This window comes from Natator depressus, chromosome 1, assembly GCF_965152275.1.
Source record: "Natator depressus isolate rNatDep1 chromosome 1, rNatDep2.hap1, whole genome shotgun sequence".
Lineage (NCBI taxonomy): Eukaryota > Metazoa > Chordata > Testudines > Cheloniidae > Natator > Natator depressus.
Window position 1 is genome coordinate 32575432 of NC_134234.1, and position 144179 is coordinate 32719610.

Sequence of the window (144179 nt, forward strand, 5' to 3'; positions counted from 1 at the left end):
CTGCCGGTAGCATGTTCTTCTGGCCACATTTGGGGATTATCTCTGCCAGGCTGATGACTCTTCCTGCAGTTGCACTTTATCACTCTTCCAGTCTCTCTCCCCCAGGATTTGACTGCTCGCTCTTCATGGCTTGGCCCTCCAGCCAGGTCACTGTGTTTTTCATCTTCCGGGGAATCAAAGTCTCTCAGGACCCACTATCCCAGGCAGTCTTCCCATTCGCTGCCCCTTTACAGTGCCACTTCCCCAGTGGCTGGTAGAAGAACCCAGGCCTGCCCCCTACACTGGGTTCTAGCCCAGGGACCCTACAACAAGCAGTCATGTCTGCATAGTCCTGAACTTTACTGCTGTATCCCTGGGCTACTTCCTACCTTGTTTTCTTTCATCCTGAAAGTGACTTCTACTGCAGTCTCTGCAGCCCACCTCTAGTCTCAGCTATTCAGCTACTTTATACAGGCCCCTCCTGTTTCAGTTAAGTTGAACTTCATCTCTAATTAGTCCTTCCTCCCTGGCTTCTCCTCCAAGTGCAGCCTAGGCAGTTAATAAGTCCACCTGGCCACCTTAGCCCCTTCAGGCCTTGTGTGGGGTGGACATCCCATCAGAAATGGTCTAGGTATTCTTGGTCCTGCCTCAACTTCTAATATGACTTAGCAATAATGATACTGGACATTCGTGAAGGATTTAGGCACCTAAGAACAGGATGACTCAGAAGATACCATCCCTATAGAAGGTTCTGGATTCTGCCATCCAAGTTCCTCGCATTTTATCAGGGTGGAATAGGAGAAACGTCTAACCAAATGGCACAGACATAGCCACTCCCATCTTGCATTTTCGTGTAGTTTAAAGTTTAGAACAAGCCTAAGGTGCTTCTAGTAGCATTTATATTTGTGTGTATAAATTTACAGCCCTCTTGAATTCCCGTGAGTTTTAATTGGTAATATGTTTTTTAATCTTTTACTTTTGTGTAAACTCAAAAGTGAATTGTTGTCCTTGACTGATTTGGAGTATTTACTTGTTGATGATTTTTGAATGGTATGAAAACTGACAGCAAAGGAGGCAGAACAACCTGAAGGTAACTGTCAAAAAATCCAATTTTCATGAGACACTCATGCTGACAGAGTCCCCTCTGGTGATGAATAACCATGTGGGCCAGTTCTTCTCTCCTTATACAATAGTCATAAGCTATTGTCTCTTAGCCCATGGGGCTGCTTCTTCCAAGAACTCTCTTGGCGCATTCAACTATCTTTGTAAATCTTCAGCATCTACTCCAGACAGTAAACATAGGCTGTTTCCATGGGTGCCCATTGTGCTTCTTTTGATTGGGTCAGCTCTCAGACTACATCTCCTGTTTCACTCCCAACAGTTCTGGAACACAGTATACTACGTTATATAACTCAAATTGTTTCCCATACAAACATCTCGCAATAACCATGACAATAAGCTAGACTTCTGCTTTCAGCAGAGACCACACATGACCCCATTCGGTGTAATATAGAGAAAATGCTCAGACACAGATATAATGTCCCTGCCAGCAAATGTCTGGGAACGTTTGCGCCTCTTTTTGTCACTGTGTATTGTATTTTGCTGCAGTACCACAGAGCAGTATTGTGAGGATTATTTCCAAAGATGAATTCCCTCTCATGCTCCAAAGCAACATTTACAGTACATATGATACACTCTCCTTCATTAATTTACTTCCTGCATGAGGGACATTTAAATTCTCTTGATTGCTTTGTCATATTTGACTGTTCCAAACAAAGCCAAACAGAACATTCCAGAAACTTTTGCTCTCACAGCTTCACATTAGAAGGACTAGCATTATCTAATGCTTAAAGTAAAGGCCTTTGAGTCAGGGGCTCTCAGATCTAATCCAGGCTCTGCTTCAATTTACTGTGTTACTTTGAACAAATTTTTTATCTTCTGTGTCTCAGTTTCCCTTTCTGAAAAACAGGGAATAAAGATATTTAACCTACTTCACAGGGATGTTTAGTAACATCTATAATTTAGTAACATCTATAAAGTGCACTGAGATCTTCTGATGGAAGTTGCCTTAGAAGTGCTAATTATTCTTTTACTGGATTATGGTCGTGGACAAATTTCTTTTAGATCCACATGGCGGATCTCGGTTCTGATATTATTCTTTATCTATTACCCTATATATGCAAAGAGCTCAGAAAGGGAATATATCTGCTGTGCAGAGCTAAGAGGAAAATTGTACTATAATTAGTAATTTTTTTTACAGTGGTGGAGTATCCAGTTGCACTCTCCCTATATACCCAGAGGCTAAAATACATATGATTTGGCTAATTTTATTTGCCAGAGTTTATTTTGGGTCATTTTTTAAAGAGAAGGGATGAAAATAAAACCCTTGATCAAAACTAAGAAGTGATCAGTATCAGATACAATTTCTATAGCTTTTCAGTATTTGAGTTCTAACAATGCAGTACTTTTCAGCTGAGAACTAAAACTGTTTGAACTAGGTCTGTCCATTAATCACAGTTAACTCACGCAAAAAATTAATTGTGATTAAAACATTAATTGTGATTAATCACAGCTTTAATCGCACTGTTAAACAAAAGAATACCACTTGAAATATATTAAATATTATGGATGTTTTTCTACATTTTCATATATATTGTATTCTGTGTTGTAATTGAAATCAAAGTGTATATTATTTTTATTACAAATATTTGCACTGTAAAAATAGTAAACAAAAGAAATAGTACTGTACTACAATCTCTTTATCGTGTAAGTGCAACTTACAAGTATAGATTTTTTTTGTTACATAACTGCACTCAAAAACAAAACAACGTAAAACTTTAGAGCCTACAAATCCACTCAGTCCTACTTCTTGTTCAGCCAATCACTAAGGCAAAAAAGTTTGTTAACATTTACTGTTGATAATGCTGCCCTCTTCTTATTTACAATGTCACTTAGAAATGAGAACAGGTGTTCGCATGGCACTTTTATAGCCAGCATTTCAAGGTATTTATCTGCCAGTTATTCTAAACATTCATATGCCCCTTCATGCTTAGGCCACCATTCCAGAGGACATGCTTCCATGCTGATGATGCTCATTAAAAAAATAATGCATTAGTTAAATTTGTGACTGAACTCCTTGGGGGAAAATTTTATGTCTCCTACTCTGTTTTACTCATGTTCTGCCATATATTTCATGTTATAGCAGTCTCGGATGATGACCCAGCACACGTTGTTCATTTTAAGAACACTTTCTCTGCAGATTTGAAAAAACACTGACAAAACAAAAGGTACCAATATGAGATTTCTAAAGATAGCTACAGTACTCGACCCAAGGTTTAAGAATCTGAAGTGCCTTCCAAAATCTGAGAGGGACGAGGTGTGGAGCATGCTTTCCGAAGTCTTAAAAGAACAACACTCTGATGCGGAAACTACAGAACCTGAACCACCAAAAAGGAAAATCAGCCTTCTGCTGGTGGCAACTGACTCAGATGATGAAAATGAACATGTGTCGGCCCGCACTGCTTTGGATGGTTATCGAGCAGAACCCATTACCTGGAATGGTGGTTGAAGCACGAAGGGACATATAAATCTTTAGTGCATCTGGCACATAAATATCTTGTGATGCTGGCTACAACAGTGCCAGGTGAATGCCTGTTCTCACTTTCAGGTTGTATTGTAAACAAGAAGCGGGCAGCATTATCTCCTGTAAATGTAAACAAACTTGTTTGTCTGAGCGATTGGCTGAACAAGAAGTAGGACTGAGTAGACTTGTAGGCTCTAAAGTTTTGCATTGTTTTATTTTTGAATGCAGGGGTTTTTTTGTACATAATTCTACATTTGTAAGTTCAACTTTCATGATACAGTACGTGTACTAGGTAAATTGAAAAATACTATTTCTTTTGTTTTTTACAGAGCAAATATTTGTAGTAAAAAATAAATATAAAGTGAGCACCGTACACTTTGTATTCTGTGTTGTAACTGAAATCAATATATTTGAAAATGTAGAAAATATCCAAAACTATTTAAATAAATCGTATTCTATTATTGTTTAACAGTGTGATTAACAGTGCAATTAATTTTTTAATTGCATGATTAATTGTGATTGTGATTAATTTTTTTTAATCACTTGACAGCCCTGGTTTGAACTATTCATCTTGAAAACACTCATTATCAGCTTTGGTTTGAGTTCATCCTCCATTCATAAAGCTACATTCATTTCATGCAATTGATTGTTTAATATAAGTATTATAATTTTAGAAAAGAGGTGATTTGGAGCAATTAGTACTCCAATTAGTACATCAAGTTGTACAGCAGCCAACCTATATAACCCTGTGATCCTATTTTCCTCAACTTCTTCCTCCCACAAGCTGGCCTTCCTTTGTTATCACACTCATTCGTGTATCCTGACTCAAATTAGATTCCACACTCTGTGGTATAGGGGCTGTGCTTGAACAGTGCCTGGCATAATAGAGCCCTGATCATTCCTGGGGCCTCTAATTTAAAAAGTGAAAAATAATAGGAATTTTTAAATAATGTGGACAATTCCTTTCACTACATTTCACATATCCCCATCCTTTGAGGAGTCCCATTGACTCATAAGGGTACTTCCATGTGCACCCCCTTGGAGGCTATTGGCCTGTGCATGTACAGAAGTCCAAGCAAATGTGTCAGAGATATCAATGATAATACCCATTCCCACAATGCCACATTTAAAAAAGAAAATACGACTCATGGGTCACAATACAGTAATTCACACGAAAGTTGTCAGTCATGAGGAATTATGAGAACAATTATAGCCTTTATCTAACCATAAAAAAAAAGTTTAAAATCCTATGGAGCCAGATTTTGCAACCCTTACTCACACGGCATAATACCTTATTCTGTGAGTAGTCCCATTCATTTCAAAGGGACTTCTAAGAGTAAGGTACCACTCAAATGCAAGTAAGAATGGCCGTATCTGGCTCTGAACTAATAGTTTAAATCCATACTTCTGTAGAGAGGATACAAAGATCACAACATTTATAGTAATTCATAACTTGCTCAGTAACAAGCTATGTGGGGGTTTGAAGACCACCTAATGCTGTATTTGTAAATTGCATAGAGATCTTTGGTTGAAAATTGCATTGGAAATGTAAGGTACAATTAATAAAACAAACAATGGGAGAAAGTTAACTATTTTAACACAGAATTATGTGTTTTCTTTTCTCCTCAATTTATATATAGTGAATAAAACGTTAAAGGTTTGAATTATATTAGTGTGATAAACTTATTTTTATTACGTTGTAAACATCTAGTTTCTAATCTGACTCAGTGTGCTTTTACGCCTGATAAATTTTAATGGTTGTAACTTTGTTATTCCTCAGACAAGGTTGTGGTAGGCTTCACTCCTGGTCAGTTTCTTCCCACCCTAGCCCACTATGATTACTTCAAACAGTATCAAGAAACACCAACAACTAACTCCTCTCCTGAAATCTCAATGCATTGCAGGGTAATTAAAGAGAAGACCCCAACCACCGTGTATGGATACCTATAATTTACATAGACAAGAGTCCCATTGTTATAGCTTGTACAGCTACAAGGTAACTTCAAAAGCTGGCCATGTATATATTTTTGTCTTTCTTTCCCAAAGAACAGAGGACAGACAATGGCTGACCCAGCTTCTCCTCACCTACGGCAATACTTACAATACAATACTTATACAGCCCCCACCACTGCAGCATCTGAGCACCTCATGGCCCTGAGAGTGAAGATAGTGGAGGACTGGAGAGAACAAATTTCTACATCTATCCATGTCTCGCTTGACTATTTCGCTCCTGGGCTCGAAATTTGGCCACTAATGCCTATCACTTACACTCCTCTTTCCTGTGTCTACAAATAAATGCTTCAGAGGAATGTTGGTTCCTAAGTTAATACTTTTCTTGTCAAACAAATTAAATTAGCGCAAGTTTAACACAGCACTGGAGCTTTTATATAGCTGTGAGTCACTATAACCTTTCTTTCTCAGTCTTTTCTGTACATATATATTTTTTGAAGTTATTCTTACCTGGGGTAGCTAAAGCCATTTAACCTTCACCATTGGTCATCAATCAGCACAAAGTGGGTGTCTTTTGTACAGAACTTATGTAAACTCACCTAATAAACATGCTTCAGTGTTTCCCAGGTCTCAGAATTATGGAGTCACAGACGCCCCTCCTGCTGTTTGTTGGGGGGATTTTGCGCTCAGTGTGACAAAGCAAATGCAATACAAAATCTTCCATGTTAAGAATGAATGGATATTTCCTCATCTTTGACTTGTTATTGTGAAGAACATTATGGTGATGTCCAATAAGAAGAATTTTACAGTCAGACATAATGTCTCTTGCTGAACTAAACAGCCCAGATTAGGCAATATACTTGTAGTGGTAGTTACAATTTGTACACACCATCATCATCAGTACAGAAAACACAGCATTATATATTTGAATGTTGCCAGATTGTTGTCTTTGAGCTTAGATGGTCAACAGCAACGCCAATATAACTGTCTTTCCATTTAATGGATGTAAAGTATTTGGAAGTTTTGCATGCGTTGCTGTAGAGTCATTGCATATCACCAGCTATGAGAGATAAGAATGTTATATATCGTAATGAAAGACCTGGCTTGGTACATTACCACAGACAATTTCCAGAACTTTTTTTTTCAAGTCAGACAAAAAACAAAAACAATCTGACTTGGCCAAAACAACACAACTTTAAAAACTCAAAGGAGGTTTGCATCCATTCGTATTTTACATGAATCAGTTTGCCCATCCTTAACTCACAATAACTATATTTCATATGCACGCTTACTGTTAAAATGTCTGGGTTAAATTACTTCAAAATGTTTTACTGACGGACTAGGATGGCTCCATCTATTACTATCTGCACAAACTATGTGTGGAGCTTTTTTGTTTTTAAAACTAAAGTTAAGACTTTTAAAAGTGATTTGTGATATGGGTACTTGTCAAGGTTCCTCCCCCACTCTGAACTCTAGGGTACAGATGTGGGGACCTGCATGAAAAACCTCCTAAGCTTATCTTTACCAGCTTAGGTCAAAACTTCCCCAAGGTACAAAATATTCCACCCTTTGTCCTTGGATTGGCCGCTACCACCACCAAACTAATACTGGTTACTGGGGAAGAGCTGTTTGGAAACGTCTTTCCCCCCAAATACTTCCCAAAACCTTGCACCCTCCTTCCTGGACAAGGTTTGGTAAAAAGCCTCACCAATTTGCCTAGGTGACTACAGACCCAGACCCTTGGATCTTAAGAACAATGAACAATCCTCCCAACACTTGCACCCCCCCTTTCCTGGGAAATGTTGGATAAAAAGCCTCACCAATTTGCATAGGTGACCACAGACCCAAACCCTTGGATCTGAGAACAATGAAAAAGCATTCAGTTTTCTTACAAGAAGACTTTTAATAAAAATAGAAGTAAATAGAAATAAAGAAATCCCCCCTGTAAAATCAGGATGGTAGATACCTTACAGGGTAATTAGATTCAAAACATAGAGAACCCCTCTAGGCAAAACCTTAAGTTACAAAAAAGATACACAGACAGAAATAGTTATTCTATTCAGCACAGTTCTTTTCTCAGCCATTTAAAGAAATCATAATCTAACACGTACCTAGCTAGATTACTTACTAAAAGTTCTAAGACTCCATTCCTGGTCTATCCCCGGCAAAGACAGAATATAGACAGACACACAGACCCTTTGTTTCTCTCCCTCCTCCCAGCTTTTGAAAGTATCTTGTCTCCTCATTGGTCATTTTGGTCAGGTGCCAGCGAGGTTACCTTTAGCTTCTTAACCCTTTACAGGTGAGAGGAGCTTTCCCCTGGCCAGGAGGGATTTCAAAGGGGTTTACCCTTCCCTTTATATTTATGACAGTACTCAATTAACACACCTTCAATGGGTCTGATTTTCAGAAAATGCAAAGCACTCAGTCTCTGACTACCAGGCCCCTTTAAAATGTTTCACAATGTGGACCTGTGACGGGGTGCGACTCTCCACTGTGGTGCCTCCTGCTGGCTGTCCCAGGGATTAGCTCTGCTAACCACCGTGCCTTCTTCCGGTGATGTCTCACTGCTGTCACTTCTGATCTTGGACCCATGTCGCTCCAGGACCACAACATCCTCTGTAAGACACAGATCTCTGGCTGCACCACATTCTGTGCTCTCCTTCTTCCGGGGGGGCTGCAGTCTGCTGTCCAGCCACTTCCCACAGTGGCAACTGCAGCCCAATGTCCGGCCACTTCCTCAATGGTGAGTGGGGGTGGGGGAGACCTGGGCCTGCCCACTACTGCGGGTTCCTGCCCAGGGACCCTGTAGATGGCTGCCACTTGCTGCGTCCCCTCCGATCCTAGGCCACTTCCCCGTAGCCCCAGCACCCTCTTTACCTTGCCTCAGAGTCAGGGCAGACACCCCTCATAGGACCCAAAAACTGAAGAACCTCAAAATGACTAGTCATTTTTGACAATCTCAGAGTAAGGGCTTGTCTTCATGCACAGCACTACTCCATTGTAGTGCTTTAGAGGAGACACTACTACACCAACAGGAGGGCGTCTCATAAGAACATAAGAGCAGCCATACTGGGTCAGACCAAAGGTCCATCTAGCCCAGTATTCTGTCTTCCAACAATGGCCAATGTCGGTGCCCCAGAGGGAATGAACAGAACAGGTAATCATCAAGTAATCCATCCCATCACTATTTCCCAACTTTTGGCAAACAGAGGCTAGGGACACCTTCCCTGCCCATCCTGGCTAATAGCCATTGATGGGCCTATACTCCATTAATTTATCTAGTTCTCTTTTGAACCCTGTTATAATCTTGGCCTTCACAACATCTTCTGGCACAGACTTCCACTGGTTGACTGAAGATTCTCCCATCAGGCATAGTTAATCCACCTCCCCAAGAGGTAGTAGCTGCATCAGCAGGAGAAGCTCTCCCATCAACTTAGTGCTAACTGTACAGGGGGTTAGGTTGGTATAACTATGTCACTCAGGGATGTGGATTTTTCACATGATATAGGTCTGTAGTATAGACCTGGCTTAAATGTGTACTCAATTATAGCACTCTGTGGTTTTCCAGACACATACCATACAATTTTTTTGCTAAACATGTTGCAGGAGCTTTCTGTTTCGTCAATCCATGATCTAGAAAGCATAACACTACCTATGTCCCTGGCTCTACCATGCAAAGTCCAACAGCCTTATCCCAGAGCCTGCAGTTATGTGCTGAGAATACTATAGTACCTCAAATACCAGTGTGGTAAATGTTGACTTTTTAAAGCCAAACCACACTAGATGATAATCCATGCACAAATGAAGGGCATGTCAACAATAACAACACCCTAGAGTATCCATCAGTAAAAGCCTTTGTAATATTTTCTCCATTAACTACTTTTAATCTCATTGACAGCAGCTATGCAGCCATCTAGCAAACCAGTAGCCAGGCAGCTTTTGAGAAAGCTATTTACTAAACTGCAGTCATTCCTTTCAGAGTAATCTATTGTTTATGAAGCACTCCATGTAACTGTGGTCAATAATTACTGTGACGAGCCAAATTAAATAAAACTGAAGGCTGACTGATGCATGCAGGCTCAAGGGGGGGAAAACAGTGTATGCCTATGTGCTTTCCTTCCACTGTTGTGAATGGAAGGGAAGAAAAGCCAGGGGAACTGGGTCGAGAGTATACAATAGGAAGCAGAACCTTTAGAGCACGCTTCTCTTTCACCCGCAATCTTGCAGGAGCCCCTCGGCACCCACTCTGTAGGGTAGAGGCTGTGTAGATTAGGAGGGGGTTGGAGCCAGAGTGGAGCTGCTTTTTGTAGCATGTTCCCTTCTGAGCCTATAGCTATCCTCCTGAGAGTAAATACAAGCAGCATTTACTCCTGCTCCTTCCCTGTAACCTCCTCAGAGATGGTGGCTTTGTCCAGGCAGAGGAGACAAAGGCACATCTCAAATGAGCTATGCTGCCAAAGAGAGGTGGTGAGTCATCAGCAAAGCAGGGCTTGTAGCTCCCTTTCCCCATGACTCACTGGGCCTTGTACTGCCATGACTCTTACACACTTCTTCTCCACTAGAGGATCTTGTGGTCCCTTCTAGCCTTAAACTCTATGATTCTCTAACTCCTGTTGGGAGCATTCAGAGAGACCTACAAGTTGAATCTCCTGGCCTGTCCTGGGACTTCTTTTCTCCTCCTGTGGGCTTTTCTGCAAGAGACTAGTATGTGACTCTTACTGATATTTTGATCTGGATCCCTACTCTTCACCCATCTCCCTGCATTCAATACCTCCTGTCTCTCCCCCACTGGAGAGCACCGTATGCCTAACAGCCATGGAAAATGGAATACCTCCCTTAATCAATGTCAACAAGCACTGCATTATATGATCACTTACCATAGGCACCAACTCTGTGGGTGCTCCAGGGTTGGAGCACCTATGGGGAAAAAATGGTGGGTACTGAGCACCCACCAGCAGCCAGCTTCCCCCCGTTCCCCCCCCAGTGCCTCCTGCCCACCAGCAGCCCTACCTATCAGCACTCTCCCTCCCTCCCACTGCCTCGCACCCGCCACGGATCAGCTGTTCCATGGCATGCAGGAGACACTGGGGGGGGGAGAGGGGGAGGAGTAAGGGGGGATGCACTCATGGGCGGTGGAATGGGGCAGGAAGAGGCAGGGCAGGACTTGGGGGAAGGGGTGGAGTGGGGGCAGGGCCTGCGGCAGAGCCGGGGGGGTCAACACCTCCCAGCACATTAGAAAATCAGCAAGAGTTGCAAGCTTTCATCCTCCACAGGTTGAATTCTGTATATTAATCTTAAGTACTTATATGGTGCCTGTTTCCATAGTATCTGTGCACCTCACACTCTAATATTTTTATCCCCACAACACCCCTGTGAAGTAGGGAAGTGCTATTAGCCTCATTTGATAGATGAGCCATATAGAGACTGAGGCTCAGATCCCGAAAGATACTTAGCTGTCTAAAATCAATGGGAGTTAGACACCTAAATACCTTTGAGGATTTGGGCCTAAGTGCCATAGCCAGGGTTACCCAAGAAGTCTGTGGCAGAACTGTGAATTGAACCAGAAAATCTGAGTCCCAGGCTAGTATTCTGACCCCCAGGGCCACCCTTCCTCTAATTTGACTAAAATACAAATTATGAAATTTAACTTAGTTAAATCCTCTCTTACTTAAAGTTTGATTTTAAAATAGCTTTCCATAGAAAATTCTCGTGTCCTTTTTTACCATCTTGAAATTTTATTGATTTTGAAATTGGAAAATATTCCATTCCATCATGAAATTAGAGAGAAACCCAACCCTAAACATCTCCTCCCAAAATCCCCTGATCTAAAATCTCCACACTTTGGTGGGGTTCAAAATTCAGATCTGGATCTCAGTTTTGCTCTCTGAGTTTACATTTGTGTGAAATAGATTACCATATCATCACAGGGGAGAATAGGAAAGCCCTGTGCATAAGAGTTTACATAAATTCTGAGACCACGAATTGAAGTCAGACTCATCCAACATCATCTCATCTGAATCATCCAGTATTTTGAAAGATATTCTCTCTTTTACATACAGGTCACTTAGTCCTAGTAGTTGGCTAAATACTTATAAAAATATATAGTGGCAGCATTACATATAAAAATGGTAAAATCACTGAAAGTTACATTTTTTCCTTGGGACATGCTTATGTTCTTTCACAGAATTTCAGACATGTTGCTAAGAGTTCATTCTAATAGTGTGGCACATCTCTCCACAATGTGTACACCAAACCTTTATTATTATTACTATTTTAATTTCTGTGCTAGGAAAAGAAAAACAAAAATATTTACTGTGATGTACATTGATGCATGATACAGTCAGTGAGTGAGTAGTTCAACCTCCAGTTCCTGACCTGAGTTATTTTCTGGTGGTTTGAATACACATTTTATATCTTTGCTATACTCATTCTGTAATAGAAAAAAAAACTTTTATAGCTATTATAATTGCTACAAACTAATGAAATGTTAGAGCCTTTGGGTGGTGTGGCCACCAATCATGAACTTTTGATTCATTAAGTTACTTATTTTTTAGTGGGAGAATTTACTGTGTCTTTTCATCTTTGATTGCTTATTGATTGAGAGGAAGATTTACTAATTTTAAGGGATGTACGAAAAATTAATAACTTTTCCTGAAGCATGGCATACTGTACTTTGTCAGAATCATCAACATTTGAATTCTGGTCCACTGCTGTGAGAAATGCCTCTATAATACCAGGGTTGGAGTCTGCCAATTCTACATCAAAATTACAGGAAAAATTGCAAGTGTGCTCTAGGGGTACTTCACATCAGCAGTAGTTTTAGGCACACAAACCCAATCCCAAAAAATGTTTTTACTCTTTTTATATGTAATGCTGCTACAGTTTATTGGTTTAAGTATTCAGTCATCTACTAGGACTCCAGAGTATGTCTACACTACAAAATTAGGTCGATTTTATAAAAGTCGATCTTTAGAAAGCGATTTTATACAGTTGATTGTGTATGTCCCCACTAAGCGCAGTAGGTCGGCAGAGTGCATCCTCAATATGGTGGCTAGCATTGACTCATGGAGTGGTGCACTGTAGGTAGCTATCCCACAGTCTCTGCTGCCCATTGGAATTCTGGGTTAAGCTCCCAATGCCTGATGGGGCAAAAACATTGTCGCGGGTGGTTTTGGGTACATGTCATCAGTCTCCCCTCCCTCCCTCCCTCTCTTCCTCCTTGAAAGCAATGGCAAACAATCATTTCACACCTTTTTTCATGGGTTACCGTGCAGATTCCATAGCACGGCAAGCATGGAGCCCGCTCAGCTGAGCGCTGCTGTTGTGAGCATTGTAAACACCTCGCACATTATCCTGCAGTATGCGCAGAACCTGGCTAGGAGATGCCAACACGAGGACGATTGTGAAGAGGACACGAACACAGACATTCCTGAAAGCACGGGATGTGGCCATTGGGACATCATGGCAGCAGTGGGGCAGGTTAATACAGTGGAATGCTGATTCTGGGCCCAGCAAACAAGCACAGACTGGTGGGACCACATAGTGTTGCAGATATGGAATGATTCCCAGTGGCTGAGAAACTTTCGCATGCATAAGGCCACTTTCATGGAACTTTGTGAATTGCTTTCCCCTGCCCTGAAGCACAGGAATACCAAGATGAGACCTGCCCTGACAGTTGAGAAGTGAGTGGCGATAGCCCAGTGGAAGCTTGCAATGCCTGACTGCTACCTGTCAGTCAGGAATCAATTCAGAGTGGGCAAATCTACCGTGGGGGCTGCTGTGATCCAAGTAGCCAAGGCAATCAGTGACCTTCTGCTAGCAAGGGTAGTGACTCTGGGAAATGTGCAGGTCATAGTGGATGGCTTTGTTGCAATGGGGTTCCCTAACTGTGGTGGGGCGATAGATGGAACTCATATCCCTATCTTCGCACCGGACCACCTTCCCAACCAGTACATAAACTGCAAGGGGTACTTCTCAATGGTGCTGCAAGCACTGGTGGATCACAAGGGATGTTTCACCGACATCAACGTGGGATGGCCGGGAAAGGTGCATGACACTCACATCTTTACAAACTCTGGGCTGTTTGAACAGCTGCAAGAAGGGACTTACTTCCCAGACCAGAAAATTCCCGTTGGGGATGTTGAAATGCCAATAGTTATCTTTGGGGACCCAGCCTACCCCTTGCTCCTATGGCTCATGAAGCCATACACAGGCAGCCAGGACAGTAGTCAGGAGCTGTTCAACTACAGGCTGAGCAAGTGCAGAACGGTGGTAGAATGTGCCTTTGGAAGTTTAAAAGCTCGCTGGTGCTGTTTGCTGACTCGGTTAGATCTCAGCACAACCAATATTCCCATTGTTATTGCTGCTTGCTATGTGCTCCATAATATCTGAGAGAGTAAGGGGGAGATGTCTATGGCAGGGTGGGAGGTTGAGGCAAATTGCCCGGCAGCCAATTTTGAACAGCCAGACACTAGGGCGATTAGAAGAGCACAGCTCGGCATGCTGTGCATCAGAGAGGCTTTGAAAAACAGTTTCATGACTAGCCAGGCTATGGTGTGACAGTTGTGTGTGTTTCTCCTTGATGCAAAACCGCCCCCTTTGTTGAATTTACTTCCCTGTAAGCCAATCCCCTCTCCCATCTTCAACCACAGCTGGCAAAGAAATAAAGTCCCTATTGTTTTGAATCCATGTATTCTTTATTTATTTAAAAAAAGAGAGATCGCTAACAAGGTAGCCTGGTGGGGTGGGGGAGGAGGGAAAGACAAGGCCACATTGCTTATTGTAGCCACACTACAAATCAAAGCTGTTTGAATGACCACCTTCTGTTGCTTGGGCCATCCTCTGGAGTGGAGTGTCTGGGTGCCTGAAGTCTCTCCCTGCATTCTTGGGCATCTGGGTGAGGAGGATATAGAACTTGGCGAGGAGAGCAGGTGGTTATACAATGGATGCAGTGGTCGTCTGTGCTCTTGTTGCCTTTCCTGCAGCTCCACCAGATGCCTGATCATGTCTGTTTGCTCCCACATTAGCCTCAGCATCGCCTCCTGCATGTTCTGATCACGCTCACTGAATGCTTCCTGGCCTCTGCCACCAAATGCCTCCATGCATTCAGCTGTACTCTATCAGTACAGGAGGACTGCATGAGGTCAGAAAACATGTAATCACAAGTGCGTTTTTTTCGCCTTCTAATCTGTGATACCTCATGGATGGAGTTGATACGGGGAGCATAGAAACATTTGCACCTGTAGGGGGGATAAAAAGGGAGAGTAAAATTTAAGAAGATACATTTCTGAGAACAAAAGGGAGACTCTTTCACAGTGAATCAAGCAATTCACAGCAGACAGCACATGTGCTTTAGGTACAAAGTTGCATGGTTTCAAACTGCAGCACCCTCCTTTCTTATAGCAAGCAATGCCAGTTGGGTTTTCCATTTAAAAGGAGGGGCTGCAGTTTTGGGTTAGATGTGCAGCACCCCCCTCCCCACACCGCGTTGCTATTCTCCAGAATGATCCCTTTTAGCCAAGCGCAAACAGCCCAGCATGAACAGGGTCCTTTTACTGTTCCCTTACAAAAATTCCCCTGTTTCAACCAGGAGACCATGAATGATATCACTCTCCTGAGGCTGACACAGAAAGATAAAGACCGAATGTTGCATGAATGCGACCAAAACCCAGGACCATTTGCTGCCATGCTTTGTGCTGCAATGGTTCCAGACTACTTGCTACTGGCTTGGCATGGTAAAGTGTCCTACTGTGGAGGATGAAATAAGGCAGCCCTCCCCATAAACCTTCTGCAAAGGCTTTCAGAGTATCTCCAGAAGAGCTTCATGGAGATGTCCCTGGAGGATTCCCACTCCATCCCCAGACACATTAACAGACTTTTCCAGTAGCTGTACTGGCCGCGAATGCATCCCAATTCTTCAGGGCAAATCAAACATTAAACACAATTACTTTTAACCCATGTAGTATAGTTACAAATGTGCACTCACCAGAGGTGCCTTCTCCACCTTCAGGGACCGGGAACCCGCTTTGGGCGGGTATTGGCTCCAGGGTGACGAAAAGGTCCTGGCTGCCGGGAAGAACAGATTCTCTGCTTGCCTGCGGCGCATTCTCCTCCTCCTCTTCCTCATCCACAAAATCCTCCTCCGTGTTGCATGAGACTCCCCTCTTGCAGGTGTCCACGGACAGTAGTGGGGTACTGGTAGGGTTCCTCCCCCAGAATGGCATGCAGCTGATCATAGAAGCGGCATGTATGGGGCTCTCACCCAGAGTGACCGTTTGCCTCCTTTGTCTTGTAGTAGGCTTGCCTGAGCTCCTTAACTTTCACGCGGCACTGCTGTGTGTCCCTGGTGTAGCCTCTCTCCACCATGCCCTGTGCAATTTTGGCATACATATTAGCAGTTCTTCTTTTTGATTGGAGTTCTACCTGCACAGATTCTTCTCCCCATACAGCAATCAGATGCAGTGTCTCCCGTTCGCTCCATGCAGGAGCTCGTTTGCGATTCTGGGGGGACTGCATGGTCACCTGTGCTGCTGAGCTGGCCATGCTGACCAAACAGGAAATTAAATTCAAAAGTTCCCGGGGCTAATGCATCAGAGTTGAAAGTGCTGTCCAGAGCAGTCACATTGGAGCACTCTGGGTTAGCACCCAGAGGCTAATACCGTTGAATTGCACAACACTGCATCTGCATTACCCCAAATTTGACCCCAGAAGGTCGATTTTAGCGCTACTCCCCTCATTGGGGAGGAGTACAGCAGTCGATTTTAAGAGCCCTTTAGGTTGACGGTATGGGGTTGGTTGTGTAGCCACATTGCTTATAAAATCAACCTAACACGGCTAAATTCGACCTAACCTCATAGTGTAGACCAGGGCTCAGTGATTTCAGCTGTAACAGACCAAGGCTCTTTCAAAATACTGGATGACTTACCTGAGATGATGTTGGAAGTTTCTACCTTCTACTTGTCTATTATTGGTTCCTAGAGCAGGGAAGAAATTGTTCAGCTGACCTTTTCTACTCCTCTCCTGGAGAGCTGCATTTCAGCTCCAACCCTGTAGCTTCTCAGTCCATGTAGGGATGTCACTAGAGGCTACAGAGGCTCACTAGAGGCTATCAAGCCTCAGAGACCTATAAAAGTGGCAGTGGACAGAGGTGGTTCTGGCACCATTTTCATGTTCACAGGCAGGTGGGAGGCAGTGCAAGGGATACCTATTTCCGCTTGCAGTGGAATAAATCCTGTATATGATGGGTGCATGTGCCTTCAAGAGGAAGGGCAAGGAATTGGAGTGTCTATTTTTCTTCACATTGAAAAAAGAAGGCTTTTCTCATCATCATAATTACATGAGGAGGCAAATACCGTTGTATTAAGTTCCTCTTGCTGGAACTGTATTTACTTTATTCCATAAAAGGATCCTGACAGACTGATTTTCAAAACCCAAACACACTAGAAAGTTATGCACACTGACAATCTGGCAGCATAAAAGCGTCTTAATGGAGCCTTCTGAGAATTCTCCCTTTACAGAGGACTCCCTCAAATTATAGGTGAACAACACTGGAAGGTATTTACGATCATACTACTGAACCTACTGAAAACCTGTTTCAATCCAAAAATGAGAGAGAACCAGTGTGGTTTCCATACAGGTTGATCTTCAACCGGGCTATATATGCCTTGTGGAACATTATCTTGAACTGCAGAGGTTAGGAAAGTCCCATTAGAAAACACAGGAGATTGGTACCATTTTTTATATTATTGTTATAAGAGGCGAGGACATCAAACCATATTTGCTGGAAGATAGAACCCCATTTCTGTACCAATTACACACACAAACAGTAACAGAAATTGTGTATTTGGCAAGGTCCAGAGAAGAACATACAAATGAGTACAGGCATGAAAAGACTTCCATATGAGGAGTGACGGAAAGAGTTAAGAGTATTTAGAGTGTAGACATACAAGCAGTGACTTGATAAGAGTGTAATACCACAATGAATACTATAAAGAATATCATTCACGGGCACCTTGTTACAAGAGCAAGGGGACAACCACTAACAAGGCAACAAATTTAAAATGGATATAAGTGGGACTTTTTAAATCACAGCATTTAGACTGTGGAAATCACTGCCACAACAATTGGGGCCATGAGTTTAGTGGGATTGAAAAAGGAGTAAATGTATTAATAATAAGGATATACACAGTGACATCAGCTATGATAAAAATTTACAGATTTGTATGAACTCTCATGCTTCAAGGTATAATCTTGCCATTAAATTCCTGGTATTAGGAAGTCAATGGTAGCTCGATCTGAGCGTGAACTGCAGTGTCAGACCCCAAATTTTTAGCTGCAAAACAGAATTCACCGCAGAAAGGGAAACTCACTTAAATTTTAACAGGAGCTTTTGCTTGGCAGAGTCCAACTGTTTTGTCCTGGGGTTTCACCCTTGCAGCCACACACAGAGAATGCAATCTAATTTGTACCAATCCCCAAAGGCCATATTCATTCTTTCTTTTGCTCACACGTTGCAGGGGAGCCAGAAGGTTGTGGGAGAAGAACAGCTTCCCATGTCCCCAATTCCACTGAAGACTTTCCCTGGGTATGCTGCAGTATCAAAGCTCTGGGTTGGGATGGGGTGGGCTGAGGCAGGCCACTTTCTGCAACATCATCCTCTGATCCCTCTGAGATTCCCACTTGTCAAATAATGATGCCCTGGTCTGAATTAGCTTATATAGTGATCTGCTGCGCTGCATCAACCTCACATCCTGAGGTGCTGGAGATCTCATCACAGCACAACTCCTAAAGCAACTATGCTAGGATGTCAGTGCGGGGACCCACAGGCAGATCTCCCAAGACACAGACTCTCCTGCAGTTTTGAGAACTGCCTGGATCTTGAGAGATTCACCCATTTAAGGGATGAACCCCCTTCAAAAAAATTAGGAGAAAACTCAGTGAGCTGAAATGTATAGTTTCCTGCCCCTCCTTCCCCCCGCCAACAGGTTTGCTATCCTAAAAGAAGAATCTGATCCTAGATTTCAAAGTGCCTGTTATTTAGAAAAGTCTGTTCTTACCACTAACATCCCTTCCCTTTACAACCTTTCTCTCAGTAATAGATTGTGTGGTCACATAGCACCAAATTCTCCTCTCTGGTGCATCAGTACAACTCCATTGAGGTCATTTGGGTTGCACCAAACCAGAATTTGTCCCTTACTCTGTTTTTTACTGCTGTGAACTTCTTTAAAAACACCATCATTCAATTACACCACTCTTCATAATATAGGATAAGCGGCTACATTACTAACAGAGCTACACCTTAGGTGCTTAGAACTATAGTCATCAGTTGTGCAGAATTTCTGACACATGGAAATGTTTGCTGCCTGAGTAAAATGATGTGACCTTTAATCGTTTGTGGAAGATTGTAATTAGAGATAACTTAAACCTGGCCAAAAATAGTTGAATTATAGTTGATTAAGGGCCTGATCTTGCTCCTATTGATTTCAATATGAACAAGAGCAAGCTCCAAAGCTCTGATCCAGCAAAGCACTTGAAACTATAAATGTATTTAGAGTTAAGCATGTGTTTAAGGCCCCAGTTCTGGAAATAAGCACATGCTTTGCTGATGGGAGAGGGCAAGGGCTAAGACAATATCCTGAAAATAAAATTCAGTTACTTTAAACTATTACTTGGATGTCTTCCTCTTAAGAAGGACAAATATTGTGCATGAATATTATCGAGAGACATTTAGATCGTATGGTGATGGGGGACAACTGAGAATCTAGATGAACAAGATTCTGGGATGCAACACCTCTCATTACTATACACCAGACTCATGCTTTCACCGGTATTTAAAATAATCAGCCATCACCTACTGTATAAAGGAGACATAACTTTGCTGAGTTCATTATTTCTGACTTTCATTTATTTACTTTTAGGCAAATTTTGGTGCAGTTTTCAGGAGGGAATCTCATTTAGCAGGGCTGAATACGCAGTTTTATTTGCTCTTAGAAAGAATGGTGTGTACATGTAAGCTGGGGAAGAAAACAGATCTATGGCTTTATTCTTTATCTTCTGGGGAGGAGGGTTGTAATTAACATTTTGTGGGTTTGGGGTTTTTTAATCTTTTAGCAAGCTTAATTTTTTATGTTTGAATTATGCATTATTTTACAGCAATTCAAAGTGGGCTATACAATAGTCTTTGTAATGATCTTGGGGTTCATTTAACAAAAAAAACAGTGAATGAAAAAGGAATACAACAAAATGTAGAGCATCTCTGGCAAACTGCTGCACACAGCCATGCAGTGTTCCCAATCCCTGCCTCCAGGGCACATCTCCAAATTCCCACACTCACAACACAGTCCCTGAGGGAGCATCCAAATCACAATATTTCATAAACATATCTCTACAGTCTTTTAGGCTGTAAACTCTCTGGAGCAGGGACTGTCCTTTTCTATGTGTTTTGTACAGCTCCTAGCACAATGGGGTCCCCATTTGATTGGCTTCCAAATGCTACCACAACATAAATATTAAATAATAATTATAACACTGCACTTAGCAGGATAAATAGAAGGACATGGTCCCTGCTTTGAATGTATTACAGTCTAAGGCTGTGATCCTGCAAAAATTTACACATGTGCTTAAGTTTACTTACTTTCGTTCATCAATTCATGTATCTGAAATATATAATCTAGTAAATATGTGTTTGTTCTTTTTATTAAATACATGTATTGGCAGCTTTGCTAGTTTGGTTCTCCTCTCTAAGGTCTTTTCTTTGGTTCTCTTTTCTTTGTTTATTTAAGGAGGATTGAGCTTTTATGAAAAAAGAAAAGGAGGACTTGTGGCACCTTAGCGACTAACCAATTTATTTGAGCATGAGCTTTCATGAGCTACAGCTCACTTCATCGGATGCATACTGTGGAAACTGCAGAAGACATTATATACACAGAGACCATGAAACAATACCTCCTCCCACCCCACTCTCCTGCTGGTAATAGCTTATCTAAAGTGATCATCAAGTTGGGCCATTTCCAGCACAAATCCAGGTTTTCTCACCCTCCGCCCTCCCACACACAAACTCACTCTCCTGCTAGTAATAGCCCATCGAAAGTGACCACTCTCTTCACAATGTGTATGATAATCAAGGTGGGCCATTTCCTGCACACATCCAGGTTCTCTCACCCCCTCACCCCCCTCCAAAAACCACACACACAAACTCACTCTCCTGCTGGTAATAGCCCATCCAAAGTGACCACTCTCTTTACAATGTGCATGATAATCAAGGTGGGCCATTTCCAGCACAAATCCAGGTTTTCTCACCCCCCCCCCCAACACACACAAAAACTCACTCTCCTGCTGGCAATAGCTCATCCAAACTGACCACTCTCCCCACAATGTGCATGACAATCAAGGTAGGCCATTTCCAGCATAAATCCAAGTTTAACCAGAACATCTGGGGGGGGGGGTAGGAAAAAACAAGGGGAAATAGGCTACCTAGCATAATGACTTAGCCACTCCCAGTCTCTATTTAAGCCTAAATTAATAGTATCCAATTTGCAAATGAATTCCAATTCAGCAGTTTCTCGCTGGAGTCTGGATTTGAAGTTTTTTTGTTGTAAGATAGAGACCTTCATGTCTGTGATTGCGTGACCAGAGAGATTGAAGTGTTCTCCGACTGGTTTATGAATGTTATAATTCTTGACATCTGATTTGTGTCCATTTATTCTTTTACGTAGAGACTGTCCAGTTTGACCAATGTACATGGCAGAGGGGCATTGCTGGCACATGATGGCATATATCACATTGGTGGATGTGCAGGTGAACGAGCCTCTGATAGTATGTATGATAGACTATGTAGACTCCCTCCTCAGGCCCTACGCTACCAGCACTCCCAGCTACCTTTGAGACACCACTGACTTCCTGAGGAAACTACAATCCATCAGTGATCTTCCTGATAACACCATCCTGGCCACTATGGATGTAGAAGCCTTCTACGCCAACATTCCACACAAAGATGGACTACAAGCCGTCAAGAACACTATCCCCGATAATGTCACGGCTAACCTGGTGGCTGAACTTTGTGACTTTGTCCTTACCCACAAGTATTTTACATTTGGGGACAATGTATACCTTCAGATCAGCAGCACTGCTATGGGTACCCGCATGGCCTCACAGTATGCCAACATTTTTATGGTTTCAGAGTAACAGCCGTGTTAGTCTGTATTCGCAAAAAGAAAAGGAGTACTTGTGGCACCTTAGAGACTAACCAATTTATTTGAGCATGAGCTTTCGTGAGCTACAGCTCACTTCATCGGATGCATACTGTGGAAGCTGCAGAAGACATTATATACACACAGAGACCATGAAACAATACCTCCTCCCACCCCACTCTCCTGCTGGTAATAGCTTATCTAAAGTGATCATCAAGTTGGGCCATTTCCAGCACAAATCCAGGTTTTCTCACCCTCCGCCCCTCCACACACAAACTCACTCTCCTGCTGGTAATAGCTGGTAATAGCCCATACACATTGTGAAGAGAGTGGTCACTTTGGATGGGCTATTACCAGCAGGAGAGTGAGTTTGTGTGGGGGGGGGCGGAGGGTGAGAAAACCTGGATTTGTGCTGGAAATGGCCCAACTTGATGATCACTTTAGATAAGCTATTACCAGCAGGAGAGTGGGGTGGGAGGAGGTATTGTTTCATGGTCTCTGTGTATATAATGTCTTCTGCAGTTTCCACAGTATGCATCCGATGAAGTGAGCTGTAGCTCACGAAAGCTCGTGCTCAAATAAATTGGTTAGTCTCTAAGGTGCCACAAGTACTCCTTTTCTTTTTGCGAATACAGACTAACATGGCTGTTACTCTGAAACCTGAGCTTTTATGGTATTCAAAGCTGATCAGTTTTGTAGGAAGATAAGTCACTAAAATTCATAGGGGATTTTACAATACCCAACCACATCATAAAAATTCTTGTTATGCGGCATCTCTATTACTGGCGGTTTGCAACCGTGGTAGCCCATTCTCTATTATGTTCTGGTAGTCCTTTGTTGATGAATAGTCCTTTTGATCCACTCAGGATATCACATCATCCATCCAAGGTCTTTCTGCCTCATGTTCTGCCACCACCTTTTCTTCCAGTGCCCGTAAACATGCATCACCTGCTGAACCCCTTAAAATGTGCCCCTCAAATTGAATCTTTCTTTGCTTTACAAAAGGAAAAGAACAAAATGCTCAGAAAACATTTTAATTTAGATCTATATTTGTTTCTTTTTCAAAGGACACAAACTCAAAGTGAATCCACCAATATCAACCAAAAAAAGAGCGAAAACTTTTGGATTTATACTTTATGATTTATATACTATGATTTTTAATTCCCAGTGTTCTTTTTCTCCATGTTTCATATGATGTATTATGTTTCTAAAACATGAGAGCAATCAAAGGCAGCTAGAGGAAAAAATTATTTCAAGTATGGAAATGGTAGTCTTGGCACAAGTACAGTCATCTCGCTAAACTGGGAACCATAAGAAATCACAGTATAAACAATTTTAGTAAACTGAACAGGAACATTTCTGACTATAGATAATTAGACCCAGATCACTAAGAAAGTATTCTTGCTTTTTCTCCCATGTCCAAAACATTGTTTCCTCAGTTATTTCAATAAGAAACGGCTTGTGAAATATTAAATATGTAAATTATTCTCAGATTAATTGCTGTGGAATGGTATCAATTACGGAGTGAGAAATTCAAATGTCTCTACCTAAAACAAAAGATGAAATAATGGATACAGTCAAATGAGTGTTTTGGGGTAAAATATTTAATGTTAAATGAATTTTTATTGTTTTTAACAGTCCATAGATTTACACACTGAATACGAAGAAAAGAAACAAAGGAGTTCATTTTATATTCATTGTTTTTGTGTATTTAATGGGTCGATGAATGAAGACACAAAATACTTTCAATGCTTTTACCAGTTTAGCAATAATTTAGTACAACTTACCTATTGTATTGCTTTCCATTGCGCTGGAAAAATTAATTAAAAGAACAATGGGACACATGGCGAAAGAATCACCTTCTCTGGAGGTTGTCAAGATTAGCACTGAACAACAGCTAGTTAAGAAAGCTTGGGGAGAGTTGCAATATGAGGGAGGGGGATAGCCTATCACAGGTCTCTTCCAACCTAAGCTGAAAATTCTAGAGAATTGGGGATGAGGGTTCCCCAGCTTCAACGGATTGATCCTGAACCATTAGTACTGAACATTCAGGATTGGAAATTCAAGCTGTGTTGGTCAGTTGGAATTTGTCGCAAGTCACTTGGAATTGTTTGCATTCATTTAGTTTTAGGGCAGAAAGGACTATTATAATAATCTTGTCTGACCTCCTGCATAAATGGAGGCCATCGAATTTCATCCAATAATTTTTGCATTAAACTCAATTTACTTCTGACTGAGCTTCAGCAGCTCTTTTAGAAAGACATCTGATTTGGATTTCTTGTGATGAAGAATCTGCCATATCTCTTGGCAATCTATCCCAATGGATAGCCCTTGACGATAAAAAAAATTTGACCTTTAACTACTAAACATTTGCATCTTATTTCCAGTTTGAATTTTTCTTCTTTTCTGTTATCGGATATTTTCTCCCTGTGTAAGTATTTATAGACTGACTGGCTTTGGGCTGTTCCTGGAGGCACCATGAGTGTTACTGGGGCGTCAGCCAGAAGCAGAGCAACCTGCCTGGCTCCATGTCAACACCCAGCTCACACCTGCCACTCTGCGCCAGGCCCCAGTGGGCCCTGCTGTCCAAGCAGCTCCCAGGCCCTGCCCCAGCTGCTGCTGCCCTGTGCTATAAGTCCGACAGCAAGAAGCTCATCCACAAAAGTGATGGGGGGACAGGCTGGGGGTGCAGGCTGCAGTGAGCTGGTGATATGAAGGGCACAGGGTCAGGTTGGGGGTGTGGGCTAGAGGTGGCTGGAGATGCAGGTATCAGGAGACGGTGTGGGATGCCCAAATGCCATTGTGGTTGAGCTGAGAAGTTCCAGGAGAAGGGCTGGGGTCCCTGGCCCCTGGTGTGGAGGAGGGCTGTGGGAGGGTTGCAGGAGTGGATAAGGAGTGGGTCTCTAGGCCTGGTGCAGCAGGTGTGGAGGAGACAGAGGGAGGGTTACAGAGGACAGATCAGGAGTAGGTCCCTGTCCCCAGAGGATAGAAGAGGCCGGGGGAGGGTTGCAGGGAGAAAATTGGGAGTTGGTCTTTGCTGTGAACTTCTAAGGAGATACAAGCAGGGTAGCACACTGAAGTTTTGATTAGGGCGACAGATTGACTTGGGCAGTCTCTGGAAAAGGTAATTAAAGAAAACATAAGGTGTTAGAATCTTTACAAAAAGTCTTGACTAGCTGCATAGAAGACCTTGACAGAGCATAGCAAGTCAGTAGAAAATTCAACAGAAAATAAATGCTGTGGGGTTTTTCCATTAGATGAACAAAACAGTATCCGGGTTGATGAAGGAGAATGAACTGTTCGTTGTTGTAGACAAACACAGAATAATCCATTCCATCATGAGAGGCCTCAGCACTAAATGCAATAAGCAACAGAGAATGCTGGGTTGATTTAAAGAGTAAGAACATAGAAGGAAAGCAGAAGAATGTCATTCCTTTATCATTTAAGCTTTTCAAGTCAGGGACTGCATCTTCATTTTTATCTGTATCCATCTTATACACTTTTGGCATTATGTAAATCAAAAAACCCCAACAATGATAGCAGCTAAGAAACAATGATAGGCAGTTTGACATCAGCAAAGGGATGAAGAACCATTATGTTTTACAAGAAGAAAAAAACGACAATGTTAAAAACAGAACTTTAAATAAGGTTAGTAAAATGGATTGCTCAAAGAACTGCTCTCTCAAGCAGCAGCAAATGGGATGAGAAGTACTGACAGAAAGAAAATACCCAACAATACCTCAATTGTTAGATTTCAGAATAGCAGCCGTGTTAGTCTGTATTCGCAAAAAGAAAAGGAGGACTTGTGGCACCTTAGAGACTAACACATTTTTTTGAGCATAAGCTTTCGTGAGCTACATCCGATGAAGTAAGCTGTAGCTCATGAAACCTTATGCTCAAATAAATTTGTTAGTCTCTAAGGTGCCACAAGTACTCCTTTTCAATTGTTAGAAAGGCCCTTGGAAAAGAAGATGGATCTTAATGTTCAAACAATGCTTGGTAGTAAGAGTAGCAAGACCTGGATCAGTGATGAGGCACAATTATCAATACACCATTAGGGTTAAAAACAGCGAGGCACTACTAGGCTATTTAGTCAAGTAAAAAGATAAGCACAATATAGAGCTAAGCAAAGAAACCCATTAAGGAGATGATGTAAGCAGCAGCAAGTTGATGGGGTAGAAAGAGGATTAAAAGAGTGAGCTGATTTAAAGAAAGATAAATATCATCCAGGAGGCAGGATGTAAATGATGCAAAACACCAGTAGAAACTGAGAATAGAAATATTGCCTATGCAGATTATAATCAAGCTGTGGAATTCACTATCACATAAAGTCATTTAGACAAATATCATGATTGAGTCTTTAAAAGCACTGGATAATTTCATGACCATTAATAGCATCTTCAGCTATGCAAGCTAATGTATAAGAGCAATCCAATCTAACTTGTCTTTACTAGCACACCTGGCAACAATTTTTGTATAGGAATTAATCTAAAATATTTTGCAAGTTCCTCCTCTGAAGTTTCAGAATTTTGTGAAACTCAAAATTATTGAGAATGAACCATGGTCCCTCTGTGAGTGCCGGAGACAGACTAGATGACCTCTTAAGACCCCTTCCAGTGCTACAATTCTGTGATTCTTCTGTGGGAATTCTTGTGAATTTTGAAGGAAAGGCATATGTGTCCTGAATTAAATACAAAACTTGAGCTCTGGGGGTCCCAAGTTCTATTCATACTTCTGTAGTTTTCTGGACATATGGATACTTTGCATATAGCTTCCAATTCAAGCAAACACTGAAGCACACGCCCCTCCTTAAGTTCAAGTGCTTTCCTGAACCAAAGCCTAACGCATCATTTTCCAAACTTTATGTATACAGCTGGTTGAAAAATTGGAAAATTTTCATAAGTTTTTGTAAAAAAAAAATAGTGTCCTTTTTGACAATTTATTTTGATCAACATTTCAAAGTTCATATGATTTTGAGCAGCACAATAACTGGTCAAAAATGGATGAAATTTTCATGAACAATTTTTTTGTTGAAATTTAAAACTTTGACACAATTTTTTATCAGTATTTGGAAAATATGAGAAATGTACTAGCTTTTCTTATCATTACAGTAAATATCATTACTTCTATATTACAAGAGGAAGAACTGATACGCAGAGTGATTGAGGGCGTGCCTACACTGGAGTTGGAATGTGTAATCTCCAGTTTGAGTAGAGATACCAGTGCTAGTTCTTATCAAGCTAGTGAGCTAAAAATAGAAGTTTAGCCACAGCAGCATGAAAGCCAAGAGCAGCTAATGGCCTAGGTCTCATATAGGATTGTACTCGAGGAGGCTAACCCCTCCCACTGTTCATGCCACCATCGCTACTGTTGTATTTTTAGTGCACTAGCTTGACCAGAACTAATGCATGTTTGTCTACTTGAGCTGGAAGTTACACCCTTAGTGTAGACACACCCTTAGTGGCATTCCCAAATCAATGTTGGAACCAGAATTAGAACCCAGATCTTTCTCCTTAATCATATACCCTAGTCAATTGAACCACATAGTTTCTAGACTCCACTGACTTCAATATGCATTGGCTCAAGCTTTTAATCTATGCCCACTTTTCTCCAGCTGCAGAACTGAGATAACACTGCTTACCCACCTACCTAACACTGTGAATAATTTAAATCCTCAATATTTCCATTCTTGCCAAATGGATGGAGTTGCCCTCTTCCCTGTAACTGTACAGAGAGCAGAAAGCTTATCTGGTGCAAGTTTTTTGTATTTTTTCCAATATCAAACATCAGAAATAGAAAAGGAGTACTTGTGGCACCTTAGAGACTAACCAATTTATTTGAGCATAAGCTTTCGTGAGCTACAGCTCACTTCATCGGATGCATACTGTGGAAAGTGTAGAAGATCTTTTTATACACACAAAGCATGAAAAAATACCTCCCCCCACCCCACTCTCCTGTTGGTAATAGCTTATCTAAAGTGATCACTCTCCTTACAATGTGTATGATAATCAAGTTGGGCCATTTACCCTCTGATCCCACTGAGAGTTACCAAAAGAAACTACAGCATTTGCTCAAGAAACTCCCTGAAAAAGCACAAGATCAAATCCGCACAGACACACCCCTGGAACCCCGACCTGGGATATTCTATCTACTACCCAAGATCCATAAACCTGGAAATCCTGGGCGCCCCATCATCTCAGGCATTGGCACCCTGACAGCAGGATTGTCTGGCTATGTAGACTTCCTCCTCAGGCCCTACGCTACCAGCACTCCCAGATACCTTCGAGACACCACTGACTTCCTGAGGAAACTACAATCCATCGGTGATCTTCCTGATAACACCATCCTGGCCACTATGGATGTAGAAGCCCTCTACACCAACATTCCACACAAAGATGGACTACAAGCCGTCAAGAACACTATCCCCGATAATGTCACGGCTAACCTGGTGGCTGAACTTTGTGACTTTGTCCTTTGACCCATAACTATTTTACATTTGGGGACAAGGTATACCTTCAAATCAGCGGCACTGCTATGGGTACCCGCATGGCCCCACAGTATGCCAACATTTTTATGGCTGACTTAGAACAACGCTTCCTCAGCTCTCGTCCCCTAACGCCCCTACTCTACTTGCACTATATTGATGACATCTTCATCATCTGGACCCATGGAAAAGAAGCCCTTGAGGAATTCCACCATGATTTCAACAATTTCCATCCCACCATCAACCTCAGCCTGGTCCAGTCCACACAAGAGATCCACTTCCTGGACACTACAGTGCTAATAAACGATGGTCACATAAACACCACCCTATACCGGAAACCTACTGACCGCTATTCCTAGCTACATGCCTCCAGCTTTCACCCTGACCACACCACACGATCCATGGTCTACAGCCAAGCTCTGCGATACAACCGCATTTGCTCCAACCCCTCAGACAGAGACAAACACCTACAAGATCTCTATCAAGCATTCTTACAACTACAATACCCACCTGCAGAAGTGAAGAAACAGATTGATAGAGCCAGAAGAGTTCCCAGAAGTCACCTACTACAGGACAGGCCTAACAAAGAAAATAACAGAACGCCACTAGCCGTCACCTTCAGCCCCCAACTAAAACCCCTCCAACGCATTATTAAGGATCTACAACCTATCCTGAAGGATGACCCAACACTCTCACAAATCTTGGGAGACAGGCCAGTCCTTGCCTACAGACAGCCCCCCAACCTGAAGCAAATACTCACCAACAACCACATACCACACAACAGAACCACTAACCCAGGAACCTATCCTTGCAACAAAGCCCGTTGCCAACTGTGCCCACATATCTATTCAGGGGACACCATCACAGGGCCTAATAACATCAGCCACACTATCAGAGGCTCGTTCACCTGCACATCCACCAATGTGATATATGCCATTATGTGCCAGCAATGCCCCTCTGCCATGTACATTGGTCAAACTGGACAGTCTCTACGTAAAAGAATAAATGGACACAAATCAGATGTCAAGAATTATAACATTCATAAACCAGTTGGAGAACACTTCAATCTCTCTGGTCACACAATCACAAACATGAAGGTCGCTATCTTACAACAAAAATACTTCAAATCCAGACTCCAGCGAGAAACTGCTGAATTGGAATTCATTTGCAAATTGGATACAATTAACTTAGGCTTGAATAGAGACTGGGAGGGGCTAAGTCATTATGCAAGGTAACCTATTTCCCCTTGTTTTTTCCTACCTCCCCCCCCCCCAGACGTTCTGGTTAAACCCTGGATTTGTGCTGGAAATGGCCCACCTTGATTATCACACACACTGTAAGGAGAGTGGTCACTTTAGATAAGCTATTACCAGCAGGAGAGTGGGTTTGTGGGGGGTGGAGTGAGAAAACCTGGATTTGTGCTGGAAATGGCCCAAGTTGATTATCATACACATTGTAAGGAGAGTGATCACTTTAGATAAGCTATTACCAGCAGGAGAGTGGGGTTGGGGGGAGGTATTTTTTCATGCTTTGTGTGTATAAAAAGATCTTCTACACTTTCCACAGTATGCATCCGATGAAGTGAGCTGTAGCTCACGAAAGCTTATGCTCAAATAAATTGGTTAGTCTCTAAGGTGCCACAAGTACTCCTTTTCTTTTTGAAAATACAGACTAACACAGCTGTTACTCTAAAACATCAGAAATGTTATCATTTTTATTAAGAATGTATCAGTGAAACTATCAATGATATGCATTTTTAATTTTTAAAATTATGTAAATATATACAAGGTACACATATCTCTGGGAAGTTGTCATTGTGACTTTTAGATTAAAAAGTCACTTTTGGAAACAACATACATTTTAAAAATTGCACTAGTATGTCAAATAGTTTCTCAACTGAATATCAGTGGAATCTTTATGACTCAACTGTGCCAATATAAGATTTCCTTCCTGCCATTCCCTCTCCTCACCCAAGTCCAAATATGAAAAATGTAATTAAGCATCCAAAAGCAATAAAGATCCATTAAGGATCTGTAAAACTCCCTCTGTAAATATTCCATCCATTCTTGCTCACACAACAGAGTGTAGATTCAGCACACATTTTATATTGTGCTGAAGTTTCAATAGCATTGCATGCAGTGAAAGTCAAGAGGGATGAGTGAACTGTGAGCTTAAGTCAGATCCTCAAAGTGTAAAAGACTACAAATGTTACATTTTGAAGATTAATTATAAATATAAAGTGATTGAATAACCTGTAGGATATTACTACAGGAATGAGACAAGATATATAGGGCAGAAGGAACAGTTGCTAGAGATGGCTGTTAAGTAAAATATGAAATGGCCCAAGTTGCCGAAGACAATAGCTGAGAGTTTGCTTTTTCAACAAATTGATAATGTGGAGCATGAAAAAGGATTGAAATATTTTCAGTCTGGCTGAGAGAATCTACTTCATACTTTGGGCAAGGCAGAGTCTTCAATGAAAACAAATTTTATTGTGATTAAAAGAGATTTTTTTCTGTTCATACACATCGGTAAGAGAATGTTTGTAGACCAAGAATATTTGGACCAGTGACCTATTAGTTCAATAGTTTTGTTGGAGATATTGGCAAAATTGTTCACTTTTGTTAGAACTGTATCAGACCCATCTTCAGGACTGAAAAATGGTGTCTACAGTTAACGCTTCAATTTGAGAGTATATTATATCTTGAGAATACTGCCAGAAGCCTGTAAACTTTTAAAAGGAAACCCCAGACAAAGCCTTCTCACTGGTATCTCACCCATAACTAAGATCTAATCTAAAGATCTGTTGTACTGGAAAGCTATATAGCTAATATTACACATCAGGTCTCCTTTCAGTCCTATGAATTCATTATAAAATGTAGCCATGTGGAAATATTTTTAATTAAATCAGAGTTTACTCTAGAGCTGCTTAAAATTCAGAATTTCCATCCTGTAGGAAATTCCAAGATTTCGAAATTAGGTTTCACTCTGAATCAACAAGAAATCAAAATCTTGGAATTTGTCAAAAAACAAAATATTCTGAAAATATGACAGGTTTCAGAGTAACAGCCGTGTTAGTCTGTATTCGCAAAAAGAAAAGGAGTACTCTTGGCACCTTGTGGCACTCATGAAAGCTTATGCTCAAATAAATTGGTTAGTCTCTAAGGTGCCACAAGTACTCCTTTTCTTTTTTCTGAAAACATGTTATTGTTTCAATATTATTGAAACATTTTTTCCAATAAAATTAAAATTTAGTTTTGACTATATCATTTTGGCACTCTATTCTGTTCTACCATAAAATAGAAACTAAAAATTTTCATGGGAAATCAAAACATTTAGACAAAATTGACGTCTTCCCACCAAATGTTTTAATTTTGTTAAATCAACATATTCCAGCAGAAAACTGTTCTGTGAGACAATTTTCAATCAGATTTATTTTACTCTGTTTATTTTACTCTTTATCATTTTCACAACTAATGTTGGGAGTTTGTTTGGGTCCCTGCAAAATCTGCTGCAAGCTGCATGTAAATGAGACCAGACCTCCTTAGTGGCCAATCTCAACCCATTTGAAAATGCAGCATTTAAGGATTACATACTCTGCTTAGATGATTTTGGACCCAATAGGTTCAGAAATACCATTTATGCTATGCTTAATGACTCAGCTACAGCTCAGCTGAAAGCCTCATCCATGTCTGTCTCTTCTTCCCTGGACTATTGCAAATGTCTCTTTATGGCTTACCCAAACCCAAGCTCTCCATATTAAGCATGTGCAGAATGCTGCTGCTCACATTGATTTGCAAAGAGCCACGCAACATATCTTCAGTAGCTCTCCAATTTAGGATTCAGCTTAAAATTATTATCATTAGGCCATCTCTCTTCCCACTCATGGGCTCCTCTCACATGCAGGATAAGAAGCTCCATAAGTCCGCACTTGCTGCATTTCTAATGCTCGCTCTTGGGAGGGGATGAGAAGTGGAGATGTGCACCCTATGTCCTGTACAATCCTTTGAAGTAGCAAGAAGTTTGGGTTTCAAAATTGGCATTACCGATATATCTACCAAGGACATGGCTGTCCTTACAGGGGTTCTGTGCCTCATCACTGGCTCTCCTAGGCCCTTGATAACACATCTCTTGAGCTTGATAACAGCTCCTTATTGTCAGGGGAACCCTTGCCTGCCACAGAGACAGTTCCATACATTAAAAGGGTAAGTGACTGTTGTTGACAGGTTCACCATTAACTTACACATTCTGTGTTCTAATTGCCCCGTGGCAGCATCAATAATAAAGATTCTACAATTAGATCAGAATGTATTTGACAATTATAATGATGACTAACAACATCAGATAACATGTCAGCTGGCATTTCCAAAGCTACAAGCTCTGTGCTGTTAATAGTAATAAACACCCAGTTTTAGTAAGAGATCAAACATAAGTAAAAATCTATGAAATTTGCTATGTCAATGGTGAAGGCAAAAATGAGATGACACTAAAACAATGTAAATTCACAGATGAGATTACATCAAAGATTCATAGACTCTCCCAGAACAAATAGCAGCATACCAGTTAACAAAACCAAAGACAATTTATTCTACATTATTACCTCTAATAAAATAAAAGTAGCAAAGAGCAGGCAAATCAAAGATATTTTTGCACCAGAGCCAAGAAGTATCTTGCAAGCAACAGACAAGAAAGAAGAAGTGGAAATTCTGCATTTGTACAAAGAAAGAGGATAGATTCTTATAAAAATACATAAATAATATGTCAAATACCTCTTCAGAACCTGAACCCTGGAAGTAGGAGATCTCTAGAGGACAGATGGTTGTGGGACATGATGTAACAGGAAGGTCATAGAACCAGGAGCTTTTAACCCTTGTTCATGCTTTTGGTCCAGCTGAACAGTTACCTTGTAGCCGCTTTAAACCAGTTAGGTTCTTGCAAAGGGGCCACAGAAGACTGAAGCTTCCCTGTGAATGATCTCCAGCACAGGAAGTGTTCCGGGAAGGAGTGCTCTGGAGGTAGTCAGGGGCATATCTGGGATGCGGGATGTATGGCTGAGGCAGTTCTGCACCTTGATAATTCTGGCTGTTGGCATTGCCCACCCTCAAAGTGGTTTTCAAATGGCATCTAAATCTGCCCACTGCCAGGAAAGTGCTTTACATTAACTTCATGTGGAACTAGTTAATAATTAAAAAAAAACATGCCACCAAATGAGCACCAGAGCTAGACAAGAAAGAGTGTCAGTACCACTAGCTCTTTCATACTACAGCTGCTGATTATGTAAGCATTTTATGATCTTGCATGCAGAAACTAAAGCACATATTTTAATATTTACTTTTCATATCTGCCCTGCTCTGAAGTCTGACACTGCTAACAGTACAGTTCACTCCCATCTCACCGTTTGTCTTTACCAAATTGTAACTAAGAATAATTTACAGACCGAATTAATGGAATCCACTGCTGTGATAACAAACATTCAGTTCTGCTTGTCAAAGAGAAGTGCCATTGAAAATACACAGCCCACCTCTCAAGGAACAAAGCAAATGAAACAACATGTCAAACAAAGTGATTCATTCACTGATCTATTAAGTGAAAAAGATACATTCCAGTCTCATTCAGAAGAAGGTTTTGAAACGGCATCTATTAATATAGGATTATTAAAGCTTAAAATAAAGGAAAGTTTCCAGAGTACACATTGCACATTTTACAAGAGGAACATCACAGCTTGTCATTTTATAGAGGGGAGACAGGTGATAAATAATGCTGAGAAAGAGAGCTTGTAAATACTCTTCTGAAACTTTCCAAACACACAAGGCAACAGTGAGCTTAATTAAACTCTGTAGAGAAAACAAGGTTCCTGACAATTCCTTGTCAATCAGATTAAAGGGATACTGATAGCTATTCTAAGACTCAGATTTTATTTGATTTTTAAAGGGCATTTTTAACTCTTATTTTCCAGCTTAGTCTTTAAATCATTCTCTCCAACTCTAAACTATTACTGGAGAGAGAAGAAAAGATGGTTGAAACACTGACCTGGGCCTCCAGAGACCTAAGTTCAGTTCCTGTTCCTGCCAAAGTCCCCTTGTATCGACACAGGCTCTCTGTGCCTCCATGCACCATCTGTATCATGCAAAATAATAAGCGTCCCTTTCTTAACGGAGGGTATGAGAATAAATTCATAAGTATATGGGAGGAATTGAGACACCACAATGACAGGGCCATATAGGAGATAGATCGACCCAGATGAAAACTCTGGATGCAAACACCCTGAACTTTGAAGAAGTTTGGCTTCAGAGCTCTACTGACTGGCTCAAACCCGCTCTTCTGTAACAAAAACATCTCTCATTGTAAATCCCACAGAGCTATGCATGTCTCATCTGCTATTCCTTACAATGGATTACCAGTGATTGACATGAAATAAACTGACTAATCCCTCTTGAGACACTTACTCAAATGTGTTCCATCACTTGCAAATACCGTATACTGCAAAAACTGTATTCTACTACTATGTAGCCAACAGAAGACTGCAGTGCTCCCTGAACAAGGTTAACAAGAGTTATCAGGGTGAAAGCACACCACCATGCTAGCTCTCCCTGTACCTGTGTTACAGCAATTTTCAGACATAAGCAAAATAAACCTTCTAAATTACCATATTTAGGTGACTAGGCCAATCTCAAGAATCATAATGGTGATTATCAGACCAGCTTTCACAGATCTTTACTGTTCAAGGGCTAGCGCTATCCTTAAAACGTTCTATGTCCATTTCTCTTTCTGTCGTGGTTTAATCAATAGATGGAACTTAGAGCCACTGCCAGAGTATTCCAGTGAAAGCACAATACTGGTAACCTCAGACTAGACAGATGGCAAGTTGCAACTTTTTAAAAAAAGATAACGGATGATATTTGTGACAGATATTGCAACCACATGCAGTATCTTTGGGGAGCATGCAACTGTGCAACTCCATGGTGGGAGAGTTACCACAGCTCCTCCTGGAACTAAAAACCGTTCTACGGGGAGTGATTACTATAGTTCTTGAGATTGTAAACAGCTCCAGAGGAAAGCCAAGCCCCCAGGCTGGTTTGTGTATACTGCTTCAGACTGGGTTTTCCAGAGACTAGGAAACAAAGAAAAGGGGGTTTGTTATATAAAGGCTGTGTTGGGGAGACTCAGGGTCTTTCTTATGATTCAACAAAGACAGGATCTTAGGGTCTAGGGGGATTCCAACCCTTGCTGAAAGGTTTGAAAGACTTTGCTTTACTAGGACCTATGGTTGCCAACCTTCCAGGATTGTCCTGGAGTCTCCAGGAATTTAAGATTAATCTTTAATTCAATATTATGCCATGTGATGAAACCTTCAGGAATCCATCCAACCAAAATTGGGAACCCTACTAGGGCCCCATAAGATTGATGGGTGAGTCCTGCTATTTTTAATAAATATGTAGGAACTTTTCTTTAATATGTTCTCTCTGCAATGCTTTTGCCCTAAGAATAAATTTATTTTGCTTTGTGAAGGATGTTGGTAACTGGTATACCCTGTTGTAGCCCTCTGAAGAGAAGTTAACCACAAGTGCTGGACCCTTGTCAGGCCTGCCAGGGAAATTGCAATGAGGTGCAGAGGGAATGCAAGCCTAAATCCCTGGTCTGGAGGGAGAGAGATGTAGGTCTCCACCCAGGAGTGTCAGAATCTCCCTAAAAGTAGGGAAGCCACGGGTGCCCAAACTGTGGCTGCACCCCTCTGCGCCACTCCTCCACACAAAGAAACCCCTCCTAGTGCAGAAAACACAGAGGGCTTGTCCCTTGGGAAAATATTTAACACAATCTCATAAGGAGGAGTATCATTTAGAGCACAAACAATAAACTAGCTATCACAATTCCCCAAGTAATAAAACAGTACATAGGGATTTATTAGACATGGCAAACTCAAAACAGGGGACAACAGAAAAAGGGATCAGGATACTAAAAGACAAAAATAACAAGACATAAACTCTACCCTTCCCAACATGTATAAATCACCATGTGCTCCCTTCCCAGCACCTGCTAGGCAAACAGTGACTTGAGGTTCAGTCTTTAATACATGTTACAGAGCTGACCGCAATGGCCAGCTTAAAACACAGTATCAGCATAAACAAACAGAGGTGTTCTTACAAAGCTTCCAGACAGTGGATGGTAAGATCATCTTTGTGGCTCTCTGGTCTAGATTCAATTGTTCAGTTAATCTGGTTCTTGGTTTCCTAGCCATGACTCTCCTCAGTCTCCTGGGTTTCTGGTCTCTGCTGAGATGACACTAACCAATGTCCCAGAAATCCAAAAGGGCTCCAAGTCTTCTCTTGGGTAGGAATGTGGAGGGCAGAAGGGTCCTCCCTGGCTGTGATACTTCTCTCTCTGCTGCACTCCAAACACAGCCAAAAACCAAACCTTTGTCTCTGAGTTCTCGCTGATGATTGAACCTGGTAGTGTTGCTAGCCAGTTCTATCTCCACCCTGGAACCAAGTCTCTGTAACCATTGCTGCTGTAGTCCAGGGGCAAGTCCCTTAGAGGCTCAGTGTGGTATTTCAGGAGCACCCCTGTCCCCCAAAGGGGTTAAATAGAAGATGTTATGTAAGGTTATGAGCCATAGTTATAAGCAATCTATTGACCAGCTGGAATCTGTTACCATTGATTAACCACTATTAAATCATTCATTAACTCTTTATAAAGTATTTGTAAATGTACCCTTAATATAAAGAGTAACCAAAAACTTCAGTGTCAACTTAACATGGAAACAAGAGAGTATCATTGATTATAAAAGACAACGTGGCAGACACAAAAATGAAAGGGCTAATGGGGTACTCAATGAAATGATGCTGAGTAGAAGGTAGGTACGGAGAACAAAACTTTTGTTAACATTTGTCCTTTTCAAACTTTTTAATGGTTGGAAATATATCTAAGGTTTAACACTTTTGTACCATGAGGACACAGTTTTCACTGTACTGAGGAAAAGATGGGATGCTGTTGCAGCACCAGAATTCAAGTACTGAAGAAAAGAAATCCATTTGTGACTGGAACCAAGTGAATAACTGATTTTTCCATTTGGTGGCAGTTCCACAAAAATAAATACATAAAAGAAATTGGTTCGGGTTGAATCAAATCTGAAAATTTTCTGAATTTTCAGTGAATTGAAAAAGTCCATTTGGGGGCTGTTACAGAGCAAGAATTTGAACCTGTTTCCCTCACATCCCAGATGAATGCTTTAACCACTGGACTAAATGAGGGAGCACCAACACTGCCAAACCAACACCAACACCTCCTGCTGCTGCTCCTCCTCCTCCTCCAACCTTTTTTTGAATGGCCAAAGTTATTCCTGTCAAATTTGTGAATGGTTTCAGGTTGACTGAAACTGCATTTTTCACTGAGTAAAACTATTAGTCTGAAAAATGTCACCAAGCTCTATATGTGACAGCTTGCTATAAGTAAGCCTGTAGTTTTATGGGTGAAATCCTAGTCTCTTTTGAAGTAAATGGTTAATCTCACATTGACTTTAGTGGGTCCAGGATATATTTATTTCCTGGCTGGTTTGATACATATCATAGCTGCAAAGCATCAAGCATGCAGAATAGCAAATTAGATAAGCCACTAATTACTCCACTTGTGATCCCTCAGAATTCAAAGGCCAGTAATATTGAGCTAGATCCTCTGAGTGCTCAGGCAAAACTCCAGTTGGGAGTTAATGGAAGCAGTGCCAATGAACAATTGACATAATATTAGCTGAAGTGGGGAGTCCTGACCCTAACAGTATTTTTCTTATGAGCACATTATAGTTTTTTAAGGGCCAGATCCGCAGCAGCTGTAAATCAGTGTAGCTCCATTTACTACAGTGGAATTATGCCATTTTATGCTAACAGAAGATCTGGCTCTATGTCCTTAAAGACTGTTTAGATTTTTATTTTCAAGGCTGAAAAATTTAAAATATTTGTATGCCTGATTTTTCTGAAAATAGAAAACTTTTGTGGATACATTTCACCAAACCTGTGTAAATATGGAGCAACTTCTCTGCAAAATAATGGAGCAGTTCTGAATGTATTGTGATGTCCTGAAGAGAGAACAGTTTTGTGCCATCATTACCAACTTTTTTCATTACCTACATTTTTATAGAAGTTAGAGATATTAAATGTTCCAGCTCCTCAGCTGGTGTAAAATCAGCAAATTACTACTCAAATCAATGGAGCTATATCGATTTACATCAGTTGATGTTTTGGTCAACTTGTCTCCCTAGTGGGTAGTTGAAGAACTAGAACCAGCTTATCTCAAAATATACTAATTCCCTCCTGCTGGTATGTCTAAGAAAATGAGTGTGCGTGGTATATAGTGGGAATAGTTTCGGGAAGCGGTTATTTAATTTCCATTTTACGTTTCCTACAATATAGAAAATAGCAAGAGTTTTAGGGAAGCAGTTTGGAACCTTCCTACAAGAGGAGTAGGAGAGCACTGACTATGTCACTTATAAACCACAAATAATTTTCATTAATTTCCATTGCTCCACCAGCCACACACACTTCACTGCTGAGGTGTCTACAGAAATTGAGAGATTTTGATAAAAAGTTAGTTTATATCGCACATACAGTATATAGCTACATATTACACATTCTCCCCCATAATAAATAATATAATATAATATAGTCTGATAATATGGTCTGATAAGACCAATATAAAATGATGGGGTCTAAATTAGCTGTTACCACTCAAGAAAGAGATCTTGGAGTCATTGTGGATAGTTCTCTGAAAACATCCACTCAATGTGCAGCAGCAGTCAAAATAGCGAACAGAATGCTGGGAATAATTAAGAAAGGGATAGATAATAGGACAGAGAATATCATGTTGCCCCATGGTATTTACCATGGTAAATCCATGGTACACCCACATCTTGAGTACTGCATGCAGATGTGGTCGCCCATCTCAAAAAAGATATATTGGAATTGGAAACGGTTCAGAAAGGGGCAACAAAAATGATTAAGAGTATGGAACGGCTTCCATATGAGGAGAGATTAATAAGACTGGGACTTTTCAGCTTGGAAAAAAGACAGCTAAGGGGAGATATGATTGAGGTCTATAAAATCATGACTGGTGTAGAGAAAGTAGATAAGTAGTGTTGTTTACTACTTCTTATAACACAAGAACTAGGGGTCACCAAATGAAATTAATAGGCAACAGGTTTAAAACAAACAGAAGGACAGCGCACAGTCAACCTGTGGAACTCCTTGCCGGAGGATGTTGTGAAGGCCAAGACCATAACAGGGTTCAAAAAAGAACTAGATAAATTTATGGAGGGTAGGTCCATCAATGGCTATTAGCCAGGATGGGTAGGAATGGTGTCCCTAGCCTCTGTTTGCCAGAAGCTGGGAATGAGTGACAGGGGATGGATTACTTGATGATTACCTGTTCTGTTCATTCCCTCTGGGATATCTGACACTGGGAATGGATCATTCAATAATTTTCCTCTTCCGTTCATTCACCCTCAAGCATCTGGCACTGGCCACTGTTGGAAGACAGGATACTGGGCTAGATGAACCTTTGGTCTGACCCAGTAGTGCCATTCTTATGTTCTTATGAATATCGAGGCATCTGATTTGGTAAAGTGTATTTTCTGTGCTAAACACTTTAAGGTTGCCATGGAAAAACAAAAGCCAGTGCAGTGACCTGCCAGTAACTTTCATTACACACGAATTCAGAAGACTGAATTACTTAACGCAATATAATTACAGTTATTCCATTTTCTGGGAATTACTGATGAATTATCATCGGGGATTTATTGCAATATACAGTACGTTAGTGTCAACAAAGGATGAATTAGGTTTATAGAATGCACTGTTACTCCAGACAGCTTGGGAGGAAATGAACCATTTTATATTAAGATAGCTTTAAGAGAATGATCAAGCTAAAGTGGATAATCCTAACTCCTATGCCACTGTACTGGCCAGCATTTATGAACTCTTTCAGTGTGTATATGAAAGTTATGATTGTTTAAATCTGAACTACAGAAAGCTTGAGGTTAACGAAACTTCATGGAGATTGAATGGCAGGAAATCAGTGCAAATATTATGAAGGAGGGAGGCTAAGGAAGAGGCACAGAATTTGAGATTCTCAAGAGTATGTATTAGGATTTGCTGTGTGTCACTTAAGTCCCAATCCATGATAGCACTTAAACACATGTAGTCTCATTGTAGACAGTAGGAATACTCTTATGCATAAAGTTAAGCATATGCTTAAGTACTTTTCTAGATTGGGATCTTATTTGGAATATTTCTGTGGATTTCTTATTATCTGGTACTTTTTGAGGATTGTTTCATAGTTGGTACTTTTTATCAGAACATCTGGTAGCCTATAGATTTATAGGTAATATTGTACCTGCAGGTAGACAAGCTAATTTCAACTCTATTAAACTGATTTAGTTTAATTAAAATTGAAAGGTATTCTTCAATGTGCAAAATTTAGTAAATACTTAATGTGTAACACCTATATTTTGCATTAAAATAAATTGCAGGGCTGCTACATAAACAAAGAAACAAATCGCTTTTGTTGCACATGAAATTATTTATGTCAGGGTTTTGCAACCTGGGGTGGCAGAATGTGTCAAAGGGTCACATGGTGGCTCCGGTCCCATGTGGTTGGCTGGGCTCGGCTCCCCACTCCAGGCATTGTAACCTGGTGCATGGGGTCTCAGTGCTACTCAGATCTAGCCCAGAACCTCCAATTCCTTCCTTTCATCCCCAAAAAAACCCCAGTACAAGTAATTTCATGTTGGACATTCTATAATGTGCATTTCTTTGCTGTGATGTCAAACAGCTCCATCTAAAGTACATTTCTCCTCAAAATATCTCCTCATGGGCACTTCATCATTGATCCTTATTATGGTTACAAAAGAGTTTTAGACTTGTGACAACAGAATGCACAAAATCAAGTATGGATGCAATATGAAATACAAACACAACACAACACTTTGTATGGTATGACATGACATGACCACATCCTATAAATTAAGGCATGGGTCTCATCCCCATTGAGCTTGGAGTTATACATGCACCAAGTGTAAGTGTAACAGAGTTGAATTTAGTCTCCAAGGTACCAATTCTGCAAATTTTGGCACCCAGCCAGACTTCTCTACCAGCACAGTGCCCCACTATGCCTGTGCACATCAGATTGCCAGATAAAGAATCAGTTGTAAAGGGAGCAACATTTTGCCACAACAAAATATCCATGAGATCACCAAAAATAGATTTGCTGCATGATGCAATGTTACCAAGACAAAAAGATGTGATATCTTAATTCCTGTTCGTACCAAACTCCTCTACGCTCTTTACTAATTCTAGGACTGGTTCTGCTATTTCACCTGTGCATATAATGGAGTAAAACATGTAAGAGCAAAATCAGCCCCTATATTCCACTGATCCTTTAATCCTAACTTCTCACAGAACATTTCCTCTCTTTGTTGGATTTACTCCAGTTCAGGCTAGAAATCCTGGAAATGTTGTTTAAAATAAGAGGAGTTACTGTTTTTAGGTCATGAACATGTTGATCTGGGAGAATGTGCCCGTGCTGAGATTCATTAAGTTGTATCAAAGCAAATAAGATGCCACATTTTGATAAAACTAAAAACACTAAATGGGATAATTACTCTATCAGAGAAAACCTACCATTGAGAATTTAGTACTCTTTTTAAATTGATTGTGAATATTTTCCCACCTCTTTTGTTCTTATGCACAAAGTTCTAGCTGTTAACCTGTTTCCCATACTATTGTAAAGATAACCTTCTTGAATTGTTTGTTGAATAACTACAATATGATAGACATTTTCATATATGCAAGCCATTATCTTGAACATCTCTACAAAGTTGACTGGGTATTTAAAAAACGATTTAAAATATTATCCTCCAGATGAGTTGTACATATGTCAGCCGCTAATGTGGAAATAGGACAACTCAATTCTCTTAATTTAACAAATGTTTTTCAACATTTGTTCAATATCACTTTCACAATGTGATATTAAGTTTTAGAGGATAATTTTAAGAAGTGCACTGGTGAAAGAACAGTTCACTGAAAATTTTGAAACACATTTTTATATACATCATCATCTAGTTCTCTGCCATTAGTAGTTGTAAAGTCAAATTACCCCTGGGCAGAGTGCTCCTACAAGGACTATGGAGCACTTAAGTCATCTATGAGTTCTGTGCAAGAATTGGTGCAGTTTTCCTATTTACAATGTCAGTTTCCTTTATCTCACACAGGACATTGCCTTCCGATGGGTCATATGTTCCTACTCTTCCCTTTGAGACATCTCAACATCTCAGCTGAGTTAGAGGCTTTCCTACTTTAATATACATGGATATATATTAGGGCTGTCGATTAATTGCAGTTAACTCACGTGATTAACTCAAAAAAATTAATCACGATTAATCACAGTTTTAATTGCTCTGTTAAACAATAGAATCCCAATTGAAATGTATTAAATATTTTGGATGCTTTTCTACATTTTCAAATATATTGACTTCATTTACAACACAGAATACAAAGTGTACAGTACTCATTTTATATTATTATTTTTGATTACAAATATTTGCACTGTTAAAATAATAAACAAAAGAAATAGCATTTTTCAATTCACCTCATACAAGTACTCTAGTGAAATCTCTTTATTTTGAAAGTGCAATTTACAAAGATTTTTTTTTGTTACATAACTGCATTCAAAAACAAAACAGTGTAAAACTTTAGCGCCTACAAGTCCACTCAGTCCTACTTCTTGTTCAGCCAATCGCTAAAACAAACAAGTTTGTTTACATTTACGGGAGATAATGCTGCCCACTTCTTATTTACAATGCCACCTGAAAGTAAGAACAGGCATATTCATGGCACTTTTGTACCCACATTGCAAGCTATTTACATGCCAGATACACTAGAATTCGTATGCCCCTTCATGCTTCAGCCAACATTCCAGAGGACATGCTTCCATGCTAATGACGCTCATTAAAAAAATAATGTGTTAATAAAATTTGTGACTGAACTCCTTGGGGGAGAATTGTATGTCTCCTGCACTGTTTTACCCACATTCTGCCATATATTTCAGGTTATAGCAGTCTCGGATGATGACCCAGCATGTTTTTCATTTTAAGAACACTTTCATTGCAGATTTGACAAAACACAAAGAAAGTACCAATGTGAGATTTCTAAGGATAGATACAGCACTTGACACAAGGTTTAAGAATCTGAAGTGCCTTCCAAAATCTGAGAGGGATGAGGTGTGAAGCATGCTTTCAGACGTCTTAAAAGAGCAACACTCTGATGCAGAAACTACAGAACCCTAACCACCAAAAAAGAAAATCAATCTTCTGCTGGTGTCATCTGACTCAGATGATGAAAATCAACATGCATTGGTCGGCACTGTTTTGAATAGTTATCAAGCAGAACCCATCATCAGCATGGATGCAGGTCCTCTGGAATGGTGACTTAAGCATGAAGGGACACATGAATCTTTAGCACATCTGGTATGTAAATATCTTGCAACACCAGCTACAAAAGTGCCATGCGAACACCTGTTCTCACTTTCAAGTGACATTGTAAATAAGAAGCAGGCAGCATTATCTCCTGCAAACATAAACAAATTTGTCTGAGTGGTTGGCTGAACAAGAAGTAGGACTGAGTGGACTTATAGGTTCTAAAGTTTTCATAGAATCAAAGAATCATAGGACTGGAAGTGACCTCGAGAGGTCATCTAGTCCAGTCCCCTGCACTTGTGACAGGATTAAGTATTATCTAGACCATTCCTGACAGGTGTTTATCTAACCTGCTCTTAAAAATCTCCTTTGATGATGGAGATTCCACAACCTCCCTAGGCAATTTATTCCAGTGCTTAACCACCCTGACAGTTAGGAAGTTTTTCCTAATGTCCAACCTAAACTGCCCTGGCTGCAATTTAACCCCCCTGCTTCTTGTCCTATCCTCAGAGGTTAAGAAAAAACAGTTTTCTTCCTCCTCCTTGTAACAACCTTTTATATACTTGAAAACTGTTATCATGTCCCCTCTCAGTCTTCTCTTTTCCAGACTAAACAAACCCAATTTTTTCAATCTTCCCTCATGGGTAATGTTTTCTAGATCTTTAAGCATTTTTATTGCTCTTCGCTGGACTCTCTCCAGTTTGTCCACATCTTTCCTGAAATGTGGTACCCAGAACTGGACACAATACTCTAGCTGAGGCCTAATCAGTGTGGAGTAGAGCAGAAGAATTACTTCTCATGTCTTGCTTACAACACTCCTGCTAATATATCCCAGAAGTATTTTTTTGCAACAGCATTACACTGTTGACTTATATTTAGCTTGTGGTCCACTTTGACCCCCAGATCCCTTTCCTCAGTACTCCTTCCTAGGCAGTCATTTCCCATTTTGTATGTGTGTAACTGATTGTTCCTTCCTAACTGGAGTACTTTGCATTTGTCCTTATTAAATTTCATCCCATTTCTCTGGTTTGCATAGATCATTTTGAATTTTAATCCTATCCTCCAAAGCATTTGCAACCCCTCCCAACTTGATATCATCCACAAACTTTATAAGTGTACTCTGTATGCCATTGTCTAAATCATTGATGAAGATATTGAACAGAACCAGACCCAGAACTGATCCCTGCTGGCATGGGCACCGACTTCTGCTCACGCTGGTGGGTGCTCAACCCCCCTCACCCCCAGCCCCACCCCGACTCCACCCCTGCCCTGCCCCCATGCCCCAAAAATGCAGGTTTTTTTGTACATAATTCTACATTTTTAAATTCAACTTTCATAATAAAGAGATTGCACTACAGTACTTGTTATGGGGGAATTGAAAAATACTATTTTTTTTGTTTTTTTACAGTGCAAATATTTGTAATCGAAAATAAATATAAAGTGAGCACTGTACACTTTGTATTCTGTGTTGTAATTGAAATCAACATATTTGAAAATGTAGGAAACATCCAAAAATATTAAATAAATGGCATTCTATTATTGTTTAACAGCACGATTAATCGCGATTATTTTTTAATTGCTTGACAGTCCTAATATACATGCATGCAGCATTACATAAAGTTACCTAGTTGCAGCTTTCATTTCCTGTAAATTTGTCCAGTCCTCATTAAACCTGTCCATACAGTTTTCCCTTGAAAATTATGCATGTGTGACTATAATTGCAATCACACCCATTGCTGCCTGGTCCAGTCATACAAGCTATGCATATATTTATATTAGGCACTGGCTAACTAGTATGAAGAAGATTAGAGAGGGTCTCAAATAAGACCCACCAGATGCAAACCACTCACTGTAAACTTTGAGTAAGTTTGAATCTGGGTCTGATTCAGAACTTAACTTTGCATGTTGGGTCCATGTCTAGATGAAACAGACGCGAACTTTTGTCCAAAACTGAAACCAACCCTTTAAAGCTAAAAAAGGCTCAGTTACCTGTTTTTTTGGGGAGTAGGTTTCATTTCCACAAGCCTCTTTTTTTTTGTTCAGGTTTCAGTTAAGGGCAGAAGCATAAGGCCCCAAATAGTGTTACTCCAGAGCATCCAGAAGCAAGAAGTACTACAACTCTTGTGAGAAAGTCTATTCTTCTGCACTTTCCAGTGCAATTTGTAGGCCCAAGAAGCTTGGAGAGTTCAGATAAGAAACCAACTATCAAGGTGATTAATGAAACTGAACTTCCCCATATAAAAAACCCTTTACTGTGCACTGTGATATATGGGAGCTTCCAAACTTTAGATGGCCACTTCTACTTTACATGTGTCATTCATGCTACATATAGGTGAAGTTCAGCCTATTGTAGAATATCACATAAGACCCTGTCCACCACTCAAGTTCTATTTAAGACCTTAATACTAGGTTTAAGTATAGGTCCTCCGCACTGGGGTGAATTGTATCTTCTGTGCATAAATACCAATACATGCATGCTCATTTCCCAGTTTTTTGTACTTATACACATACAAATTGTTTTATTTAGTTATAAAAGCCTATAACCTGCAACTCTTTGTCCCAAATGCTAACAACAATCAATAATAAATGCCTTTGTAAACAAAGAATAATGATGAATTGATACATGGACAAGAGGGTTCATCAAATTCTGTTTTGTTATATTTCTTAACTTATATTGTGGACAATGGGTAACTTTCAAACAAGACAATGGAATTTCCTATTTATTTCTGCAACAGCAACTGAAATCTTTATGGCTGATCTGGAACATAATGTTTTTAATCAACTTTGTACAAATAACTACGGGCAGATGTTGAACAGATGACATATTCCTTACCATCGATAAAAATGATGTACAGCATACAGTGAATCATTCAATACACAACTTCTGGATATTAACTTCACTACAGATTCTGAAGCTGATCAAGGACTCTCTTTCCTGGATATTGGAGTTTTATGGAGTGCCCATAACACATCTAAAACACTATATGATATAAAAAGGACAGTACTTCAGATACTGCAGACATAATCCAACACTTGTCTACAAAATAAAAGCTCTATGTTACTGATTTGTAAAGTATACACATTTTTAAAGACTGACAATTACAAAGAAACTCTGGAAATACGCTTACCTATTTTAGGATTTTCTATAGCACCCATTACCATAGCATCTAAATACTTTGCAGGAAAGGTGATGGTGTCCCCAGTGCAGAGGTTCTCAAACTACAGAGCATGTCTCTCTGAGAAGGCACAACCCTGGTCAAGGGATATGCTAGTTGGATACCTTTGGCCAGGGGTATATTTCCTGCTCAGCATGGCAGGAATTCTTCTACCCAGACCCCGCTCCTACTGCCATTTGAAATGGGAACAGCCCTTTGACTGCCCCACAGGGGAGGGGAGAAGAGGCTTGCAGAACTTTACAGGCACAGATCCTGGCAGTAGCTTCTCTCTAAAATATGACTGCCAAATGTGTGTACATGTGTGATGTAGAAAATGAAACCACCAAGGATTCGCTGCCCCTTATTGGGTATGTCTACATTGCAATAAAAGACCCAGGGCACGGCTCATGGGGCTCAGGCTGTGGGGCTATAAAATTGCAGTGTAGACATTTGAGCCTGAGCCGGAGCCTGGGCTCTGAGATGCTCCCTGCTCATATGATCTCAGAGCCCAGGCTCCAGCCCGAGCCCAAACATCGACACTGTTATGTTTAGCCCCACAACCAGAGCCCAGCAAGCCCAAGTCAGCTGACCCAGGCTCTGAGACTTGGTGTGACAGGTTTTTTATTGCAGAGTAGATGTACTCTCAGAGAGTCTCCCTCATGCAGTGAGAATGGGTTGGAGTCTCCTGTACTCTTCACAGGTCTGTGCCTACGGGGCAGGGGATGACAGAGCCTGGGAGATGCTATGATGTGTGGCCTGGAGGAAGAGGAGGCCCTGCTCTGTGTGGCAGTTGTGACCCTCCACTGCAGTAACCATGGGGCGAGGGAGGGAATTGCACACATGCAGTATCCTTCCCTCAGCTCTGTGCTCCGTGCACTTACCCACTCACTCCCGGCACAACACCCCAGCATGTGCCTGAGCATTGGCAGCCAAGAATCACATCCTTCTAGAACTAATGGAGCCAAACTCCTGGTGTTTGGGGAGCTGTGTGCCAGCATCTTGGCATCAGACAGGCTCCGTGCAAGGAGTCAGGAGCAGAGCTCGTCAAAAGATGGGACCTGTCAAGAGACAAGGAACTGCAGGACAACACTTTCACAAATGCCTGTCACAGATTTTTGGTGATCAGTGGGACATGTGTTTCCTAAGGTAACCCACTGAGCTCTTGAAGCCCTCATTCCTTTTTTGCCAACCTACCTATGTGAGTCAAGCTTCTCAGCATTGGCTGCAACCAAAACTAAGTATCCATCCAGTGTTTCAGTGGAAGGTGGCTTTCATCTCTGCCTTTCTAAATTGCAACCCCAAATTCCACCACCTTGTTCAGCTAGGAAACAAGCTCACTCTTCCCACTAAGGTAGGATTGGTGGATACTGACACAATCTATAATTGTTTAGTGTTATGATTTCCTAAAATGTCTGTGCAGGTTTATTTTAGCTGAAAATAATTCACTCAGCTCTCCTCCTAACACCCTTAAATATGGTATCTCCTAACACACCAGAACCTAGTTCACCTTAACACAACTAAGCATACTGTAGCTGCAGCTGAGCGGTGCATGAAGTATGTTGGAACCTCAAACCTGCTCATTAAATACTCACCAGCAACTACACAATCCTCATCAATTATTGGGAGTGGACGACATCCACCCTAACTGAATTGGCCTTCTACAGTGGTTTTCCACGTGTAAGGTAACTCCCTTCTCTTCATGTGCCAATATATATTTATGCCTGTATCTGTAATTTTCACTCCATGCATCTGAAGAAGTGGTTTTTTTCCCCACGAAAGCTTATGCCCAAATAAATCTGTTAGTCTTTAAGGTGCCACTGGACTCCTCGTTGTTCTTCTAATTTCTATTGGGGCCCTCACTGTCCCCTACAATAACCCAGAACCAGAAGAACACAAAAGTGGCTCATCATAGAACCAAGAGTCCTACATTCACATTGTCTTACCTATGGTTGGCACTGCCCACAAGCCCCTAGATAGAGGAGACCTAGCCTTGGGGATGAAGTTTTAGCCTGCTTGCTGCAGACCCTGGTTCTCAGTCAGTCTCTGGATCAGACTGCAACAGGTTCTCTCTGTATCAGCTGGCTGACCACTTCTCCCTTCCCTTTCTGACAGGATACAATTTTTTAGCCGATCAGCAACTTTTGCTCTTCAGATTCTCAGCCTTGGCGACCAGGAGGTGATCTTATCTAGGCCATTGTTCTGCCTTTCCTCCCTGGTTCCTTAAACAAACCCTTTTGACCTCCGTGCATTCAGGCAGGATAGTATCACACAGATACACCGAGGTGTATGGTATTTATAAAAAATAAAACAAATATTTCCCCCAATTTTCCACATGTTGTATCTCAGCACTCAAGAGTTTTTAAAACAGCACAATCACTATAGGATTAAAGTATTTTGGGGTTTTTGGCTACTGATAAAATGTAATTTATGGGTGGACTAGGTAGTCATTAGGTATCAACTTTTGCATGAGGATCTGTGAATTAACTCACAAGTGAAAATGAGTTTTGTTCCATCTTTGACAAAGCTGAAGTTGGTTCCTTATTCCCAGTTCCTTAAAGCATGGTACCATCTCTTTAAAACCACCAATAATGGGGATTCCACAGCCTCCCCGGTAACCTATTCCAGAATTTAACTATCCTTGCAGTTAGATTGTTTTTCCTAATAGCTAACCTAAATCTTCCTTGCTGCAGATGAAGCCAATTACTTCACTGTGTCAGTCAACTGTCCTCTTTATAACAGCCTTTAACACATATGAGGACTGTTATCAGGTTCCCCCCCCCCCCCCACCAAGTCTTTTTTTCTCTCAAGACTACACATGCACACTTTTTAAACCTTTCCTCATAAGTCTGCTTTTCAAACATTTTTATCATTTTTGTTGCTCTCCTCTGGACTCTCTCCAGTTTGTCCACATTTTTCTTAAAGCATGGCACTCAAAACTGGACACAATACTCCAGCTGAGGCCTCAAGTGCCAAGTAGAGCAGGACAATCCTTCCTCAGCCCTCTCTTCTGTACCACTTTTCCATACAACTTGAATATAGTATTAATATTTAAAATAATGTTTCAAATATTGCTTAATTCAATAGAAGTCATCAAAATTACTTGCATAAATAGTAGAGTTTATTAAAGTAAAGATATTATCATTATATATAAAAAGCTGTTGAGGTAACATACAACACCTGGAACCACTTTGTATGTTTCCACAGACTTTGTCAGACGGAGGACTGGCATTTCTACCATAGAATTTTAAAATTTAAAAAAAAACCCTAAAATTGATGAATTTTTTTAAAAATGAACCTTATACTGATGTATTTTAAAATAATTTGAATAAGGAGCTGGAACCATGAATAAGGAACTGGGAATAAGTAACCAACTTCAGCATCGTCCATCTTTATCTCTAGCAACCATCTGAACTCCTCATAAAACCTTCACACAGTTTAGCATAGCTATTGACAAACTAATAACAACAGGCTTAGGACCTGAACAGATGATTTACAGAGCTGGCTGAAGCACCGCGCACTGCACCTTTCTATACTTTGCTGGCTCAAACCACTGGTACTAGATTCCTCATTTTCATGAATATCAGCTGAAACAAATGTCGAGATCGTTTGTGGTATTTGTGCTCAGACAACACAAGTGCAGTATTATTCAAATATAGCTGTAAAAGGAGTGTTGTCCCTTGCAGCAGCTTGGAGACCCATTGTGACGGATTGCCCCCCCACACACCCTTCCAGAGTGCCATCTGATGTACTGGGGTCCCACTGAGCCCACCCGTTCCACCACCCTGGGCTCCCTCACCCTGTCCTGCTGTGTCAGGAACTCAAGCCTCCTCTAGCACACACACAGGTAGGGACATGCCCAGCTGCAGAAAGACACAGACACTGAAATCAGCTCTGCATGGGAAGAATCAGCTAGGGGATTGTCCAGTACTCAAGTGCACACCTCCTCTGGGGTGAAAAGCCAAAATTGTATTGTCTTGCACTGCACAGAAATCTGTACATAGTAAGCTCATGAAAATCACCGCCTCCCTCAATGTGGAGGAAGATATGCAAAGCTGTTTGCCACACCGCCCGTCCCCAGTTATGGATTACACAAACTGAGTTTTAGAATAAGCAAAAAAAGTTTATTAACTAAAAAGGATAGATTTTAAGTGATTATAAGGTTTAGAAAACAGATCAAAGCAGATTACTGATCAAATAAAACAAACAAACTAAGCTTAATACAATAAAGAAACTGGTTACAAGTAGGAATTTCTCTCGCTAAATATTGTTTTAGGCATTTCTTTCACAGGCCAGACACCTTTTCTGGCCCGTGCTCAGCTCTTCTCCCCTCCTCAGTCCTTGTTTCTTAGGGCTTGTCTACACTGGCACTATACAACGCTGCAACTTTCTCGCTCAGAGGTGTGAAAAAACACACCCCTGAGCGCAGCAAGTTTCAGCGCTGTAAAGTGCCACTGTAGACAGTGCACCAGCGGCTGGGAGCCGCGCTCTCAGCACTGGTATCTACGCCCCTCGTGGAGGTGGGTTTTTGTAGAGCACTGGGAGAGCTCTCTCCCAGTGCTGTGCTGTAACTACACAAGCCACATTAAAGCGCTGCAGCAGCTGTTGCCAGTGTAGACAAGCCCTTAGTGGGGATTCAATGAAGAATGAACTTTGATTAACTCACTTCTCTGCCTTAAATAGGATTTATATATAGCGGGAATCCTTTGTTTCCCAGTTTGGTCTCCACCCCCTATTAGTGGAAAAATACTAGTAGGCCAAGATGGGGTCCAGTACCAGGTGACATGATCACATGACCCTTCAGTGTCAAAGCAGCATCCCAGGAAGCTTCTCAGAATGATGGGAGATTAGCATCTACAGAGTCCTATTGTTCTCCCTAATGGCCCAGCCAGGCTGATTGCATACTGTCTGGTGGGCGTTCCCTAGGTGTAAACACAGTTGTAATTGTTACATAGTCAATATTCCTAACTTCAGATACAGAAATGATACGTGCATACAAAGAGAATAATCATAGTCAATATATCATAACCTTTCCAATGATATCTCACATGACCCATCTTGCATAAAATACATCTTAGTTATGCCAAAATCATATTATAACAATATTTCTATGAAGACTATGGAGCGTAGTGTCACATCCATATTTCCTTCCGTTGTTATTATATGGTCAGTATTCAAGATACAAACAAAAGCCTGGTCATTGCCCAGATGAGTTTACAATCTGAATGTAAGGGTATTGACTTACTGAGAGAGTCATGTTCAGTCCCTGCACACAATCACCATTCATGCTGCATAAAGAAAGTTTGTGCTATTTTTTAAAGTTCGTAAATCTGAGAGCAGATCCTCTCAGATATGACTGTTCTTTGAATTGTTTACCTTTTTGCATAAGTGGCTTTAGATTAGCCATTTTAACCTTGTTTATTTGCTTACTAATATTATTTATGATCATTCAATCTTTAACTTTGGCTGTCTAAACAATAACTTTGCCAACCGTTTCCATGGAGAGGCTGAAATATAAGCAGAAAATAGCTTGTTTCGACCATAGTTTATGAATATTTTTGTCAATGTGAAATAAATTTCACAGCTGTTGCAGAAGGATTGTTAACACTGGATTTCTCTGAGTGCTAAAATTAGCAGTTTTACTCAAGAAACATAATTGTACATTAATTGAGAATGAAGAGGCTTGTTCATAGCACGATTATCTGTTGCTAGTTAAGACTCAGATGAGAAAGTTTACAAAAAGAGATGCATGTGAGTTGCGCAAGTCTCATATGCAGCTGTGTACACAATCAGGAGCACAAGTGCACTTGGGAGAAGTTTAACATTTTCTACAGGTGGCACTTAACAGTACAATACTGTGTGCCCACCAAGAGGGCAAAAATAGAAACAGCTGTAATGGAGGGGCAAGAGGAGGAAGATGATGATAATCTCATCATAGAAGTGTATTTTGAACACTGTTGAGGGATGGGAAGGGAATATGCTCCAAAATGATAGCAGAAAGGCAACAAACAATCCTGCAACAACTATCGGGGCATCTCCTTGTTGTCAACAGCCAGCAAAATTCTCACCAGAATTCTGTTGAATCATCTTGTGCAACACATTGAACAAGGGCTTCTACTGGAGACTCAGTGTGGCTTCAGGAGAGGACGTGGGACTATAGACATGGTGTTGACAGCTCAACAACTTCAGGAGAAAGGCCAGGAACAGAACTCCAACCTGTACATGACTTTCATTGACCTGACAAAAGCATTTGATAGTCAGTCAGAAGGGCCTTTGAAAAATCATGGCAAAATTTGGTTTCCCAGAGAAATTCATCGCAATGGTTCAGCAATTACACGATGGCACGCTCACTCGTTTTAAAGATGACGGCGTGTTATCTGAACCATTCCTAGTTACCAATAGAGTCAAGCAAGACTGTGTGTTGGCCCTGACCCTCTTCAGTATGATGTTCTCTGCCATGCTTACAGATGCCTTTCATGACTATGACACTCAGATTGGCATCAGATACCAGACTGATGGTAAACTCTTCAGTTTGAGGAGACTACAAGTGAAGCCAAAGGTACAGGAAGTGACTGTTCCTGATCTTCTTGTGATGATGACTTTTCCCTGAATGCCAAATGTGAGTCTGACATGCAGAGTATGGATTATTTCTATTCAGCTTGTTACAACTTTGGTCTCACAATCAACATCAAGAAGAGAGAAGTGATGTACCAGCCTGCAACAGGAAAGCCTTATGTAGAGCCTACTGTCACACTGAATGGCCAAACCCTCCAGGCAGTGGACAAGTTCACCTATCTTGGCAGTACATTGTCACGTGCAGTTCGCATCAAGGATGAAATCAACACGTCAATTGCCACAGCAAGTGTGGCCTTTGGCAGACTATGTACAAATGTGTAGGAGAGTGGAGGCATGAGTCAACAAACAAAACTGAAGGTCTACAAAGCCATTGTCCTGTCAATTGTGATGTATGCATGCAAAACCTGGATGGTGTACAGATGCCATGCCATGAAACTGAATCATTTTACATGGGCTGCCTGAGGAAACTGGTGATGGATAAGATGGCAAGACAAGGTTCCAGATACTGAGGTGCTCATATCGGCAGGCATTCCAAGCATCCATACTCTATTGATTAAGTCACAGATGAGATGGGCAGGCCTTGTCAGCAGAATGTCAGATGAGTGACTGCCAAAGAAGATCTTTTATGGTGAGCTAGAGGGAGGCCAGAAGAAACATTTCAAGGACTCCCTCACGTTATCATTAGGGCATTTCAACATTGACCCAGAGTTTTGGGAAGATCTCACTCAAGATTGTTCTACCTGGGGGAGGCTCATCCATACTGGAGCTACAGTCCATGAGCTGAGGAGAACTGAGGCAGAGCAGAAGCACCAGCAATGTAAATCTCACAAGAGCAGCATGTCTACTGTTAATCAAGCAACCCATAGCGGCACCTCTTGTCCAGTGTGCCACAGACAGTTCAAAACTCAGATTGGCCTGATCAGCCACTCACATGTTCACAGAAACCAAACCAAAAAGTGATGTCATGGTCACCTTCGAACCCAAAAGACAAACAATACAGTTCAGTACACTGCAATATTTTACAGGGTTCTTCTTGCAATAAAAGTATATTACTCTAAACACCCAGGGCTTGTCTGATATAGTAACTTTTATGAGAAAAATTCCACTCCCAATAATGCAATGAATAATAAATAAATGTCATTTTTCTGAGGCCAAGTTTAACTGCTAAAGTTTCATTTAATAAAAATGTATCTGCTAAATCAACAAATTATGTGCAGGCTGAAAATTATCTAATGAGATAATGCTGTGTTCTGAGAAAACAGACAAAATGTTAAGAAAAGCTGGTCTAGTGTTATAGAAATATAAATTCTAGAAGGTGTGTTCAGATCTCAATGTGCATTACACTAGGGCTTAGCATTCAGGTTCAAATCAGGGCTGGGATTGGGATTTGGATTTGATGCCGCCAAGTCCTCAAGAGCTGTTCTTAATGTTTGTGCCTTCTTCAAATAGCATTTCCCAAGAAGGTCTGTTCTTGTGGGCTTTCTGTCTTGTCATCTTAGCCACTATACAGGTGCTTCCAGTTTTTAGATCCAAGTTAGCTTCAAAACTATAGGGAGTATTTGGATCTAGGAATCTCCGTCAAATGACTCAGATAGTCTGTTTCATCTATTTGGATTCTGAGCTCTTCGGGACAGGGACTGTCTACTAATGTGTGTTTGTATAGTGCCTAGCGCTGTGGGGCCCCATTCCTAGTTGATCCTTAGGCTCTGCTGTAATAAACATGATTAATAAAAAAACAACAAACAACTATTCAAATTTCTGGTTCAAGTCCATTGACCTGGTTACTATTACATTATTACTATTTTAAGTTTGTATTTGTTTAGATATGAAAGAGGAGACTGGCACCCACATAAAACACACAGGTGGTATGGTCTAGGGCACTGTTTCTCAACGACCAGTCTGTGGACCAGTGCCGGTCCCTGAGATCTCTCTGGCACAGTTTAGGAAGGCAGTAAGCCCCAGCAAAAAGGTTGAGAAACACTGGTCTAGAGGAACAAGCACAAGGCTTGCCAGCAGGCAGTCCTGAGTGCTCGTTTTCATTTGACCTTAAGGAAATAATTTCATGTCTTTGCCTCAGTTTCCCCTTCTGTAAAATAGTTCAAAGTTACATATGTACAAGAGCTTATATTTACAAGCTCTGATTCAGCACTGTACTCACACATGTGCCTATTTTAAGCATATGAGTAGTTCCATTGACTTCAATGCAATCATTCCCATGCTTAATGAAAGAACATACAAAAGTGCCTTGCTGAATAAGAGCCATACTTCCCCTTTTCTTTCTTACTGAATCCATTTTGTAAATTCTTAAATACAACATATACTGGGGGGGGAATTCCTTTTCTATGTCCTATCTCTACTAAACTGACTACTTTCATTTAAAAGTACTCCCAAATACATGTACACACAGGGAACGGGGCCAGTGAACTCAAGGTGAAATCTGCCATCTAGCTCCAATCCATTGCTCTAGCTACTTACATGAAGAGAGTTACTCACGTACTTAAGTTTTTACAGGTCTGATCCCTGACTTATCTAAATGTTATGAACTGGATACAACAAACCTCAAGTGCAAGTAACATATAAAAGACATTCCTTCCTTCTCACAACAATAAATAAATAAGTCATAGAAGCAACATGGCAAATGCACAGTTGTCTTTTCCAAGTGTATAGTACTTTTAACAAGGAAAAACACTGAAATTTCTGCAGCTCTGTCACCAGTATTCCCAAGGGATTTGCTAATAGCTGAAAGGCATTTAGAACTCCATTGATGTTCTACAAATCCCTCCCTACCAGGCACTGCACTTAGGGTTTTGTAGACACTTTGATTGAATTGTAATTTATGTTTCTAAAATGAACATGAGAAAATATTTCAGAACCTAATCCTTTTTTCTCCCCTATGGTCTTATTTTATTCATGGACTTTCCAGCTCCAAGGAACAAGTTCATTCTCATTTTGAAGACTCCCTTGAAACATTACTTGTGATAAAGGCACTTGCTGAACTAATGATAAACAGTACACAGGTGCACTTTGATCCTCTAGCTTCTGATTAATGATGAATTGCCCATTTTGTAGTGGTGTTTGAAAACAGTCCTCTTGGAGCCAAACAACTCATTTTCCCATTAAAAGAAGATGATTTTGGCAGTGAGGAGACCTTGTTTGGTCAAAAATCCTTTCATTTAAATATTGTAACATCTGGGAGGTTCTCTTTTCTCCCTCAATTCTCACTTTGTGAAAACAGTGGTGGTGAAAGGTGCTGGTTTACAGCCCTAAGAGTCTAAAGTTCCCTAGAACAGTGGTTCTCAAAGCCGGTCCGCCGCTTGTTCATGGAAAGCCCCTGGTGCGCTGGACCGGTTTGTTTCCTGCCGCGTCCGCAGGTTTGGCTGATAGCGGCTCCCACTGGCTGCAGTTTGCCACTCCAGGCCAATGGGGGCTGCGGGAAGGGCAGCCAGCACGTCCCTTGGCCCGCGCCGCTTCCCGCAGCCCCCATTGGCCTGGAGCAGCGAACCGTGGCCAGTGGGAGCCTCAAGCAGCCAAACCTGTGGACGCAGCAGGTAAACAAACCAGCCCGGCCCGCCAGGGGCTTTCCCTGAACAAGCGGCAGACCGGCTTTGAGAACCACTGCCCTAGAGTGTTCTTCCACAAAGCAGTTTTGGCATGAGCACCAGAAACACAGGCTCTCCCACAATGTCCAGCCAACATGCCACATATCTGTTCTGCAGTGTAATTCAGTCTTTGTATTCATGAAATCCTAGGGGTGACATCCTGGCCCCATTGAACTCAATGGCAAAACTACCATTGGCTTCAACAGATCTGGGATTTCATCGCAGGCCTCTCTTCTGAGTTTGCTGACAAGGAAGTTGGGCTGTCCAGGAGAAAGGCACTTCATATCAGTTATGGCCATCAAATGGTAACTTTAATACAGGACTGGATGGAACGTCCTGGATCATCAAGTCCAGTCACCTGCTGCTGCAGGCAACTCCATCATATAATTCCATTCATAAATTTACCAAACTCCATCTTAAAACTAGTAGGTTGTTTGTTCCCAAACTGTCTTCTAATTTCCAGCCTAAACTTTAATTCACTACCTCAAGGGCAGGATCCACACCAGCTACACCTAGAAATGAAAGACACTAATTCAGTTCTTCTGAACCATCCAGTCTCCCATTAAGCCTTTTTGTTGTGGTAGTTAGGGGAGGTGATGGAAAGGGGGAAAAAATCAATAAATATCAGTGTTTGTCATAAAAACCAGCATACACCACAGACAATTTTCCAAAACTAATAAATTATTTGATTGCAATACTGATTTGTTTTCCTTTTTACTGTCCTTGAAGGTGTCTGGTAGGGTGAAGTTCACTTCTCCTGGACAGAGACCAAGTATTCAGGTTCTAAGCAGGTGGGCTGCAGAAGGAGCTGGAGAGGTGCACTCAACCCAAGAGTAAGGTGGATAGATAACCTCACATGACAGTCTGTGCCCACAGTCCCTTCAATATTGCCCATATGCAGTGCTTGAGTTGTGCAGAGAACCTTATTCTGATTGTTTCCAAAACAGCTGATTTGTTTCTATGGACTTCAGTTGAAGTCAAGGGTGCTCATCAATTTGTATCTTGTTGGTAACTTCTTTCACAATGAAAAAAAATTACCTTATGGGCCCAGTTTTCAAACGTATAATCAAAGGGCGACTATTGAAAGACACTGATCCACCTACATACATAAGAACTACTGCTAATTAATATTTTTGGTGTTAATTTCTTAACAGCAAATTACTTTCACAGAAAGCACTTTAGTGACTAGTCAGATTGATGCTTACAATTCTGCAGTAGGTAGACAGAAATAATCAACAAGGTATTAAAAAAAAAGTCTCCAAATTGCTTAGCATCATGAAGTCTAACTTCCAGGCACCTAGAAAAAGAGGGGTGTGTGTTAAGCTCCACCCCTCTCATAGAGATCAGAGCCTAAGTTGGGGCTGCAAAGAGGGGTTCAGAGGCCACCTTACACAGCACAAAACAGCCTGAGGAAGAGGAGGACCTGCCTTATAACCTTCAACACAATAGTTAGAGCATTCACTTGGGATATTGGAAACCACCATTTCAAGTCCCCCCACTACCTGATGAGGAGAAGGATTTAAACAGGATCTGCCACCTCTCAGGTGAGTGCCCTAACTCCTGGGATATAGAATGATTCTCACTCTCTGGCCCAATTAATATTTAAGTAATCAATTATTCAATTAAAGTGAAACAACTTCAACAAGAGAGATTGAGATATTAGAATATCCTATAGGGCAGTAGTTAGACACTCACCTGACAAGTGGCAAATCCCTTCCCCTCAGCAAACAGAGGGGAGATTTGAACCAGCGGTCTCCCACATCCCAGATGAATGCACTAAGCACTTGGCTAAAGGTTATAAGGGTGCTTCCTCTTACAACTGATTTGTGGGGAGTTAGGCAGCCTCTGTGCAAGTTTACACATAAGATCAGGCCTCACACACAAGTTAGGCAGAGGAACACCTCTCATTCCTATGGTTTATGGACAACTCTGGGGCTTAGTTGTGCAGACTCCTAGAGGGAGGCAGCAGTGCGTATGCCGAGAGGAAGGAACATAGATGCTGAGGAAACTTTACTGCAAAACTTAGATGCTGAGAAAATTTAGGAACCTACATGGTTATGCAGCAGCCAAGAACCTAAGTACCTTTGTGAATCCCTAAGTCCCTACCTCATCCTTAACTGAGCAGACTCACACTCTGGGTTAATGCCCACACTCACAGTAACCCACCAAAGTTTGGTATTGTTGCTACTTCAGAAATAGTAACAGATCAACCTAAGCTTCCTCCTTGAGCTTAGCTATTCTATATAGGTTTTCTACCATGCTTATCACTGTAGTTATTGAGTACGTTCCAGTCATGCATTAAGCAACATGACTACACATCTGCTACATGTTTGTTCTCCCAGCCTATCCCCTGAGGAGAACATGTGCATTGGAATGTCTTGTTCTGGGAGGGTGTGTCTTTTAAAAAATATATAAACTATACCTGCTGCTCTGTGTTTATTCTAGAGATGGCAAGGTCAAAGATATGTGCTTTGCACTTGAAGCAGAAAGTGATGAGGTTTGTGATGTTCCTTATCTCCTGAGGGAGTTCATTGCACAGTCTTGGAATGCCCCCGGAGAAAGTTCTGTCTCCCGCACAGCTGTACCGATGGTTTCTCTCCAAGGTCTCCTCTATTCTAGTTCTTTAGCTCCCTCTCCCTAATATTCCAGGAGGAGTTAAACAGTTACTTCAGCATCTTTTCAGCTGCCTTATACACTGCTAACAGGGTGAGTCAACAGAGGAACCCTGCACCTTGTTACAGTCTTCATCACACTCCCATCTCTGGACCCTTCTTTCATGTATAATAAACTCAATCCCAATCTGCCAAGACACATCCCTATCCCACTTCTGGTCCCTACTAAAAACTCCCTGCATTTGCAACGCCCACAAGATGTGAGCTGAAGTACTAGCTTCTTTTATTAAAGTTACTCCTGGCTCTACGTTTCTTCCTTGTGTCTGTTTCTTAGACTATAGCCTCCTCAGGGCAGAGACTCATTTTGTCTTCTACAGAGCATGATTACTTATTTGTATTAGTGCCTAAAGGCCACAGCCAAAATCAGAGCCCCCATTGTATTAGGTGCTGTACAAACACACAGTAAAGAGACAAAACAGTTGGAGGGTGGGAGAATGGAAATATTACTGTTAACATTTTACAGATGGGAAACTGTGACAGAGATTAAGTGACTTGCTGAAGGTCACAGAAGAAGGCTGTGGCAGAGCAGGGAATTGAACTCATAACCTGTCAGGGATGGTCTAACTAATATTTTAGTCCTGCCATGATTGCAGGGGACTGGACTAAATGACCTCTTGAGGTTCTTTGTGTCCTATGATTCTATGAGCTTCTATGAACCTGAAACCTAGTCCAGCCCCATACACACAAGGTCATCATTCCTCTCAAACACATTGCCAGCACTTACTAAGTAACAGATAATAAATAACAAATTGATAAATTAAACAGCAATAAGTCACCAGGACCAGATCAGATTCACCCAAGAGTTCTGAAGGAACTCAAATGTGAAAATGAAGAACTACTAATTGTGGTTTGTAACCTATCATTTAAATCAGCTTCTGTACCAAATGACTGGCGGATAGCTAATGTGATGTCAATTTTTAAAAGGGGCTCCAGAGGTGATCCCAGCAATTACAAGCCAGTAGTCCTCACTTCAGTACCAGGCAAATTGGTTGAAACTATAGTAAAGAACAGAATTGTCAGACACACAGAGGAACATAATTTGATGGGAAAGAGTCAACATGGTTTTTGTAAAGGGAAATCATGCCTCACCAATCTACTAGAATTCTTTGAGGGGGGTCAGCAAGCATGTGGACCAGGAGGATCCAGTGGATATAGTGTACTTAGATTTTCAGAAAGCCTTTGACAAGGTTCCACACCAAAGGCTGTTAAGCAAAGTAAGCTGTCATGGGATAAGAGGGAAGGTCCTCCCATGGATTGGCAACTGGTTAAAAGATAGGAAACAAAGGGTAGGAATAAATGGTCAGTTTTCACAATGGAGAGAGGTAAATAGTGATGTCCCCCAGGGGTCTGTACTAGGACTAGTACTATTCAACATATTCATAAATGATCTAGAAAAAGGGGTAAACAGTGAGGTGGAAAAATTTGCAGATGATACAAAACTACTCAACATAGTTAAGTCCCAAGTAGACTGCAAAGAGCTACAAAGGGATCTCACAAAACTGGGTGAGTGAGAAACAAAATGGCAGAGGAAATTCAATGTTAAAAATGCACATTGGAAAACATAATCCCAACTATACATATAAAATGACGTCTAAATTACATTAAAATGGAGTCTAAATTAGCTGTTACCACTCAAGAGAGATCTTGGCATCTTTGTGGATAGTTCTCTGAAAACATCCACTCAATGTGCCGCAGCAGTCAAAAAAGCTAACCAAATGTTGGCATCATTAAGAAAAGGATAGATAATAAGACAGAAAATATCATATTGCCTTTATATAAATCCATGGTATGCCCACATCTTGAATACTGCATCTAGATGTGGTCGCCCCATCTCAAAAAAAGATATATTGGAATTGGAAAAGGTTCAGAAAAGGGCAACAAAAATGATTAGGGGTATGGAACAGCTTTCATACGAGGAGAGATTAATAAGACTGGAACTTTTCATCTTGAAAAAGAGGCAACTAAGAGGGAATATGATAGAGTTAAATGAAATCATGACTGGTGTGGAGAAAGTAAATAAAGAAGTGTTATTTACTCTTTCTCATAACACAAAAACTAGGGGTCACTAAACAAAATTAATAGGCAACAGGTTTAAAACTAACAAAAGGAAGTATTTCTTCACACAATGCACCTGTGGACCTCTTTCCCAGAGGATGTTGTGAAGGCCAAGATTATAACAGGGTTCAAAAAAGAACTAGATAAATTCATGGAGGATAGGTCCATCGATGGCTATTAGCCAGGATGGGCAGGGAGTGTCCCTAGCCTCAGGGAGACAAAGGATGGAATGGGCGACAGGGGATGGATCACTTGATGATTACCTGTTCTGTTCATTCTCTCTGGGGCACCTGGCATTGGCCACTGTCAGAAGTAGAGTAGGGGCATTAGGGGACGAGAGCTGAGGAAACGTTGTTCTAAGTCAGCCATAATAATGTTGGCATACTGTGGGGCCATGCGGGTACCCATAGCAGTGCCGCTGATTTGAAGGTATACATTGTCCCCAAATGTGAAATAGTTATGGGTGATGACAAAGTCACAAAGTTCAGCCATCAGGTTTGCCGTGACATTATCGGGGATTCTGTTCCTGATGGCTTGTAGTCCATCTTTGTGTGGAATATTGGAGTAGAGGGCTTCATCATCCATAGTGGCCAGGATGGTATTTCAGGAAGATCACCGATGGATTGTAGTTTCCTCAGGAAGTCAGTGGTGTCTCGAAGATAGCTGGGAGTGCTGGTAGCGTAGGGCCTGAGGAGGGAGTCTACAGAGCCAGACAATCCTGTCGTCAGGGTGCCAATGCCTTAGATGATGTCACGGCAAACCTGGTGGCTGAACTTTGTGACTTTGTCCTCAGTGCATACCTTCAAATCAGCGGCACTGCTATGGGTACCCGCATGGCCCCACAGTATGCCAACATTTTTATGGCTGACTTAGCTTCCTCAGCTCTCGTCCCCTAATGCCCCTACTCTACTTGCGCTACATTGATGACATCTTCATCATCTGGACCCATGCCAAAGAAGCCCTTGAGGAATTCCACCATGATTTCAACAATTTCCATCCCACCATCAACCTCACCCTGGACCAGTCCACACAAGAGATCCACTTCCTGGACACTGTGGTGCTAATAAGCGATGGTCACATAAACACCACCCTATACCGGAAACCTACTGACCGCTATTCCTACCTACATGCCTCCAGCTTTCACCCAGATCACACCACACGATCCATGGTCTACAGCCAAGCTCTGCGATACAACCGCATTTGCTCCAACCCCTCAGACAGAGACAAACACCTACAAGATCTCTATCAAGCATTCTTACAACTACAATACCCACCTGCTGAAGTGAAGAAACAGATTGACAGAACCAGAAGAGTACCCAGAAGTCACCTACTACAGGACAGGCCCAACAAAGAAAATAACAGAATGCCACTAGCCATCACCTTCAGCCCCCAACTAAAACCTCTCCAACGCATCATCAAGGATCTACAACCTATCCAGAAGGACGACATATCACTCTCACTGATCTTGGGAGACAGGCCAGTCCTTGCTTACAGACAGCCCCCCAACCTGAAGCAAATACTCACCAGCAACCACACACCACACAACAGAACCACTAACCCAGGAACCTATCCTTGCAACAAAGCCCGTTGCCAACTATGTCCACAGATCTATTCAGGGGACACCATCATAGGGCCTAATCACATCAGACACACTATCAGAGGCTCATTCACCTGCACATCCACCAATGTGATATATGCCATCATGTGCCAGCAATGCCCCTCTGCCATGTACATTGGCCAAACTGGACAGTCTCTATGTAAAAGAATAAATGGACACAAATCAGACGTCAAGAATTATAACATTCAAAAACCAGTCGGAGAACACTTCAATCTCTCTGGACACTCAATTAGAAACCTAAAAGTGACAATTCTTCAACAAAAAAACTTCAAAAACAGACTCCAATGAGAGACTGCTGAATTGGAATTAATTTGCAAACTGGATACAATTAACTTGGGCTTGAATAGAGACTGGGAGTGGATGGGTCATTACACAAAGTAAAACTATTTCCCCATGTTTATCCCCCTCCCCGCCCCCAATGTTCCTCAGACGTTCTTGTGAACTGCTGGAAATGGCCCACCTTGATTATCACTACAAAAGGTTTCCCCCCGCCCCCGCTCTCCTGCTGGTATTAGCTCACCTTAAGTGATCACTCTCCTTATAGTGTGTATGGTAACACCCATTGTTTCATGTTCTCTGTGTATATGAATCTCCCCACTGTATTTTCCACTGAATAAATAGCATAAAAAGGGGGGAAAGGTAAATCGCCATCAAGGCTGTGGAACTTGAGACTACGGCATTTAGAGGGGAAAACGTAAGTTCCCAAAAACAAGATCAGCAGCCGGCGCGAGTGAAAGCCCATGGCATCAAAAGGGGAGGCGATAATCAGCCCTTGAAGTATTTGGAACATAAACATGTCAAAACTCGACAGGCAGCAGCTAAAAAAACAAACTACTCTGCAGCTGGACCAGAGGCAGATCTGGTTACTTGGTGGAATACTCAGAAAGGTGACAAAACAGACAAGGCAGTAATAGTGTTATTAAATATACTCAACCTAAAAGAAAGAGAAATTGCAACTTTAAAATCTGAGAATCAGGCTCTAAAAAATAAGAGCTTGTGCTTTAAACCATGTAATTATCAAGAAATTTTAAAAAATCCCAGAACAAAGGAACTACATTCACCATACCTGGGACACATGCCCTGAGCAGGAGGAGGAGAGCCCACTCCCGGCATTTGTCAGCCAACTGCACCACTAGTTAACTATCTGGGGGAAAACTCAGCAGCACAAGGCAAAGGGGAGGAATCAGAACCCCCTCCATACATTTCTTCGTTAAAAGGCCAAATTTGGGCACCCCCAAAGACAATAAAGTGACGTCACAAGGATTAATTGCCCCAGGGGAGCAAGTATAGCATATAGCTGCAATCAAAATGTAGTTAAAGAGGTTCAGAAATGTTAATGCGGAGGGTGAACCAGTAAGGGGACTCAGGACAAAAACAACTGAAATCTACCGTCCCTTCACCCCCCAGGAAAAACAGGCGTTACTGTCTGATTTACCCAAACTCAAACGAGATAACAAGAACACTGAGTTCTGGGACAAGCTGGATGGCCTGGCTGAAATACACGGCCTCCATAGGAAGGATGTTCACATCCTAGTCAAGTGTAAATGCCCCAGGGGTGTGTGGGACAACCTAGAAGATAAATGGGAGACGGGGCACTGGGCTGAAGATCATAACCACAACCTTATGGGAGGGGATCAAGCTGAAGAACCAGCAGGAATTCCAAACCCAGAGGCAGGCACTGTAACAGAATTCAGAAATGCACTAACTGCTGTTCTAGGAGCCAGGTTTCAGAGTAACAGCCGTGTTAGTCTGTATTTGCAAAAAGAAAAGGAGTACTTGTGGCACCTTAGAGACTAACCAATTTATTTGAGCATAAGCTTTCGTGAGCTAGGAGCCCAGACCACCAACTGGGGGGCTCTTCAATCAGTGGTTCAGCAGGAGGGGGAGTCTGCCATGTCTTATGCTGAAAAGAAATGGAATGCATTCCGAGCTTATTCGGGTTTGGAGAATATAACATCCCGAGACCATGATGTATTCCTCCAAATCCTAAAGGAAGGGCTGTCTGCAGACCACCAAGCGGTCCTGGCATTAGGCATCTCAGTGGGAGAGACATACTCAGCAGTAATGAAATGGGCCACAGAAGTAGAACACTGGAAAAAGAGGAAGGTAGCAGCAACCACCTCCTCTGAGGAAATTACAGCAGTTCATGCAATCAAAACCACTACCTGCTTCACATGCAATAAGCTTGGACATCTAGCACATAACTGTAAAAATAAAAATAAAATCAAAATATGCAGTAATTGTAAAAGGAGCAGCCACTTAAAAGAAGACTGCTTCCACCCTGGGGGTGGTAAGGAGGGCCAATGGCCAAACAAACAGAATAAACCTGATACAACTAGTACCCAAGAACAAGAAAAAAATAAACAAATCCAGGAGTTGCTCAAACTCCTGGCTAGCAAATAGGTATTAGCGGCTTCTGTGGCTGGAACTGAAGGCAACCCCAGGATGTTTCTTAATGCACGAGTGGGGGGCCGACCATGCAACATGTTAATAGACACAGGAGCCTCGCTATCAATAACCAGCCAAGATCTCCCCCTCACCTGTTGAACCATATGGATTGAAGGGGTGGGAGGAGGAAGATTAAAAGCAACCCTAAACCAGCCAGTAAAAATAGAATTTAAAGATATAGTCACAGTCAGTCAAATTTGGGTTTGCCGAGCAGGGAGACACAATTTGCGGCATAGATCTCCTTAAGGAGCTCGGGGGAGTAATCAACCCCAGAGCTAGCTGCATTAAATGGGCCAAAGGGTCCAAACAGAAGAAATTATCTCAAAATATAGCCATGATTGCCAGTAGTAAGCAATAATACCGGGGCGGGGGGAGGGGGAGTCCAGTATCATAGAATCATAGAATATCAGGGTTGGAAGGGACCTCTGGAGGTCATCTAGTCCAAGCCCCTGCTCAAAGCAGGACCAATCCCCGATTCCTAAATGGCCCCCTCAAGGATTGAACTCACAACCCTGGGTTTAGCAGGCCAATGCTCAAACCACTGAGCTATCCCTCCCCCCACTGTAGAAACACTGTGTTCTCTTCACCCTAAAGTGTGGGCAACAGATAAACAAGATTGTGGGCTAGTAAACATGAAGCCCATATCTGTAGAAGAGTCAACTCATAAAGCCCACAGGCAGTATCCAATTAAACCAGAAGCCTTAGAGGCAGTTAAAATTATAGTCACTAATTTAAAATTTAAAGAAGTAATTAAAAAAACCACCTCCATAACTAACTCCCCAATTTGGCCCGTCCAGAAGCCAGACGGGACCTGGAGGTTAACTATAGACGATACCCACCTTAACCAGGTGACTCCAAAGGCACATCCTCTTGTGGCAAGCCCCGCCACTATCCTTAATTTGCTAAAACCAGGACACTCCGTATTCTCAGTCCTGGATATAGCTAATGGATTTTGGAGTATCCCCCTTGCAAAAGAAAGTCAGGAGAAATTTGCATTTACAGTGGGAGACCAGCAGTACACTTGGACCCGAGTACCCCAGGGGTTCCATAATTCTCCCTCTATCTTCCACAAGGGGATGGTAGAAGTAATAGCACAAGTGCCTTTGGAAGGGGACACTGTAATATTGCAGTATGTAAATGACTTGCTAATTGCCAGTTCAAATAAAAAGGACCATTTAAAAACCCTAAAAAGACTGTTTATGTATCTTCGCGAGGCAGAATTTAAATTAAGCGCAAAGAAAGCTCAATTTCAACAGCAGCAAGTTTTATATCTAAAGCATAACATATCACGGGGAGAGAAAGCACTCACAGTAAACAGAAAGCAAGCAATTCAAGAGTTAAAAAACTCATGGACAGTTAAGGAAGTCCAAAAGGTGCTGGGACTCCTCAATTTCTGTAGAATATATATTTCGGAGTACTCAAAAGTAGCGGAACCAAATTCAAAGCATCACTAGAGAAGGAAAGCCTGCAAATGAGTTAGTAATATGGGGCACAGAACAAGAGAAGGCATTTATAAAAATAAAACAGGCTTTAGCCTCTGCCCCCAGCCTGGGTTTACCCGATATAGGAAAGCCGTTCCACCTTTACTGCAGCCATAGTGAAACTCGATACTCAGCTGTATTGACACAACTTCAGGGAGATAAGCAACCTCCAGTAGCATACCTATCTACCTTGAGACCCCCTGTATCCCAAGGACTACCTGAGTGGAGTGCGTAGCTGCTCTGGATTGTGCTACGTAGGCGGTAAAAGCTTGTGAATCATACACCCTCACAGGGAAATTAATGCTACATACACCCCATACACTTATTAATCTCCTTAATACCGGGCAGCTAAGATCTGTAACAGATGACCGCAGGAGTCAGTGAAAATCAACATTGTGCTTGCAAAACCCCAACTTCTCTATAGTAAGTGACAAAGGAATAAATGTAGCTGAATGTCTGAACATAGAGGGAGAGGTTCACGAATGTCTTATAAATAGAGAAGAGGAAGTCTTGGGGAGAGTTAAAGAAAAGCCATTAAAGAATTCAAATATAATTCTGTATGTAGATAAATCAAGAAAGTATGAAAATGGAGTGCCACACACTGGATGGGCAGTGGTACTCAGTGGTGGGACAGTGATAGCGTCAGGTCAGATGGAAGGATCAAAGTCCGCACAAGAAGCAAAGCTAACAGCCCTCACTGAAGCTTTGAGAGTGGGGGAAGGCAAGAAGCTCACTGTATACACAGGCAGCAGATATGCATTCGGAATAGTACATGACTACATGGACGTGTGGTCACACAGGGGTTTTATAACAACAACTGGCAAGCCAATTAATAATATGGAGGCAGTTCAAAGACTAACAGAAGCTGCCAAACTACCATCAGAACTGGCAGCAGTAAAGATAAAAGCACATAATAAAATCTCAAGCAAAAAACAAAAAGAAAATTACTGGGCAGATAAACGGGCCAAAGAAATTGCACAAGCAAGTCCTATTAAGGTTTGTGCGGCTGTAGGGCACGAAGAGGAAGTAAATTTTAAAAAACTATATGCAATCATAAGCCCAGAAGAAAAAAGTAAATTGGAAGAACAAGGCTGTGTGTATAAAAATCACTTCTGGTATAAGCCGGGGGGGAGGGGGAGGAGCCAGTAGCCCTGGAGTGCATATGGGCTCTGCTGCCCCATGCCATCCAGTCTCCAGCTCATCTGGAGTGGAGACAAATGAGAGCTGCCCTGAAACACTGATGGTGGCCCTCTATAAAAAAAGATGCTTTACTATTTTAAATCAGCATCTGTCAATACTAACAATGTTTCCACAAGTGTCTCCACAGGTAAACAAAAGAAGGTGAAGGAGGAAGGACTGGAGGGTGACCAGTACAACCAGAGTGACCATGGCGAGGCTCCTGCTGTGGCTCCTGCTGTCCCTGTGGTGCATGAGGAAGGACGCAAGTAGTGTGCCAGGTGCAGGGTAACACCCTTAGACGATGCTGTGGCCCTCTTCAAGGGACAGTGTCTGTACTTAATGCAACCAGTGTCCGGATTACCTTTAAAGGGGGACAGCTGCATACTAATAGTGAAGGGGACTACAAGGTCCTGGGCTACCCCTCATTTGAACACAATTACATAGCCTATTGCCATGATGGCTTGGGAGGAAACACACAGCCCTCGATACTGGAATTTGTGTGGGATTTTGTGGGAAAGAAACCAAACACTCATTAAAGATCATGTGCCAATTAAACAGACATGGTACCTGTGGAAGTTAGGCCTGTTAATTCAGAATGGGGCTTACCACTTAAAGCACAGATGGAGGTATCCCCAAAGGCATGGCATAAATTTGTTAAACAATGGCCCAAATTAGAATGCCCACGACTGGTAACAATTAACCAAGTTATCAGAGACAGAGTGGAACCACCTGACTGTGTGTCATGCCCTGAACAAATCCCTGTTCCAGAACCAGGATTGGTAATGATAGGACCAGCACTACCGGTCCTCACCTCGGTGGTATTCCACACTTACAGGGTTCAGGTGCATATTCCATTACAGGAAGTGAACAGGCAGTGTGAAAAGGTCAGGCCTTGAATGAGTAGAAATGTTACTAGCCTAACAAACCAAATTGGTGAACGCTTAACCAGACAGAAGAGGGGATTACTAGATACCCTTGCAGGATGATTCGGTGCAGGTAATTCTGTTAGCAACACCTATACCATAGCACGCCAAGCTGAGAGGAGGGACCAACTTAAATCAAGGCTGGCAGACGCTGTAATCTCTAATGCTCCGGGAGAATTGGATACTCATAGGGCCAGCCGATTGATCCTAGACAGCTGAAAGGATCTGTCAACCTCTGTATCCACCTCATTGAATATAACAAAATACCTGGGTCACAAAGTCACCAGCCTGCTAATAAATACTACTAAAATGAAGGCACTGGAGGAGAGTTGTTGGAGAGTAGGACAAACTTTGGCCATCACCACACAGGGAATTGTAACCGATCTCCTTGACGGCCGGGTCCACCCAGCCCTAATGGAGTTAGTGGAACCCTATCTCCCCAGTATCCCTCTGTGGGCATAAAAAAAACAGAGAATCAATGAGAGTCCAAAGACCAGTTTGGACAGGTAACAGTATACTCTTTAACCTTTTAGTACCTCTGGGCATCCCTCATTTACAGCAAGCCAGAATGGTGACCTCCCTGCCAGTATGAAGGAGGGTTCATGTTATTAAGATAAAAGGCGTTGCATACTCCGAGGTCGCTGAAAGAGCATTGTATCCTAGTGAATGCTGCACCCACTCTAATGTGTACATGCCCATACTATACTCTAATGAATCTGTCTAGGTTCGAAGTGGCCATCACTAAAAAACTGGTGCACAAGGAGCTGGTCCAAATAAATATACTGGTGTGTGACTGCCCAAGGCATCCATCCATGTGCATGATGGTTCCCCAAAGGGTAACCCTGACTGTTGACGGGATGCAGCTCCACCATATTCAGCCAATAATAGGTAACCTAACATAGAATCCGGAATGGCACTACAGCAGTAAGTATCTAGAGGAGGTCTAAAGGCCCTGCAGGTGAAGATCAAGGAGTTGGTGGCCGAGGCCCAGAGGCATATTGGAGAAGGCCGTCTGAGGTACACCCTGATAGGGGAAACCGTGGACCAGGCCAATGTAAAGTACTCAAAGGCACGGAACCAGGCAGTGGAGGTTAAAGCGATGATCATGGGCAATGCCATCTCAGGTGATAAGGTCCCCTGGAGATGGATCTGGGTGCTGTTTTGTCAAGGTATGTGCGAGTGTCTATATTGACATTCCTAATGGTATTGGTGCTTTACCGGCGACTCCAAAATAGACTGGGAGCATTAAAATTAGTATATTTGACCTGGCGGGTTAGAGAACCCTAGGGTCAAGAGGAGGGACTGAAGGGTTAAAATCCATTGCTGATGTAATAACCTGGTATATGGATTTGTGTACAGGCCCAAAGTCCAGAGTTTGGTCAAGAGGTCAGAGGCCTAGCAATAGCTAAGAGAAAGCAGAATAACCAAAGATAACCTTGCTTTTGCTAAGATATGCCTGGTCAGCAAAACGCCAGATGCAGGGGGCAATAATTGTGTCTTATTCAAAGTTGCAAATAGAACAAAGAAGCCCTGTTTCTGTTGTATTAGTTTCTTCTGTAGGGAGATGTTCTTCCCACCCATCCAACCTTAAATTTATGAAAAGGTTGGAACATGTCAGTATAAGATATGGCCTCCTCCCACCTTCCTTTCCTAGGAACCAATGCCTGCCTTAAAACACAAACAAGCAACTTGAAAGACAATCTTTATTGACATATACTGTCACTGTTTCTTTGCTTTTACCCCTAGATATGTATCTGTTGGACAATCAAAGGAGCTACTTCATTCCTATGGACTCCAAATTAAATCCAACATATATTCTATACTAATACATTTATTAAAGTATTAATTAAATGCTAACTGTTAATTTGTTAACATTGAGACCATGGGTGGAGACATTATGTAACTTTTTGACCATTGGCTACTGTGCTATCATGTCTTGCAGCTAGACCTATCCGGGGGTGTGGAACTGCCTACCCCGTTACTTTCCCTGCCCATGAAAAATCCATATATTCCATTGTAATCAATTAATTGGCAGTGTCTCTGAGCCTAATAAGCTAGGTGACACTCCGTCAGCGCTGTACATAATAAACTCCTATGCTTGACCTCTACACAGTGTGGATTTATGCCCTTCAACTGCCTTTATAGTCTGTGAATCACATTTAAGTCCTTTTTTTCTTTTTCTGTTTTTTCAAAAGACAAATGTTATCTGTTGCTTATAAATAATTTAAGATAGATTCATCTTATACCTGAAAGGAAAACCAAGACACAAAATCAGAGGACCTTTCCACCTCCAACTATCTAGCAATAATTTTAGTCCATCTCTTGCCATGACAGGATTGCTCACAACAAACTTATGTGCTATGCTTTGTCCAGTCATTGATTTTAGTGAGGCTTTTGACACAGTCCCACATGATGATCCCGTAAGTAAACAAGGGAAATATGATCCAGATTAAATTCCAAAAAACTGGGTGCACAACTGGTTGAAAAGCCATTCTCAAAGAGTAGTTACCAATAGTTTGCTGTCAAACTGGGAGAAATATATCAAGCAGGGCCTTGCAGGAGTCTGTCCTTGGTCCAGTATTATTCCATTAATGACTTGGAAAATGGAATGGAGAGTATACTTATAAAAATTTCAGATGACACCAAGGTGGGAAGGATTGGAAGCACTTTGGAGGATGAGATTAGAATTCATAAGGACCTTGATAAACTGGAGAATTGGTTTGAAATCAACAAGATAACTTTTAATAAAGACAAGTGCAAAGTACTACACTTAGGAAGAAAAAATTCAAATGTTCAACTACAAAATGGGGAATAAGTGGCTTGGTGGTAGTACTGCGGAAGAGGATCTGGGGTTTATAGTGACTCACAAATTGAATGAGTCAACAGTGTGATGCTGTTACAAACAAGGCATTCTGGGGCTTATTGACATGAGTGTCATATGTAAGATCTGGGAGGTAAATGTAACATTCTATTTGGCACTGGTGAGACCTCAGCTGGAGTACTGAGTCCAGTTTTTGGCACCATGTGTTAAGAAAGATGTGGACAAATTGGAGAGAGTCCAGAGTAGAGTAGAGTAATAAAATGATAAAAGGTTTAGAAAACCTGACCTATGTAGAAAGGCTGAAATAATTGGGCATCTTTAGCCTACAGAAGAGAAAGTTACGGGTGGACCTGATAACAGTCCTCAAATATCTACAAGATTGTCAAAAAGAAGAGTGTTCAATTGTTGAAGATGGTGCTCCATGTCTACCAAGGGCAGGACAAGAAGTAATCGACTTAGCAGCAGGGGAGATTTAGGTTGGATATTAGGAAAAACTTTCTAACTGTAAAGATTGTTAACACTGGAATAGATTACCTAGGAAGGGTGTGGAATCCTTGTCCTTGGAAGTTGATAAGAACAGGCTGGAGAAACAACTGTCAGGGATTGTCTAGGTATACTTGGTCCTGCCTCAGCTGAGGGATGGGGGACTGTACTTGATGACCTCTCAAGGTCCCTCCCAGTCCTACATATCTATGATTCTAGGCTTTATATAACTCAAATGTTGGTGCTTATAATTCCACCACTGCCCTAAGGAAACTCTGTCATAGCCAAATAGAGCTTTTAATTGGAATGGTCTTCCTGATATAGAAACTACATTTTTCTTCCCACAACAAAGTCTCCTATATAACATTTGGTTTCACTATTATAGTGAGCAGCAGCAGCAGCAACCCCTAACTTTAGGTTGCCAAACACTGTCCACAATTAGAAATTCTTGCTGCCTTCTTTTGCAGATCTTTAACACCTGCATGGGTTACAGCAGGACTTTGAATTCTGGCAGGTGGATAGCCCTGAAAGCAAGAGGTAACTTCTGCTGGGTCCATGTAATTCTGTTCCAATTTGCCCAAACTATCAGCTGTTGAGTCTCTCAACTAAGTTTTTTCCCATTACAACTTAAAAGAGCCCCAGAGGCTTGCATTTCCGTTGCTCCTGAGCATGTGCCTGACATGGCACATGACAGAAGGAACAAACTATAATAGTTAAGTCTGGGAAAAGGGAGGTAGGACACTTGGATTCTATTCCACCCCTGTGAAGTCACTGACCTGCTGTGTGATCTCAGTCAAGACTTCATGTCTCTGTGGCCTAAAATGGGATAATGCTTACCCAACATTTAGAAAAAGTATTTTGAGATCTTCAGATAAACACTGCATAAAAGGCAACTGCAAAATATTTTATGTAAACCCCTTGGCATATGGATTTAGTGACCTTTTTGGATAATTGTGATCACGCTTCCTGACATAGACACGCATCTCTTGAATGGCAGCATGCAGGATTCATTTTTCCAGACTCCTGCAGGATGTTTCACAACAATTATGATTTTCCCTCAGTTGTTTAAACTCAGCACTGCACACAACACCAGTGGGGGGGGGCGGGACTTTTCCCATAGTAAAAATGCCACATTTTCACCCTTAGGTGAACAGTAATGATTTAATTAAATCATTTCACCATTTGCTCACCTGTCCTAGACACCCCTTCTTAATTTACAAAATTAAATTGTAGCTGCTTTTTAAAAAATTGCTCTTCCATGCCATGGTTCATAGCAGGAACAGGTACAGAGAAGGGCTACAAGGATGATCAAAGGAATGGACAACTTTCCTGATGAAATGAGACTTAAGGTGCTTAGCTTGTTTAAACTAATAAAACAAAGGCTGAAGGGAGATATGATTGCTGTCTATAAACACATTGAAGGATAAAGACCAGGGGGAGATAAAGGTTATTTAAGTTAAGGGCCAATGTTGGCACAAGAACAAAGGGATATAAGCTGGCCATCAATAAGTTTAGATTTCTAACCTTCATAGGAGAGAAGTTTTGGAAGAACCTTCCAAAAGGATAATGGGGGCAAAAACTTAACTTATTTTAAGACTGAGCTTGGTAAATTTATGAAGGGGCTGGTATGATGAGGTTTCCAACAATGGCATATGGCCCATCTGTGATTACTATTAGCAAATATCTACAATGGCCAGAGATGGGACACTAGATGGGGAAGACTGTGAGCTACCTGAGATAATTCTTTTCCAGCTATAAGAAAAGCTAAGGAAACTGCTTTTCTTCTTATTAGAGAAAAATAGAGATTTTTGAGGTGACTAAATATTCTCAAATTTATTACAAGAAACTGTACGTCAACAGATTTTTTTTTACGTCAGGAACAAGTTCAAAAGCCTGGGGCCATAATACAATGTTGGGACTTTTTTCCAAACAAAACTAGGAGTAAATAGGGAATTTAGAAAGAATTTAAAAGAAAATGGAACACACACATGGAAGGAGTTTAATCAGAACCTTTCATTTGAGTAGGTCAAAGTAATTTACAAATTTTAAGCCTCACGGAACCACTTGAAAATTGGGTAAATATTACACCCATATTACAAACAGGTTGTGTCTTACTCAACAAGATAAGACAATGTCATCTTAAATGTGTGTTACCCTGTTTCCTGACCTAATGAAACAGTAATTCAAAGGTTCTTCTTTTCTTTGGTGTTGGGAGTGGGACAACTGAGTTAATGCCACAAGTATGTAGACACAGAAGGACTATAAGGATATGTCTAAACTGCAGTTAAACACTTGCAGCTGGCCTGTGTCAGCTGACTCAGGCTCATGGGGCTCTGGCTATGGGGCTGTTTAATTGCAGTTTAGATGTTTGGGCTCAGGTGGGAGTCCGTCGGTGGGACCCTGCAAAGGGGGAGAGTCCCAGAGCCAAGGCTCTAGCCCAAGTGCAGTGTAGACATACCCTAAGACTAGTTTTACCCATCTGAGCCAACTGAGATGGCTGAGTTGGCCATGGTGGTTGAGATGCGATGTTCATCCCACACCAGCCTGGAAGAGGTTAAGGTGGCACAGATAGGAGAAATTAGCTCTATATGCTGCATCTGATGGAGAGTCTGGCTTGATTGAAAATGACTAGTGGCTGATAACGCCCTGTTGGTTGAGAAGCTGGCTAAGGTATAAAACAAGGAAGTTTTCAGCAGAACATGGCTGCAATGTGGAAATCAGGAGTCACTCTCTGGGCTTAGAAAGGAAAAGGAGGAAACCCAAGGCAAGAAAGAAGCCCTGGGAACCTGATACTGAGGGAACTGTTTATCCAGAAGGGTGGAGAAGAGAGCTTGTGGGACATGGTATAGGAAGCAGCCCAGGGAAAGATCAGCCAGGTTAAAGATTGTACAGACATTGGATGCTGATTGTAGGGTCTCTGGGCTGGAACCCAGAATAGTGGGTAGGCCTGGGTTCCCCTACCTGCCACTGGTAAGTGGCACAGGATTGTGGGAGACACCAACTGGACAGTTGGTCTGGAAGGACTTTGATACCCTGGAAGGGGAGGACTATAGTGACCTGGCCGTGGGGCTGAGTCATGAAAGGGAGTAACATGAGTCCAGAGAGAAAGAGAGAGAGACTGAGACCACAGTGAGAGCAACTGAAGGAGGAAACATCAGACCAATGTAGAGCTAATCCCCATATAAGCCACAAGGAGGTGTCCCAGTGGAGAGTGTACCCCCATGACAGTTGTGATCTGGACATGGTGATAATGATGTGGACCATCCAATCAAAGGCTCACCAGATTACCTAATCATCTAGTAGCAGCTGGGAATCTGCTCTGTCATTGGAGGTTTTTCCAGAACAAGTTAGACAAACTTGTCAGAGATGGTGTACTTCTAGATAATGCTTAGTCCTGTCTGAGTACAGGGAACTGGACTGGATTATCTATGGAGGTCCCTTCCAGTGCTATGTTTCTATGATTCTGGAGACCACTAGGTTGAATGACAAAAAGCAGGTTCCTTCTCTCAAAGAGGCAGATGTTATTCCTTGCCACATCTTCTTGATGAACCCATCTCAGCCATATACAGACTGAGTCTCAGCCTGTTAGCACTCATCTGTGCCCCAGTTATAGAAATCAATAAGTTTGGCTGGGTCAGATGGGATGGAAATACACAGTGGGGTGTCATCAGCATACGTAGACACTGTAACCCATGGCATCTCACTAATAACCCACTTACACATTCAACAAGGCAGGTAACAAGATGGAAACCCAGGGCCTCACAACATGCCCAGGTATTTGCAGGATCAGGATCGAAAATGAGCAAAGCACCTTGCTTCTCTTAACTATGGATTCCTAAGGGCTCTTTTGTATAATCCACAGATGAGACATACACTAACATTTGAATGTAAAGCAATCAGTACCCACCCCCATAAAACACTGAATGATCAGACTATTTACTGCTATATGATTCTTAATGACAAACATTCATTTGGGAGAAGCAATAGCCATTCAGTTGCTGCTCAGGAATCACAGACATTTGGGAAGGAGTCATATATAAACAGAATTATAGACTCCAGGAAATGTGGGGGGGACTGTTCATGAGTTAATAGCTGATAGGCCTCATTTATCTGAACTATTTTGGTTTTGTTCTGTGTGTTATTAAACCTCTACATTCCTTTATCTGAATGTGTTTTTGACAGAGATGTTGCTTATGGACTTTTTAACCATTAGTCATTAGTCCAGAATGGAAATGTAACTATTTTACAGATTATGTAGGCATTTGGGTTCTGGAGTTCCATGGAAAGTTATTTATAATTGCTTTCCAGGCACTGGGGTCATTGATGCAAGGAATAGGACTTTACTAAGGGAAAGGGCGGGGTGGGTTAAAACACTCAGCTGAGGCGCTACTCTAGTGAAGATCAGGTGAACACCAAAAAAAGTAGCTAAGGCTCAGGCCGCCTGACCAGTCCATGTGACAGAGAGAGAGAGTGTAGCCAACAGGATTTCGTAGGTTCCAACCTCAGGGGCTGATGAGTGGGAGAAAGCTGTGTGTTAAGTGGGAGGCAAGACTGAGTTCTGTGCAGCCTCTGGAAGGATACGATGTCCAGTCAGCTGAGAGGCCACAGGAGAAGCAGAGGCAAGAAAATAGCTGCTTCTTGGGACAGGGCTGGGGTGCCTTAGCTAGGAGTTCTGTAACAGATGTCTGCCTGCATGCCGTCTGTTCATACCGCTACTGAGGGAAAGAGGGTTTGGGTAGATCTATAAATAAATAACACCAAGAAAATAGCCTGACTCTGTCAACAATTTTTCATCCAAAGAGAAACCACCCTGCTAGAGGAAACAGTGTGTGGTTCTTACGGAGGCACAGAACGCTTGTATTTAACAACTAAACTATGTTTATATAAACATTATATGCCGTGAGAAGAGAATATCGTCTCCTTGAAGTTATTTGCAGAGTTAGAGTTGTTTGCATTTTTATTTAATGTTAGAGATAGATAGGAAGTCATTAACCACTCTCTCCCTATATACCCACATATATACACAATATATGTATGCCAAGTTGTGTTCAAGTTTTCCACAGGTTATATTGTTCTTTGGAATATTTCGCTAGTATATATGAATATGTCTAATTCCTGATTCTGCTTTCACGTACACTTATTTGACAAATGTTTAACTCCATTGACTTGAGAGGAGGTTACCCCTCTCCTGTAATATGAAATGGATTGCATCTTCATGCAGGCATAGGGGGTGTCCACCCAACGGATCATCGATCAGGACCTAAATAATGGATGGCAATGGTGTTGCAAACTTTTGCAAAACCTCTCTTAGGAGCCTCTATTTTATCGGCTAATTCTGACAGTAGGGACTGAGGCCTGGTCTACACTACAAAGTCAGGTCAACTTATGTGAACCTACTTGTGCATGTGCTTATGCATGTCAACCAAAATTTGTCTCCCACTAATGTAAGCACCCTGTTACAGTGACACAGAGCCATGGTTGACCTATAATGTAGACACTGCACTAGTTTCATAGAATATCAGGGTTGGAAGAAACCACAGGAAGTCATCTAGTCCAACCCCCTGCTCAAAGCAGGACCAATCCCCAATTTTTGCCCCGACCCCTAAATGGCCCCCTCAGGGATTGAACTCACAATCCTGGGTTTAGCAGGCCAATGCGCAAACCCCTGAGCTGTCCCTCCCCACATTGACCCTAACAGTCCTCCAGCAGCTGACCCAAATGCCCCTATCTCCGCAACAGTAAACTCTGTTGCCGTGGGGTCACAGACACTGGAAACCTGCTTCCCATACCTCCCTTTAAAAAAATGCATGTGTTTTTAAAATGCCTTTTTCTGATTGACCACCTTCATAAGTTCACCTACCAGCTCTCACCTTTGTTAAGTGCATCTGACCATGTCAGCTCCATGCACACAGAGATCTATTAGGTTTCAGAGTAGCAGCTGTGTTAGCCTGTATCCGCAAAAAGAACAGGAGTACTTGTGGCACCTTAGAGACTAACAAATTTATTTGAGCAGAAGATTTTCTGGGCTACAGCCCTCTTCATCGGATGCATAGAATGGAACATATAGTAAGAAAATATATATATATATATATATATACACACACACATACAGTGAAGGTGGAAGTTGCCAGACAAACTGAAAAAGGCTAATTAGTTAAGATGAGCTATTATCAGCAGGAGAAAAAAACTTTTGTAGTGATAATCAAGATAACCCATTTGGACAGTTGACAAGAAGGTGTGAGGATACTTAACATGGGGAAATAGATTCAATATGTGTAATGATCCAGCCACTCCCAGTCTCTATTCAAACCCAAGTTAATGGTATCTGGTTGGATATTAATTCAAGCTCAGCAGTTTCTCATTGGAGTCTGTTTTTGAGGCTTTTCTGTTGCAAAATTGCCACCCTTAGATCTTTTACTGAGTGGCCAGAGAGGTTGAAGTGTTTACGTGTTCTCCTACCGGTTTTTGAATGTTATGATTCCTGATGTCAGATTTGTGTCCATTTATTCTTTTGTGTAGAGACTGTCTGGTGTGGCCAATGTACATGGCAGAGGGCTATTTCTGGCACATGATGGTATATATCACATTGGTAGATGTGCTGATGAACGAGCCCCTGATAGCGTGGTGTCATAAATATAAAGGGAAGGGTAAACACCTTTAAATCCCTCCCGGCCAGAGCAAAACCCTTTCACCTGTAAAGGGTTAAGAAGCTAAGACAACCTCGCTGGCACCTGACCAAAATGACCAATGAGGAGACAAGATACTTTCAAAGCTGGAGGGGGAGGAAACAAAGGGTTCTCTCTGTCTGTGTTCTTTTGTTGTCTGACCAGAGCAGGAATGCAGGTCAGAACTCCTGTAAAGAGTTAATAAGCAATCTAGTTAGATATGTGTTAGATTCTATTTTGTTTAAATGGCTGATAAAATAAGTTGTGCAGAATGGAATGTATATTCCTGTTTTTGTGTCTCTTTGTAACCTACGGTTTTGCCTAGAGGGATTCTCTATGTTTTGAATCTGATTACCCTGTAAGGTATTTACCATCCTGATTTTACAGAGGTGATTCTTTTACTTTTTCTTCTATTAAAATTCTTCTTTTAAGAACCTGATTGCTTTTTGATTGTTCCTAAGATCCAAGGGTTTGGGTCTGTGTTCACCTATGCAAATTGGTGAGGATTTTTATCAAGCCTTCCCCAGGAGAGGGGGTGTAGGGCTTGAGGGGAAAGACATTTCCAAGTGGGCTTTTTGTTATATTTGTTAGATGCTTGGTGGTGGCAGCAATAAGGTCCAGGGACAAAAGGTAAAATAGTTTGTACCTTGGGGAAGTTTTAACCTAAGCTGGTAAAAATAAGCTTAGGGGTTTTTTCGTGCAGGTCCCCACATCTGTACCCTCGAGTTCAGAGTGGGGAAGGAACCTTGATACGTGGCTAATGTGATTAGGTCCTATGACGGTGTCACTTGAATAGATATGTGGACAGAGTTGGCAATGGGCTTTGTTGCAAGGATAGGTTCCTGGGTTAGTGTTTTTGTTGTGTGGTGTGTGATTGCTGGAGAGTATTTGCTTCAGGTTGGGAGTCTGTCTGTAAGCGAGGACTGGTCTGTCTCCCAAGATCTGTGAGAATGAGGGATCATTTTTTCAGGATAGGTTCTAAATCTTTGATGATGCGCTGGAGAGGTTTTAGTTGGGGGCTGAAGGTGACAGCTAATGGCTTTCTGTTATTTTCTTTGTTGGGCCTGTCCTGTAGTAGGTGACTTCTGGGTACTCTTCTGGCTCTGTCAATCTGTTTTTTCACTTCAGCAGGTGGGTATTGTAGTTTTAAGAATGCTTGATGCCATGTACATTGGCCAAATCGGACAGCCTCTACACAAAAGAACAGAGGGCCAGGTGTATTACATTATCTAAGCAGGGATGTCCCTTTTATTCTCTTGCGAGATCTCGATGTAACTGATGGAAATACTCCATAATCCTCTCCTGAAGATTACTTGGGAAGACAGGTTTGTTTCCTCCGCTGCTATAGGAGATTTTCCCATGCTACTCCATGATGAGTTCAGTTGGCACCATTGCAGCAAACAGGCTAGCAGCATCCAAACCCAGGCAGCTTCAGGTCACCGATAGCAGATAGGTTCTCTGTGCCTTTGCCCATCATGGCACAGAGAACCTAGGAGTGAGATATTGTCTAAAATCACCACCACTGGTGAAAACAGTACCAATATTTAGTGCACTTTCCATACATTCTGGAAAGGAGCACCCAGCACTAGTTTCCATGTAACAGCACTCCTCCTTCCTTCCCATTCGCCATGGTTGGAGCTGCAGAGTGGTGCTGTAGTGAGGTGCTCCAAAGCTAAATTGACAGTTAGCATTTCTTAAATGTATTAATGGGAATAAAGTAAGGGAATGTTGAGATGTATCTTTCCCTTGCTGTGGTGATTGTAAATATAATGACGTAGCGGTCTGTTTTAACCAGCAGCCTCTGGTGTGGTGGCCTGGAGCGGTGCCTTCTGAATGCCTGACCCAGCTCAGGAGAAGAAAGAAGAGTACTACAGAGGAAACGTTCTGCAAAACACTGCAACCCTCTACAGCCTTGGACCATGAACTCAGGAATTAGAGAGGTCATTTGAACAGGACCATGGAGAAGATGTGAGAATGGACAGAGTGGTTGCTACAGAGGAGGGAAAAGGACAAAGAGGTACACTGGAAAATGCACCAGGATGTAATGGGTTTGCTCAGGCAAAAAACTCAGATGTTGCGGAGCATTACTGACAGACACGCCCAGTGACCCTGGACTCAGCAGCTTTCCAATCCTTGGAGAACTCCCTGGCCCTCGCTCCCTACACCCCCACAACATACCAGGTTGCAGCATGGTGTACATCATTCCTTACCCCTACCACGCTAGACCTACCTACCCTAGCCACACTAGACAATGAGAACAACAGCGACACACACACCAACCTGAGAAAACTACAGCTCAGTGTATATGTAGTCACAACCTACATTAAAGTAGTTTTTAGATACATGGACATAAATATTCACTGTTTATTTCCATTTTTACTTGGGATTGCAAAGTATGATTCTTCTGCTACAGTGTCAGTAAAAGTTTTTTAACCTTGTGTCTTTGTTTCAACTTTAATTTTGTTGCCTGTTTCTTTGCACACAATGAAGTTCTATTTTTGGAAACTCAAACTCTTTATTAGTCTGCTCAACCATTACAGAATTCAAAGCAGGAGGCAAAGACCCATTCTTATTTAATCTCAGTAAATACCCACAGGAGACACTATTTCATAAATGCATCAGACAACGTTACGGGTCTGACTGTTAAAATGGTCTTTTAAGGCCTCCCTCAGCAGCCTAGCTCCACGCTAGACTCTTCTAATAACCCTTGTGTCTGGCTGGTCAAATTCAGCAGACAGCCACTCCACCTTGCCCCTCCACACTGGCAAAAGCCTTTCCCCCTCCACCTCACAGATATTATGCAGTACAGAACATTCAGCTATAATCCTGGGGATATTTTTCTTGTCAAGATCCAATCTAGTGAGCAAACAATGCCAGCCTACCTTTAATCCGCCAAAAGTACTTTCAAGAGTCATTTTGAGCATGCTGAGTCAATAGTTGAATTCTTCTGCGGTGCTGTTGTGGTGGCCAGTGTACCGCTCCATGCCCCCGGGGGAGCAAAGGATGGGCTGGATCCCCCAGAATCACTACTGGCATTTTGACATTGCCAGTGGTAATCCACCATTCAGGGAAGCACTTCCCTGCGAGCAGCTTTTTGAAAAGTCCTGTGTTCTTGAAGATGTGAGCATAATACACCTTCCCTGAACTCCCCACGCTGATATCAGGGAAACATTCCTGGTGATCCACTAGCACTTGCATAACCATAGAAGAGTATTCTGTTCTGTTGATGTACTGGGTGGCAAGGTGGGATGGTGCCAGAATACAGATTGTGTGCTATTACCCCACTGCAGTTCAGGAATCCCATTGCTGCAAATCTATCCACTTTTTCCTGTACTTTACAGACAATCACACTCTTGTGCAGCTGGAGCTGCTTAATGGTCTTACGCACTTGGATGACAATAGCCCCCACTGTGGATCTTCCAATTCCAAAACTGATTACCCACTAATCTACAACAATGTAGCATTGCAAGCTTCCAGAGTGTGATTGTCACTTGTTTCTCCACTGTCATTGCATTTCATTTTATTGTTCCTGCTCTGGAGGTCTGGGATGAGCTCAGCACACAGATCTGGGAACGTGGCCTTTCGCATCCAAACCTTCCGCAGCCACTGCTTGTGATCCCAAATCCTCAGTATGATGTGATTCCACCAATCAGTGCTCAATTCTAGGACCCAGAAGCCGTAAACCACTGCGTGGAGCTGCCCAGTGAATGCCAGCAGCAATCTGGCTTTTTTTATTATGTCCATAAGCATCCAGTTATCGTGCTTGAACATCTCTGCACCTTCCTCATCGCAATTCCAGTTGTAGCAATACTAATTCGAGCTCTGGAGATACAGGAGTACCATATGTCCTGTATTAACAATTCCCATGAGACCTATGCTCTGAAGGGTCCGTGCTTCTGTCAGAGAGATGGTGGAGAATTAAAAGCATCGCACAGGACTGTAGGAGTTTTTTTAAAAAGCAGAGAAAATATGGGATATTAAAAGTATTATGAGTTGAAGAAAGTGGCAGCTCCCAGAAGTCCCTAGGCAAATCACTGGTATCCCACAAAAAACACTTAATATGCACAAGGCATTGAGTCACATGGCAGTGCAGGCCACACTCAGAGAGCTACCAGTGATGCACTGCATTTTGCATCTACATAACCACTCCTGATGATTACGCACAGCACCAATGCAAATACCCACGTGTGCATGCACCTGAGCAATATACAAACTTCAGCAGCTGTACAATTTTCACAACATTTTTGCGAAAACTATTTCTAGTTTTTGGTTGAAACTAGTGTCAACAGAAATTTTCCAACAAACTTCCATGATAAGGTATTTAGAATTATTAGGAATTACCTATATCATATGTCTCATACTTATCACCTCCATTAGATATCTTAAAAAGATACTTTGACATGAGATTAAAATAAAACAATAAAGAAAATAACGTTCATGCACCATGCAGTGTAATTAGCCAGACATCATCTTTGCTTTCATCTCACTATATCAGATGTGTTTGCATCAGAAAAGGAATTCCACTGCCCATAAGACATTGCATACTGATTTGGGCTAATGTGAGGGCAGAGATGAAGAGGAAGAGCCAAACTACAGTAAAGCTATCAGTTTGGGTTCATATTAGGAGCTCTGGAACTCAAATTGCCCAGTATCTCCACTATCAAATTCCACAGAACAATGACGATGAAAAAAATGGAAAATAAGGTGCGCTGTTTTAACGCTTACAGACGCCGGTCATCAGCAGGCAGGATCGAACCTTGGGCCTCTGGAGCTTAGTGCATGAGCCTCTATTGCATAAGCTTAAAGCCATATGGCCCTTAGCTAAGGATGTAGAACAGACCCATTAATCTCTTTCTAAGGCCTGGTCTACACTGGGGGGGGGGAATCGATCGAGAATAGCGTAGCTGAAGTCGACGTATCTTAGATTGACTTAGAATCACTTACTTCGCATCCTCACGGGGCGGGATCGATGGCTGCCACTCCCCCGTCGACTCCGCTTCTGCCTCTCGCCCTGGTGGAGTTCCGGAGTCAACAGCAGAGTGATCAGGGATCGATTTATTGCGTCTACAATAGACATGATAAATCAATCCCTGATAGATCGATCACTACCCGCCGATCCAGTGGGTAGTGTAGATGTGGCCTAAGTGGTCTCAGTGCCACTAGATGGGACAGAATACTGCACCCAGAAGGTGTATGAGTTACACTGTTATGGGCAGTCAGTAAGTAACCCCTTTGCTTAGTACTTACTAGAAAAGAGAAAACCTATGGCTGTGGTTTGAAAAAAAAATATTGACTAAAACCAAGTTCTAACAGATTTGACTCAGACATCATCTAAATTTGAGTTGTTCTCTCAAATTAATTAGTGTTATTAAGGTGATGGCTCAACACTTTCTATCAGATCACAGGAAGAAAACATTTCACTATGAAACCATGGTAAATAAGTATAAGGTAAAAAGGAATGTGAACAGTAATAATGACTACTTTATGTAAAAGGCATCATTATGTTAATTTCAGAATACCAACATACTGAAGAAATCAAGTGACAAGTTCAAAGCAATTCCATGTAGCAAAAAGCAAAACAATTGTAAACAACAATTTGACACCTGCCACTACTGAAAATAAAGGTTTCTTAGTGCCTGCTTTCTTCAGTAATGTAATAGCTTCATTGGGGTTGTAGTACTGAGTCATGCAGTCAGGCGCATGTGGTCATAACAGAGGTAAGTGCTTTATTAGGAATGACCCAGAAGTAACAGCACTACTACCAGGTGTAGTGAGACCTACAGCATTAACTCATTAAAGGCGCTAAACAAAAACCCGTCTAAGTCAATTTAAAGACTTAAATGAGATTTGTAATATGTCCTAAGTGCCTTCCAACACAGGGGCATGTGTTTTCCCAAAACATAAACCCATGTTTCCTCATTTTCTAGAAGATAATTGGTAAAATATTAGGAAACATACCAATATCACATGGCTATGCCCATCTATGGTGTCCCCTTCTCATCTCTAGCGATAATTGTTATCCCTGAATCTTACACATGTTTAGCTCTGCTTCACTTTGTCATTATTTAGGAATCTAACCTACCCTTGATGAATACTTATAATAGTCTAGTTCAATCTATCTACATGTGCTTTTCATTCCAAAGGAACTTGATGTGCATTAAAACCTATATACATGAGTAACCGCTTTTGCAGAGAATGTAGCAGCTAAGAGTACAACCAATGTAGAAAACGTTGCACAATGGTGGGAGAGGAAATTCTGACCATGAGCACTATGGTAAACGTCATCTCTTACCAAAAACTATATGGGACCATAACTTCAATGCAAACCAGTGCAGATCTGAACTTCTTAAAATCTGTTCTGAAAGACACCCCTGCCCCCAACAGTAAGCTGCACAAAATTCAGGTATAGCTCATGAAAGTTTGCAAGGATATTGCCAGGTCCCAATTCCAGATGCTTAAATTTCTAACCAATCCCCTCTAGTGTCCATTAATGTAAAAATGTTATTAGAATTCTTAAAGGAAACTTACTGATAATTTTCAAAGGACTACTACTGTAATTTTTACTATTGCTATAGATAACTGTAGAAAATGCACTTAATCAGAAAAGGTAAAAGAAACCAGGAAATTACAAAACTATAGATTAAAAAAACTCTCCAATGATATGAAACTGGCAGCCACTTAATCCACATGAGCTGCCATTTTAATGACAATTCTCAACAAAAAATATAAGATAATTTCAGAAATCAAGACAGGAAGCTACAACCAGAGGTGCTCATATCAGCAGAAGAATTCCAAAATTCCTTTTAGGTAAGTTATATATTTTTTTCTGTGTCTTTTTTCTGTTGTTGCTTTTGTTTGCTGTTGTACATCCATAAACCCCAGAAAAACTACAGAATTTATCACAAGAGCTCTTTGGAATTCTCCTGCTGTTCCTTGTACCTCTGCCTGCAGCTCTGATCTTCCTGCCCTGGCACATGTCCTCAACCTCACAACACCGATCCTACTTGCTTCATTTTTTCATATTTAAGTGGGTGATTTTTCAAAAGCATTCAGCATTGGCCTACCTCTGTTCCCACTGCAGTCAGTGGAAGTTATACAACTGGCAAAGGCCTAATTTTGCTCTGAATTTACATCAGTGTTAAAGTGCTAATTGATTTCAGTAGGAGCAGAGTAAAGCCAATGTTGATTGCTTTTGAAAAATCCTCTCCCAGGTGTCATTTATAAAAAATGTTAGTGATTTAGTCACGCTTTGCTGATTTAGTCACACTTACTGAATTAAGTGACTGGAAGCTATTTTATGTATCCCATTGCTGCTTTCCTTTAATGCCCATTGCACATGATTGTTTCTGGCAAAGTGTTTGGCTCATTGCAGGTAGAGATGGGCCTGATCCTTGGAGTTCAGATCCAAACTTCCTCAAAGTTGTCAGGTGTTCATGGATCTGGAGTTCTGGTTTGGGCCCATCTGTAATTACAGGGATGGAAAATATTATCCTTTGATGAACTTTGAAAGCATTTTTCTACCTTGGTCTGTGTGGCCTTCAAATATACAACTCTTAGTAGGAAGTCTCAAACAAATCTTTGATTTAAAATCTGGTAGAAGGCAGGCCCTGCTGCTTTTAATTCTCTTTTAATCTTAGCTGAGCGGCTTTTTTTAAATTGTTCCTACAGCTCCTTAATTCTCCTCTTGAGCTTTAACAGTTTGAGGTTTAATTGTTTCCTCTTCATTGAGACTAGAAGATAATAGCCCTCCTGTGGGCAGCTTTAGCCTTTTCCCACAACAGGACTGGATCACAGGACTGAATTGTGTTCATTTCTTTAAACTGTTTTCACTGTCCACGGATGTAAAGCTGAGAGCCTGCAAAGTTCAGATTAATGTGCCATGACCTCTAGATGTAGAGTAAGCACAAGGCATCTATTGGTAATTTAACTTGAGCATGGCCTGAGATCAAAGTACTTCTGCCTCTGGCATCTGGGGTACTATGTACCAGGATATAAAGTAAGAGGAATTGAACAGTCTGAGAAAAGGCAGTATGAGAATGACGGGAAAGGAAGTTGGTCTAGTCTGTTCTCTTTGGATGCAAAAAAGATATCAATGTAGGGTATTTTGGCAACCAGTTTAGTGGTTTTCTTGAAAACTGGAAAGCTCTACAGCTTTTAAATTAAAGATGAGCCAGAATTGCAAAGTCTGCTTCTGGACTGAATGTCTCCAAAGTTCTGAGTATTCAGGAGATCTGGGGGGTTGATACAAACCCATCTCTGAAATAAATCTAAAAAGTAGAAAAATCCCTCAATATTCACAGAATGCATGTGTAGACTTTAAAGATAGACTAAGCAAAATAATGGTAATTTGAAAATAATCTCCTTCTAGACTTACCCAGCAAGATCTGAATTCAAGGTTCAGCATTTGTCACTACCAGCTAAAACTGTCTGAACAGATTATTAATAATAGGCTTTTGTATAACATCTCATCCATAGTTCTCATACAGCTTCACAAAAGGGAAGTATCATTATCCCAGGGGGGTGTTTTGTTTTTAAACATATATTGAAAAAGAGGCACTAAGAGGTGAAGTGGTTTGTCCAAGATGACGGAATAGGCCAATGGCAGAACCAGAACTAGAGACTGTCTCCTGTATCCTAACCTCTAAACCATGCTGCTTCTGAAACTGTGGTACATAGTCTGTGGGCCACTGGCAGGCCAGTGCTGCTTCTGTCCAAATGGCAGCATATCAATTTTCAAGAATTAATGGATTATTTTTTGATCAACTAAAAACCATCTAAAAATCCCAAGATCTACACAACTGTTTCATGCCTCTCTCAGCCCATTTTTGGTTGGTTGGTTGTGTTGGGGTTTTTTCATTGTTCTGATTTTGTTTTTGTTTTGGGGATGGTAAGTGTAAATTCAACCATGATCACCAAAATTGGAGGAGTGGCATATACAGGAAGATCCTACCAAACTGCAAAGAGACTTGGAAAGATTGGAGCAGTGGGGTCCGCTGTCTATTAGACTAGGAGAGAGTTGGTCCTAATAAATGTAATTTCCTAGAGTCTGGGAAGAGGAAGCAAAGACCAAACGAATAAACTAGGAGAATGGAAACAAAGAGTAGCATGCATTGTATTAGAGGTTATATTGATCTTGTTTTCCTAATGAGGTCTTCATATTTTTTTCATTAAACCAAATAGTATATTTGCCATAGGGAAAATTGAATCAGTAGGTTGGAAAGGGAGTTGGTCTAGCAGAGGTTCTAGTCTTAAGTGGGTCATAATAAATAAACATTTAAGGACCACTGGTCTGAAGAATGCAGGGAAACTCTCTGTTCTGCGTAATGCAAGTATTTGTGCTATTTCAGTTGTTGCAAAAATTCAGCAAAGACCCTGAATGCAGGTGTTGACAGGTAAAAGGAAACAAAGAGAAATTTCCATTATCTTTAAAGAATACTCAGTTTCAGAAAAATATTTTAAAACAAACCACTCATCTACGTTAATAGCTATCTCCTAGGTTATTAAAACAGAGACATTATAAAAACTAACTCACTTTCCCACATGTATATTACTTGCCTACTTTTTGCACTTCTTTTAGTTCAGACAGACAATGATGATCGTAGAACTAGTCGCAGTTTCTCTTGTTCCTAATTAGTTGCACTAAATAAGCCTCTCATATTAGCTGCAATAATACAAAGTTGCAGCATTTGGGTTGCAAACAAAGCTGGGAAATATGTAAATCCAAAATAAAAAATAGTATCACTTTTTAAAAAATAAACCATGAGAACTTTTCTAATAACAATGAATTTTGTAAAAATATTTGTAGTTTTGTTTTGTTTAACCCAAAACCTAAATTTGAGGTCAAAATTACTTGATAAGTGTCTCTTTAAGAGTGTCAACTATGTTTACACAAGTTTTTAATACTATTTGCAATTAAATCGTAAGTGATAAACATAAAGTGAACATAACACATCCCTGCTTATAACTAAATATAAACAGATTGATAGGCAAATTGCACACATTCTCTGGCATGTGGAAATTAAACCTATCTGTATTATGATTTCAGCTAGGCCTCCATGAAAAGAGATATGGAAACAGAAATGACTTTGGCACCTAGTTAAGTAGAGACTAATTTGAATATGATGGTAAATTACTTTAATGCAAAATGTGACCAGATCCATTTATTAATGTTTCCTGGTCCTCTGCACTCAGATGACCGTAAAGTGTTTCCAGAATTATTCTCTCTCTCAAAGCACATTTTCAAGACTGCCCAAGAAGGAATTATACATTCCTTCATATTTTAGTAACTGTCTAAATCCTAGTGTTGGTTAAATCAAACACAATGTAAAATGTAATGCATTTCTCCCCTCTGAGTAAAGGTACAGTGGTTCTGAAAATAGCAATTTGTACTAAGTGATTAAGTGCCTGGATATCAGGAGCAAGTGGCGGGGGAGGGACTAATTAGTGTGACTAAGCTCAGCCTCCTCCAGACTACTTTGCAGGAAACATTAAAGCTGTCATTCCCAATCTTTGCAATCTAGACTCCATCTGATGTAAAAATATCATTTTAATTTATGTTAACGGCAGTTACATCAGATACCTCAAGGGGGAAAATAGCCACTGAGTAATGAAAGCAGCTGCAGAGTTAAAACAGGTGGTGGCTGCCACATCACAAATAGCCCAGCAAATTTAACATTTTACTCTGGTCAAATTCATTTTCCCAGTAAATGCTAACACCCTTCTCTATCCTTGGAGATGCCAGGGACACCTCTCGCCTCTAAAGATGGAAGAGGAAGCAGGTAGCTGCACACATTTGCATAGCTTTGGCCTATTCCCTTAATCCCCTGCCTTCTAGGTGTTTCCAAAAACGAACAGAAGTTCATGTTTTGAAAAGCATAAATAGGATTGATCCATTTAATAAAGAAACATTTATAAAAATTGCCACCTCTTCCTTCCCCTTTTTAGTAGTCACAGCTGTTAGAGAGTAACATTCAGAAGTTGCTGAGTTTGACTCTGTGTGAGGTTTTCACCCCTTTCAATTCCTGTAACTCTAACTCGTACTATTATACCAGTCACTGTTACAGAGAGAGCTGCACCTCTGACCCCTCCCTGATCTCTCTGAGCGCAGCCCACCAGTAGGGGCCTTTATCTCTTCTGGAGTAGACTCACATGATTCTTCCACTGTTTGGTTGGGCCCTGGGTTACAGAACCTTGTGTATCAACTGTGCTTACCCTGCAGGTCCAACTGCGTTCAGTTCTGTATTCACCACCAGACCCGTGGTGAATACAGTGACCAGACAGCCTTCTTAAACCAAAGCATTGTTTAATCTTAACAATAGGAATAAAGAACAAATTAAGAGAAAGGCTTACCATACTTTGGTACAAACCATAGGCATTACCCTCCCTTTCTGAGGATACATCTACATGTGAGCTGGGAGCTGTGATTCCCAGCACTAGCTGTGCTCAAGCTAGCACCTGAAAATAGCAGTGTGTCCACAGCAGCCTTGGTGGTAGCTCGGGCCAGCCAAGTACATACTCAGGGGTCAGGCTTGAGTGTCTGCCATGCTGCTGCAGACACACTGCTGTTTTTAGGTACTAGCTCAAGTGGAGCTCGTGCAGCTGTGACCCAAGAACCTCTTAGTGCGTATGGGTTACAGGAATCTCCTGAGTCTGGTATGTACAGGCTAGGTCACTAAAGAATGTTCGGAAAGATCTCAAATCAAAGCCAGTGTGACACCAGTCATCATTATCTCTGAGAAATCCATATACAGATGTTCTGTATGGAGTTATGCATATACACTGAAAATTGTAAGGTCTGTGTCTAGGGACTGGTCCTCAGGAAAGGTGAAAAACAGGTTTCCTGTCAAACAAGAAATGTTTATCTAGCTGGCTGTTTCCATGTGAATTAAGTATTGTATAGGTTTCAGAGTAGCAGCAGTGTTAGTCTGTATTTACAAAAAGAAAAGGAGAGTCTCTAAGGTGCCACAAGTACTCCTTTTCTTTTTAAGTATTGTATAGTTCACAATGGGCCTCTTTATCACTAATCTGTACTGAATGTTAATGAAGGATTGTAAATACTTCAAAGGGAGAAAGTAACAGGAAGAAACAAACAGGAGCGGGGAGGAGAACCCTATCTTGAGGTGCACATCAAAGATTTGCTTTATTATAATTGGGGAACAAAGAAAACACCCTGTCACCTTTCACCTAGGAAATAAAGGGACAGTGCGTTTGCTTCATGAAAGAGGGGTCTTAGCCAGCGAGGAGTGAACATTGGGTGAGATAAACTGGTTTAGACAGGAGGGTAACTTGTTAGGTAAATTTAGTTTCTAGAAAGCACGTTATGATTTTGTTTTATACGTAACCCTTTGTTTCCAATATTCTTACCAGAGATTTGGGTAATCGTGAATATTTGATGATAAACTTATTCTTGTTTTCTTATATCCAAATGCTGTGATATTAAGCCAAGTGGTGTCCTGAGTTGAATCTTACCAGCTGGTGTGTGTACTGTCCCTTTAGGCACAGCAGGCCTGGTAATTCTGTGAGTGCCCAGTGGATAAAGAATGGGAAACTACAAGGAATACTCCCAGGACTCAGGGACTGGTGTGTGCCTGTCACTACCTGTACAAATAGAGTGAAGCCTGCAGATGCCTGGAAGGCAGTGCTTGTGTTGCCACAGGCTGGTGGTTTCAGGGAGCTGATCCATAGCAGACCGGACAAGACTCCCTCATGCTAAGGGCAGGTAGTGGTGAGGTGCCTCACAACCCAGGGTCCCCTGGGGAGTGTTACAGCAGCTTTGTCTACCCATGTGGGAAATCACACCTTCAGCTCAAATATAGACATAACCGTCACCCCAAATCTCCACGCTTTAGGTCACATAAACACCACCCTCTACCGGAAACCTACTGACCGCTATGCCTACCTACATGCCTCCAGCTTTCACCCTGGCCACACCACACGATCCATTGTCTACAGCCAAGCTCTACGATACAACCGCATTTGCTCCAACCCCTCAGACAGAGACAAACACCTACAAGATCTCTATCAAGCATTCTTACAACTACAATACCCACCTGCTGAAGTGAAGAAACAGATTGACAGAGCCAGAAGAGTACCCAGAAGTCACCTACTACAGGACAGGCCCAACAAAGAAAATAACGGAACGCCACTAGCCATCACCTTCAACTCCCAACTAAAACCTCTCCAACGCATCATTAAGGATCTACAGCCTATCCTGAAGGACGACCCATCACTCTCACAGATCTTGGGAGACAGGCCAGTCCTTGCTTACAGGCAGCCCTCCAACCTGAAGCGAATACTCACCAGCAACCACACACCACACAACAGAACCACTAACCCAGGAACCTATCCTTGCAACAAAGCCCGTTGCCAACTGTGTCCACATATCTGTTCAGGGGACACCATCATAGGGCCTAATCACATCAGACACACTATCAGAGGCTCGTTCACCTGCACATTTACCAATCTGTATATGCCATCATGTTCCAGCAATGCCCCTCTGCCATGTACATTGGTCAAACTGGACAGTCTCTACGTAAAAGAGTAAATGGACGCAAATCAGACGTCAAGAATTATAACATTCTAAAACCAGTCGGAGAACACTTCAGTCTCTTTGGTCACTCAATTACAGACCTAAAAGTGGCAATTCTTCAACAAAAAAACTTCAAAAAAGACTCCAACGAGAGACTGCTGAATTGGAATTAATTAGCAAACTGGATAGAATTAACTTAGGCTTGAATAAAGACTGGGAGTGGATGGGTCATTACACAAAGTAAAACTATTTCCCCATGTTTATTCCACCCCACCTCCACCCCACCCCCGCTGTTCCTCAGACGTTCTTGTCAACTGGTGGAAATGGCCCACCTTGATTATCACTACAAAAGTTCCCCCCCCCCCCCCGCTCTCCTGCTGGTAATAGCTCACCTTACCTGATCACTCTCATTACAGTGTGTATGGTAACACCCATTGTTTCATGTTCTCTGTGTATATAAATCTCCCCACTGTATTTTCCACTGAATGCATCCGATGAAGTGAGCTGTAGCTCATGAAAGCTCATGCTCAAATAAATTTGTTAGTCTCCAAGGTGCCACAAGTCCTCCTTTTCTTTTTGCAGGCTTTAGGTGTCAGTCTAATTCCCCCAGATGTCTCTTCCCCTCTTGAAGGAGTGTCCCTTTAAAACTACCTGGGGTCAATGTCCTCCTACGTTCACAAACTTGAACCCTGCTGCTCAAAACCAATTCCTTGAGCTGTGCAGGGGGCTGGAGGTAGAACATCAAAATGAAAGGTTCTTGCACAGCCCCTTACGTGTGAGAAGATGGGTGGCTATCTCAAGCCATCATCTCATTTCCTGCCTTGTTTTCCCCTACAGCCTACTTTTTTCATATAGTAAACATCCCTACAATCAGGACACACTACTGAATTCATAAATTATCACAAAAGCAGCCCCACTTCCACCACAATGCAATCCTAAAGAACTTGACATCACTGATCTCTGGATCCATGTCACTTTCATCTGTTAGCCATGTCATTACCCAAAGCCCTGGTCTACACTGGGGGGCGGGGGAGGAATTGATCTAAGTTATGCAACTTCAGCTACGTGAATAATGTAGCTGAAGTCAACATACTTAGATCGACTTACCGGCGCTGGACTACAGGAGTCGACAGAGAACGCTCAGGGGTCGATTTATCGTGACCCGGCAGGTAGTGAAGACATACCCAAAGTGCAAATAATGGTTGTTCCCATTAATGTTATCAACCAACCAGAGGTTTACCTCTTTAGATGAGGGCCTGGCGTTAAAAATTAAGCACTTCTAAAATGGAAGGTACTTAGTTTCCCACAAACAAGCATGCACTTCTGTGTGTGTGTGTGTGTGTGTGTGTGTGCGCGCGCGCGCATGCAACGCTTTTTTAAAGAGAGGCCAGACACTACAGTATTTTTAATTCTACTGATAAAATTATAAACTGACATAAAATCCATCCATCTTCTTCTGGTCTGAAGAAGAGCTCGGTGTAAGCTCGAAAGCTTGTCTCTTTCACCAATGGAAGTTGGTCCAGTAAAAGATATTACTTCACCCACCTTGTCTCTCTAGTATCCTGGCACTGACATGGCTACAACAACACTGCATTCATAAAATCTGTGAAAACTCAGGGAGAAAAACCTTACATACGGGTCTCAGTTTGAAACTGGGATTCTTTACAATCCAAGTGCATGACCAGCAAGCAAATAGCAAACACAGTCCTTGAAGTATAGGAGGTGAGAAGTGTCATGGGTAAGGCGTGCAATGGTCATGAAAGATTTACACCAACTGGTATATGTGCATCTGTTTTCCATCTATGGTGGAGGTTTAACACCTATTTCAAGGAGTGAACATCTATGTCTAATTAGTGCAGTGGGCCTTGGGTACTTGCATATTGTTCGTATTTATCAGGGCAAGCATTCAAGCACAAAGTATGTCTCAAAGACAGGATTTGACAGTGGCAAAATGATCCCGAGAATACAACAGTCACTCGAGAAAGACGTGAGCTTTCTGAGAGCTGTATAAATTAAGTGTGAATGGAAGTGTAATTCCCATCCCATCCAGTTCTCCCCCTGCCCTCACTCCTCCCCACACACAGTTTGAAGAGTTCTATTAATTTGAATGGAAGGTGTTCTGCTTCCTGTACCTGGTGGGCACTAACAGGTATTTTGACTTTGTATTAACAGGTCAAGCCAAACAAATTTCCTTTCCCTAAAGTCTGTTCAGATTTCAGTTTATGTTTATACCAGTTCAGTATTTTTATGATTTGCAAGTCGATCCTGTACTTAATCACATTCCCAAAGGTGAAGAATAGAATGTGAATTGACCACCATTATATTCCATGAGTAACAGATTCTTTTTTCTTTCCATTTCTTGCAGGCAGAGCTGTCTTTGCCTCCAAATGCTCTGAACACTCCCCCCCTGCTGTTGACTGACTTTGCTTCTTCAGTCTGGAAAAAAGCCATAAACACTGTCCAGTCTGAATGGGAGTGAGTTCCTGTGGCTCAGCCAGCAGGGTATGCTCAAGGAGAAATGTAGCAGGCAACTCTGCAAAGTGTTGACCATTCACATCATTTAACCATGCCATGTATATGATATTTCTTCATTGTACTCTTGGCAGCTTCACTATATATGACATTAGACTTCACTTCTTTATTCCAATTTTGAGACCGGGTGTCCAAGAATGGCATAAAATATGGCTTGTCTACTCTATGGTTCAAGTAATAACAAAACTTAGCATACTTAAGCAGCTCCCTGAAATGTCTATGCTCAGACAGCTTCCTGAAGTCAAGTCATCTGTTAATAAGCATTTAGTTTATTGCCTTATTCCAGCCAATAAGCTGTTAATAATCAAGTATCTGAGAACTGAATTTGGATTGTTTTTCTTCATTTTTTTTAAATTATATAGCTTTATTATAAACACATCCACATCATAGGGGTGTACATACATGTAACACCCAGGAAGACACATGCACACAGCCAGCACAAATCCTTTACTACACGTACATAACTTAAGCATTAAAGAAACGATAGGAGTGGTGTGAGGAGCCTAGCAACTAACCATCAACCTGCGCAGACCCCCACCAGGCTATAGAAAGGTCTCCCTTGAGTAGCCTTTTGCATCAATAGAAAAACAGATACCACAAAGAAAGGGAAATGTCCTGGAACCCTGGATTCCCATAGCCCAAACCCAGGAACAAAGAGAGCGGCTTGCCTCTAAGCTCTGGGGCCAAGCACTGCCAAGCAGAGAATAGTGGGTAATGGGACTGATCTGATGTAGAAACAGTATTTAAGTCTTGGAGTAAAGAATCAAAACCCACCCCCATCTCCAGTGGTATGAAAGTTCCCAGGTACCTGATAGCCTGTGTAGGTCCACTGCAAGGGGGGCATCAGAGAAGCAAAATTTAGCAATGAGATGCAGACCCTCTGAACGTAGCACAGCTCAGCAGAGGCTGAATAGCATAAGGTGGAAACTATGGATGGAACACTTGGCTTTGCCTCTATATGGACCAAGCGTTAGAGGGGAACAAACACACTTGGCCAGTGTGTTACATGAGGAATGAATAAAACCTGAATGAGGACATCAGAATTTGACCCTGAGCTTAAAAGAACTAATACAGTCTCCTCAAATCTTCCGAGTTTCTGATCTCACTAGAAGTACATAAATCAAGAATGACTTTCTGAAAAAAACATAAACACTGAAAAGGGGAAACTCTCCAGACAGGGTTCCATATATTTTCCTAATTATTCTGGGAAGGTGTCATAAGTATAAAGGGAAGGGTAAACACCTTTAAAATCCCTCCTGGCCAGAGGAAAAACCCTTTCACCTGTAAAGGGTTAAGAAGCTAGGATAACCTCGCTGGCACCTGACCAAAATGACCAATGAGGAGACAAGATACTTTCAAAGCTGGAGGGGGGGAGAAACAAAGGTTCTCTCTGTCTGTGTGATGCTTTTGCCAGGAACAGAAAAGGAATGGAGTCTTAGAACTTAGTAAGTAATCTCGCTAGATATGCGTTAGATTCTGTTTTATTTAAATGGCTGAGAAAATAAGTTGTGCTGGATGGAATGTATATTCCTGTTTTTGTGTCTTTTTGTAACTTAAGGTTTTGCCTAGAGGGATTCTCTATGTTTTGAATCTGATTACCCTGTAAGGTATTTACCATCCTGATTTTACAGAGGTGATTCTTTTACTTTTTTTTTCTATTAAAATTCTTCTTTTAATAACCTGATTGCTTTTTGATTGTTCTTAAGATCCAAGGGTTTGGGTCTGTGTTCACCTATGCAAATTGGTGAGGATTTTTATCAAGCCTTCCCCAGGAAAGGGGGTGTAGGGCTTGGGAGTATTTTGGGGGGAAAGACGTTTCCAAACGGGCTCTTTCCCAGTTATATATCTGTTAGACGTTTGGTGGTGGCAGCAATAAAGTACAAAGGCAAAAGGTAAAATAGTTTGTACCTTGGGGAAGTTTTAACCTAAGCTGGTAAAAATAAGCTTAGGGGGGTTTTCATGCAGGTCCCCACATCTGTACCCTAGAGTTCAGAGTGGAGAAGGAACCTCGACAGAAGGCAAGAAACTGTGATTTACAGTAAAAAATAAAAATAAAAATCTGGGGAAACAAACATTTCCAGGATACCAGAATCTAAAGTCCTGAATGCTCTCCAGCTCCTTCTGCAACACACACTGATATGTAAAAGCTAAAAATAGGCCCAAATGAGAATTTTTCATCCCAGTGAACTCTGGTAATTTGGATAAAAGGAAATCTGAATCAGAAGAACCACCCGTGTGTTTGGCTTTGCAAAATCAAAAACAGACTGAAAAAGTTCGACAAAAACCAAAACATGCCGTCTTTGCCCCAAGTTTGCTGAATAAAACAGAACGGAAGGAAAATGGTAATGGTACAGGACTAAACATGAGGAAACAGATTCCTTACAGTTCTATATCTCCATTTATTTAGCATGTGCATAGTTGTCTCGCCAAGCGATGGCATCTTCAGTGGCGTGCTGCAATTCTTCTAGGCCACCGCTGAACCTAGTCAGCAGGCATTCATCGACAATGTCTCTCCATGCAATGTATTAAATATACACTACAGAGAACTATCTGCCTGCAATGAAATTTATAGACAGAGATCCAAATTCTTCCCACGTTACACCCAGGAAACCCATTGACTGTCTAACCCTCCAGCCTACAGGCAGTTCATCTGAATACCACAGAGAAAGAATTTACTTGACTATATTTTACAAGCTTAGCATTTGTTTTCTTTTAGTGCTCAGGGCTAGATTGTGAACCAGACAGTAAATAAAGAAAATCAGTCAATGGGACTGCTCAGGTGAGTAACTGCTCACATAGAAGTAAACACTTCAGAAACTGGCCCTTAATATTAACCACAGAGTCCTAGCATTTAAGGCCAGACGAGACCACCAGATCACCTAGTCTGACCCCTACTTGTACTTTACAGGCCACCAATACTACCCAGCCATCTTCACACTAAACCCCTAAACCAAAATTAAACGGAAGTATTACAACTATCAGGAGACTAAGCTATTGTGTGCTGCAGACAGAAAATAGGAGGGACGAAGTGTACCAATGCCCAAGGCCCCACAACGGCAGGAAACTGATTAAGTGAGATGTACCCAGATGATTCTGGCAAGTGACCCACACCCCATGCTGCAGAGGAAAGCGAAAAAACCACAAGGTCATTGCCAATCTGACCTGGGGGATCATTCCTTCCTGACCCCACATATGACAATCGGTTAGACGCTGAGCATGTGAGCAAAAACCAGCCAGCCAAGCACCTGAGACAGAATTCTCAGTACCACCACAGAGCACCAGGCCACCCTATCCAGCAGTCGCCCTGGCCATCCCTGATGCTTCACAGAAAGGAGACAAACAAAACAAAAAATATACACAACCCAGAATAAATCCTTCCTGACCCCTGCCAATAACCACCTGAAGCATGAGATTTTAGAAACCTAAGACATAAACCCGAAGGGACTTACAGGACTGCCGAGCCCTCCCTCCACCACCACAAGCAACCCCGTCATACATAAAGTTGTGCAGCTCTGTCTTCAAAATTAATTAAGTTGTTTGCCCCCACAACTCCTATCAGAAGGCTGTCCCAGAACCTCACTCCTCTGACGGTTAGAAACTTTCTTCTAATTTCCTTTTTAAAGTCATTCATGGTCAGTTTATACCCATGGTATTTGATTAGTAAAGCTTCCCCATTTACAACAGTTTAAAATTTTATGAAATATTATCATAAAACTACCATAATTAAAATACAAAAACATTTGTAGGGTCTGCCATAGAGGAGACAAGTAATAAAAATTGGGTCTCATGGTGTTTCCAAAAAGGTAACTTCGGAAAAAAATGTTTTAAATTTCTTTCTTAATGTGGGAGAGAGACGTGGTAGTGCAGTGCTGTATAACACTTACCTGTCATAAGTACAATTTTTAACATTTCACACTATATGGAGAGAACTCATCTATTTTAGTGCATTGCATTTTATTAAAGACACCAAGCCTCAGTTTTGCTGACTGTCAGTTGGCTTCCATGGACATGCAGTAAAATAGTGTGAAGAGATTGTTCTGCTCTGTTTTAGCCAACTCTGGATTTACTAGCATCCTCTCTCTTTTTTTTTTTTTTTTTTTTTTTTTTTTTTACAGTATATCCATGCAGTTTGTGTACTCTATGAGAACACAGGCAATCAAACGCTGCATTAGCAGGATCAGGCCAATTTAGCTTTATGTCCTCTGGTATTCTGGACTGCTTTTAACATACATTCTTTTAACTATAGATAGTCCTGCCAGATATCAGCACACATTTGTAAGAACTGGTTGCCAATTGTTCTCTGTCACAGGAAGGGGTGTGGGATTTGGGAATTCTATAAGGAGAGCAACTTAACGGCCCAAATCTGCAATGTGATGAGCATCATCTCCAACTGACTGAAGTAGGAGTTCCTTGTAGGAGATGCTCAGCACCTCAGACACTCAGGTCCTTGGAGGTCACTAGCTGTTTTGAGGAAAGCTTTCCCCCTGGCCTTCCCTTTGTCTGTTCTCCTTCATCTCTTATGCCATGCTCTTCACTGTTCTGTATGAGTACCTACCCCCCCTTCACTGGTATAGCTTTTCATAATGAGCATTATGCCTTCCTCTGAAGCATTTGTCATTGGCCAGTCCTGGAGACAAGCTACAAGACTTCTCTGGCATGGCTGTTCTTATATTCAGTAAGTGAACAATATTTCAAAAGGCTAAAGTTGTACGGGCTAAGTCAGAGACTTGCTGCTGTGTGAAGCTGAAAGAACTGACACACAGATGGAAGTCATTAATGTGCCTGTTAGTGAAGATCCTGGTGTGCTGAGTTTATTCTAACTGACAGCAGATTTAGTCTGTCCTGAATATGTAACTGGATTCATCATGTTGATATGTGTGAGTCTGATCAACAATATAGGACCTGAGGGTCTCAATGGAACAGGCAGCATTGCTACAAGGATATAATGCTGGGAATTTATTCTACTTTTTGAGGTTGCCTCTTCCCCCAATCACTGAATTATTCTTTGCAGCAACCATTTCAATAGGTTACATCCAATTTATTAACAGTTAACAAGAAGGGAGTGACCCATAAGACTCAAGTCTCAAGTTTAAACTTTTGCTCCTGCAAAACTTTTTTCCTGAACAATTGTCTCAAGTTTGAACTACTGGTCCTGGCCTTACACCCCTCCCTGCATATCCAGCCTCTTATTAAATCAATCCCCTGCCTCACCAGTGGCACTAGCTTCCGTGCTTTTTTGTCTGCTTCTACCATCTCTCACACATAGAACGCCCTCCCAGTTCTGCTCTGCCAAGCTACTGCCTCCTCTGTGTTCATATTTCACCATAAATCTTAATCCTGAGAACGCCACAAGAAGTGAATCAATATTTTTAACCATTTTGAACTTGCTGAATAGCCACAGTCTTATTGCTGTAACCCCTTATCCTTTTTTCTTCACCATATTCTCTCTCTGTGCCATGTAGCCTCTAAAAACAGACTGTAAGTTGTAAGGGGCTGGGATTTTATCTTTGTTTGCCCTGTGAATTACCTAGCACACTTTTGGACACTGTAATATAACAAACAGTAATAACATTTTATCCTTAGTATAATCCCCACTGATGTTTGGTCTGTCTAGTGGTGTACTAGGACTGTGGGCAGCCTCTGCACTTTCATCCAAATCCAAGACAAAGAGTGTAGTGACTTTCTGACTGCTGCAGTGTTCAGCTATAGAGGATGTGCAAGTGGCACATCTGAGATTACAGGTCAGCCTGTTTTATGATTCCCTCTTCACAATCACTACCATCGAGTGCAGTCCTATTAGCTTTACTAATAAAACTTTAATTTGAGGGGACTCAATGTCTGGTGCTATCAAATCGTTCTTAGCTTTGTTAAAAAGAGGCCTATTTTGCAACCTGGATGAAGAGACGCAGATTTGGGTCTTAGCCTAAGATCAAAACCAGGAAACTCAGTGAAGGGTAACAGCAACAGCTGTGTGAGAGGTACTCCTCTGGGAACTTGAAGCATGCTAAGACACCTTCTCTTTTTCTCCCACTAAGCAATCTTTGCCCACTCTAACATGACGCAGAATCTCATGAACTCCAGTATGGAAGCACCCAAGAAAGTAGAAAGGTGATGGCTGTAAAAGAAATCCTGTTTTATGTTCCCCCTCAGGCATACCCAGGGAATGACATATGTACTGAGTGAGTACAAGCCCTAGAACTGTGAATATTTTTGTGGACCTGTCTCTCCTTTATTTATAAGTCTGGAATAACCACTCCCAAAAACAGTTCTCTGTGGAGCCTCTCCTTGAGCCCTGAAGTTCATACAGAGCCATTGAGGCAATCAGATGTGTCACTTACCCGACACTAACTTCTATCTGAACTATCTTCTAGCTGAGAAAGGAAAGGATACAAACCTAAAGCAACATATGCTGAGCGGCAATTTGCTTCCTTTCCACTGTAGGACAATTTTTGATGGGACACGAGTTGCTTCAGTCCATTGTGCAGTAGAGTGGATAATATAATGTAATCACAGGCTATTCTTCAACTTACACAGCTCTCAGTAGGTATCAGAGCAAAACAACTGATAGTAGCAAAGCCAACTATCAATGAATTTCAAGAGAATTATGTTTTAACTTACCCAGCTGTCTGTAGCTGCTGGGATTAGAGGCCATCCTTGTCCTTGATGTTTGCAACATATGTGTATCAGCCTGTGGGAAAAAAACAAGTCTCACATCATTTACAAGCCCTTTTTGTGAAGAGATACTCTTCTCATAAATATGTATTGATTCAGCTAAAAATACATCTTTGTAAGTCACATTCTCATGACCTATGTACCAAAATGTACCTATGACATCAGTATTATAATTTCACTAGAAGGACCACAAAACAATGGCACCTGAACTCCACACAGATCACATACTTCTTTAACAAAAGACTGTTGGTCTCTAAAGGGATTTTTTAAGTATTTTCCCAAGGGTTACACTGTCCATTTTGTTTCTTTTTCTTTTTTTAATCATTTCCATTGTGGTGTTCCCTATTAAAAGTAAAGATGTTTATTTTGAGCCAAATTTTTCACTACAACTAAGTGCAAACCCACAAAAAGCTGATGCTATTGCACAGTGTGTATGTCGGTGGAGAATTTGGCTCATTATATACGAGTATTGTGTCCAGTTCTGGGTGCCACATTTCAGGAAAGATGTGGACAAATTGAAGAAAGTTCAGAGAAGAGCAACAAAAAATGACTAAAGGTCTAGAAAACATGACCTATGAGGGAAGATTGAAAAAATTGGGTTTGTTTAGTCTGGAGAAGAGAAGACTAAGGGGGGGACGAGGGGGGGACATGATAACAGTTTTCAAGTATGTAAAAGGTTGTTATAAGGAGAAGGGAGAAAAATGGTTCTCCTTAACCGCTGAGGATAGGGCAAGAAGCAATGGGCTTAAATTTCAGCAAGGATGGTTTAGGTCGGACATTCAGAAGAAATTCCTAACTGTCAGAGTGGTTAAGGATTGGAATAAATTGCCTGGGGGGTGTTGTGGAATCTCCATCATTGGAGATTTTTAAGAGTAGGTTAGACAAACACCTGTCAGGGATGGTCTAGATAATACTAGGTCCTGCCTTGAGTGCAGAGGACTGAACTAGATGACCAGGTCCCTTCCAGTCCTATGAGTCTATGACATTCACCCAGGTGCGGGCCCTGAGTTATCCAGGAATGGGCCTATTCTGGGAGCTGTTAGCAGAGGAGCCATAGTGAGGGCTTTTCATCCTCTGCACCATGTGGAGGAGTCTAAACATGCCAACTGGAGAGGAAGGGCCAATGCAGCTATAACTACATGGATACTATGGCGGGGAACCCCAGGTTAGGAGCACATGGAGTAGGAAGGAGGTGGCTGATATTCAACCTAAAATGTTCCTTTTTTATTTTCATCATATTACTCCTACTTATGCCTATGTATACCTCACCAGATGATTCCTCTGCCTTAATGTTTGAGCACCCTTTAAGTATTTATTGACAATTATCTGTAGATCCTCAAATCACTTTATTATGATTTATTATTGGTATTGCAATAACATCTAAGGTCCCCAACCATGAATCATGGTCCCTTAGTACTATTCACTTATAGACACAACAGACAGACTGTCCCTACCCTGAACAGCTTACAATCTACATTTAAGTATCATATATGTGATCATCAAAAACGCTAGCTACAGAGTCCCCCCAAGCAATAGAGAGAAAGTAATATTCTCCACATAAGAGAACAAACATCCAGTTGGACAGAACAATATAACCAATGCTACTAATTAGGGCTGTCAAGCAATTAAAAAAAGAATACCATTTATTTAAATATTTTTGGATGTTTTCTACTTTTCAAATATATTGATTTCAATTACAGCACAGAATACAAAGTGTACAGTGCTCATTTTCTTTTTATTTTTGAATACAAATATTTGCACTGTAAAAAACAAAAGAAATAGTATGTTTCAATTCATGTAATACAAGTACTGTAGTGCAATCTCTTTATTATGAAAGTTGAACTTACAAATGTCGAATTATGTACAAAAAATAACTGCATTCAAAACAAAACAAAACAAAAAATAAAACAATGTAAAACTTTAGTGCGTACAAGTCCACCCAGTCCTACTTCAGCCAATCACTCAGAGAAACAAGTTTGGTTACACTTGCAGGAGATAATGGTTCCTGTTTCTTATTTAAAATGTCACCTGAAAGTAAGAACAGGCATTCGCATGGCACTATTGTAACTGGTGCCAGATGTGCTAAAGATTTATATGTTCCTCCATGCTTCAACCACCATTCCAGAGGATATGCATCCATGCTGATGACGGGTTCTGCCTGATAATAATCCAAAGCAGAACAGATCAATGCATGTTCATTTTCAACATCTGAGTCAGATGCCACAAGCAGAAGGTTGATTTTTTTTTTTTTGGTGGTTCGGGTTCTGTAGTTTCCACATCAGAGTGTTGCTCTTTTAAGACTTCTGAATGCATGCTTCACACCTCGTCCCTCTCAGATTTTGGATGGCACTTCAGATTCTTAAACCTTGGGTCAAGTGCTGTAGCTATTTTTAGAAATCTCACATTGGTACCTTCTTTGCATTTTGTCAAATCTGCAGCGAAAGTATTCTTAAAACGAACATGTGCTGGGTCATCACCCGAGACTGCTATAACATGGAATATATGGTAGAATGTGGGTAAAACAGAACAGGAGATATACAATTCCCCCACAAGGAATTCAGTCACAAAGTTAATTAATGCACAATTTTTTGAACGAACATCATCAGCACGGAAGCATGTCCTCCGGAATGGTTGCTGAAGCATGAAGGGGCATACGAATGTTTAGCATATCTGGCATGTAAATACCTTGCAATCCTGGCTACAAAAGTGCTATGTGAACGAACGCCTGTTCTCACTTTCAGGTGACATTGTAAATAAGAAGCAGGCAGCAGTATCTCCCGTAAATGTAAACAAACTTGTTTGTCTTAGCAATTGGCTGGGCAAGGTGTAGGACTGAGTGGACTTGTACGTTCTAAAGTTTTACGTTGTTCTGTTTTTGAGTGCAGTTATGTAACAAAAAAAAAATCTACATTTGTAAGTTACACTTTCATGATAGAGATTGCACTACTGTACTTGTCTGAGGTGAATTGAAAAATACTATTTCTTTTATTTATCATTTTTACTTTGCACATATTTGTAATAAAAAATAATATAAAGTGAGCACTGTACACTTTGTATTCTGTGTTGTAATAGAAATCAATATATTTGAAAATGTAAAAAAAATCCAAAAATATTTAATAAATTTCAATTGATATTCTATTAACAGTGGGATTAATCGCAATTAATTTTTAATTGCAGTTATTTTTTTTCAGTTAATCACGTGAGTTAACTGTGATTAATTGACAGCTCTACTACTAACTAAACTACATATCTTCAGTGACCCAAGATTCAATTACTGAATTATAATTATAGTCTCTAAAATATTGCAACCCAATAAATATTCCTCCTGAAATACATACTTTAATAATATGGTTACTTGCAGTAAGTTATTCAGTCACTAGAAGCCACATTGTACCCACATGCCTGAAACACCCAAAAACAATCAAGCCGTCTCCTGATATTGTTAAACTAAACCGTGCATCCTATCGAGACAAGCTACAAAGTGCACTAGAAACCAACCTTGGTGATAGCCCTGTCTCATGGGAGGAATTCAAAGACACAGTACAAAAAACTGCAACTGATGTCCTGGGATGGAAGAAAAGGGCTCACCATGACTGGTTTGATTAAAATGATGAGGAAATCACAGTACTCTTGAAAGAAAAAAAATGTGGCTTTCCAAATCTGGCAAAATTATATTCAATCCACCTCAAAGAGAGACAGATTTAAACACGTGCAAAGCAAGGCACAAAAACAACTGCGCTTGATCTGAGATAAATGGTGGGAGAAGGTAGCAGAAGATCCTCAAACGTACGCAGAAACAAATGAAACAAAGACGTTCTTTGATTCCTTGAAGCTAGTCTACGGATTTTCAAAGGTGGGCACATGTTCGCTCATGATGGCTGATGGGAGGATAGTCATCAAAGATAAACATGGCGTGGAACAGAGATAGGTTGAACATTTCAGCCAATTACTGACCATACCATCCTCAATTGAAAGAAGTGCTATGAATCATATACCTCAAAAGCCTATTTAGAACCCCCTTGACTCACTTGAAGAAATAAAAAAGGCAATCAGTTTGATGAGTTCAGGAAAGTCATCTGACAGAGATGGAATACCAGCAGAAATATAAATCTGCGGGTCCAAAGGTGGTAACAACACTCCAGAAGATTCTTACTGACATCTGGGACAACGAAGAAATGCCACAAGACTTCAGAGATGCCACAATTATTCCTTTATTTAAAATTAAGGCAGCAAAATGGTCTGTGATAACTACCATGGGATAGCTCTCCTATCTGTCGCTGGAAAAATCTTTGCTCATGTCCTCCTGAACTGACTGATTTCATATCTCAGAAGCCAATCTATCTGAGACTCAGTGTGGATTCAGACCTGGTCGTAGCACCACAGACATGATCATCAGTATTAGGCAAATACAAGAAAAATGTGTCAAACAAAACATGAATCTGTTCAGTGTTTTCATTGATTTGACAAAAACATTTGATGCAGTCAGTAGAGAAGGATTATAGAGATCCTCAGCAAACTTTCAAAAAGAAAATGAGTACTTGTGGCACCTTAGAGACTAACCAATTTATTTGAGCATGAGCTTTCGTGAGCTACAGCTCACTTCATCGGATGCATACTGTGGAAACTGCAGAAGACATTATATACACAGAGACCATGAAACAATACCTCCTCCCACCCCACTCGTAGTTTTGTTTAATCAATACCTCCTATTTAAGACAGACTGAGACTCCATATTTCATCCTAGATATAGATTATTCAATCTACCAATGAATCAGGAGTTGCCTAATTTCTTATTTAAAGCAATGAGTTGATCAGAGCTGTAAAAATGAGATCTAGTTGCCATAGATAATAAAGTAGAAATGTACCATTCAGAGTTTTTGAAAAGCTTTTCATGCTGCCTCTCCTCTGCTAGCTGAATCTTCCCGTGGCCACATTCATTTCTGCTCAGGGATTGGCAGCGTTTGATTCTTGTGGTTACAGAGAAACAGCATACTGGGAAACAGTCACAAAGACAAAGCTCTCCCAGCATGTAGCCTTTTTGTAGGAAACTTAGCATGTAAATGTAGCAGTTAAATCATCAATTACGTAATTATCAGTTGTGTAACATTGACAGACCCTGGTTGTCAGCGGGTGGGTTCAAAACTAGGACCTCTGAAGTTTAGTGTATGAACCTCTACTGCATGAGCTAAAAGTCACATGGCTCTTTGCCAAGGCTGTAGCAGACTCATCCATCTCTAACTGGGCTGGGTGCCACTAGAGGGGGACAGAGCACCACACCAAGCAGGCAGGGGTTACAGCTGAATTACCTTTTAGGGGCCTCGTGACTGACAAATTTAAATAACAAAATCAAAATTAATTTCCTGTTTCTATACTGTGCCATTTATTAATGGGCATACTAAAGTTCAATGCCTATGAAAAACATATTCTCCACTGAAGAAACAGTTATTGGAAGCAAAAATCAGTTTTACAGACAAAAGTAATATTGTCTACTGTAATACTCTCTATGCACTGACATATAGAACCTGCAGGCTGGATTTGTTCCCTTGGAAACACTTAATAATCTCAATTTTCTGGAATTCAGAGATTAAGTCAACTGCCAAAGCATCACACAGTGCTACAACTGAGGCAATTTTCTTCACAATCGTTTATCACGTTTCGGAGGAACTATTTATATTATGTTTAGGGAGTGCTGGGAGCAGGGTTCCAGGTCACAATATATGAAAAATAAAGACAGATGACTTTGTACTGCTTTTTCTGCCAATTGCACTTGAATTCATATTACACTCTGTTATAGAACATGTTCAAAAATAAATAAAAAGAAACCTAAAACAAAAAGGAAATCTATTTTAGTAATCATTTCACTGTTCCGGGTTTCAGTTTTTTCTTGATTTTGTGTTTTATTCCTGTTTAATCTCAGAGATCAGCACTCTGCTGCACTGTAGATGTGATTTTCTATAAACATCTTTTGTGACTAGTTCCCCTTATTCAGCAATCAGCTTCTCATTGTAATTTAAATCCACATTAGAGAATATCATTGCTGCCCATTCAATTCAACCTGAACTGATTTGTCTGGAATATTTCATCCTGAACTCTGCTATTCATTAATAGTAAATTGTACTTTGTCAAAATCAGAAATCCCTAAATCGGTGAAGAAGATTTTTGTCTGATCCCAGGGAACAACATGAATAATTCTGAGGTAACCCCAAGAAATTCTCTCAGCAAACTTCAGCCTCAGAGAAAAGTTTTAAAAATTAAATGCTTAACATAAAGACTTTCTTGCAAGTGAGTCTGTGGAATCTGAGAGGTGATTGAGAAGGGAAGCAAAAACATCATGAAACTAACATGATGGTTGCAGAGCTCTGTTAAATCTGATCAGATATTCTCTCTTTTTCTCTCCCCCCTACCCTTTGTTTGTCTTGTCTGTTTAGACTTTAAGATCTTCAGGGCAAAGACTGCTTCTGTGATAGGAAGAAGTGAAGAGAAGAGAAAAGAGAAGAGGCAACGCGAGGCTCCAAGAGGAAATTTGAGGAGTCCAAGTTTACTCTGATAAATTTAAATTGGCAACCAGATGTTCATACAGAGCTCAGAGAGTTCCAGTGGGATATGTTTAATGAAACAGACAGCAGGGTCAGAGGATGAGAGCAAAAAAGAAGTCTCAGTCAAAGATAGACATGAAGATGGGAGTGTGACAGAAAGATTGAGAGTGGGAGTGTGAAGAAGTTCTCTGATCACACCATTTTCACTTTGGGTGGCTGGATAAGATGTAGGAGAAAATCAGAGAAAGTATATGAGTTTGGGCTTGTAAGTGTGGGTCTCAGTGAGAGGTGCTCAACACAGAAAATGGCAGTATGAAGGAAGAGAACAAATTTGCAGTGATCCGTGGAGGAAGTCTGTGTGCTCTATGTTTCTAATGTACATGCTCAGCAGGCTCATGGTCTGTCATCTGAAGAGGCTGGCCTCCCCTCACACCTGAAACCTTGATCATCCAGGGCTTTCATAGTCTGCATGGATATGGATAATTACTTCCTAAATGGAGCATAATAGATGCTTTTCATGGCATTTGCCTCAAAATAGTCATATTCAGTTTAAAATGCAGTATGTTCAAACTTGCAAAGAACTAACTAGTAACTTGCTAACTGTAATGCTAATTCACAATTGGGCACATCCATGGAGAAGGAGACTGAATGCACTTGTGGGTCAGAAAGATATCCAAATAGAGAGATCTCCAGTTGAGCAATAACCATAGCATCCTTATAGAAAAATCCTATAGAAATTCATAAAGAAAAGTAACTGTTCCTCTATAGAATTGTTAAGCCATCTATAGAAATCTAGAACAGAAATATAATTCGCCATTAAATTCTACAGATTGTTTAAAATATTCTATAGAAGGCTATTACATTTGACACATTTTGGAGTATTACTTAGAACTCTCTTTAGGGACCAGACTGAGTCACATTTAGCATACACTACATGTTGTAAGATCTAATCTGATACAGCAGATCCAGCCACATGCACCAAAAGTAACATATTGGTCCCAATCCTTGAGTACAGTTGAGTTTTGCTTGACATAGGATCCAACCGGGGGTGCAAATTAGGGTGGACTTAGGGCTGCTCTAACTTATGTTGGCTGTGAAAGCCTCCTAGATACTGTTACATTGATTGGGAGTCACTGGAGCACTAGGGCATTCTAACCACAACCCTTGCGCCTCATAATATTCCTTGCAACAGGGAGGTTGGAAGCAGAGTGTGTTTAGAACCAGCTATGCTGGCTCTACACTACCCAGGGATTCGCCACACAACCCTGCTTACTGCATTCCTGAGATAGGAGTGGGTGATTTGAGAGGTCTGGTGGACTGGTAGCTAGAGAGGTGGAGACAACTTTAGGGTCCAACCCTATCTACTGTAGTGCAAACCCATTGCCAAAAAGGCGATGGGTAGGACCAGCAGGGGCCATGTCTGAGGAAGCCTGGGACTGTCAGGTCCTTCTCTATAGGAGTCAGGTCCAGAAATTAGCTATAGGGGAAAGTCAAGTTTTATTGATAAAGAAGTCCAAATACACACTCTTGATGTGAACTTCTGCATAAAACTTCATGTGACATCATTAAAAAGGAGAGATGAATCAAACAATGGCAGGGGAATACTGTGGTTTTATTCCCTGATGTATAAAAGGCTTTGCAGAATCAGAGTCTCTAAAAGAAGACTGGAGAATAATAAATATCAAGGGGATCCTTCTAACTACTTCCCATATGCAGAGGAGAGCTAGAGATATTTGCTCAGTGATTTATAATTGTGTAATTATAATTATAATAATAAATAATGATGATAATAATAATAATAAACCTTTATGCAGTGCCTTAACTTCTTCTGGAGGGTATGAAGAAAAGTGTACATAACTGTTAAAGATTTTAATTACAAAGCCCAGTCCTTTTACCAATGAAGCCAGTTCAAATCTCCTAATAGAGCACGAACACACAGGTAGATCCTTGGTACCAAAAAGATTCTATGTTAAGTGTTTTTATGCTTACAAGAGCTTTAATTTAAAAAAATCCGTATTTAAAAAAAAATCAAACAAACACAATTCCCCCCACCCCCACCCCAAGAAAGAACCTTGTAAAGGGGCTAAATGCTGCTAGAGCAGATCAAAAAGGATTTTCTGCATCACAAAGCAGTTCAGAAAATTACCAGTATCTGCCCTCTGCCTGTGCAATTGGCTCTATTTTTTTTTTCTAAAGTAGATCTATAGAACTTAGTTCAACATTGTCTTTAGAGCTCCATTCCATTTGCTTCATCTTCATGATTGGGTATATCAGAAAATACTCACAGTACAATTAACACTTTTTTCAGAAATGACAAAATGTTTATTATATTAAAGATCTAAAAGCTCTTTAATATTACTGTTCTACCTAAGCACTACTCATGCTTCATTATTGTGTGTTACAGTTCTGCCCAGGGACAAAGATCAGGTCCGCACTGTCATTGCTCTACTAAGTGAGCTAGACATAAAACCTAGCCAAAAAGTTCCCAATCCGACAAGTAGCTTCTGGCTGGGCGTACTCTTGCACCCATATAGATCCTTCATTGAAGTCACGGAGTGACACACAGAGATCTGCTCACACAGCATTGTTTGCAGAATTAGGACCTAGAATGACAAGTAACATACTAAGTAGGGCTGGGGAAATAAAAGGATTTTTTAGTACATTGCCAAATCGGGAAAAATAATTCATTTCAAGGCAGACTGAAAATGAAAACATTCAAATTTTTCAGAGAATTGAAAAATCGGGGGGGAGGGATTATTTCAGGCCAAACAAAATGTTTTGTTTTCAGCATTTTCAAACATTTTTTATTTTTAAAAAATATTAAGGGAAATTTTGAAACAAAAAGGCTTGTCAACAAAAACAATCAAAACATTCTGTTTTAAAAATGTGGAAATGAAACATAGTAATTTTTGCAGAATTTTTAAGGCTTTTTTTTCTAAACAGACAATTTGGTGAAATCGACACATATTCTCAAAATATTTCAGCATCAACAAATGTGTATTTTTTGCCAGAAAAAAGTTTTGATTGAAAAAAGTCACTCAGTTCTAATACTAAGTGTAGAGGGATGGAAGGCAAGGGGAGAGAGAAACACCAAAATATCTATCTATATATTTTAAACATACAAGTCAAGACTCTCAGAAAATTGGTGCCTAAAATTAGGCTCCTAATAAGTGGCTTTATTTTTAGAAGTGTTGAACCACTGATTTCAATGGGACATACTAATGGAAAAGAAGAATTTTCTGTTGTTGAATTTAATGTATCATTGAAACTATCCCACAAATGGAGGAGGATAGCTAATTCCATTTGATGTCTATAGAGAACAGAGGATTTTTTTTTAAAAAATGTGCCTTTGTTTCCATAAATCAAATTTAAATTAAGCTGCTTTTCCCCTAGCCTAATTGAAATCTAGTTGCAGGTAATGCACTTGTTGTAATAGTAATGCTTCATGAAAAGCTACAGAATCCCCCAACAAATCCTTCTTCAAAACATTTCGTTGGTTTGCTTTCCATTACTCATATCCACTTCAGGGCTGTCTACCCCTCCTTCACATCTGTGTCATCTCCACTCCACTCAGTGGCAGATGACATTGGTTTGGTTCTGGATTTCTTTAATTTAAAATGAGATGAAAACAAACGCCAAATTTGAATAAAGTGAGGAAAGGAGGTTGACAGTGACACTGACTAGGCATTATATAATTTCTTTCTCCCATCAACCATCTTCCCTTCAATCCAATACTACATTGCTTGTTTTGCTGGTTTTGGCTTGGATCATGTTTATTGAATTTGCAGAGTTGCTATTTTGGATTTCATCCATGGGGTCAATGGACAACTATAAAAGGTTCTCACAGTTATCGTATTGAGTTTGGTTACTGCACCCAGCAGAGACATTGTACTATAATACAATTTTATTCTGTATAGAGTCTCTCGTATAATCTGTCCTGAAAAGGGATATAAAAATCTATAAATAATGACAGAATGATCCCTCTAAATGAAACATAACAAAATAATAAGAAAAGTAAATAAGGACAAAGCTAACTATAGAAGATCAAGTGAGAACCTGACAAATTAAGAAGAAAATAAATATGAGAAAAGTCAGCACATTAGTTCAAAACAGAAAGCAAGAAATGCTTCTAGACAATCACAGCAATAGTATTCCATTTTAATTTATTTGGAGAAATGTGACTTTAGCCCGGGGACTAGGACAACCACATTTTCTTGTCAGATAACATTTGAAGTCTTAGTTTCCCTGTAGAAAAAAAGGTCGGATAAAAGTTTGTTGCCAGCTTACCATTTTATCATGAATCTTGCTACATTCGGAGTTTTTCTTAAAGCTCCAGCTGCTGGAATCATGACATTGCATGAGAATCTCAGCTTTCATTTAAAAAGAAATTTTTTAGCCCTCATGATTGCTGAGAAAAGCTTGGAAATGTGAACCAAAATTTATTCTTTAAAAAAAAAACTTATGATTTTTAGCAATCTTGACTTTTGAAAATTTGGGCCCCAGGCTCCTCCGCTTTCCTAGCAGGCTTCAAGGCAATCTCAAGAGGCTCATTCCCTACTCCGGAAATAGGTGTTGCTTTTCACTTTAGAGGGCTGGTGTTATTTATATAAATGTTAGTTATTTTTGTGTACTGTTGTGTGATAAATCCCTTGAATTTAGGGGAAAAAAACCTCCCCACCTCTGTTTTAGCCTCAGTTACCAAGCTAGCCTATTCTGCACCATTTCTTGAGGCCATTCTTTAGGTAAAAGAGCCCATTTGCAAGACGTGTTTCCTCATCCTTTTCCCCCTGGAAGTGGCAACTCCCATGCTTCTAGTACTAGAGAAAAAGGAGAGATTTGACCCATTTCTTTTTCAGAGCACCCATCTCCAGACCCCTAAACACAAATAAAAAAATCAAGTTTGCTTTCCTATTAATAATTGCATCTCCCTGTTAGGCTCCCCAAAAACCTGCTCACTTGGTTGTGCAGTGGAACATCATTAATTCTGCGGCCATGTACATACCATTTGCTTTCTTAGTGAAGGCTAGAGCAGACAGCTAGTTTATTTGTAGATGTAGAAGTACTGTACATGGGCTGTATTTCCATTCTGAGAATCAAAACAATTTCAAAGACCATCAAGTTCATCTGCAATTATAACATTTATTCTTTCTTTTCAAAAGAAGCCCATGAACATGTGCTCTGAACTTTAAATCATGCCAAATCATCTTAAGCTGAGAAGCCAGGCCCTTTGATATCGTGGCCATATGGCATTTGCAGATTGAGATTCTGAGCCAGAATAGAACTGCTCTCTTGGGTCACACAGTCTTTGCTTCCACGACCTGTTGTGGTTCTCATTCCATCTTACCATACCTTCCCTTTCCATAGGAAGCACACTGTTATTTTTTCTTCATAAAGCCATATGTTATCAGAACAATATGGTTACTGTCGCAGAGCACTAGCTCTGCTATAGTTAAGGTGGAAAAGACTTTTCTATTGAAAAGGTCAACTCTAAGTGCTCTAAAATTCACATCCTTAATCTGATTCTTTGAAATTTGCTGTGATCCATGAAAGTGTGGGGGCAGGTTAGTGATCCAAATTTCAGGTCAGTTGAGCAAAATGTTACAGCCCCTACCAAAAAAAAAAAAAAGGTGTCTTCCCACCTTTTGCGAAATGTAATCGGAGTACAATAGATAATTCAGAAGAGGGTCAAGCTATTTTCCAAAAGAGGAATGACACATGTGAATGCGTGCTGGGAAAGGAGGGAAGGGAATAGGGACATAGGGAATAGTATACAGGAGACACAAGTGGGACTTCAGTTGGTGAGAGAGAGACAAGCTTTTGAGCTTACACAGTGTAAGCTTGAAAGCTTCTCTCTCTCATTCACTAACAGAAGTTGGTCCAAAAGAAGATATTACCTCACCTACCTTGTGTCTAATATCTTGGGACCAACACAGCTACAACTCTGCAATATACAAGGTTGGACTGATGCTTTTCCATTTTCAAAACAATTCTCCAGCACTTTCTGAGCAAGCCAATGTTTATGGATCATTTGAAATGAGTGTAACGGAGTTTGGCGGATGATATTTAGAATATTTGAGGGAGACCCTTAGATGTCAAGGTAATATGAAATAGGGTAAAGGGAAGCAAAAGTTGTGTTCCTACTTAACGAATCACCCAGCTCTTTAAACCTTATTTTAAAAAAAAACAAAACAAAATGAAAAGCAGAACATGTGATACAGGATTCAATTAATAAAAAATTAGAGGGTAATATAATTAATCCCACTCTGTATGGATTGAGGAAAAATAGATTTTGTCATACTAACTTGGTATCAACCAAATTTGTAAAAGTAATAGTGTTAATGATAATATACTGAGACTTCTGTAAGGCATTTGACTTGGTGCTGCACAACATTTTGGTTAAGAATTTAGAACTATACCAAGTCAGAATGGCATACATTAAATGGATTAAAAACTGGCTAACTGACAGGTCTCAAAAATGTAACTGTAAATGGGGAATCATCAACAAGCAGGTGTGTTTCCAGTAGGGTCCTATAGGGATCAGTTTTTGGCCTTTTAACATTTTTATGAATGACCTGAACGGAAAAAAAATCATCACTGATAATGTTTGTAGATGATACAAAGATTGGGGAAATGATCTGGATTCCTTGGTAAGCTGGGAGCAAACAAACAAAATGTGTTTCAATTGTCCCAATGTAAAGTTATGCATTTAGGAACAAAGAAAGCAGGCCATACTGACAAGACAGAGGATTCTATCCTGGGAAGCAGTGACTCTGAAAAATACTTGGGGTCATGGTGCATAGTCAGAAGAACATGAGCTCCTGGTGCAACACGGTGGCCAAAACAACTAATGCAATTCTTGGATGTATAAGTACAGGAATGTCAAGCAGGAGTAGAACAGTTATATTAACTCTGTATTTGACACTAGTACAACCATTATTGGGATATTGTGTCCAATTCGGATACCCACAATTCAAGAAGGATTTTGAGAAATTAGGGAGAGTTCAGAGAAAAGCCATGATAATGAGTAAAGGATTGGAATCATGCCTTACAGAGAAAGGCTCAAGGAGCTCAAGCTGTTTAGCTTGTCAAAGGGATGATGATCATAGTTTATAAGACTGAAGCTGGTCATGGAATAAGAAGAAGGACAGCTGCCCAAAGGTGGAAGAACCATCAGACAGCGAGGGGCCATTTTATTTCTTTCTAATCCTGCTGTCCTCTGTTTTATAAGGCCAGAAAGTTCCTCAGTGTGCACCAATCCAAATTCAATGATCAAAGTTGGTAAAAGGAAAATGGAAGAATTGTCTGTGGGAAAGCAAAATGGGAATGTGAAGATAATCATTTGAGAAACTTACTCAGATGTTTCAGGCAGATCTTTGCTCTGTTTTATTCCTGATTCTCTAAAGCTAAAATTGGATGAGGAGTGCATTGTATTACTCCTCTTGGAAGCAGATGATGGATGATTTCATTCATGTCCATATTTGAACAGCTTACCAATGTTTGTCATGGAATCCCCATCATTGGAAACATTTAAATCAACACTGGATGTTTTTCTAAAAGATATGCTCCAGTTCAACAATAGCAATTAGACTTGAAGCAGGAATTAATTAATGGAAGTGCTATGTCTGTGTTACACAAGAAGTCAGACTAGGTGATCACAATGGTCCCTTCTGGCTTTGAATCTATGAATTACATTCTTCATTGGCCAGATAAAATCCCTGTGGCTGAAATAGAGTAATGTGACCAAAAATAGTTTAGCACTCTGGTCTTCAAATAGGTAAATAACTTTCAGGTTCCATATCAGAGAAAAGTGGAGGGGAAAAAATATAGCAGGAAACTAATGCAACTGCTAATGTACAACAGCACTACCAACACAATAGCATTAACAACTGGCCAGTAACTGGCTGAAAAGTCACATAACCCTATCCCAGTACCTTTCCCTAGACTTTCCTTTGACTTTGGAAGCTGTTTTTCAAAGAATGCTCAGCAGTAGTAGCCATCACCTGCTTGCAGCATTTATAAGAGAAACCCAAGTGTCTCTTCTCTGACCCTGAGTCCCTTGGAAAAAGTAGGTTCTCACTTTTCCTCTGTGTCATGAGCTCAACTTCATTTACTTCAGCAGTAGCAGTTAAGTATTTCTCTTGTGTATTTCAGCTGCTGGCTGCCAGCAGGACACTGCAGCTCCTGTTTGCAAAACCCACTGTTACAGGGTGCTCTACTCAGTGCGAGGGTGCCTCCTTCTGGCCGCATATGGGAATTAGCTATGCCAGCCAGATGACCTCTTTTTGCAGTTACTCAGCCTGTTGTCTCGCTTTGTGGCCCCTCTCTTGCTCCTCAGGAGCTGCAGTGCCTCACCTTCATAGCTTAGCCCTCTGGCCAAGTCACATTAGTCCTCCCCTTCCGGGGTAATAAAGTCTCTCCAGATGGCATCACCAATGCACCTGCACCTCTTCCTAGTGGCTGGTAGGGGAATCCAAGCTTGAGCTCTACATTGGGTTCCAGCTCAGGGACCCTATAGCAAGCAGCCAAGGTCTACCCCTTGCTGCTGTTTCCCTAAGCTTCTTCCTACCCATCCCTCTCAAGCTTTCTCTCCCTACAACTCCTCAGGGGATGACCCTTCTTCTAGAGCGAGAGTGAGAGTGAGAACCCTTCCCTCCCCTCCCCTCCTCTCTGCTCCCAGAGGGACTGCAGCCTCTCTCCCTACAGCCTATTTCTGCTGCAAACTGCCTGGTTTTATAATCCAATCTACTCCAGCCCATCTGAGCCTCTTGTTTAGTTAAGATTGGCTGTCCCTCCAGGTGCAGCCAGGTACCCTAATTAGTCCCTCAGACCCACATTAACCCCTTCAGGGCCTATGGGGGGGGAGACACCTCATCACACCCCATAACAGACTTCAGACACTTTTGGCTTCTCCGCTCTGCAATACTGTTAACTGGGAGGAAACTGACCATAATTTCTGAAAGCAAGACTCAGACACACACAGAGCTGAATACCCACGTGCACCAAAGCAGTGTTCAGTGCATGAGGGGAGATGAAATACAAGTGATTTTCTGACACAGTTCTTTCCTATCCCAAACCTGGGAGGCAGCCAGGAGGTAGTTCAGCCCCTGGCACAAGACTGAGCAACCTGAAAGCTGCTCTAAATTGCATCCGAATGTAACAGTGACCCAGGAGCTGCTTTACTGGTGGGAATAATTGACATGCAATGAACTGTGGCTGCATTCCCAGCACCTCCCCTATACCAAAGAGCTCAGGAAGGGGTCACACTGAGTTAGCTATGCTGGTCCTACACCAAGCAGGAATTTCCCTATACAAAGGGAATCCTCCAGCTGCCCACTTAGTTCTCTTTTTGCTGTGAAACCTCCCCATATACACTAGACCCTTACACATATGAATGCAACCATTAAGGGCCTGATCCTGCTCCCACTTAAATTCATGGAAGTTAAAGTAATTTAATTTCAATAGAGGCAGACTCAGGTTCCATATCAGAGAAAAGTGGAGGGGAAAAAATATAGCAGGAAACTAATGCAACTGCTAATGTACAACAGCACTACCAACACAATAGCATTTACAACTATACAATAAACACCCCTCAGGGATGAACAAATTACACAAAGCATTGCTACCTTCATTAGCAGCAATAAGATTGTATGTACCACTACAATTCTCATTTGACACAGTGACAGTAAGTATGGAGACAATCTGTTACCCCATGCATTCATCAATACAGCTAAAACACGTTGGAATGAATGTCTAAACAACAGGTTTAGTCCTGAAAATTAATTTAAAAGACACATCAGCTGGTATAACCAGCCATTATTTCAGGCCTGTTATTTTAAATAAATCTGTTGCACAGTTACATTTGCTCTTTGCCAGTTTACGCAGGCCTACAGATCTGCTGCACACCAGGCTCCACAATTCTCAGTCATAGAGTGGTTGATTCATGTTCAGTTGGTGTTTTAAAGAAATAGAAACACACCACACACAAAATAAAAACTAACTAACAAAAATTAAATTGTGTGGAGGAAGTTTTTCCTGAGGCATCCAGATAAATAGAATTTTGGTCAAGCTGAGTTCAGCTAATCAGGCTTATGATCAAGGTAACTCTCTGGTAGCTCTGATTCAATACTGAAGAGTTTCAAATGGTGCTCCCTTGGATTTCATCTAATCCTCCATTGTGCCAATTCACTTTTAATTACACATCTAACCTAATTACCTGCAATTTATGCAGCCTAAGAGGGTCCCATCCAAACAAGTAAGGCTTTACCTACTCACAAATTATGTACGGGTATAACTATTACAGTTAGGGTTGTGGTTTCTGACTGAAATAGTTAAACTGTTATAGTTAAAGAGGGGCAATTTTTGTGTATGGGCAAGCCCTTAGTCACCAAGCTCATTCTGGCACCTTAGAGACTAACCAATTATTTGAGCATAAGCTTTCGTGAGCTACAGCTCACTTCATCGGATGCAGTGAATGCATCCAATGAAGTGAGCTGTAGCTCACGAAAGCTTATGCTCAAATAATTGGTTAGTCTCTAAGGTGCCACTAGTACTCCTTTTCTTTTTGTGAATACAGACTAACACGGCTGCTACTCTGAAACAAGCTCATTCTGTCGTCTTCTTCTTCTTCTTCAAATAAACAGTACATGTCCGAGGAGCCCAGTCCCCCACCCTACAGTGTATAGGTCTCCAATGTGGCATGCCCTTCTGAAACAGTATATTTGTAACAAAAAACAGCAACCATGAGGTGCAAGAGTTCAAGCCTAATGACCTGATACTTATCTTTAAATTGCATCTCATTGCAGACACAAAAGTGAGGTGTCACCTCACTTTTACTGTCAATTATTAGCAGAAATGTTCAGTGACAAAAAGAAGCCATAGACTCTCCTTCACTGATGGTTTTCAAAAAGAGGCTGGATAGCTATCTGTCTTGGATGGTTGAGACACAACAAATTCTACATCTTGACAGGGTTAGACGAGATGACCCTTGCGGTTCCTTCTAACCCTATGATTTGGGAGGCTGAGATACCCTTAATTTATAAAATAAGAAATATTCCACAGCACTTCTCAGCTGAAGATCCCAAAGCACTTTTAAAAATTAATTCATTAAACGTCACCAGCCCTCTATGAAATATTTTATAGATGGGCAAACTGAAATGTAGAAATGTAGAATGTGACTTGCCCATAGCAAGTTAGTGGAAGAGGTAGGACTGGAACCTAAGAGTCCTCATTCCCATTACCCTGCCACAGCCACTAGAGACCAGATGCTGCATGGCCCTTTCATGGATGCACAGTTTGATGCGGGGAAAGTGGGGAGTTAGAAGACTGCACGCAGTAAGAGAATTCAACATCCTAGACTAAGGAGCTCTCTTTGTTCTCTGCTGGCCCATATCCCACTGTCTTCCTTCCCCATTATCCACTCTGCAAATGCAACAGTGAGATTCTGAATGTGAGTTTCTACTTTGCCTTATTTAAACATGTGTCTCTCCCCCAACACCTATCTGAAAGGCACGTGCTCCCTCTAAGGCAACTAACACTGCAAGGAGAGTTTAGTGACTATTCTTAAGTATCAAGTTTGAAATACCTTGAATTCTTACAGGTTTCAGAGTAACAGCCGTGTTAGTCTGTATTCACAAAAAGAAAAGGAGTACTTGTGGCACCTTAGAGACTAACCAATTTATTTGAGCATAAGCTTTCGTGAGCTACTAGCCACTAGCCATCACCTTCAGCCCCCAACTAAAACCCCTCCAACGCATTATTAAGGATCTACAACCTATCCTGAAGGATGACCCAACACTCTCACAAATCTTGGGAGACAGGCCAGTCCTTGCCTACAGACAGCCCCCCAACCTGAAGCAAATACTCACCAGCAACCACATACCACACAACAGAACCACTAACCCAGGAACCTATCCTTGCAACAAAGCCCGTTGCCAACTGTGCCCACATATCTATTCAGGGGACACCATCACAGGGCCTAATAACATCACCTGCACATCCACCAATGTGATATATGCCATCATGTGCCAGCAATGCCCCTCTGCCATGTACATTGGTCAAACTGGACAGTCTCTACGTAAAAGAATAAATGGACACAAATCAGATGTCAAGAATTATAACATTCATAAACCAGTCGGAGAACACTTCAATCTCTCTGGTCACACGATTACAGACATGAAAGTTGCGATATTACAACAAAAAAACTTCCAAACCAGACTCCAGCGAGAGACTGTTGAATTGGAATTCATTTGCAAATTGGATACAATTAACTTAGGCTTGAATAGAGACTGGGAGTGGCTAAGTCATTATGCAAGTAACCTGTTTCCCCTTGTTTTTTCCTACCCCTCCTCCCCCCCAGACGTTCTTGTTAAACCCTGGATTTGTGCTGGAAATGGCCCACCTTGATTATCATACACATTGTAAGGAGAGTGATCACTTTAGATAAGCTATTACCAGCAGGAGAGTGGGGTGGGGGGAGGTATTTTTTCATGCTTTGTGTGTATAAAAAGATCTTCTACACTTTCCACAGTATGCATCCGATGAAGTGAGCTGTAGCTCACGAAAGCTTATGCTCAAATAAGTTGAATTCTTTCAGCTGCACATTCAAACAGCAGGAAGCCTAACTCAGTTCATCTTTCTGAAGTAGCTGAATTGGAGACCACATAGCTTATTATGCATGGCTCAAATCCTTAAAGGTGTTGTAAGCACCTGCACCTCCTTCTAAAATCACTGGTAGCTGCAGGTGCTCATCTCTCAAGATCCATTTTTGGATGAGCCCTTAAAAGTAGAGATCCTGTCTTTTCCGCTTGGTCGCCATCTCCTATGCCAGAGGAAGTTACATTTCATTGGTTCTGTGCATTTGAAAATGCTTTGAGATTAAAAGTAATGTACAAATATAAATCATGATTATTATGCTTTAATTATATCTGCATCCAAATGCAGATTTCAGCTCTTCACAACTGGATTATGTCTGGAGTGGACTATAAACAAAGCATTCTCAGTCCTCCTGCATACTGTGTCTCTATCGTATGATGAAAGAAATACTACGGGTCAGAGTGGAAAGGAGTGTTTAGAAGTTTGGAGGGTTTTTTAATCTCACTATAGATTCCTGTGACTTTTTGTTTGTTTGCAGTTGAGATTTCACTGGCTACTTTTCCTCTTAGTTCCTTGATGTTTTCCCCCAGATTATCAACTTGTTAGCTATTTATCACAAATAGCAGCAATCCCTGCATGTTTCATAAGGAACAAGATTTGTTTTCCTTCCTGCCCACTTATTTTGTGTAGAGCGTTGTCTGAATGTACTACCCTCTTCAGGAACTGGAAACGAAAGTTGGGAGAAGACTATAACACATTAAAACATATTTACCCTTTGGAAAAGGAGGATGCAACAGGCAGTGACCAAATGGCTACTCTAGGGCTGCAACTGCATGGCTCTGCCAAATTTAAATGAACAGCCCCAGAAGGGCACACTGGGAAAAAATTTGTATAGAAGGAAAAGTGTGCACGGGGGCTGGTTAGGAGGAAGTCATGAAGTCATGAGGGTAGATAGATTTTGCATATGGCACAGTGACACTGTATCACAAAGCAAGAACTAAAAATATTGGAAAATAATATTTGATTTGCTTTTCTTCTTCTTTATGTTCATCATCTGCTTTTAAAGGAATCTAATATGTATAGGCTGAGTTTTTGCATGGTCATGGTTTTTCACCCACAAGGATGTATGAAGAAATCGACATACTGGGCTTAGAAAAATGAACAAGTAGTTTTAAATCTAGCCACTAATATCTGTACCCATGAAATCCTTACAATATTCTACTTTTCACAAGTACCTTATAAAACACTAAGTGTTCTTGAGCTTTGCCTTTATGCCTCTTTTTTATATGTTTATACATCCCAGAAATTGATTTCCTTTGAGCATTTGACTACTAGAGTACAATGTATTCTTTACTTATCCTTTGGTCTGATTATGTTAGATGGGCCTTATTTCACAGTCCACTGAAGTCAGTAGTTAAGACTCCCAGGGACTTTAATGGTCTTTGGATCAGGACCTTATTTTGGACAGGCAGGCGCTTAAGCCACTCATCTCCTTCTGCTGTTAGAATATGGAACAGATTGTTTCTTTCCTCTTTTATGTTGACTGTTCCCTGAGCATCCATCTAATTTTCAAGTATCATAACATTTTATCACCTTCCTCCACGTTCTTTCTTCCAGCGCACAGAATACCAGAAAGTAGGGATGATAAACACCTGTTGCGGAAAAAAGCCAATTTCCTTGCCAAAAGGGCATTGTTGTTGTAAAATTTTAGTGCTTTGACCAGTCTAGTTTTAAGTGTCCCATATATATATATTAATTATGAACCAAACTGTTCCAAGCTATTAGACAGATTCTTCCGTCCCAAAATGTTTTCTCTCACAAGTGTCCTCTGTTTTGAATGACTAAGCCAATTCTTTATCCCCTCTCACACGGTGTGACTTTGTATATTTATCTTTTATTGCATTTATTTATCGCCGATGGAAGCTGAAAGCCTCTATTTATCTATACACTAAGTACTGCTCAACCAGGAGCAATGCAAATTTCTCACCACGAAACCAGCAGTGCACCTCAGTCATCACCTGGAGGTACCCATTAGAGGAACTTTTATCCAATAAACTTCCTGTCAACTCCTCCCATCCCAAAGGAGAGTGTGCGGTAGTCACCTCTGTGGCACCTGTCAGCTTGATACCAGAGCCTAAAGACAGCGCTCCATGAGTTATGAGGAAGGGACAAGCCATGAGCAGGGATTGATGTGGTATGTATATTGACCTCCAGAAGCCCCTCAGACACTGTATAAAGTTTGCATGGAACCCCTCTGTGCTATGGAATCACTCTTCGTAGTGGAGAGATTAGTCTGTAAACAGCTTGGAGTAGGAACCTAGCCATATCCTGTACTGATTTATACACTTGAGGTTAATGGGTATAAATTGGCTCAGAACAGGTTTCATTGTGAGTGTCTGTACTTTGTGGTAATGCAGCACCATGCACCCTGTCATACTCAATAAGGGCAAACAACAGTAATAGGTGACACAGAAATGCTTTAGTCAAGAGGCATCCAAAAACTCTACAACATTAAACTAAAAATCAAGAACTGGATCCCATTACCAGATAAAAAGCCTGAATCAGCATAACAATATATGAACAAACTCCTACCACCCTCCTTTCTGTAACAGGAAACTCTGCAAGAAATACCACAAACTGACACAAAAGCCACAGACAAAAATATCTGCTACCTCACACAAAAGGAGGATGGATTTTAGTACTGCTGAAGGGGGAGAGCATTCCAAAGTCATGGGCTATCAACAAAGTGAGCCTTAACTGCTTCCTTGTCAAGATTAAACTATAGGGAGTCAGAAGCTCCAGCCTTGCAGATTTCAGTGGCCCCCACAAGAGAAAAAAGCAACAGATGTTCCCACAGATAAATTGGCCCAATGTTATTGAAGGTTTTGAAGTGTAGAATTAAATCCCTGATGAGTACATGCTGAGAAAAAGGAGAGCATGAAGTTGACAGGGCATGGATGTCCCTGCTCTTGAGAACATAAGCTTTTGAATCAACCTGTTGATGTGTTCTTTGGGGACTGCATTGCAATCATCTAGCCTGGAGGTCACAAAGGGTTGGATCACTGGACCAAAGTCAGTATCCAGAAAAAAAGTCACAACTTACAAGTGTACCAGAAATAGGAAGAAACACTCTGGACCACAGACACTGCTTGTGCTAATGTCAAAATTTAAAGAGAAAAAAACCTAAATGACTAAAAATCGGCAAACACTTATATTGTGTTGTTCAGCATTAGACCACTAAGTGCTTTCCAAAGGTGAGTAAGCATTATTATCCCTATTTTACAGATGGAAAACTGAGGCACATAGAGGTTAAGTTACTTGCTCATTGTCACACAGCAAATCAAAGCCAGTGATCAGAAATGAAAAGTCAAGTTTCCTAATTCCTAATCTGGTGCTCTATCTGCTGGACCACACAAGGGCCAGGCCAGCAGTCCACGGCTATAGGAAGTACAGCTGGCCAAAACTTGGGAGTGGGGGTTGGTTTGCAAGAAGTTTCAGTATTGCAGAATTTGCTTTCATTCCCATTTGGAACAAATGCAAATTTACCAACAATTTCCAAGTGATCCAGAGATCTCCCCAGAATTTTGTTTTGCAAACACCAGAATACAGTGTTCCTGAAACTAAATATGTGGAAGTTGACAGTCTTGTCAGGTTCAATGCTGCATTCACTGAATAGCAACTGTGGATTGACAAGAACATCAGTTTCACTCAGGGGCTCTCAGGCAGGGAACCTTATTGCCCTCAGACTCCCAGGTGCAGCCAGGGTTCTAGGGCTTGCCAGGCTCCACACTCAAGCTGGACTTCTCAGGACTTCCAGGGTTTCTACTGTGGAGTTGAGAGCCTGCACGTCTTGGGACCAGCTCCTAGGGTCTTCCCTGCCACCTGTAATAGATTCGGCGAAACATGTTGCTTTTAGTGATTTGCCGTTTTCTGAAAAAACTTCGTTTTGTCAGAAAATTTCTGATTACCTCCAGTGGGAAGCTTTTTAAACTTAAAGATTTATATCAAGTACCAAGGTTATCTGCAGAAGCAAACTCCATTCTAATTGAATTATAGACAGGAGCACTTCCAGAGAAAGAAAACAGAGAAGACTGAAATGGGATTTTTGGCTTCTTCTAAACATGCCCCATGTTATTTAATAATGTATCTAATTTAAGCCAGTTACATTAGGGTGATTTGTTATCCAATTCTTGTTCCAAATCAGAAGAAAATTCTTGCCAGTTTTCTCATTACATTTGGATATCCTATCCCCAGCAATAATTCATAGACTTTCGGTTTTTAAAATACCTAATCAAAATTTGTGTTGCTTAAAAAAGGTAAGTGTTGAAATACAGTAAGGCTGTTGATTAATCACAATTAACTCACACAATTAACTCAAAACAATGAATCATGATTATTCACAGTTTTATTCGCCCTGTTAAACAATAAAATACCAATTGAAATTTTTCAAATATTTGGATGTTTTTCTACATTTTCAAATACATTGATTTCAGTTACAACACAGAATACAAAGTGTACAGTGCTCACTTTATATTATTTTTATTACAAATATTTGTACTGTACAAAGGATAAACAAAAGAAATACTATTTTTCAATTCACCTCATACAAGTACTGGAGTGAGATTTCTTTATCATGAAAGTGCAACTTAAAAATGTAGATTTTTTTTGTTACATAACTGCACTCAAAAACAAAACAATGTAAAACTTTAGAGCCTACAAATCCACTCTGTTCTACTTCTTGTTCAGCCATTTTCTCAGAAAAACAAGTTTGTTTACATTTGCAGGAGATAATGCTGCCCGCTTCTCATTTACAATGTCACCTGAAAGTGAAAACAGGGGTTCACATGGCACTTTTGTAACCACCATTGCAAGGTATTTATGTGCCAGATATGCTAAACATTTGTATGCCCCTGCATGCTTTGGCCATCATTCCAGAGGATATAGTTCCATGCTGATGATGCTCATTAAAAAAAACATGTATTAATTAAATTTGTGACTGAACTCCTTGGGGGAGAACTGTTTGTCCCCTGCTCTGTTTTACCTATATTCTGCCATGTTATAGCAGTCTTGGATGATGACCCAGCACATGTTTGTTTTAAGAACACTTTCACTGCAGATTTGACAAAATGCAAAGAAGGTACATAATGTGAGATTTCTAAAGATAGCTACAGCACTTTACCCAAGGTGTAAGAATCTGAAGTGCCTTCCAAAATCTGAGAGGAATGAGGTATGGAACATGCTTTCAGAAGTCTTAAAAGAGCAACACTCCAATGAGGAAATGACAGAACCCAAACCACCAAAAAAGAAAATCAACCTTCTGCTGGTGGCATCTGACTCCGACAATGAAAATGTACATGTGTGGGTCCTCACTGCTTTGGATTGTTATTGAGCAAAACCCATCATCACATGGTCTCATATCCTCTGGAATGGTGGTTGAAGTATGAAGTGACATATGAATCTTTAGCGCATCTGGCACGTAAATATCTTGCGACACCGGCTACAACAGTGCCATGTGAACACCTGTTGTCACTTTCAGATGCATTGTGAACAAGAAGCGGGCCACATTATCTCCTGCAAATGTAAACAAACTTGTTTGAGCAATTGGCTGAACAAGAAGTAGGACTGAGTGGACTTGTAGGCTCTAAAGTTTTACATTGTTTTATTTTTGAATGCAGTTATTTTTTGTGCATAATTCTACATTTGAAAGTTCAATTTTCATGACAAAGAGATTGCACTACAGTACTTGTATTAGGTGAATTGAAAAATACTATTTCTTTTGTTTTTTACAGTGCAAATATTTGTAATCAAAAATAAAGTGAGCACTGTACACTTTGTATTCTGTGTTGTAATTGAAATCAATAGATTTGAAAATGTTGAAAACATCTAAAAATATTTAAATAAAATGATATTTTATTATTGTTTAACAGCATTATTAATTTTTTTAATTGCTTGACTGGCCTAAAATAAAGTTTACAAATTTGATAAATCTTAAAATTGCACAGCACAGAAAATCAAATGCTGATCCCCATCTTACAATAGTTTACATTTATTTTATATAAATACATAAAAATGCTCTATGATCTCTCGTCCTATGAGATACAACCTTAAGCACAGCAGCACAGCCAGGTCTATCATAATGCACACACCTCCTTGTAACTTCAGTGGCAATTCCTCAGGTGTATCACAGAGGCATACGTAGGCCCAGTGTTTAAAAACAGATCCTAATTTCAGACCCAGTTGCTCCCTCCTGTTGGAGTGGACTAGAAAGAAAGGAAATCTCTGTGAAGTTAACATAAAAGGGTTTGGGAAAAAAATAGTTAATAACCTGTTGTTCTTCAAGGTGAGCTGCATACGTCCATTCCATTCTTGAGTTTCTGTGTGCCCAGTGCATGGCCATCGGAAATTTTTCCCTCAGCTGTATTCATTGGGCAGCTTGAGCACCGTCTGCTGCCACACATCACTGCATGCAGTTATAAAAGGGTAATGCCACCCCTCAACCCCACTCAGATCTTTCTTGCTGAACTCCAATGTAGAGGAGTAGAAGGGCGAGTCGTGGAATGGACATGTGCAACATATCTCAAAGAACAACAGTTACTGAATAGGTTAGTAATTGTTTTTTTCTTCTTCAAGTGATTGCACATTCACTCTTGGTGACTCATAAGCCATGAAAACCAGAGGTGAGATCAGAGTCTATTAAAATAAAGATTGGAGAACAATTCGTCCAACTCTAGCATCACCTCTGGAGTCCTGAGCGACAGTATAATGAGAAGCAAATATGTGGACTGAGGACCAGGTTGCCACTCTACAAAATGTCCACAACTGGAACACATGCTAGAAAAGCCACCGAGGCCAGTTGTGATCTAGTTAAATGAGCTGTGACTCTGCTCAGTGGGGTGACATTGGCCAGGTCACAGCACATGTGTATACAAGAGGCTATCCAAGAAGAAATTCTCTGGGTGGAGACTGATAGAATAAAAGGACAATCTGCCACCACTATGAACAGTTGGAAGGACTTACAGAAGTGCCTAGTTCTGTCAAGGTAGAATGCCAGAACTGTTCTGATGTCCAGGGTGTGCAAATGCTTCTCTTCCCCTACTTGAATGTGACTTTGGGCAGAATGCAGGTAAATAAATTGGCTGGTTGATGTTTTATTTATCTGGCATATGCAATCCAGTCAAGCCAAGCCACAGCGTTCTTATCAACGATGTTCAAGGCATGAAGACCTCCAGTAAGTCGAGTCATTTTGCAGTCCTCAACAATGTGTATCATGGTTTGTGGCTGCCCACATTGACGTTGTGGATTGTCACTCAAATGCCACCAAAATTACACTGCAGCACAAATTCAAATTCCATGTCCAGTATGAAACCAGTTCAGAAGGCTCCATTGCCTTCACAGTAAATCAAATCCGGATTGACGTTGAGTGGAATCTGAGACAAAATAATTATTTGTTCCTTTCTCTGAAGACTATGAAACTTGCCACCTGTCCTCTACTGTAAATCCCTCACCTGGTAAACTTATCCACAACAGGTGCTATGAGAACAGATGACCATGTGGTGGATAAAACAAGTCTTTAATGGTAGATGTGGCATATCATGCAATTTCTTGCAAAGCCTTCCTACGCTTTCCTCTCTGTGAACACTGGGCAGAGCAATATTGAAGAGAACTGGTAACCATGGTAGAGGAGTAGATTGAAGTTTGCCTGAAATAATACACACATTGGAATTAAATTGTACTTTGATCATCTTTGTGTGAGAAGAGCAAGTCCATACTGGAGGGCAGTACTCTGCCACTGAATAATATAGTGCCAACACTGAAATCCGTAACATTTGAGCATTGGCACCCCATGTCATTCTGACCAGTTTTCCAAGCAGGTTATTGTGTGTTTTGACCTTAATCGCTGACTTTGTAAGATGGTCACGATATGTGAGAGTTCTATCCAACATGACACCTACATAGAGTGGGTGTGAATCATGCTTTATTCCCTGACCATTGAGAACTATATTCAGCTCTCTGCCTTCTTGTGCATGGTGTAAGTGGAAGGTACTTGACAGTCTTACTTTCACTTGCTATCAGATGCCACTGACGACAATAAATTGGCCATAGCTGCCATATCTGCATTCGGAACACTCAAGTTGGTTCATATGGAAAGATGACAGACAGCACCTTTGGGACAAACCTTGGATGAGGACACAAATAAAACTCATCCTTAAAGATCATATGGGGGCCCAGACATTAAGGCATGCAGCTCTCAGAGTCTTCTGGTCAAGGAGATGGCAACCAAAAATTCCACCTTCACTGCCAGATGTAGCCGAGAGCAAGTAGCCAAAGGCTCAAGCAGGGGATCCATAATTCTTGACAACACTAAGTTTAGATCCCAAAGTGGAATGGGGTCTTGCACCTGAGGATACAGTTTGACTAGGCCTTTCAAAAACCTTATGGACATGTTGTTAGAGAAAATAGAGCAATTATCCACTTTAGGACGGAACGCTGAAATAGCCACCAGATGTAATTTGATCAAACTAACAGCCAACCCTTGGTGTTTCAGGTACAATAAGTAATCTATTATGTATTGAACCAAAGAATGGGACAGAGATACCCTTCAATAGCAAGACCAAATGGAGAAACATCTCCACATAGAGAGGTAAGTAGCCCTAATAGAAGGCTTTCTATTATTTAGGAGGATCTCTTGAACTTCTTTTGAGCAAGACCACTCTTTAACATCTAGCCATAATGAAGAGATTGCAGGCTCAGGTGGAGTAGGTGACCATGATCTTGTGAGATTAGGTCCAAGTCTAGTGGAAGTGAGATTGGACAGTGATAGGAGAGTGAAGAACCATCGTAGACAGGCCACACTCAGATGATGCGTACGACTCTGGCCTGATCCCATCTTATCTTTAGTAATACCCTGTGAATGAGCAGGATGGTGGGAAAGCATAGAGGAGCCTGCCTGACCAAAGTAGTAAGAATGCATCTGTTAGGGAACCCAGGCTGTGGCTTCCTAGGGAATAGAACGGCTGACACTTTCTGTTGGTCCTTGTCACAAATAGGTCTACTTGAAGAAACCACCATCAAAGGAAGATGTATGTGACCACATCCAGGTTAAGAGACCATTTTTGGTGACTCATAAATGATCTATTCAGATGATCTGCCAGACCATTTTGGACCCCCAGTACGTAAAAAGCTTCTAGATCTATTGAATTGGCAATGCCGAGTTCCCAAGCAGAGTTGCTTCGACAGAGTGGAGAAGAGTGGGCTTCTCCCTGTGTGTTGAGATAGAACATAGTTGCTGTGTTGTCTGTGAGAACTAACAAGCTGTTTCCCTTGATCTATGGCAGAAACACTTGCCACACCAATCCCACAGCTTTCAGCTCTCGGATGTTGATGTTCATAGAACTTTGCTTTACACACCATAGAGAATCCTGATGGGGCCCCCAAACAAGGACAAATGCATCTGTCACTAATGTGAGCATCAGTTGTGGGCGGCCAAAGGGAACATCTAGACATACATTATCCAGAGTTGTCCACCAATCTAGGGAGGTGATGATATGAGAAGGCACCCTCACCACCGACTCTAGATGGTGATGGCTCAATGGATAGACTAAGGCCAGCCAGCCTTGTAAAATTCTGAGGCAATGTCTAGTGTATTGAACCACATAAATGTGGGAGGCCATATGTTCCAGGAGCCTCAAACAGTTTTGTGCTGTAGTGACCGGGAGAGCTTTGAGATCTACAGTGATTGAATTGCCTGAAACCTCCAGTCTGGAAGAAAAGGTCTGGCCTGAGTTGACTGGATCAGAGCTACACAGAATCAGCCCTTGACAAGCCAGTCATCCGAGTAAAAGTAAATTTGGACTCCTGATCTTTTGAGGAAGGCAGTTACTACTGCTATAACTTTTGTAAAAACATTGGGAGCTGCTGACAGGCCAAATGGTAGTACCACTAATTATTTTGATTTACCAGAAATCTGAGGTACTTCCTCCGAGCTTGGTGGATTGCCACATGGAAGTAGGAATCTTTTAAGTTGAGGGTGGCATACCAGTCTCCAGGGAGTGGATAAGAGAAGTGAAGGTGACCATGCAAAACTTCATCTTTTTTTAAGAATTTGTTAAGTTGATGCAGGTCTAAAACTTGTCTGAGACACATATACACCCCACTTTCAGGATCATGAAATTGCCGGAATAAAACCCCTTCCCTCTGAGGCAGTGTGGAACCTCCTCTACAGCCCCCAAACAAATGAGAAATTATACCTCCTGGTGAAGGAGTTCCTGATGAGAGTGTCTCTGAAGAGAGATGGGGAGGGAGGGATAGAAACAAATTGGTGGATATATCCCACTTCCACAGTGTTCACGATCCACTAGTCCAAAGTAATCCAGGCCAAGGACTGAAGAAGTGGGACATTTGCAAACCATTTGTTGGGGAGATAGGGCCTGGAAACATGGAAACTTGCATGGCATCTTCAAGAGGCTCATCAAAATGATTGTGTGGCACTTCCCACGTGTCTTGAAGGGCCTGGAGTTGGAGCAGCAATGGGGGGAGGCCTGTGTCGATAACCCCTGGACCTCTTTTTTGTCAGGTCCTATTGAGGAGGTGGCAGCCTGATACCGCAAAAGGTCTCTCTCATTAGCTGCTATAACAACTAATAGTTCCGGAGGTGGATGGGAGTAAAGATAATCCAACCCTGGAGAGGGCACATAGTACTTGTGCTCCGCCCATTTGGAGGTGGGAGGGAATGAAGATGGGCTCTGCCATAGTGCCTATGTAGGCTCCAATATCATCTCATTGATTGGCAGTGCCACCCTAGATAGACATTTTAGTGAAGACACATCTATCAGGAGATGATATGAATGCCCTCCTTGACCTGAATGCCCAAATCTGAAACCTCACTCTCTAACAATTGTAATCATCAGGATGAGGTGAAATTGCCTCTGAGGAAACTGCCTTGCCCAGAAAGGATGAGGAGGAAGCCAAGACTGGAAGTGGTTCAACTTCTTCCACAGGCTGCTCCTCTGGTTCCTCAAGTGCCTCTTCGGGCTTGTCTTCACTATCGCACTAAATCAGTGCTGCTGCAATTGATGCAGTGGCAATGATTTAGCAGGTCTGGTGAAGATGTGATAAGTTGACAAGAGAGCGCTCTCCCGTTGACGTAATTAATCCACCTCAATGAAAGGCAGAAGCTATGTTGATGGGAGAGTGTCTCCCGCCAAGATAGTAGGGTGTAGACACTGTATTAAATCAATGCAAGTTACATCACTTAGGGGGCTTGGGGTTTTACACCACTGAGCAACATAACTTATGTTGACTTAAGCAGTAATGTAGACAAGGCCTTCTTGATGCTCAGTACTGGGCATGGTACCAGACACTGGCTATGGGGCAGCTGGATGCGAAGACTGACCCTGCCTGGACAAGGGCACTGAGGAGCCATGATGAGGGGAGGATTTAGAAGCTGGGGTAAATCCTCAGGGATTCCAAAAGGGCCACTGATAAGAGGCTGGATCCCAGTGACCTCCTGGCCACATTCCCATGGCATCTCCAATGGCGGCTTTGCGATGGCATGCAGAGAGGGAGGATCTATGAGAGGACTGGAGGGTTCTGCTCCACGGTTGTGAGATAAAAGATCCCACCTCTGAGTCTGATGAAGAAAATTCCCCTTCCTCCAATCATGGAAGGGCTGCTCCAGTCAGTGCTGGGGACCGGTGCCAAGAACCTGGCAATGGGCAGAGTATCACCAACATTGCTGGCTTCCACTTAGATGGCAATGATGGGCTGACTGTCCTGATAATAGGCAGGTGGTGCAGTACCACGTGCTGCACTGCTGATGTTGGTGCCACATGGTTCAACAGTACCAAGGCAGCCAACTCCTGCACTATCAGTGATACCAGCACTGAGGCCGAGCAAATTCCTTACCACTAGAAATGCCTCCAGGGAGGTCAGCACTGAGATCGTATCTGTCTGCTGTGGTGCTGCTGAAGCTGACAGCACCACTTCTGACACTGGACACAATGGTGCCCTCTCCGGCGCAGGAGCCAACTATGCTGGCGTAGGCACTGATTCGGAGGAGGAGTGCTTAGATTTCAGATGCACTCTACTTGACTCCTTCTCGCCTCACTTTCCAGGTTTGGAGGGTGGAGATCTGCCACCAGTCAGTGCCACTTTGGAAGACATATTTCTTCCTAGGCATAGGTGAAGAAGAATGGTGTTGGGACTCTGACAACATTGAAGGCGTGCTTTTCACTGAAACTGCACCACTCGGCACCAAGTCAGATCCAGAGGGCTCCACGGGTGGTCTGCGTGCTGCCTCTATCGATGCAGGAATTTCTGCCTAGCCTCCCTATCCTCCCTATCCTCTTCATTCTAGGCTTGAATTTCTGGCAAAGACAACTGCTATGCAGGTTGCTCACCAGCATAGACTTTGAGCAAAAATGCACAGCTTCAAGCCTGGAGACCGGGGCATGCCTTGATGCTGGTGGCAGAACCCCAAAATGCGGAGGTGGGAGAATCAAAACACTTTTTTTTAAACAAACCAACTAAACTTACTAACTATAACTACTAAATTGTAACTGTACTACATACACTGAGAGAAAACTGTTCTGGCAAAGAACAGGGGTACCAATGACCATCACTCACAGTACATAAGAACTTGGGAGGTTTCTCTGCCCTCTTATCTGCACACAGTGGTGCACAGCAGCAGAGGGCACTGGAGCCACCCAACCGGTATTGTTGAGGGAAACAGTTTCCAGTCGCCACATGCTGGGCACACAGACACCCAAGAGTAGAATGCACAAGGGCAATCAGTCAAAGAAGAGCTACAGGCTATGAAAACAGCGAAGTTCCTGCCTTCCACTGAATCCATGGGGACTCCTGTGAATTCAGAAACCAAATTTCTGAATATTTTTCCAGATTGCGTTTTGCAATGCGCATTTCCTTTGACAATACTTCTCAAATTTTGTTAAGCCAAGATGTTACCACTGGACGATGCTTTTCTACCCAATAACTTGAAATTAGAGGTGGAGCCAAGCTTGATAAATGCAGATCTACAACCAGATCTGGATTTAATCACCCACCTCCAAAGTTCATGGCTGTTCAGTTATGTTGTCCAGGTCAGCCCACAATAGATACAGCTGTGAAATTCATAGGTTGGTTTGGATTCTGGAACCCCACTACCAAAGTTTGGGGATCTGGGGAGGATTTGGATCTCGGTTTGGATCCATCTTTATTTGCAGCCATACACATAACAGCAAGATATCCTGCTTCTAGCTGTTACTTTTATCAGAATATCTTAACTATAGTGAAAAACACTGATTGAAGTTATGGTAAAGTTTGGTGTTAATCATGTGTCTATGTAAGCCATATCAATTCATAGTTCTAAACCCACCACCATGATTAGATCTGTACTGTTCAGTAGAAGACAAGTATACATTTATTAAATTTCCCTCATATCCAAATATGATCTGTTTTCAAATACGTTTTTTTTCTGGCCACAGATGACCAAAAAAAATTACTTTAGAGCACAGTAACAGTTTCTTTTAGAGAATCTTTTAAAGCACTCTTCATAGATCGTGGCTCATTAATTCCCCGGGTTTATTAAGCCGTTGCTTGCTTGCTCGTTTAAGGACTGACTTCCTGAGAGATCATTAGTGGGAGACTTTTTTCAGTGGGAATTAATTACCGTTCCATAGAAATGACACAAGTTCCTTTCTCACTGACTGAAGCTACAGTGACACAAGTTCCTTGCTCACTCTCTCAGATTATAGAGAACCAGACACATAATGTAAGAAGTTCCAGTACATTTTTCTTCCATAGTGTGCTGAGAGACAGCCACCAAGGAGACAGGACACCATGTGATCTTTGAGGCTAACAAATGAACATGCTGTTTTCATATGTCATTTCATACTCCTCAACCCTAATGCGTTACAAATGAACACATAAGATAATCAATGATTGTATCATAACATACAGTGTTTGCATAAAAATACCAGTTTGAATGATTCCACTTGAGGGATACTTCCTACGTACATACAATGGGAAGTATGCATAAGAACAGTCAAACTAATGCAAAGCAACAGTGACTTAATTTAAGTCATTGAGCAGTTGCTCTTACAAGTAATTTATAATATACAGGACACTACATAAAGGAAATGGTTAATATTTACTCATTTACATATCATGTTTTGACTCAAAAATGTTCAAGTGAAAGTCAGTGCATGAAATCCTGGCTCCACTGAAGTCAGTGGCAGAACTGAGACTACTCATGAGCAATTGCTCACTAATGAGAGTTTGGGGGTTCACAACAGGGCTCTGAGGTTGTAAACTACACCAGTAACTACAAGGAGCTGTAACGAACTATATGACTGGAGGTTTTGCCTGCAGAAATCTCCCCTTCTTTATCAACAAAAAAACCTCTCAAGGCAAAAATGAAAAACAATTTGCCCCCTTTGGGTTTCTTGTCAACTCTACATCTCATCACTGTAGGTCAGCAAAGATTACTTCCTGTAATTTTTCTTACTGAGCATAACAGTTCATGTTGTTACTACAACATTAAAAGTTTCATTACAATCACAACAATCAGGAAAAGGAGTGAAAGTCTTATGGGCAGATTAAAGGTTGATTATGAACTATTAAACCCTTGACCAATATTTTATATTACTGAAGTTACTATTATTATCATATATATAACTTGGCGATTCTGAATGTATAGTACTATGCAGAAATGCATAGTCACACTCTGACTCCACCAAGGCTTTTAGGATCTGCAGGTCATGCCATATAGCAATGGAAAAGTCATTTTCTATAAATTTGCAATATGTTTGAAATTCCTCTTATGACCTTGAAATCACAGTAATTTGGGCATTACTAATACCTGATCCTCAGATCTTTAATATATATACTGTATTGTACTTGAGGTATGGCCTGTTAATTACACATTATGTGAATTGTCACAGTTCAGGGCAACTGCACCTGGTATTCTCCCTCTGTGGCCCACCAAGAGCACCCACTCAAAGCTACTAACTCTCACTTCTCTTGGGTAGAGTGCTTTGCTTTCTCTCTGAAGTTTTTGAACAGTTGTAATTGTCAGCAGCTGCAAGTTACTATGCAGATCTTTCTAAGTAAGCACATTTATTCTTAAGGTGAAAGCATTACAGAGAAAATATATTAAAAGCAATAAAAGAACCTACATGCATACTAAAAAAAGCACTGGTAGGTGTCAGTCCTTCCTTTAAAGCCCCCAGCTGGGTTTTCCCCATAGTTACAAGTTTATAACTGTCTCAGATTCAGAACCAGAACAACCATCACAATAGTTCAATCTTTCCTTTATACAACTAGGGCCTTTGATTTTGGCCTCATGTGGAACAGCAGACAATAGCTCACTCCTTATCACGTAGCTTCAAAAGGCTGAGTTTTTGCATAACAGATGGGAGGAATTTGCATTTACCTTCCCCAAGATATTCCTCAGGAAAACCACTTCACACTTTTTGTTCCAAAAGTCCAATCTTGTCTGGTACAGTGTTCCATATAGTCTTCTGTACCCCCAGGTCTCATATCTGTCATGTCTCCCCCCTCAAGAGGTTACATACGATCCTGGCCCACAATAATATATAAACCATTTAAACCAATGGACCCCAAAGAAATAAACTTAATTCAAACATATTGCAGGAAATTGCCAAATCTGTCACGATTTACTGTAATAGTATTGTTTAGTATATTCCTCATCCAAAACAGCAGAGGATTTTCCAGAAAGATGAGAATTAGGTTGTAAATTCCTCTGGGTAATCTTTTTTTATTTGTGTGGACCCCACAGGGGCTATAACTAATAATAACTGGTGTACATCCAGACTTGTGATGCACTAAGCAATCCCAACAGGCCAACAGCAAATGATTGCGGTCAAAGATTTGAAGCTACCAGTGGAAAAGCTTAACGCAGGAAAAAAATCCTATTTTAGAAGCACACATTTATAACAAACAATACAAAGGATCAACGGCAAATTAAGTTGATATAAGTGACCAAATGATGATGAAGTCTGAGGAAAAAATTGAAAATGTAATGAGAACAGGATAACCCAGTCGATAGATATAGTATATAATGGAAAGCAAGCTGATCCCTTCTATTTAATGCTGCACTGTTTTAAAAGTTTATTTCTGAGGAATAAAACTCAGCATTTGCTGAGTCAACTCTTTGTTTTAATGTGCTGTGATATAAAATTGGTGAACTATTAATTATGAATTATATAGCCCTTCTTTTGGTGTGTGTGAATCAGTTGCTAACCGATTCTTCATACCATACTTGTTGTTCACTGAGCAGTTTAATGATGATTAATTCCAGGCTGGGGGTTGTTTGCAGACTCTCTGCTCTGACTGTTTGCTGTTCACCATGTGTTATTTGGGTTGTGTGATTGGTCACCTAAGTCACATAGGCTCCTTCCCAAGAACCTGTCTGTTCCTTCTCCTTATCTCATTTCATGGGCACATGCAGTCATACACCCAAGCCACACACCATTTCCCAAAACTTCACTGTGCATATTTATTCCATTGTTGAAGTCTGAATGACCAGGTTTGCCTATTCTATGCAATGACCAATTAATGCTTCACACTCCACACAGTTATAATCTAGAGTTTTCCGAAGAGAATCTCTGAATATATTTAGTTAAGATTTTTAATCCTTTGTTTTTCCTGTACATCAGGTTGCCATCTGTTATATAGCTGTAGTGACGGCAATTCAACCACCACTAATTATTACGCTGACATACTATACTAACATTCTTATTGTTAAGAACTTTTCATACGCTTTTTCTACAGGCAATTGATCCCTGTCCTACCATCTTCTGAAGCAGTGAATCATTCCCTTCTTTCAGCTGTACTGTGACCTTGGAGGTATTTATAAGCAGTGATCATGTCAGTCTGTTAGGTCTTTTCTAGTCAATATAAATTTAGTTTCCTCATATAAATTTAGTTCCTTATATAAAACTGTATATTTTTGTGGCCATTCTTTGTATTTTGTCAAAGTGCGTATATATAAACTCTGAGAGGCAATAGTGTACATTGTATTACAATCACACCAAAACCATAGTGTTAAACCCAAGTGTTCAAAAATCATGAGCCAGGCCCCAAAAAATCATGAGATTGGTTTTAAAATAATACATTTTGGGTTCCTTTTATTTGCCTGCTGGTTTTCAGTTATTAGGGATCACATTTTCCAGTTTTTTTCTGCACCCATGCGGGCCAAGTCTCACTTCAAAAGAGAAAAAAAGAAAAGAAAGCTGAGCTTCTCATAGTCATATGATTCAAGGAGCTTGGGCTTTAAGAAAAGCACCAAATATTGTAAGACTCATGATGAAATTGAGGGAGCTGGCAATACTGTACAGCAGTCTGTCTGAAGGCTCCAACAGAGGTTGTGCAGTGCCTTTTAGAGTGTGTGTGGGGGGGCTCATAGATTTGCCCTCCTCTCCACCGACTGACCCTCCTCTTCCCCTCTCTTGCCCCTCCACTGCCATCCCCATCCCAGAAGCCTGACCCACCTGGCCAATGAGTCCCTATACTCACCCCCTCCAAATCTGAGGGAGTCACATTGTAACCCTGCATGCCAGATTGCAGTGCGGCTCAGAGTTGGCCTGGCCACAAAGTAGTCAGGGTATAGCCCAGCTGGCCCTGCCCCGGCTCCACAGCCTATGCCCCAGTGCTGTCTTAAGCCCTGAACCAGAAATTTACAACACAAGGAGAGACTACTGTTATCAGTTGGACTTCACATGGACACAGCAGCCTGCCTACATTATAAAGTGTAGGATCAGGACCCTAGGTTATGTGTTATTTCCCTAGGTATACTTTCCAAAAAGATTTGTTCACAATGATGTTATGTTACAAGCTCTCTACTCTCACCCAGGTGTTTCTTGGACTTGATGCTTTTTGGATATGCCCCCAGTTTCTAACAAACCCCTGTCAGATATGGTCTAGGTCAGTAATTCTCAACCTGCGGCCTGGGGATTGCTTACAGCCCAATCAGCACACAGCTGCAGTCCATGTGACATTCTCAGGGCCATACAGGTAGCATATATATTGTGTGGATGCGGCCCACAATGGTAAATAGGTTGAGAACAGATTAGACAAACACCTGTCAGGGATAGCCTAGGTATATTTAATCCTGCCTCAATGTGTTGGGAGTGGGGGGATTAGCTGTCCTCTTGAGGTCCCTTCCAGCCCTCCATTTCTATGAGTCTATTATTTGTCCCCTTTCTGGGTAAGTGATTTAACATTTCTTAGTTCTCAGTTCCATCCCACTTCATACAGCCACAGTTCTAGAACACTGCTATTCAGTCTTGTGTGATTGCTGCCCTACCAATTTGGGATTGTGTCAACAAATTTGATGACTGTTAAATGTACACCTTCTCCTAATAACATAATGTTAAAGATGGGTCCCAAATCCAATACTGCCCCTTGCAGTAGCTCACACTTCTGACCGCCTGTACTTACTTCACTTCCAAGTGAATCTCTCCTTCACTTCTATCAGATTCCTTGCCAAAGAGCAATGTTTTCCCTCCCTCACTGAATCTCATTCCCACAACTCCCACCACTTTATATGTGATCATTGACTCCCTCCTTGAACATTCACCCCTCCTCCCTCTCCACACAGGATCTTGCCACCTTCTTCAAAGAGATATACAAGATCCTCCACTATCTCCCTCCTTAATTTCCCTTCCCCTCTCCCCACTACCTTCTCATCCCCTAGCCTTTCCTACCTACTGTCTTCACTGACCACCATCCTCACCCCCTCCTTTATCTTTCACTGTCATGTCTCCTTTACTTCACTAAACAAACATCCACAGGTCTCCCCAGCCTGAAAAGCTCTCCCTCAACTCCCCTCCCCTCCACTCTCTCCCTGTTTCCCTTCACCTCTAAACTCACTGAGCATGCTAGGCACAGCTATTGCTCTGAGTTCATCTTCTCCAGCTCTATACTAGACCCTATCCAATTTAGCTTCCATCCTCATCAGATCTCTGAAATTGCTCTTATCAAACTCTCTAGAGATCTCTTTCTGGTCAAATCTCAGGGCCTCTTAATGATCCTCATCCCTTTGACCTCTATGCTGCTTTTGATCACACCTCTGAACGCAGGTTGGATGCTACTGCAATATAAATACATAAAAATATGTGTCGTTACTACTAAGATTTCTCTGTTTCCTGTTCATCAACCAATTTCTAATACAGACTAGGGTGTTTTTCCTCTCATTGCTGCTACTGTTTATTCACCTTCCTTATACATTTTCTGTGTGCCACAATATCCTGTGAGTTACCCACTGAATACTTTGTGGAAATCCAAATATGGTACCTTATCCACTATATTTCATTCATTAAGTCATCTGATGTATCTAAAATGGCTATTAGATTTGTCTGAGGGTATAAAATTAGAGCTTACTTCTTGGTCCCTTTCTGTTTGGTTGATTTTTTTACTATATCAATATTCTTCAAATATTTACATTAGAGATTTTTCCCACAGCGTATCTCCACTTCCTGTTTGAAAACTAGTGACCTTAAATACCAAGATACTCCTTAAATAGATTCTAGAGAATGATGCAAACTTATGTTTTCATTTTATTGTCAAGGGAAGCACGTCCATGTGAAGATCGTCTCTTCAGGCAGCATGAGTTGCTGGGGCAAGAATGTTCCAATTTACAAACAACATAAACAGCCGTATTTTCTTTTTAAGTTCCTCTGATTTAGCTTCCATGTCAGAAGAAAGCAAATTCCTTATTTTCACAGCACTGGAAAACATGTAGTGAGTTACATCATCTGACTCTAATCTCAGCTTCCTTCATCCATTTTTTGCTAGTTATCCAAGCTGAAATATGAAAATTCAACATGAATCAATTGCTTTTTTTATTCCAGTTACAAGATCATTTTGAATGTTTCTACTTGACCTAGCTCTTTCCTTCTTTTTCACGTAAAATGAATTACAGTACATTTATCACTAATGCCTACTGCTTTCATTCACACATCTGACATTGTCACCAGATAAGTGGGAAACAGGAGCCTGACTCGCCACTGAGAATACACCAGTTTTACATGGATATCGGTCCATTGAAATGGATGAAACACCACCAGCATAAAACTGGAGTAATGTAGTGGTGAATCAGGATCACATTCTCTAATTTTATTTGTTGAGCTTACATAGCAAGAGAAAAATCAACTCATTACAAAAAAACGAAGAACCACATTTCCGTCGCTAGGCCTGTCTCATTTGCATAAATGGTGCCACTATCACACTTGGAAATCAAACCTCCATCACACATTACAGTCTCATCACTGTTCAGCCTCTCCGGGCCTGATTTTCCACTGCCCTGCACCCTTTGCAGGAGTTTACTTCTGTGCAAAGTGGACATAAAACGTTACCAGATCAGAACAGTGGAGTTTTACATCCACTTCACAGAGGTGCAAATGATGACACGTTGTTCAAGGCAGTGAGCAACCAGCCCCACAGCGTCTATTCACTCACCAGCCCCACTTGTATAACATATTGGGCTTGTGTTTGGAGCAGAAATAGTTCAACAGGGCCCAACTCTGATAGGGAAGGCAGGAGCCTGGAACATATATGTTGGGGTGTTTCTTGATTAATCATTAAAAAAGGATAGAGAATAAGACGGAAAATATCTTATTGCCCTTATTATAAATCCATGGTATACCCACATCTTGAATACTGTGTACGGATGTGGTCTCCTCATCTCAAAAAAGATATATTGGCATTAGAAAAAGTTCAGAGAAGGGCAACTAAAGTGATTAGGGGTTTGGAACGGGTCCCATCTGAGGAGAGATTAAAGAGGCTAGGACTCTTCAGCTTGGAAAAGAGGAGACTAAGGGGGATATGACAGAGGTCTATAAAATCATGAGTGGTGTGGAGAAAGTGAATAAGGAAAAGTTATTTACTTGTTCCCATAATATAAGAACTGGGAGCCACCAAATGAAATTAATGGGCAGCGGGTTTAAAACAAATAAAAGGAAGTTCTTCTTCACTCAGTGCACAGTCAACCTGCGGAACTCCTTGCTTGAGGTGGTTGTGAAGGCTAGAACTACAACAAGGTTTAAAAGAGAACTAGATAAATTCATGGAGGTTAAGTCCATTAATGACTATTAGCCAGGATGGGCAAGGAATGGTGTCCCTAGCCTCTGTTTGTCAGAGGGTGGAGATGGATGGCAGGAGAGAGATCACTTGGTGATTACCTGTTAGGTTCACTCCCTCTGGGGCACTTGGCATTGGCCACTGTCAGTAGACAGGATACTGGGCTGGATGGACCTTTGGTCTGACCCAGTATGGCCACTCTTGTGTTCAGTTATTAAATTATAGCTGTTTGCCTGAAGAAAGTTGGTATCTCCCCAGTATTAAAAGGATCCTGGAGAGATCTCTTTTAGTGGCTGCACAAAAAGAAAGTGCAGGATAGTGATCTTTTCCACTCCTTTGCTGCAGTGTAGCAAGAATTTCAGATATCTCATAATCACTCCACACCGGCCCTCCTATTCCCCCTGCTCTGTCCCTCGCACTCCCTTTCCTTCAATGTCCTCTCTCACTTTACTTTTCATTGTGTTTCAGTTATCCCCTCCTAACTAAAACCCCTTCCAGCCCACAGACATCTCCAAATATAATGGCACTAAAGTACCTTTTACCACCATCACATTGTTCACTCTGCTTTTGTGTTATACTCCTGTCTCCTATGTCTGTCTTCCCTAGTGAGATTGTAAGCTCTTTGGGGCAGAGACTAGCTACTGCTCTGTGTTTGTACACTACCTAGTACAATGGGACCTGATCTTGATTGGTTCCCTAGGCACTACTGTAATAAACATGATTAATAAATGTGAAATACCTCCAGATACATAATTGTTTGGAGAAGCAAGTTAAAAACAAATTTATGCTACACCTCTGTGTGAAAATACATACATAAGTCCATCAGCACCAAGACTTCACAAAAGATTGGGGATACTAGGTGTATTATTAGTGCTGAAGGAGTCTTGGAAGATCTATAATAGGATTACTTCAAATAATGATTTTCCACTTGAGATCATATAGGGAAAGCTTCCATTTCTCCAGCAAACACTCACCCTTCATGCCTTATCTTACATACAGCTGCCAGAGTCCATTTAAACTGTTAGAATGAAAGTTAAAATATGACTGTGTGTTAGACTTGTAAGTAAAGAAAGTACACAACTGTATTTATTATAGACTAAATAAAAATGTAGATTTGGAAGGCACCTCAAAAAGTCTGCAGGATTTTGGCATCATTTCCACATCCAAGTTTTCTAAATGGTACAGTCTCACTTTTAATTCCATAAGAAACTGCCCTGTTCAGTTTTTTCCCCCTCCTTTGTTTGTAGATCCTGGTACCTCAGACTTTGTGCATACAAACCCCACATAACCAAAAAAATGGTTAGACCTGTGACATGTATCAATTACTCTGAAACTTCTGTATGGACCAATTACTGAATATAAACTGAGTACGGAACTTGGAATTCAGTCCTCTTTGAATTACATATGCCTCCCCTCTTCTTGAGGAAGATGAGGCTTGATTCTGTAGAGAGGAAGGATGGCCAGTGGTTAGGGATACTACCCTAGAACTAGAGAAAACTACATTCAAATCCCTGCTCCACCACCCATTTCCTCTGTGACCTTGGGCATGCCATTTAGGGCTTGTCTATACTCTTCCCCACCCCCACCCCCAGTTAGGAGTAGAGGTGTGTGAATAGCAGGGCTACACTGTAGCTTCCCCATGTGGATGCTGTGGACATGAACTAAAAGATTCCTAGATTGCCTTAACTTAGTCCTCTTCCATCCGGATAACATTAATGTCAAGTAGGAATCTTTTAGTTTGCCCCTGCAGTGTCCACACAGGGGAGTTGTGGTACACTGCTATTCACACCCCCTATATTTTGAACTGTAGGGCAGTGTTGACATTCCCTAGCCTCTCGCTGCCTCAATTTTCTCATCTGTAAAATGGGAATAACCTCACTTCCTTACCTCACAGGAATGCTATGAG

The 144179-nt window shown here is 41.2% G+C and overlaps 1 long non-coding RNA gene across 3 annotated transcripts; it reads right to left on the bottom strand.

Moving 5' to 3' along the window:
• Window positions 1-1307: 1307 nt before the first annotated feature.
• On the bottom strand, window positions 1308-107052 carry LOC141981597 (uncharacterized). 3 transcript variants are annotated; one of them, XR_012637848.1, is made up of 3 exons: window positions 106913-107052; window positions 101994-102063; window positions 1308-1362 (listed from the first exon to the last, which is right to left on the bottom strand). It is a non-coding gene; the product is annotated as an uncharacterized LOC141981597 (long non-coding RNA). The 3 variants fall into 3 exon arrangements; XR_012637847.1 differs by lacking the exon at window positions 1308-1362 and adding an exon at window positions 6522-6572; XR_012637849.1 differs by lacking the exon at window positions 1308-1362 and adding an exon at window positions 84323-84379.
• Between the last annotated feature and the right edge of the window lie 37127 nt (window positions 107053-144179).